General features: G+C 35.6%; 6 protein-coding genes and 3 non-coding genes across 14 annotated transcripts; 5 read left to right on the top strand and 4 right to left on the bottom strand.

Annotated features, from left to right (window-relative positions):
* Nucleotides 1-37,880: 37,880 nt before the first annotated feature.
* LOC6644874 (neprilysin-3) lies at nucleotides 37,881-50,910 on the bottom strand. Of its 3 annotated transcripts, none has more exons than XM_047011543.1 (9): nucleotides 50,854-50,910; nucleotides 42,787-42,903; nucleotides 41,613-41,772; nucleotides 41,433-41,553; nucleotides 41,049-41,363; nucleotides 40,484-40,978; nucleotides 39,593-40,422; nucleotides 38,698-38,840; nucleotides 37,881-38,636 (listed from the first exon to the last, which is right to left on the bottom strand). In XM_047011543.1, the coding sequence occupies exons 1-9, from the start codon at nucleotides 50,863-50,865 to the stop codon at nucleotides 38,460-38,462; spliced, it is 2,370 nt and encodes a 789-aa protein (XP_046867499.1). In that variant the 5' UTR covers nucleotides 50,866-50,910; the 3' UTR covers nucleotides 37,881-38,459. The 3 variants fall into 3 exon arrangements, with proteins under 3 accessions (XP_046867499.1, XP_023032656.1, XP_002067283.3); XM_023176888.2 differs by lacking the exon at nucleotides 50,854-50,910 and adding an exon at nucleotides 44,324-44,610; XM_002067247.4 differs by lacking the exon at nucleotides 50,854-50,910 and adding an exon at nucleotides 44,328-44,610.
* Nucleotides 50,911-54,952: 4,042 nt separating this feature from the next.
* On the top strand, nucleotides 54,953-55,757 carry LOC6644875 (ATP-dependent RNA helicase DED1). Its single transcript, XM_002067248.4, has 2 exons — nucleotides 54,953-55,047; nucleotides 55,140-55,757. Exons 1-2 carry the CDS (start codon nucleotides 54,972-54,974, stop codon nucleotides 55,538-55,540), a joined length of 477 nt encoding a protein of 158 aa, XP_002067284.1. The 5' UTR covers nucleotides 54,953-54,971; the 3' UTR covers nucleotides 55,541-55,757.
* Nucleotides 55,758-62,708: 6,951 nt separating this feature from the next.
* Nucleotides 62,709-110,291, bottom strand: LOC6644804 (bromodomain-containing protein DDB_G0280777). Of its 4 annotated transcripts, XM_023177091.2 has the most exons (8): nucleotides 110,087-110,291; nucleotides 105,283-108,700; nucleotides 104,088-104,702; nucleotides 67,537-68,433; nucleotides 64,108-66,461; nucleotides 63,470-63,629; nucleotides 63,233-63,401; nucleotides 62,709-63,150 (listed from the first exon to the last, which is right to left on the bottom strand). In XM_023177091.2, exons 2-8 carry the CDS (start codon nucleotides 108,689-108,691, stop codon nucleotides 62,943-62,945), a joined length of 7,812 nt encoding a protein of 2,603 aa, XP_023032859.1. In that variant the 5' UTR covers nucleotides 108,692-108,700; nucleotides 110,087-110,291; the 3' UTR covers nucleotides 62,709-62,942. The 4 variants fall into 4 exon arrangements, with proteins under 4 accessions (XP_023032859.1, XP_023032860.2, XP_023032862.1 ...); XM_023177092.2 differs by lacking the exons at nucleotides 104,088-104,702; nucleotides 105,283-108,700; nucleotides 110,087-110,291 and adding an exon at nucleotides 79,046-79,091; XM_023177094.2 differs by lacking the exons at nucleotides 104,088-104,702; nucleotides 105,283-108,700; nucleotides 110,087-110,291 and adding an exon at nucleotides 76,343-76,362.
* Nucleotides 66,870-66,941, top strand: Trnae-cuc. The gene has a single exon. It is a non-coding gene; the product is annotated as a tRNA-Glu (tRNA).
* Trnae-cuc lies at nucleotides 67,138-67,209 on the top strand. Its single transcript has one exon. It is a non-coding gene; the product is annotated as a tRNA-Glu (tRNA).
* A 1,438-nt stretch (nucleotides 110,292-111,729) lies between the features above and the next one.
* LOC124460578 lies at nucleotides 111,730-112,322 on the bottom strand. The gene is made up of 2 exons (XM_047011676.1): nucleotides 112,089-112,322; nucleotides 111,730-112,018 (listed from the first exon to the last, which is right to left on the bottom strand). Exons 1-2 carry the CDS (start codon nucleotides 112,242-112,244, stop codon nucleotides 111,809-111,811), a joined length of 366 nt encoding a protein of 121 aa, XP_046867632.1. The 5' UTR covers nucleotides 112,245-112,322; the 3' UTR covers nucleotides 111,730-111,808.
* Nucleotides 112,323-112,455: 133 nt separating this feature from the next.
* On the bottom strand, nucleotides 112,456-122,674 carry LOC6644808 (nuclear pore complex protein Nup205). Its single transcript, XM_023176945.2, has 11 exons — nucleotides 122,573-122,674; nucleotides 122,343-122,488; nucleotides 121,815-122,243; nucleotides 121,183-121,745; nucleotides 120,528-121,103; nucleotides 116,492-118,052; nucleotides 115,068-116,416; nucleotides 113,908-114,999; nucleotides 113,680-113,837; nucleotides 112,885-113,064; nucleotides 112,456-112,808 (listed from the first exon to the last, which is right to left on the bottom strand). Exons 1-11 carry the CDS (start codon nucleotides 122,577-122,579, stop codon nucleotides 112,582-112,584), a joined length of 6,288 nt encoding a protein of 2,095 aa, XP_023032713.1. The 5' UTR covers nucleotides 122,580-122,674; the 3' UTR covers nucleotides 112,456-112,581.
* Trnak-uuu lies at nucleotides 119,267-119,339 on the top strand. Its single transcript has one exon. It is a non-coding gene; the product is annotated as a tRNA-Lys (tRNA).
* A 512-nt stretch (nucleotides 122,675-123,186) lies between the features above and the next one.
* On the top strand, nucleotides 123,187-143,851 carry LOC6644810 (ras-associated and pleckstrin homology domains-containing protein 1). Its single transcript, XM_002067252.4, has 4 exons — nucleotides 123,187-124,305; nucleotides 139,709-140,831; nucleotides 140,895-143,367; nucleotides 143,431-143,851. The coding sequence occupies exons 1-3, from the start codon at nucleotides 124,150-124,152 to the stop codon at nucleotides 143,291-143,293; spliced, it is 3,678 nt and encodes a 1,225-aa protein (XP_002067288.3). The 5' UTR covers nucleotides 123,187-124,149; the 3' UTR covers nucleotides 143,294-143,367; nucleotides 143,431-143,851.
* The last annotated feature ends 328 nt before the right edge of the window (nucleotides 143,852-144,179 follow it).

The raw sequence follows: 144,179 nt of genomic DNA, 5'->3' as shown, positions 1-144,179 counted from the left end.
GCCACACTTGGCTCACCTGTCTATCCGCATTTGTGTACAGTTTTATTGCAAACAATTTCATTTTGATAGTTTCTAGGAGTAAGGGGTGGCCAACCAGCATCAGTTCAAACAAAATGGCGTTGAAAAACAAATGGCGTCGTTTACAGGAAGCGTAAAAGTATAACTAAAGTGCGGTATGTAGTGAGATGACGCGCTGTGTGGATATCTCTGAGGATGTCTGTGGCCTGTGGAGCATGAAAACTGCAACAGCGCGTGTTTGCTCATAATTTGGTTATAAGTTATATACATACACTGAACTCTATTCTCCTATCATTCTCTCTCCCTCTCTTTCTCTCTCTCTCTTTCACCGTCTCTGGTGTCTGTGGCAACATATTGAATTTCGAGCATAACGAATGCAATTTATTTGATTGACTGTTTCATTGAATGCAATTGCACAAGCATTTGAACCTTCGGCATTCGGAACCAAATCCCCATTCGAACCAGCATCTAGTCAAGCATCTTCATTTCCTCCTCCCCCCCTGCAAACAAAGCATTATACCAATCCCTATATTAATTATACCATTTTTAGTATGAGAAATAAAAATACGTAAACACTTTCTTGCTTTAGGTAGCAACAGAAAATGCTTATCCTTTCTTTACGATGCTTTCAATTCTCTGTCTTGAGTTAACTGCTCCTGTTTTTAATTTACACTTTCAACCAGTGCCGGATTAGCCATATGGCAGGATTAGCAGATGCTACGGACCTCGCGATTTTAGAGGCCCCTTCGTTTTCCAAAAAGAAAAATATTTTTGATTATTGAAATGCTTATTCAATGTTCTTTCACTAAAATACAGCTATACAGCAAAGTACTCCTGTAAATTGACAAAAATTATTCAATTGTTGTTAATTATAAAATTTTCAGTAAATTCCTTAATACTCTTAACTTTGGAAATGTAGAACTCTGTGAATTGCAACCGATTTCGAATCACAAATATTTTTTTTAATCTCAAATATTCTCACAATTTTCAACCGATTTGCAAAATTTGTATTTGAGTTTTTTTATTAGAAAGTAAAAAGCAAAAACTAAAATTGTGCAAATTATCATAAAACATCATGATTTATTTTTAAAAATGGAGTCGAAATTAATTTGTTCAAATGTCCAATTATTTAAAACGTGTTAAATTGCTATTAAATTGAAAAATAACATTTTAAAAACGGTTAAAAATTGCCACAGGCCCCGCCCAATTTGCTGAATTGGGTTCTTTGGAAAGTATCTACTAGAGCTGGTCATGAGGAAATTTACTAAGGGTATTCTAAGGATTCACTATTCTAATGTATTTTAACTGCAATTAATATTAATATTTGCCAATTTTCGGAACTACACACCAAATTCACTGTAGGCAAGTCGAGATTGTTTGATTTGAGTTTTTTGAAGCACAAAAAAAGAGTGATTTTTTTCCACTTTGAAATAAAACTAATATTTGTTGAGTGTGAAAATGACTGGTGATCTTATGGATTTAAAATTTGTTTCTCTTGGTACAAAGTCGATGCGATAAGCTCACTATAGTTTTATATATATTTAGTTTTATAGCAGCTACATTATTGGCATGGCTTAATTTAAATCGATTAATAAAAAGCTAGTTCAGGTGAGCAAGAAATCAATGTCTACATTTTGCCTCGAGGCTATGGCAAGTTTTTTGTAATCGCTCATTTGATTACAGAAAGTAGTACGTTTAAAGTTCGTAATTGAGGTATTTTTCATTTGAGTTATTTATCTTCATTATCGCTTAATACTCCACCAAAACTTGTTCATACGTTCAGTGTCTGAAATGCACTGTAAGAAAATCTCTAGGATCGCACACTAAACGGAATTCTAATGAATTCCAGGGACTTCGGCCAGTGTGGTTACCAGCAAAGTTCCTATAAGTGCTGCCATGTTCAGTGTGATTTTCTTTCTTTTACCATGTTTCCGTTCGCCTTCTTTCACTTGCTCGTTTTGTTTTTTGTTTTCAACAAGTTTTTCGTAAAAAAAAAAAAAAAAATACACACTTTTTCTACACACAAATCAAGCCCAGCAAAGTCAACAGCATCCAGCAGCAGTCATCAACGTCACAAGCGGCAATCAAACACAGTGGGAAAAAAGAAAAGGGACAAAAAGAAAAGGCAAAAGAAAAAACAAAAAAACAACGAGAGACCAAGAGAACGATGGGTGAAAATGGAAAGAAGGAAAACGAGGGAATGAGAGAATTTTGGCAGACTTTGACCTACCCCACTCGCCCACCCCCCTACCACACTAGAGGGGCAGAGACAAAAAATAAGAGGACGGGGGAGCCTTCCTTATGCAGCCTAGTAAGTAGTAATCAAGGCATGTCGTCGTCTCTAGCCAAGTAGACAAAAGAAAGTCAAACGAGTAAAGCGGCAAAAAAGTTGAAAAGTTATTAAAGTTAAACCAAACACGATTGGAATACCAACCAAGTTTTCCTTTTGGCATAGTTAGACAAAGTAAGAGGGAGACTTGGCTACCCATTGGCCCATGGTACATGATGCACTGGGCCAAAAGCTTAAGCCAAAAACCAAAAGCATCGAAGACCATTAATGAATTTTTTCGAGTTTAAACAGAAGTCGTCGGGTGATTGATGTCGATACTTTTACATTCCATACTATTACATATAGTTTCATATTAAATTTCACAATTCCGTCCAATAATGAAAATTCATTTTGGACTCACATTTGCCAAAAAAAAATATATATAGGTATGCATATTGAAAATAATGCAATCATATTGTATTCCGATTTCAAGTTTAATTTGTTTTAAGAATGAAAATAGACTTCCTTATACCAGTTATAATGATTCATTAATGATTTCCTAATAATTCTTTAATGATTGCTCAATGATTCATCAACGTTTTCTTAATGATTCCAAAGTGATGAATTTTATATTTCATTATTGATTCCATAATGATACTTAATGATTGCTTAAATATTGATCAACTTGATGATTCCCCTATGATTCCTTAATGATTCATCAACAATTCCTTAATGATTCGAAACTTTATGATTCATAATTGATTCCCTTTTGATTCATCAATGATTACTTCATGATCTATTATTCATTAATGATTCCTTAATGATTATCTAATTTAATTATCAATGAACACGTTATGATTCTTTACTAATTATCAATCAAGACATTAAAATCGGAAGGCAAGGGCTTATCCCGCAGGCTTGGGAAGGATAATCATTCTAATGAAATAACGAAGTCCGAGCGACAATATTCACTTAACTTCGTTTTATTCCTGAATCACATTAAACGCAACTTGAGCAATTGGAAACCTATTTCAATTAGGAACTATCCGGCCTTTATTACTATTCAATTAATTATATTTTAGCTAATAATATTCAAGTTGTACTCTCTTCTCTGCTTTCATCTATCTGTTCAACTTTAAAATATATTAGTGAGAACTTTAATGAAATGTACACACACACACACACACACACACACAAACACACACACTCTCACATAAGAAGTGAGTGTATGAAGACTGTTGAAAATCTTTAATCCCTAAATAATTGGCTTGGCATTTTATGGGCACGTGCCAAAACATTCGGGTCACTTCCAGAATCAGTTCTATTTCAGCTCAATTACATTTTATTACATTACATGTGTGTACACACATACATGTAGACACATATATGTATTAATCCTAGTGTAATAAAATCAACAACAAAATTCATGCTCAAAAAAAAAAAAGAAACTTTTTACTTTTTAAAAGGAAAAATTTGATAAGGGAAAATGTAAAGAATAAACTTTGTCCATTTCTTTCATTTCCCTACTCTTAGCCTTGTGCGGCTTTGTCTCTGAGAACTTTTCATTTTATGCAAATCTTATGGCTATTTTCCTCTGTATACGAACCACATTCCCACATACATACATAAGTATGTATGTATGTTGTACAAAAAGTGTTGGCAAAATTTAATTACAGATGACCACATTTTTTTTTTTTTGTTGCTGCATATGTAAATACATATGTTGAACACTTTTGACCTTACCCGGGTCGGAAGGAGACAGAAAAGAATTAGAATTAACAAACTTTTTGATACTTAATGAAATACAAAAGTTTTGTGGGCCACCAAGACACTTGTTGTATATGAAAAATGTTAATTAATGTATGTCTATATTTATATGTATAACCTCTTAATACACATTATTATTATGTTTTTTTTTTTATTTTTTGTTGGCTTGTTAGAAAAAAGAAAACAGCAAAAATAAATGTCGATCGTATAAAGTTGGTATAAAGTAAATTTATATCAAAACTACTTAAAAAGCTAAGCTAAGTTCGATTCGCAAGACTCGAAATAGGGCAAAATAAGAATTACAGTTCCTGCTTTAAAAAAACCTTTTGCCCAGTTAAGTATGCTACGGATATTTCTGAGAGCATAAACTCTGTGGGTGGGCAATGGACCTGTTGTTTCGCTGGCTATTCGCCCGACTCATTTCAAAATCGAGGTTTATAGTTTAAAAGGTTTTATACTTTACGCGATTACTATTATAATGCTAAACATTGTCTTAAAACTAGCTTTATCCAAGTGTTGCCTCTTTTGGACTAGCATCACATCAATTTAGAGCATCAGTAATCAAAGCAAATAGAAATAACCCCCAACATTTTTTCGGCTTTAAGTTCTGAGTTTCTTTTCTTAACTTTTACCATAATTCTAGAATGTCGAGTATTCTTATCAATCACTTGAATGGCCTTAAAAATTTTCAAATTTTACCAGCCCTTTATCATAGGCTAAGAGTTCAATCTCGTTATTTTTTTTCTTAAAAACAGACCGACAGCAAATTCTTTTCAGTGCAAGTGACCCATAATACAATTCTTTGCAATAACTGATATTTATATTAAATAAAGAACAAAATATTTTAAGCCTCGAAAATATAAGCGTACCTTTTGGTTGCCTTGTCCTGTTAGTACTTGTACTTTATATTAAATAAGAGTAGGATACGGTAAATACTTTGGAAAATATGTGAAACTAACTTTAACAGTTTATATATGTACGTACATATGTATATTTCGAATTGAAGGTAATCCAGACTAGGTTATACGATGCTTTTTTGTCCGTTACAAACATTTTAGCAACCTCTTTAATATTATAATATTTAACGTTCAGAGAAATAAACTAGATAAAATAATAAATTTTGATAAAAATAAAAAAAAAAAATATATAGCAAAACTTAAACCGAAATTTTATTTCAAAGCAACTCTTTGTCAGACCAAACGAGGGCGACAGTGAAAGTGGGTTGTAAGTAAGTAACATCAATTTAGAAGTTGCAGTTCGTGTGTGTGTGTGTGTGTGTGAGTGTATGTGTGTTTGCTTCCAGTTAGTAAATTCCATTATGTCTTCGACTAAACATCAATTTCTAACTTTTGTTTCGTTACTTCTTCGTTTAGGTTGAAATTTTTATATCACTGCAACTGACACAAAACTTACTTAAGAAGGCTCAGACCAAGAGACCACATCGTTTCATAGCCCCGACAAAAATTGTGGCAAACAATATTTCTGTTTCTGTCAAACTTTCTTGCAATGTTCGTAGCCAAGAAAGTTGCTGCCTTTGGAGGTCAACAAATGTAATATTGTCTAGGATCTTACATGACATGTTCACTCCACGTTGTTGTTGCTTTTCTTGTATCATTGTTCACAATTTTTGTTGATTCTGCGCTAAATGGTAAAAAAAAAAAAAAAAAAACAAGCAGCACAAAAAATATACGTTACTTTTCGACTTTGATGCCTCGACAAAGTTAAAAGTTTCCACCGCATCTTGCCACAGTAAGCCCATTGCATTTTCCTTACCATTTTCCATTTTCCCTTTTTTTTCCTTTTTTGATTCTTTCATAAGAAACACACGAACACAGTGTAAGGGATAGAGATAAGGATAGGATATGGTAGAGTGTAGATAGGCTGTGGTGGTGGGGGCAAGGAGGAGGTGGATGGAGTAAACGAGACAGCCTCTGGCATTAAATTGACGCTCATGATTATTTACGCAAAGTGGATTAGAAAATTTTTATGGTTTCGATAAGCCGCAAATTAATTTTGCGCACAGACAGCTGCCAGAAGCACACGGAGGTGAATGGTGAAAATTGTGGATGGCGGGGTGTTTGCTAAGGGCGTGGCAACATTTACAGTTATTCTAACATACATATAACATTGGGGTGATTCAAAATGGAAGCTTAAAGGCACATTCACTCATGGGATATATGTACATAAGGCTTTTACTCTATGGTTTACTATCGTAAATAAAACCACGGCATCTTTTTTTTAGTAGAGAAACATACATACATATACATATATACATAACAAATTTGAAATCAAGTTAAAATTGTCTTTGAATCAAGATGCATTCGTGTACATTTATTGCTCTTATTAAAAACTCTTTCCAATTGGCAAATAATCTTTATTAGTTTCTTGAACTAGTGAAATAGGATTTTTTGTTTTAAATTTTCCTTTACGATATGCTGGTAGGCCATTTTCTTTGGAAATGGAAATATTCCATTCGATGTCAAGCCAATATGACAAATGCAGCATTTGAAAGTATTTGAAAATCTTCCGAAATGAGTGGCAAAAGGGAACCGCCCTTATGCACATGTACCACAAACTAACATATTGTACTTTCAGTTGCACACCAGCCACATTTACAGTTCAAGCAAATTTAGGATGCAAAAGTGAAGCCACCAAAGGGAATTTCAATGCCACCAAGTCAAATGTATTTGTGTGAGAGACTTTCTCTGTGAAGGTAACAGAAAAACGTTGAAATTTAAGAACATGAAAAAACAGAAAGTGATGAATCAAAATTTAAAATGTTTCAAATGGGGAAAAATATAAAAAAAAAAAACAAATTTGACTGCACCGATCTTGGTATACCCTTTATTACATTAATTTGTATTATCCTTCAAATTGGGTTTCTTTCGCAAGTGCGGAGATTACCCACTGGAGTCTAGTTACTCTATTTTCATATGAACTATATGAATCGAGATGATTCTCTACAAATATAATAGATTAAGTTTTATTTCAACATGCAGACCAATGAACGGATTTTGATGATCTGCAAGAGAGTTTAGGACTTATTCTATTTTGCCGAAATATCTTATTTTTGTATTTACATTTTTCACGGTGTGTAATTCTGAAAGCTATAAGTAGAGAAACTTTTCCAATTCAAATAAAACAAATAAATGCCAAGTAGAAGTACTTTTTTTTTTAAAGAAACAGTTATATATTCTGACAACAAATAACAAACAACAACTGAAATGAAATAAAATAACTTTTTTATTTATATAATCCCATAAAATATTGTTTAATATATTGAAAATATTGAATGAGATAATTAACAAACAAAAACGCAATTGAAATTTATTTTTATATATTCTTCTCGACAGAAAAGTTTCATCCAATTAGAAACTTTATGGAAGTATTATTATAAACTTGTATTTCAGTCAATAAGAATAAGATTTTTATTTAAGAATAATTTTTTTTATTACCCTAATTCGAAAGGTCAACTCAATTAAGATTAGTTTTGGTGCGAACTATTTATGAGGCAATAAGGATACGTAAGTTTTATCAAATTTGAACTTCTAAATGCAACAACATTCAAGATTCTGCCAGTATTTAAAGTACTCTAAGTTTTTGAAATGATTTATTCATTCATTCATTTGGTTTCGTTTGTTTGAAGTTTCTAAAAAAAACTCTTTTAAGTGAGTAACTTAATCTTTTGTTTTGTAATATGAGCTTTCAGAATAACAAAAGTTGTAAGTGTATTCATACTTATTTATATGTACATATATATGTAGATAAGGTTTAATTTCATTATAAGTACATAGAGCAGATGTGTTTCTTGTGGTTCCATTTGCCACTAACCTCAAACACATGACACAGTCTTAAATGGGCAAAAGTTCTGGTCAAAACTTGAAGCGTATCCACTTGTCGCACATTTCGGTAAACAAACAAACATTTTCACAACCTTCACTCCGCACCACTTCACCCCATAGTATTGCATTTGACTCGATTCTAACAGGACCACAACCACTAGCAGCAGCACCAACAACAACATCAACAACAACAACAGCAACGTGTCGTTACCTTACAACACCTAAACGTTCCATTAAATTTATGTTTTACAGTTTTAAAAACACAAATTACCTGCTACATAAAACCAAAGAGTTACAAGTCGTCGCCGAGTTGGATTTTTCGATGGAAGGGGTTGTAAGGGTGCTGTGTGGGGCGGGGGGAGATGGAGGAAACCGCTTCAGCTTCGTGTGGGTGTGTGCCACAAAACAACTTTATTGCAGTAAACTTGCCAAAGTTTCTATTTGAAAATGATTTGTGCGGCAACGGGGAGTGCCGTCTGTATGCCAAGAGAATGAGTCGTAGGTACTCTACTCTACTCATATGTGTGTGTGTGTGTGTGTGGGTGTGTGTACCATGTGGTATAGCAAAAGCTATGGTGGAAGGAGGAGAGGTTGAGAGCATTATAAGAGTCAGAGTGGTTGAAAAGAAGGATGTAGTATTGCTGACTGTTGAGACACGCCACAAAACTTTGTTGCCAAATGGCGGCAATGGCGGGACAACAAATTAAACAAATCGAAACTATTTCCTACCAAAAAAAAACATCAAAACGAAACGACTCGATCTGTATCAGCAATAACAAAAACAAAAGTATTAAACGGTTTATTGAGATAAAACTGGATATATACATTTACTAAAATAGAATTAATTTCTGAGTTTTCTTCAACAAAAATTTAGCTCTCCATTAGTTAGCTCCCACTAATTGTTATTATAATAAAATAAAAGTTTGTACAAAGTATTGAGAAACAAGTTTTTTGTATCTTTTTTTTATCTTTATCAGATTTTCCATTTATTTTCCAATTTTTCACTCGTATTGCGTAAGTCAAACTTTAATAATATTCAATTTAAATCTGAATCTAGTTAGTTACCATTCCATATAAATGAACAATATCTAATGAGGGAATTAATTTACCTTCCTTAGATTAGATTCAGTTCGTTTACATTTGAACAAAATTTGACTATATCTGGGAATAAATGGAACATTTTTAGATTACAGTTATCTTAGTTTTAGTGGAGATGTAACTTTTTCTAAGGATTGAAAAGTCTGCTAACAATTTTGGAAATTTGTGCTTACAATTAGTCCCAAATTGACTAATAGGAAAAGGCTACTAACTAAGAATACAATAATTATATGACATCATCTTAATACAATGATGAACTGTTTTCATCAAATACCTGCAATGCAAATACCTTTTCCATAGTAATTACATGAGACAATAGACGGAATGGGAATCAAATTTGAGAACTACTTAATACTATATTGGTTATACATCAATATGGTATTTGCTCTAAGCATTTCATAGAGTTTAAAATACACAACAACTAAAAGTATAAATTAAACATGCTAAACCAATGCTGAAAGTAAACCTAAAGTAGTCCCAAAACTGACCTAAGCGAGGCAAAAAAGAAAAGGAAAAATATTAATGGCTACAATGAAGTGTAAAAAAACAAAGCCAAAAGGGAAAAACTAGTCCAAATAAATAAAAGGCAAGGTGCAGGCTCTAGGCACCACATCTACACCCACTCACCCACCCACATACACACACGCACACTCATACACATACTAACACGAATAGAAAAAAGTAAGAAAAATCCTATTGCATTTGTGACCCGCATTAATCACATAAGTCGACCCAGGTCCAAACCAACACCCAAACCAGACAAAATAAACTACTATACCATGCCATGTGAATCCAACTCTGACTCTGTATACGAATCCCTATCTGTAGCCCAGTTCATGGCCGAGACCAAGACCCAGAACCCAGGATCCCACCGAGCTCAGATGTCGCACCATTACATCCAATAACAAATCGCAACAGAATCGCAAAGAATCGAATTTAAAAGCGAATTACAATCAAATGTATTTAAGCATTAAGCCGGCCCGAAAAAAAGAGAACCCACCAAATTGTAATCCCATTTGGAGAGGCAACTTTGTGATACCCCTTGCCCGATATAAAAGGACCTGCCGAGCTCATTTAGCCTAATGCTAGCCTATAATAACCCTGAATCCATAGAAAATTATACGAAATGTATAGAGAGAAAGTCTTTGCTACTCTTAATGGTAATTTCAAAGTTTTAGGTCATTACCGAAGTCACTTACTATACCATTGTAAATTTTTGTTTAAAATAACTTCAAAGTATACATAATTTAGAGAACTAAATAGTAAAGAAACTTAAAAATTGTCAATATTGAAATCTTTAGACAGTTTAAAACTCTGCAGTTTTATTCTATATGTTATATATCGTCTAAATATTTGGACCGTTCCTAATATACTCTCTAGTTACAGGGTGCATAAAAATACAAAATAAGAGCAACTTTAACCTTCCCATGGCTGACACACACACGCAAAAGAAGCAGAGCCCCCAATTGACTTTGACAACAGTCAGATATACACGTATATAGATACAATACACATATGTATGCACACATACATGACTGTGTGTGTGTGTGTGTGTGTGTGTGTGTGTGTGTGTGTGTGCGTGTATCTGTGCCAATTGTTGACTGACTCGATTGAACTTTATGGGGATTTTTCAAAGTGTATAGAAGGTGGAAAGGTGAATTGGTGGCTATGTGGGTGCCGCTTTTATATCGTCCGCTGTCGTCGTCGTTTTTGCCGCCGCCGGAAGCCGTAAAATCGCACAAGGGATACCCCAAACGGCCCGTTACACGAAAATTGCCACAAAAAAAGCCAAAAAAGCAAAAAAAAACAAAAAAAAAAAAACAGACGTAAGAAAAACGGAAACGAAAGGAAAGGCCGCCAACAAAAACGTGAAAACGCAGCCGCAAAGCCGACATTGCATTACCCAAAATGGCAAACGATGTTCTCAACCTTCACTCTAATCGGCAGCCCACCCACCACTCACCTCGCCACCCCTCCTCCAGTTCTGATACTGATGGACTTGAAGATCTTTTTCAGGTAATTCAAGAGTTCACCTGCATTTATTATATTGGCCTTTAAGAGATAGGCAAGAATAAATTTCACATAAAACCGAGTAGAGAATTGAAAATATATGTAAGTTTAATTAAAGATTTCAAATTTACTAAAGTCGTAAAGAACTAAGAAAAAATTTAACTCAATTTAGGCAATTTTTAGTTTGAAAAATGTGTTTAATTCTTGGATTTTGTTTTTTTTTTTTTCTGAGTGCAGAATTTATTGTACTAGTCTGTTGGATTTGGCAACCATAACTTTTTATATGTCCAAGCTAACCGGAAACTTGGACAGCCACACCCACACACACACACACACACAGCCATACAGACACCTACATGGGCATGGATATGGACATGGACATGGACATGGACATAGTGGCATGTCCTCGGCAGGCCCCACATGAAAACCAATAAATATTGTTCATCCACTTGACTGCTTTTTAACTGAAAACCGTTGAACCCTTGCACACAGCCAAAAAGTGTTGCCACAAACGAGAGATGTGGGCTTAGACCAGTGGCGCAGACTACCAAATACATACATAACACTACGCGGGGCTTGAAAAAAATATATGTACATATATGTATGGATGTATTTCGTTCGACTGCCAAATGCATGAATGAGCATTTCAATTTGTTGCATTTCTGCGAAAAAGCCTATAGGGCCTCAAATGGTTTAGTGTGTAATAATTGGTGATACGGACTAAAAACGCTGAATGCCCAAATGAGTTGCAACTAACGAGTAGAAACGAGTAGTTCAGATTTACATACATATAAAAAGTCAAATGAAAGCGTAAAAGCCGACAATTCTATCACTTTTGTGTCCACACTGAAAGTGATTCAATCGCTGCTCATTTTGTGTGATTTCTCTGAGCATAGAACTGTGTATTTAATTTTTGGTCTGACACAGCAGAGTTAATATGTACATACATTATGCCTATGGACTTGATATTTTGTCAACTTTTTGTTCGAATTTTAAATAAACTTTTGTGTTGATTGTGTTGTAGGTGTTATGCCTTTTTTTGACTTGTTGTCAAATCATATAAGCAGATTGTCTGTATAGGTCTGGAGGTGGGGAACTGCAAACTTTTTCAACTTACAATTAGCCGACTTACTAAACACTTTGAATTTGTAATGTTATACCCTAACTTTTTATCATATACCCTTATATGAATAGTGGGCGGCAAATATTTAGTTGACAGGCCGTACTTAGTTTTTCTTCATCACGTTAAGATTTTAAAATGAATGCTTTCGAATTATTAAAAATAACCTCTTTTGCAATATTTTGTAGTATAATATAAACAATTTATTCTACTAAAAACATTATTATTTTAACATATTAATATATAAGGTATAATTTAAAAGCAATTTACAAAATAACAAAGAGGCGTTTCGTTGTTATAATAAATAATATCTTACACTGCGGATATGGTTCCAAAACGAGTAAAATTTTAACCAAAAAGTATGCTATGGGATTCAAAGAACTTGCATCTATTTAATTTTAAAAAATTATTGGAATCTTATGCATCTAACAAATTGTTTATTAGTAATGTTTGCAAACCAGAGCTATTTGGCTTGAACAGGAAATTTGAAAATCTGTTACAAATTAAAAAAAACTTTCTATAGTATACTTTTGGGTGCCTATTTTCCAATCATAGATCCCCTGGTTTCACAAAACCTGGATGTGATAGACAAAAACTGAGTATGCAGTCAAAATCAGCGTATCCGAATTAATTAAGAACACTTCTCAAGTTAACGTCACTAAAAATCATTTCGGCCTGTCTAATTGGTGCCAAGTGTAACGATTTTAAAATGTAATTCCAAAATGCCACAAAAAAACAGCCACAAATTAAAAAGGGTGTTCGTAAATAATTAAAGACCAGCATGGATCCTTTTTTGTGGGTCACATATTGCCATTAGAGTTGACTGGGATTCTATTAGTTTTGCACGTGAGGGTGAGATAACTACCAGGTAGAGACAAGTATTTCATGGCCATGATAAGAACTACTATGAGCCACAAAAGCAAATTTTTTTTAGAAGGTGCAACATCAGTATATATGTATGTATAGTATATCTCTATCTGGGCAACAAGAGATGAATGATTTGACAGCGCTGAGTACATTTATTATTTGAAATAAACTTGAAATCTCAACAATTGAGTGGTCAGGGGAATTTTTAAGCTTAATGGCTCTGTTGCTGCTGTTCCTCAGCTCCATGGTCCATGGTCCATGGTCCTTCGGTGTTCGGTGTTATAGCGTACACGTTTTTCACATTAGTTGTGTCCACCCAACATCCCAAAATAATTAATCACGTGACGAGCACGCCAAAAAATTTCAACTAGCACAAAAATGTGACAAAATAAGTGCGAGAGAATGAGAGAGAGAGATGAATGGAAAAAAATCACAATATACCCTATCAAACAAACTGGGAATATTTTTTGGACGAATAAGAGACGAATGCTCTTATAAAATAGAGGGTATCACTTGGTCGTTGCATTGGACTTAATAAACGGGAATATTTGGCGAAAATGCCCTTGATGACAATTTAGCTGATGCTTTAAAATAAATTATTGCTGACGGTATGATTTCTAACTACTACAGAGATGAAGAAAAGTTGCCAGAAACAGCCAAAGTGTGAAAGAGACAAATAGAGAGTGAGAGTTAGAGACAGAGAGAGAGAGAGTGAGGGGTATGAACGAATGTCCAAAACTGTGATTTCACTTGTATGTACTTCATTTCGCATTTCATTCAAGAGTGCAGCAGCGGCAATTGCATAATAAATGAGCCATTTCAAAGGGTTTTCCCCCGGCAAATAGTTGTTAAATTTATAACCTTATTGTAAATTCCAAACCCCGCCAAGTTGTAGTGTGAGTAGGGGAAGGAGGAGGAGGAGGAGGAGATAGCAGGATGCAGTAGGATGTAGCTTTGTTTGGTAGGTGACGCAGCAAACGTTGTTGCGGCAGCAACGGCAATAATAAATTTTATAAATGTCATTAATCTTATTGCATTTGAGTGTTCCAACCAGCCAGCAGCCAGCTGGCAGCTCGGCTGCTCGGTTGCTCGGTTGCTTGGTTGCTCTTTTGTTTGTTGCTTGATTTCTAAGTTGGCAATAAAACAACGTAATAAGATGTCCTGGCTACAGCATCCGTCTGGCCAATCTTTGCCATTGCATCTTGCTATATATATAAAAGTATGTATGTAGAGTGTATATCTTTGTATGCATTTTTTTTGCCATTTTTTTTTGTTCTCTAACCCTTGGCACTTTTTAATATGGCTTGTTAGTTCAGGATATTCTGACATTACAGAGAGAGAGAGAGGGGGACAGATAGAGAGCTAATCCCAGCTCAACATAAGGGTTTGCTGCGTATCCCAAGGGGGAAAAGCGCTAGTGCAAGGGCAAGGGGTGTACGAGCCGTCAACATGTTTTGACTTCCATAAAGTGCAGACGATTCATCAACGTTAAAGTTCAAGGAAAACTTGATTCTCGTTGCTTTCACAGAGTTTTGCAGGCGTTAGAAGTAAACACCTAGAATCTAAAGTTCTGCTATTCACATGGAGATTGAATCAGAACACTTGCTACATCAGAGCCATCGATCAATATCTCGTATATTTTTCTTCTATTTACCTTCGATTGCCCCATGAATCATTAACGATTTCAAATTGGGTACACACACACACACACACACACACACACACACAGACGCATAGAGACATCCTGTTTATGCATACCAACCATCAACAATGCTGCATAATGTATTATTTTCATGTATTTAAATAATTTATGTTAACTTTAAATATAATTATATTGGCAACCTGTTGTCCTCATTTTCAAATGAGCTCTTTCATTCATTATTTATACTGGATTATAATTTTCGCATGCCCCTTTACACAATTGTATTGGTATGCAACGATTTCAACAATTGGCCACGAAATGTCATCAATTCTCTATTGTCGTTTTGTTCATATTTAATTGCAATTTCTAACCAAAAAAACCGCAACCGACATGTAATGCAATCTCGTACTCGTGATGAACCATATACAAATTAGAATATATCAATCATCAAACACAATTAACATCGTCTAATCTACCCCGCCTGGGTTTATCATTGCAAAAAGTACTGCAATTTAAAGCTATTGAATAGGGATTCCGGGAGAAGGAAAATAACCCAATCTTCATTCGTTGAATTCAAAATATGAACTGATTTTATTTACTAAAGTACGGAGTTTATATAGGAAATCTTAGGCTCTAGTAGGTAACAATTGTTCTTAAGTAGATCTTATTCTAGTACGACTCACCCCACGCATTCGGGGGTTGAAAAATTATTATTATTTTGGGCACGGCGTCGGCCACTTGACATCCTGCCGTTGTGATCGTTTGGGTTAGTTTACAATTACAAGTGTTTGTTCCCACAACATGTGTGGCTGATTGTATTTCTAGTCATATGCTAGGTTAGTTGTTTTGTGACAAAGTACAGTTGTATTATATTTTCTTTAGTGCATCTGATTTGGTGAAGCCGCTTCAGATGAACCCGATGTTTATTCTTAAACATTCTGCGAGGGGCCGCCAAATGGGGCGATTGGGATTCGTTTATTTTTATTAAGTTGTCTTAAACAAACTATTATTAATATTATAATTAGTAAGATGACTAACATTAAGGAAGCATGACCAGTTACATGATGGAAATTTAAGCCTAGTAATTCAATATGATGTTCCTTTAACGATTTTAATTGACTTCCTATTCTTTCTAATTCTGCTGAATGATTTACTATGTTTGCTTCTACTGGATTCCATGCTATATTTGCTATGTTACTAATATCGCCTACGTGCGAAGTTTTAATAGCTATGTACGACTCTGACTGAACGCTATGATGAGCTACTAGAATTTTATCTTCTGCCCTAGCTGTGCAGCCTGATCTGAGACTCAAAATTCCTTGTTCTGGTATGTCTAGCACCTCCTGCTGTTCGTTACCGCATTGGACTCTGGCCTTAGTTTTAGGTGGTACCTTGAATAACCAACTACTGCTGCTATCTAATTCTACCCAGTAAGATCTTGTCTCAATAATCGTTGTGTATAAGCAGTTAGATTTTGTATTCTGTTTAAAAGGTGTCAGCTCACAAGCATTATCATTGGCACCACTCCATGGCCAACTTCCTTCACATGTTCTCCTGTTCGACTGCCAGTTCCGACATTTTTGCATAGCTGATTCAGACATTAAATGATACGCGTCTATTTCAAAATTATATATTAAATACTGACTATCTATATGAACCATTACCATTTGATTATTATTCAATCGTACAGGCACTGGAATAACTTTATAAAGAAAAGACGGGTGTCTACCAAACAGTGGTATTTTTGCATTTATAATTATTTTTCTATCTATGAAAATACCCTTGGCCGTCAACAGCGTATATATATCTCTTAACTCAGTACCTGTCCTTTTACCTGGTAGCACTAATGCTTCGGACAACTTGTCCTTTATTTTTGTTATTTCCAATTTCATTTGGCTTGGTTTTAAAATATTAGGGTTCAACCTACCATGGTTGATGTCTATTAAAAGATTTATAATTCCTGTCTGAATTTTTTCACATTCATCAACCACGGAACTTAATTGCCTTACAATCATGAAGAACTGGATGGATTCTCTATATACGTAATAGCTTTCTTTCAGTAATTCTGTCATATTTTCGATTCGGTTGTTCATGTTATGAAAATTATCATTTATTTCATCTATAGTTGTCTTAAGAATGTTTGCCGTAGAGTCTACTATCGATGTCTGCTTTTCTTCTAGATGTTTCAAGTTTTGCTGATTTGTCAGTAAACTTCTCATGTTTTCTTCCATCTGCACCCTGTCATCCGCATCCATGATGCCAAATAATATATGGTACAGTGAACCCATGAATTCAAACGGTGCTCGTTTGCTTCTTGGCTTATTTTGACTCATGAACAATCTATTATTTGCTTCGATTTCCGTAATTCGTTTTACCGTGCTGTTTAATACAAAATGGCACTGGTCTTCGAAATTATACAATTTTTGACATAAATCCCTCAATTTGGGAATCATTCTGTCACCTTGACTGAGCATTTCAAAGTAGGCCGACATGTCATAGTATATAACCAGATCCCATGAGGACGCTACTACTTCCACTTCACCCATTGGATCTAAGTATAATGCGGCTGTTGCGTTTAGTTCTTTTACCGTAATTTTGGTCGATTATCTTTAATGCTTGCTGCATTCGAAAGTTGACAAAGCAGCACCAACATTGCTAACATCATTACGTTTCCTACTTTGGACAGATTACAGAATCTGGTACTTTTCCGATATGGCTTCTCCTCAACGTCTTCGGATGATTTTACCCCAACAAGTGGACAGATTTTACTAATAGGCCTTGTAATTGACCCTTCCTGCAATTTGACTTTTACCACTCTTACTTTATCATCCCTGCCTTTGTGAATTTCCTCAATCTTGCCCAGAGGCCACCTGGCTGGGTGACAATTCTCATCTTTGATCAGGACGACCTGTCCATTCTCTAAGTTTTCTGTGGTTCGTCGCCACTTATTCCTTTGCTGGAGAGTATATAGATATTCGTCTTTCCATTTTAACCAGAAATCTTTTTTCATTTTCTGAATTAATTTCCATCTGTCTAAATTTCCAATTTTTTCTTCTGATATGGACTCGGCTGCTTCTAATGTAGGTCTTCCAATTAAGAAATGACCGGGAGTTAACACCTCGTTGTTGTCCATATCTTCACCCGTCGTATACAACGGACGTGAGTTTAACACGGCTTCTATTTGGCACAACAATGTTGCCAGTTCCTCATATGTGAGGTTACTGTCTCCTATAACTCTTTTCAGGTGATACTTAACCGACTTTACCCCAGCTTCCCATATACCTCCGAAGTGGGGTCCTGCCGGGGGGCTAAAATGCCAGCTAATCTGTTCTCGCTCTAGCACAGGGGCCACCTGAACGTTGTCTTGAACTGCTTTTTTGAATTCTTCATCAAGCCTCCTAGCCGCACCTACAAAATTTGTACCATTATCAGAATAAATGTTAGCGCATTTACCCCGTCTTGCAACAAATCTTCGAAATGCTGCTAGGAAGGCATCAGTTGTCAAGTCACTAACAACTTCTAAATGCATTGCCTTAGTTGACAAGCAAACGAATACAGCTATGTATCCTTTGAATGTTTTTTGTCCCCGGTTTTTTGAGCACCTTATATGATATGGACCGGCAAAATCAATCCCCGTGTTATGAAATGGGGATGACACCGTTACCCTATTTTTGGGCAGGTTACCCATAATTTGCTCCGCAGTTACTTGGCGGTATCTGGCACATGTGACGCATTCCCTTAGGTATTTTTTAAGGACGTTTCTCAATCCGAAAATCCAAAATTTCCTTTGAATTTGGCTTCTCATAAGGTTAATTCCTCCGTGTAAGGTTTCCTTATGAGCATCTTTAATCAACAGCATTGTAAGATGTGATTTATCCAAAATCACAGGATGTTTAGTATCAAAACATATGTTGGCATTTTGCAATCTTCCCCCAACGCGTAATATTCCATCGTTATCCAAAAATGGATTTAAGCTTAAAATTTTGCTTTTCATGTCAATTTGCTTGTTTTGCGTAAGACATGATATCTCTCTGCTAAATTGATATGCCTGTTGCTGTTTAATTATAAAATTTTTAGCATTCTTAAGCTCATTGACGGTTAAGTATGATGGGTACACTTTATCTCTTTTTTTAATGCCAATAAATCTTAACACATATGCTGTAATTCTGGCCAGCTTATTCATACAGGAATACTTTTCAATAAGCTCCTGCATAATACTACTCTCCGTATTTAATAGTACGGAATTTATCATAATCTTGTCATCGTCTGTTTTTTGTTTAGGCCATTTATCTTTTGCCTCACCGAGCCACCTTGGCCCATTCCACCACAATTCACAATCTTTTAACTTATTTGGACAAATACCCCTTGAAGCTACATCTGCAGGGTTATCTTCAGATTTTACATGGTTCCACGTTATTTCTCTGATTTTTAGAATATCCTCTATGCGACGCCTTACGAATTTTTCTTTACTAGCACCGTTCTTTATCCAGCACAGCGTAATAGTAGAGTCACTCCAAGCGTATATTTCAGATGGAGCAGCAATAGATTGCTGGACTCTTTGTAGTAATTGCGACAGCAAGTGTGCTGCACATAATTCTAATTTAGGAATAGTCTTCCTATTTTTGATTGGATTAACTTTGTTCTTGCTGGCTATTAAAGTAACTGCCTCACCTACTTTAGCATATACCACCGCAGCATATGCCTTTTCTGAAGCGTCAGCAAAACCATGAATCTGTAACAACATATTAGGCTGTGTCTTGATCCATCGGGGTAATCTGACTTCTTCCAGATAGACCAAATTATCCCTGAAGGATTTCCATTCTGTTGTTTCGTTATCGGACAACTCTTGATCCCAATTTTGCTCTGCTAGCCACAACTTCTGCATAAATAACTTGCCTACTACCGTTACAGGTGCTAGCCAACCTAGTGGATCATAAATCTTGGCTAGTGTGGATAGCACACCTCTTTTATTCACCTTTCTGCTCTCGTCACAGTGTACCTTAAACTTAAATTCGTCTTTAATTGGTTCCCACTGCAACCCCAAGGTTTTAATTGCCTCGTTCTCATCAATTTTTAATACTTTATTATCGCCTGTATCAATAACTTCTTCAATAATTTCGGACTTATTCGAAATCCATTTTCTCAAATTCATTCCTGCTTTTTCCAGCTCTCTGGAAACCTGTTGAACTTTGCGTTTTGATTCTTGTACGGTATTACCTCCAGTCATTAAATCATCCATGTAGAATTCATATCGGATAATTTCACTAATTACTTTATCTTGACATCTGTTTGCTATCTCTGCAAGTACCCTTGTGGCTAAATAAGGTGCTGATGCCGTACCGTACGTTACTGTTGTCAATTTATATATTCTTAATTTTCTCTGCGGTGAATTTCTCCATAAAATATGCAAATATTTTTGATCGTTTAGATCAATGTTTATCTGCCGATACATTTTTTCAATATCTGCAGATGCTACGTACTGCCATTTTCGCCACTTTACTATTATGTCGAATATGTCTTTTTGAAGTCGCGGCCCGATCCACATCACATCATTAAGACTTCTGTTATTCGTGGTTTTCGCGGAAGCGTCAAATACAACTCTTAATTTAGTTGTCAGACTTGCTTCTTTTACTACTGCTTGATGTGGCAGGTAATAAGCACCTTCATCCTTAGTTTCGACCATATGGCCCAACTCCAAATATTCGTTAATGAATTTTTCGTACTCCTCCTTAAGTTTTGGATTTTTCTGAAACTTTTTCTCCAAGTTAAGAAATCGCGCAGTTGCCTGCGCCTTCGAGTCACCTAATTCCTTTTCTTGCTTAAACGGAATCGTTACTACATATCTTCCTGAGGCATCAATCATAGTCGTCTTGTTGAAATTTTCTTCACATTCGCTAGCTTCTGTATCATCTTTTTCATCTGCCTCCATTTCCCAAAACCGCTCCATATCTGTAATATCTATTGTTGTAGCTACTATAGACTCATCTCCTTTTGACTTCGTACATCCCGATACGATCCAGCCAAATTGAGTATTTTGTCCTAGCAGGCCATTAATCTTGGCAACTCCACTTTTTAAGATGTGGGTGTATACGTCTATCCCTATTATCATATCGACCCTACCAGGTTTATTAAAGGTGGGATCAGCTAGCACGTAAGTTTGCCATTTTGACATATCCACGTTTGCTATTTTTAACGGAAGAGCTTTCATTAATTGAGGCAATACAATTGCTTCAACCTTAATAAGTTCTATTTCAGAATCACGCGTCTTCATTTCAATATTTACCCTATACTTCGAGGTTCTAGGTTTTGTCGAAGATACGCCACTTATTTCCGTTTGTTTCTTGATCTTGGGTAACTTTAACATTTGAGCGGCTTCTTCAGATAAAATAGTGCTTTGAGATCCATTATCAATCAAGGCTCTTAATGTTTCATATTCTCCATTTATTTTTTTAACTTGTATTAGGGCTGTGGCCAACAATTTTTGCTCTGCCGTTACACAAGTATTCACCTTCGCCTGTTTTTCCCCAAAGTGAAGAAGGGTATGGTGTCCCTTGCTGCACAATGAGCAGACCATTTCATTAGTGCATCTCTTGTTGCTTGAATGCTTCAAGCAACGTGTACACAGTTGCAATTTTTTGGCTATTTCCACCCTTTCTTTAGGTGTTAGCGCTTTAAACTTATAGCACAGAAATGCGCTATGCCAGGGACCTTTGCAGATCGGACAACCATCTTTGGAACCCGCAACCCACGTTTTTTGTAACGGTTTTTTCTCTTCCTTTCTCATGGCACTTAGCGAGCAATATCTTTGCTCCAAGTATTCCATGACATCAGATAGCTGTTGAATTTCCCTTGTTTTTCTAACTTGGCTCTCATACAACTGTAGAGCCTCTCTGTCAAATTTCCTTAGCAGCAGTTGAGCGAATACTACGTCAACTTCATCGGACAAATTTGCTTTAATTTTAATTAAGTGTATTGACTCATTAACTATGTCAATCACTCCTTTTACACTTTTTGCGGATTCATTGTTGATCATCGGTAAATCAACGATCCGACTTAATTGTTCGGAAAATACCCTCCGATTATTTTCATACCGCTTGGTTAATAGTTCCCAAGCGGCACTATAATTGTCAGCTGAACCTGATAGTAAATGAGCCACCATGCTCCTCGCTTCTCCCTTTAATGCGGATTTTAAATAATTGAATTTAAGAGTAAGACTTAAATCCTCTCTTTTTTCAATTAATTCCGCAAATAGTTCCACAAACAGGTCCCATTCTCTAGGTTCTCCAGAAAATGTGGGTACCTGTATTTTTGGCAACACCGGTAGTTCGCCTCCCACGGTAACATTCTCAACTTTCAAATTTTTCTGATCCTTTATTTTCTCTTCTAATGCTACCAAGGTATTCTGAAGGTCGAACTCCAATTCTTCTATGACCTCTTTAAATGTTTCATTATCTCTGTATAATTCATGTGTATAAGCTTGGCACACTTGTACCTTCCTGAACAAGAATTTTATTTTCTTAATATACATTTCGCCTGTTCTATTGTCTATCGTACGTAAATCTTTGCTCACCATCTCCAAATATTGCTGGAGATGACGAACCTTTTCTTCAAACTTTTCCTGGTTCTCAATACTGGAGGTCGCGTTTCCCCGCGACTCTCCGTTGCTGCCCTCAACATTTTCTGACATTGTTGCATCTGCTTCAATGGTTTCAGAAACAACAGTGCTCTGCCTGCTAGACTCTCCTTTGGCTAGTAATTTGGCTGCCATATCTAAACCTTCCTCATACTTCCCATCTGTGAAATAGTAGTGTTGAGTTACACCACTCTCTAGCATTTGACTATGGTAACTAATCCATAGCTTCTGTATCTCATTTACTTCGTTAATAATCTTGCTAGTAAACTTACTAGCATCTAACTCTTCTAGCTTTTTTAATCTTTTATGCAACTCGTGTTGCTTCGCTAATAGTTTTTCAGTTTTTGTGGGGAACATTTTTGTCTTATTCAAATATTAGGATATTGGTATAAGAGTATAAGTATATATAATAATATAATATTAATAATATAATATAATATAAACTATTTTAATTTATATCTTATCTGATGATCCTGTTGTAGACACCGTTCGCCACTGTTGTCCGCCAAGTAGAGTTATCTGCCGCTGCTTGTCTGCCACTGCGTAGCGAAAGTTTGCTCGCCTTTTTGTTTTCTATCTCGATCAGCTGCTGTTGTCCAGGGCCTATGGGCTCAGGCGGTACCGGTGCCGGTCATCGCACCAGACTTTCTTCTATTGGCAATGTATATTCTCCAGCGGCCTCTCCTTTGCAACTATCTTGTTGCTCTGCTGCTTTTGGTAGTTGGCAATTTGCAACTACATATAGTTCACTTTTTTCGATATTAGGGCTTCGAATACGCCACACACCAACTTTATATTTTTTTTCTTTCACTTTATATATATATGTGGGCTTCGACTTAGCCACACACCAACTTTATATTTTTTTTTTTCACTTTATATATATATGTGGGCTTCGACTTAGCCACACACCAACTTTATATTTTTTTCTTCACCGCCGCCGAAATTATTGCAGTTGCTCGACTAGCCAAACTGCCTTTATATATTCGGTCGCACGCACTTTTTTATTTATTAAGCAATATTTTGCTTTTATATTATACTCTGTCTCTTACCACTGGTGGGGGAAAACAAGAGTTTTTTATTTTGCTACCTTTATCTGATCTTATCGTAAGAATTCAGACCTTAAGGAGCTGATTCATTCTCTGAGTCTCTTACCACTGGTGGGGGAAAACTACAGAGTTCCTTTTTCTCGAAGGACCAAAATGAATAGGGATTCCGGGAGAAGGAAAATAACCCAATCTTCATTCGTTGAATTCAAAATATGAACTGATTTTATTTACTAAAGTACGGAGTTTATATAGGAAATCTTAGGCTCTAGTAGGTAACAATTGTTCTTAAGTAGATCTTATTCTAGTACGACTCACCCCACGCATTCGGGGGTTGAAAAATTATTATTATTTTGGGCACGGCGTCGGCCACTTGACATCCTGCCGTTGTGATCGTTTGGGTTAGTTTACAATTACAAGTGTTTGTTCCCACAACATGTGTGGCTGATTGTATTTCTAGTCATATGCTAGGTTAGTTGTTTTGTGACAAAGTACAGTTGTATTATATTTTCTTTAGTGCATCTGATTTGGTGAAGCCGCTTCAGATGAACCCGATGTTTATTCTTAAACAGCTATAAACTGGTTTAATAAAGATTTAAATTCCAAAATTCTTACAGGATTTTTGTCTTCAAGGACTTTTATTTTGCAAATATCTAGTTTTAATTGCTCTATGTTGTATACATCGATAAATAACCAAATGTTAAGAATTCTTTTAAAGTAAGTTTGCTACGCAGAGAAGAAGATGTTTTCGACTCCCTTAGCTATATACCTTTATTCTCGAAAAGTGTGAGAAGACGAGATTAGAAAGCTACTGGAAAGAAAGGTATATTATTTAAGCTTGCGCAATTAATATTAAGTTTTATAATCTGTTGTATAGAACCAATATAACATATACATAGCTGCCATAAAAACCAGCGGTCGAAAATTATACATTATTAAGATATATCTCACATTCAGTTGAATTAGTGAACATTTTTCCACAATATACGAACTACTTAACTAGGAATAAACTTTTTTTAAAATGCCATGCACTAAAAGGGTATATGAACTTCCAGGCAGCCAATGTTAGCTTCTTTCTCGTTTTTATATTGAAATTAACATGTCGATCTTTATGTTAATACAGAACTGAAACATCAAGAGGCCCTGTCGAATTGTCACCGTCATGTTATTTTCTCTTCTCGCTCGTATCGATTTCAGAACTATAAGAATGAAGACTAATGGCTTAGTTATTTTGCATATCGTTACTCAACTTTTCAAGATCCCTTTTACTTGTTACTTGTCTTCAATGCAGGCAATGTTGGGATATTTGTGGGTTTTGTCATTTGAAACAAATGAGAGTTTTATACTAATTTCTTTGCAAGATTTCAATATTAGTGGTACAACAGAGTTGTAAATCATAGCCCAGATTGATTTCAATGCCGATTTAAAAGGTCATATATTATTTGGTAGACTTACAGGGGAACCATTTAAGGTGTTAGAAGCCGATCAAGATAAGTGAAATACCAATCGAAAGGGCTTGCTTTATGCTTTTTGGTCACGCTTCAATTTTCGCCTCGCCTCGCCTTTTTAATCACTTCTGCTACTGTTTTTTTCCAGTAAGTTCCTTGGGCGAAGTCAATCGGAAGGATATATATATAATTAGTTAGTTATGTCGGATTAAATCGAATTTTACTCAATTGTGCAAATTTCACATATCATGCAAAATCAGTGGAAAGTATAAATTAAAAATTTTATGCACAAATTTTCTTCAATTTTCAAAGAGTGTAAAAAAAATATATAAATCTACATAAATCAAATGGAAGAGAGATGCCCTTTTTGTTGCAGAGCCGTAAATCTGTGGCAATCTGTTAAAGGCCAATTCATTGAAACGTCAAAACGAGCTAGCTATAGTTCACATCTGTTGCCTTAGCATTTCATATTGTTCGCTAAGGTCAAAAACAGCAATAGAACTGGGGCCAAAGTGAAACGGGAATACAGGCTAAAACCCCGAGACCCACAACCATTTATTGTCTATGCCATTTTGTATCTGGCACAAGTAAAATAAATTTTGTATATTAAATTACTTTTCCTTTCACAATACTTATCAAAATGATTGAAATTCATAAAGGAAATTAGCCTATTTACAATCAATTAGAACGTGTGATTGTGTAAGGAATTATATATTGTTAATTTCCATAGTGATAATGCTTCGTTAATGACTTTACGTCAAGTGCAGCATGAGACAATAGATATACCATTCAAAGAACAGCCCGTTTCTAATTCATAAATGGATATCCAACTGAGACGTACAGAAGGATAAACCATTTCTAATCGAAAATGCAATGCATTCAATTGCGACATAAGCCTCATTCGTCGGGCAAATTAAACTTTCTTGTCCAGCAATTGAAATGCATTGTATGAACTGCCTGGTGAAGAGACTAATACAGGTCAAAGCAACAGGCAACAGGCAACAGGCAACAGGCAACAGGCAACTGGCATAGCCAGAAGCCCAACCAAGTCACCAAAAAGAACATGCTACAGCAGCTTAAGACTCGGCTCATTTCTTAGCTGGGGCTGAGCATATCCGCTGACCTGACATTATGTTGCTTGTCCTTGTTCGTCGGATGCTTTTCCATTTCTTTTTTCTGGCCAACTAAGCCACTCATAATGCAACCGTTACTGAATTGACTTCCCAATGACCTCTTCCGCCATCAGGTAATGTTCCCTTTTGCACTTTTCAAATTCAAAAGGAAACGCAACCAGATTGAGTTAGACAATGCGAACTCAACTTCCTTATGGCTCGCGGCAAGAAAATCTGCTTAAGAAGCTCTGCTTTAACATTTAGCTATTCAGTTTCCCACTTAACCACACCGCCATTCTCCATCATTACAATTGTGGGAATCAAGCAACGAGATGTGAAGCTCGGAAAGTAAATTAATATTAAATTTTTTGTTTCAATTTTCTTAGCAAAAAAATAATAAACTTAAAAGTCAAAGTGCCAATGGGCAATGTAATTGTAAAAAGTATTTTTTAACTCCGTTATATAGCCCTTACTATGTTGATTTTGTCAAAATTTTCTAGGCTAAGATAAAAACTTTTATACTAATTCTTAATTCTCACCTCCTTCTTATCTTCTTACTTCTCGAAATTTTGCTTAGATAAGTCGGGGAATATAGAAATATTAAGCAAGACACCATTATGTTTATATAAGGAAAATCGTAACCGAATATAATAATACAAGTTAAATATATTAACTGAATCTACCCAAGAAATCAAGTCTCTAATTGTAAGCTAAAGACACATTAAACCCTAAATTCTAAATACTTATGAACTTTTTAAGCGTACCTCGTAATTCCATTTGGCGAAACGAGTCCCTACTCATGGCAAATGATCCTATATCCTTCAGTTCTTTTTTTTTTGCGTCTTATTCTCAAAGCGGTTTATAACTTCATCAAACTGAGTCTATCGCTGGGCTAGTGGCCCAACATCAGCATCTAATTTTTACTATATATATACTCAGACTTGATATAATAAAGTACCAATATCTATATATTATATGGCTTTTTACTCATCAGCTGTCGTCTCAGACTTTATGCTTTATTGCATTTAAATATGTTTCTGTATATTATATATTTATTATATGTATGTACATACGTATGTATATATAGAGAGCCTTCGATGTTTGCATAATGAAGAAATTTGCCGGCACCGTCACATTTTTATGCGTTTTGTATATATATATATATATTTTGCTTTATATTTTGTGTTTTTTGCTTTTTTTTTTTTGTTTATTTTTTATGACTGGCGAATGGTTTGTTTATAATAATTTTACGTTTGTGTCGCTGTCGGCAGCTTGGCAATTACTTAGTTATGTAAAGTAACTCATTTTTCGCCCAGTAAGGGAACGCACACACACACACACACACACACACATACATACACGGACACACACTTTATGGGCTTTGGCTTTTGCTGTTGCGCTCTTCTGTGGGCTGTTAAATTATTCAATGGGCGCGTGAAAGTATTTTACATACGATCCCACTTTACCAAAAGCTCTCTGTCGCTCATTTTCTCCTTCTCTGTCTCTTTTTGTCTTTATCTATCTTATACATTCTCCCTGTAAAGTATACACACACACACACACACATTCACACAGACTTAATGTCACACCGAATATCATTCAATATTTATATATAACGCATACGCAACGTATTACGTACATATACTTGCATAGTTTTACTATTATATTGTTACTCCTTTTTTCTTGTGAGTGCAAAAATATGTTATACACACACACACACACACACACATACACACATATACAAACACTGAACCAGAATGAAACTTAATTGAAATTGCCATTGTCCTTGCGGTACACTTAACACTTTTCAAGCACCCAGCCATTCAACGGCTGCTCCAGTTTCTCCACTTGGTTTCATAAAGTCGGCAAAGAAAATTTTGTGTACATTTGTTGAATGCAATAAATATTTTAATTTATGACTCAATTATATGGACAAGGCAAGTGCTGCCAACTAGTCGAAAAGCAATTTTATAGGCAATTTACTTCAATTAAACAAATTCATTTATTTCATTAATTTGTTTCCAAAAAAAAAAAAAAAACAAAACCGAAACCAAAAACATTTCCCAAAATGTTGAAAATGCGCCAAAGCTCCTGAGACAAATCAAAAACACAAAAAAAAAAAAACGAGAGATCTGAAAATTCAGAAGGTAGAAGTGTGAGTGTCCTGGAGCATAAGACAAAGGACATGCAAATGGTGGAGGCAAATAAAATTGTTGTGATTGCCCCTTTTGCTTTGCTGTAAAATAAAGTGTATTCATTTGTTGTTCTGGTTGTTGTTGTTGTTGGTAGTGGTTCGTTGATGGTGGTTTTCCACTGCCACGTCCACCCAATTTCCATCCTCCGTCACACTAACAGCCCATGCCATGGCGGCTTGCGTTGATTGTTATTTTATTACCCGCACAGAGAGAAAGACCGGTCGACAGGGAGACAGAGAGCGAGCGTACAGAATTGAAAGCCAAAATTGTTTGCTGCTGTTTTGCGGTTAAAATCTCATTTTGTCGTAACAGGCCAACCACTACCCATTACCCCCATCGCAATTTACCCATTCACAAAACCCGACCATCCGACCACCCACCGGCACACCCATCTCATTTGCCATATTCATCTCGTTTCGCCAAAGCCCATGCCAAAACTGGCCAGCAAAATTTTTGCAATTAAAATGTTAAACACAAAAGTTTCGGATTGCCCGCACATCGTGTTAAACAATAATTACAATCTTAGAAATTATCCAATTCGACATATGTATGTATGTATGTATGTATGTACATTCCACACACACTCACACACACTCTCTAAAAGTTGCTAAGCCCGATCGACGTATCTTTCTGATGGCGTTATGCATTTGTCGCTCTTTAGAAAACTTTTTATTCCACTCCAATATTATGCACCCGAAAGTAACTTTTTGAAATGCTAAATGAGAATTTGCAAGGAGCGAAGACAAACTAAAATGATCTTTAAAAGTGTTGACAAATCCAGAAGCGCCATGTCTTATGAACACTTCCTTTCATAAAGCTAAGCTTTTGAACTGCAACAAGTTATTGTCAAAATAAGAATAAGTAGGATTATCTTAAGACTTATATACTTTCACTTAAAACATATACATATCAAGTTTAGGAACATTATCCCAAATTGTTCCTAAAGAAGGGACTATTTGAACTCAAGTATCTGTCTTTTATATTGCTAGAGATTATATTATATACTTTCACTTAAAACATATACATATCAAGTTTAGGAACATTATCCCAAATTGTTCCTAAAGAAGGGACTATTTGAACTCAAGTATCTGTCTTTTATATTGCTAGAGATGTCCTTAGGATTCTCTAAACAAAAAACGCCCTCGTTTTTCGTCGAGTTTCGATCAACCAAAGTATTTGCGGATCTCTTAAAAAGATTTTTAAACGAAAGGTATAATATAGTCTTTTATATATTTCTTTTCTATTTTTCGTTCGATATTTCAGTGTTTGATGGAACAATAAAGTAATATCAAATTCAATCAATTAAATTAAAAGTGTACCAAAAGAATATATGTTTATTCGAATTATAACACAAAATAACAATCGAGTCCAATTTAATCTGCTCACACAAGTCTACATACCAAAATTTGATGGCTTTTGTTCTATAGTCTCTGAGATCTAGATGTTCATGCGGATAGACAGACAGACATGACTATAAACAATTTGATGTTGGGTCGAAAAAGCTTGCCCTTGTTTGTTTCCTGCGGGAATATTTCGGTGAAAAGTTCTTCAAACTATTCTATGAAGGAATATTTCGGTGAAAAGTTTTTCCAACTATTCTAGCTAATTATTTTTTTTCGTAGCGCACTTTTAGGGGCATATTTTGTAGTTTGAAAACTTTATTCACATTTAGTTTTGTTATTTTCAAGGCTAATTAGCCTTGTCAATAGACGATTGAAAGACATAAAATGATTTCCTATGCTCTCTCCCACCCCTCCTCTCCCCCATACACGACCCTTCACTTTTCATAATTGCAATTATTATACACACTTTGTGCTCTTCTTCTTTTTATTTTTATGGCGTTCATTCATTAATTGTTGGCAATTAAAATTATGTAGATAAGTTTAGAGGTTAACCCAAAGTTGTGGGCGTGTTTTGTGATGTCTACTAAAATATGCATATGTCCAGTGTGTACACACACACACACACACACACACCCATACACCTACCATTCTACTCACCTCCTTTTCATGAGGCTTTCAACTTAGTTGTTTTGCGTTGTGCGTTTATTTATGTTAATTTAAATCAACATGCAAAAATTAGCACATGACACGAAGATGAGCAGGCGAGGAATACATTTAATTTATTTAATTACTTGCCCCTTGATTTACATATTTAAATGAAATGCCACAAAAGCAAATACATACACTCGCACACACACACACAAGCACATTCAACACAAACAGCAGTGCAAGTGCTTAGCGTCAAGGGGTATATGGTTGGTGGTTGGTGGAAGGGGACTCGGGGTCGGGGTAAGTGGAATAAAGCTAATAACTCGATGACACACCAGCACAAGGGGCGTGTCAACATAATGGTTAGAGAGAGTAATGGAGGCTCAGATTTAATCGTGTCAGCAGTTTTCTAGTTTGTCAATGTGAAATAGTTCATCAAACCATCAAAATTTCAATAAATTGCCAATTTGTTTTGTGTCTATTTGATCAAAATGAGTTTGGAGTTTAATAATTCATAATTGTAAAAGGCATGACCCTTTTTTACTTTCAATAAAATGCTGACGGCTTTAGAATTGAAATAAAAATGTAGTTACTGATTGCTGTTTCTTTTTGTTCTTAAAAATATGATTTATACAATTCACCCATTATGCGAAAAATAGAAGGCCTTTCCGACTTCAATAAGTATACACTCATATATATTTTTTAGCAGCAATCAAGTTGATGTATATAGCTATATGAAGTTGTCTGTTCATTAAGGATCTAATTCTTGTGCGTGTAAGAGTGAGCGAGGTAGCCGAAGTTTGTTAAATTGCACTTGAAAGGATATTAACCAGGTATCATAATCTTGAAAAAATTGTTTTCGACTGATGCATAGTTTAGCAAAGTCGGCTTGACACACTACTTCACTTTTAAAAGGCTCAACTTTCGTATACGAAAAGTTCGCTCAAGTGTTTACCTGATATTTTATGAAGGATACTTTTGGAATCCTAAAACATGGCGAGAAAAAAACTAATGGAATGCAGTCTACTCAAACCATAGTAACCAGAAAAGTTTCCTCTATTTTCGTTACTAACTCTTTTTAGTTCGACAACAGAGAACTGCAGCGAGATTGTCACAGTGTACCTGTTAAGGTACTCAGATTTTTTCCTACTCAATCACTTGATTCCTCCAAGCGGTTTGAAAGCAACGATTACACGAACATGATTGCTTGTGATTTCATGTCTCAATCGATGTAACTCGAAATTACCCAACCCAAATGGTGATCGCAATGTGTGCTTGATATCGATCTACTTATGTCCATCTGAATCATTGCATCACCTTGTTTAGTTTAAGTGATATTGACCCAAATAAGATAATAAATACAGTACCTTACAGACTGTGCATTACAGATATTCGTTTTGGTTGGACACTTTGCTTCAATTAAACTAAAAGTTAGGTGATCGTCGTCACGAATCTTCTAAGCAGCACCAATCGAAACCATAGAAGCTGCAAAACGTGGTAGTTGTCATCTGAACTTGTTGCAAGAAGCTGTCGAAACAAATCCCGTTTAAGGAGTTCCCGAAATGTGATTGGTTGCGTATGATTCCATGTTTTGTGACCAATTGAATATAACAGTCTAATCTAATCGGTAAGAGTGATTAATAACATTATCCTTCATTTAGTAACCATCTCTTTTAGAGTAATTATATTTAACGATTGATTATCTACTTTGGCTAGGTAAATACAATATATATTTTTGTTTTAGGTCAGGGTAAAAGCACTCAAATTCAAATAGATATACGTACACTTGAGTATATCGTAAAAGAAATGTGTGTCAACGCGAGTCAATGAATGTGCATTAATTAGCTAGTTGGCATTACATCATCGCCTATCTGAATGTAACAAAGATGTCCAAAAGGGCGTTACGCCTAATTGCCATTTGAGTTGGATGCCAAAACTCACACCACACACACACACACACACACCCTCTTCCCCCCATTCAGTACTAGACATGTCTTCTATTTTCAATATTAACCTCATGCTCTTTTCAGTTTTTCGTTTTGAGTTTTTCTTTTTTTTTTTCTTTGCTTTTCTTTGTGTGATGAGAAACTGCTTGGCAATGGGACAAGGTGAATTTATGCTACTGGTGCTTCAGCTGCCGTCGCCTCAGCTAAGCAGATTAAATGCTTTGTGCACAGGCAGGCAGGCAGGCAGGTTGCCAGGCGACAACCAGGATCAGCCGCAATGATAAAAATAGAAAATCCGCAAAAAGGACTTCACTGAAACTGAATGTCTGTACATTTTCTTTTTAGCCAGGTAACTTAAATATGACGCATGGAACCCAACAAACTGAGCCCACAGCCCATCGAATGTGGAATGTCGATATTTTGCCAAACAACAAAACCAAAAAAGAGCAAAAGAAAAAAAAAAGAAACATCCTTAGAGCCTAAACTGGTGAAACTTGCGCATGACATGCGAACAAACAAGTGCCATAAATAAATTTAAATTGCGCCAAAAATCGCACGCTATTATTATTATTTATTATGTAAGCAATTTGCTGGCATTCCACTTGCTATGTGGTAAGTTTGTTCGTCTGTGTGTGTGTGAGTAGTACACACACACCTACACACACATATATATATATAGCAACAAAGTTTATTAGAACTTTGTCATAAAGTCAAAGTTCGGTGACTTAAAGAGCTCCAATAGAGCACTTAAAGTGTTATTGCTACAAAACCTGTAGGCAAAGTTAACTAAGCCAATCAAATGTGAGCTATGCTTATATATTATATATAACCTGAACTACACCTAGTATACCTACATATATATATATATACATACATAGTAATCGTAATGTACTACGGACTTATGAGTTTTGCCCTTGGTGTGGAAGAAGAAAATCTATTTTTGAAGAACACATTACTTAAACTTTTAATATCTTTCTCCTGTAACTAAAAGCCAATCAAAATGCTTTCGGTAATTATTATAACCATTATGAACATAAACTAAGAGGCACTTATCATTGAAATTTAAATAGTTTGCTGAGTGTTTTCTAATATGAACAGCAATTTTTATTTCCTTGGGAAAGGTATACCAAAGGATTGTCCAGTAATAATAATTGTTAAAAAAGAGGTCTAATTGTAAGTAGTTATTGTCAAAAATTTATTTGGAACTATGTTCTTTTAAGATTTTACTAATTATAATAAGTGATTTAATCGAATGAGAGCCTCGTTTGAAATATGTATTTTCATGTATCTCGTCCTTAACATTTCTTAAATCTCTTTTAACCCTTTTTCTCGTCGCTTTGTGTATCGGCTCCCGTACCAGATGGACTTTTTGTGTGTTGCCTGCCACATCGTCTCTGTACATACCTCATCGTCATTTCACAGCTGTCTGGCACTTCGACATTACCAATGCAACATCAGATCTACACTGTATATTTAATAAACCTAATTTTTTTAAATTTTAAATTATTTCTCACCATATTTCACACCGCCCTCATCATTTTGAAGATTAGTTATTCATTATACCCTTGCAAAAAGGGTATATTAATTTTGGTCAAAAGTGTGCAACGCATAGAAGGAAGCATCTCCGACCATATAAAGTAAAGTATAAAGTATATATATTCTTGATCAGCACGACGAGACGAGTTCAAATAGCCATGTCCGTCCGTCTGGATCAACGCAAACTCCTCCTAGACCGTTAGAGCTACAGAGCTGAAATTTTGCATGTAGGCTTGTATATACTGCAGGCGTTGTATATCTCGGATTCAGCCGGATCGGATCACTATATCATATAGCTCCCATACAAATGGCAAAGTCACGAACAGTGACTTTTCTTAATAACTTCGTTATTTTCTGAGCTATTGTCGTGAAATTGAATATTGGTGAGTTAGTTTCACATATAAACAACTACGCCAAATTTGATCAAGATCGGGTGACTATATCATATAGCTCCCATAGGAACGATCTTTCGAAAACAGTGACTTTTGTCAATAACTTCGTTACTTTTGCCGCGATTGCTTTCAAATTAAACATTTGTTAGTTTAATATATCTGTTAATGACTGTGCCAAATTTGATAATGATCGGGTATCATATAGCTCCCATAGGAACAATCGGTGGAAAACAGTGACTTTGATCAATATCTTCGTTATTTCCTATGTAGGCCGTTCTTTCGGAAACATTAGCCTTTTTAGCTTAAACGTTTTTCCACTTTGATGGCTATAGGTAAGGAAAGAGCTACCAAAAAAAATTGCAAGGGTATACAAACTTTGACGCGGTCAAAGTTAGCCCCGGCCCTGTGGTTTTTTTCCATATTTGTAAAATTCAAATGCTTACATGATATTAAGCCTACCACTCCTGAAATAGAAACTTTTTTGGACAAATGTGTGCAGTGACTTGGGTGAATATATACAAATTACGAATCTTAAGTACGAGTCTGGTCCATGAATGCGAGTCTGGTTCCTGCTAGGAAGCTAGTTACGAATCTATCATACGTGTCTCCATGTCGAGGTGTGGCATTAACATGATTCTTCGGATCATCACACAGTGCCACAAATCTTCCACGCTCTCCATTGGATAAGAGTGCGAAACTTGGCGTTTTTTCATTAAAAAAAACCGTTACGAATAGCAACAAATATAAAAAAACCTGAAAATATTTTTTTTTGTTATTTTTACCAAAAATAACCTTCAAAGTACCAAATTTCATGTGGTTATCTAACCACAAATGACAGCAAAGCAATCTGTCCCATTTACTTATTTCGTTCGCAAAACTCAACATTGGCTTCTAAAAATTAATGTATTTGGATAATCCTGTGAAACTTTTTCACAAATTTTTGGTCATCGCTGAAGAACAATACAACTAAAATATAGAAGGAAAAGAAAACACGAAAAACTGCATATTTTGGACAAAATAATGTGATAAGTCTTTGTCTCACTTACTTATTGCGCGCACCTTATTACTTCTTGATAGCTTGCCACATCAATTTTATATGGACAGATATCAAATCCTTAGGTTCACACCTACTATTACATATTTACGCCGAGTTTGTCATCAAATGCCAGAACTGTCATAAGACACAATTCTATGGCAGCATTACAATATATCCTATAAATTTATTAGTTTTTCAAAGTATAGTTTCAATAGTTATCTAAAATTTCATTAAGAATTTCACAAGAATATCAGTGCTAAAATAATTTAAATACGAGCCTACACATAAACACACATTAGACCCGATGCCCGATTTTTTGGCATAAAGTCAGAAGAGGGCAAATAGTTTAATAGGCAAGGCCACATCTATCCTTTACAACCATAATGTGCTCCTACATTGCGTATACGTAATAATAAAGTTGCCTTTGAGCAATTACGGACTTTTTCAACTTAAAATTAAATTAAATTATTTCAATTATTTTATTCAATTTAGTAGACCCATAAATATTAATAAGAAACATTAGTTAGCCAAATTTTAGAATGCCACTTCAAATATCGCGGGATAAAAACCCAAAAAACATCGTGATAAATTAGTAAAAAAAAAAAAAATATTAAGCTGGAAACATTTATTACGAGTCTACGTATAACATTTGGTGACTATATCGACTCTGCCACTGATACTGATCCATAATTTATGGGGAAACGATTCGTTCTGTGCATTACATGTTTATGTTTTGGTGACTGTAATATACCATTTCAAACAATGGGTGCAAGGCATGGCAAGTTAGAAGTTGTGTTCACTCATATTCATATGGTTTGCTCTATTTATCCAAACATATTCGAATGTATTCAGTTCGTCCCCTTATAGAATACAATACTGCAGACCCCAATTAGATAATATATGAATCCTTATAGACAAAGTATATATGTATATATATATGTATATATATGTATCATATATATGATTTTATTTATAGACAATAAAAATAATTAGCTTTAAACATTTAGTTAGATGTATATTTATCTGTATGTGTGTGTATATCTGTATTGTATGCAATATTATCTGTATGTATGTATGTGTGTATAGTATATTATTTATCGCATAATATATATATATAGTACATGTATAGAATATATATATATGTATATCAAATTTATTTGCAGATAACTACTTTAGTTTTAACTTAGTAGATATGTTGATAAAAGAAAAGAACAATATTTCAAATATAAAGCAAATTAATGAAAATACAAAATAATAATTAAATAAATGCATTTGTTTATATTCTTTTCAATATGTCTGTATACATATGTATATGTATATATATAGCGCTATATCTTTGTGACCAACAGGCTTGTTGTTGTTGTTTGTGCAATACATTTCTATTTTGTCGAGTTATTACATTCTCTATTATTTGTATTATTTTATGTTTTGTTTTTGATAATCATCAATCAAGGAACCATTTTGGCATAGTTTCAATAATGCATATGTATACAGATACATGCATTTACATATATAAAGAGTTTGGAATTCACATTCATGTATTTCAACAACGTCTATCTACACACACATATGTGAAAAGATTGCATTTTGGTGTTTTGGTTATTTTGGTTCGTTTGTTTTTTGCTGAGGAAATATTGTTTGACTTAAATCTTATATCGACTATCGGATTTAATACTAAATAAATTCCATACAATTGGTGTTTTTAGTTTTATAATATTGGTAATTGGTATTTGTATTTGCATTTTTTCTTTGTTAGTTTTGTTGTTTTCTTGTTTTTGGTATATATGTATGTTTCATAATGTTTTTCGTATCATTTACCAGAGACATATCCATTGTATCCCATATAAGTATGTATGTATGCATGTATGTAATCGCAATTTGATATGTTTCTTGAAATCGAAATAATCTCAATCTCAAGATCTGGCCAATATACCAATCATATACATATATACATAAATGGATGTGCTCAAAAATAAATTCACTTCACTTCAAAGAACTGAAACCAGTTTTATATTTTAAAACAAAAATAACTACATTACATATATTTTGGGTTTCATTTGCTTGGCATGTACAATAAAATTAAAAAAACAAAAAATTAATTAACTTTTTATCAATTTTTTGTTTTGTCTTATTTATTCATAACTAATATTTGTATAGAAAAATACAATTTTCATTTATGCTTTTTTTTTTTTTGGTTTTGGTTTGGCAACTTAAAAGCAGAACAATCGGTTAAACAATCAACCACCTACCCATCCAAACACACAGACACACACACACACACACACACACATACACACAAACACACATCCATTTTACATATCCTTTTTCATCTCTCTTTCCCTATCGCATTCTCTCTAGCTAGCTATATCTTTTTCACAATTGAAAAAAACTAAAATCATATTGATATAATTTGTATTCCAAATTTTTTGTTTCTGCAAATTATTTTCATCCTATAATCTCGACTTTTATTTCAATTTTCAATTGTGCTTATTAATTGTTTCCCTTTAGTTTTTATTTTTTGTTTTGTTTTGTTTCTCCTATTTTTTATCATACAATATTTGTGTATATATATAGGTATATGTTTATAAATAGTTCTACAAATACATAGCTAAGTTACATTTATCTACACATATATGCATATATGTATATCAGACAGACTCTGACCTCTGCTAAAGAATTACATAGACACATACATAAAAAGTTGTACTGGCTGAAAAGTATCCCATCCTCATTTGAATCCGATAGAGAAATCCAAAATAGTTCGAATTATCCTTGTGGTTCGAAATTTACTATGGATTCAGATTGATTGCATAAATAATGCCTAAAAATTGAAGTGAATTTCAATCATTAACTATCAGCGCTTAAAAACTGATAAAAAAAAAAAAAGATAGAAACATTAAAAAGAATATTCAACTTTTAAAATAAAATATCTTTCAGCCAGTAATACTTTCTATGTAAACTATTTGTATAGTATTCAATAATTTCACAAAAATTATGCAAATATTTTTGGAAAGTTTTCATTTTTCTTCATTTTTTGTTTTTGTTTTTGTTTTCGAGGAATTTTGGCAATTACTGGACTGACTGTAGCTCAATCAATTGAAGTCCAGCCTCACATACATAAAAGCATGTAGTATATATATTTTAAGTAGTAATTAAATACATTTTTCTCGACAATTTTTATCAAATTCATAGGCACCAATTAATGAAGTGTACAATATAGGAGTGGGAAAGGGGCGGGGGATTTGTATGAAACAAATTAGTATTAAAATTAGGCTAAGTATATTTGTTTTGTTCCTTTTGTTTTTGGTAATTTTTTTAAAGTAATTTCTTCATAGACAAACACATATAATATAATGCATTATTTAGTTCATTATGCTTATTTTGTTCAAGGCTTTCATTGTGGGTTGCCTCATTTTCTTGTTAGTTTATATTGATGGTGGAGATCTTAAATTTTTTATTTCTGTGTGCGTGTGTTTTTGCTGTTGTTGTGGTATTTACCAAACTTCACACTTTTTGGTCGGATTCATGCGTTTGCCAGGTTTGCATTTAAATACCTCGGAAAATTCATTCATATTTGATAGGGTACCAATCACACGAAATTGTGATGGTGAATGTGGATCCTTTTCCATTTGTAGCAAATTCGTTTCATCAGTATTGCTCGAGCACCAAACCTGTGAAAATTATATTTATTATTAATTATTATATATTCTAAATTTAATACTGTTTATTTACCTGTGCAAACGATACAAAGAACAGTTGCGAATGTGTTAAATTGAGGCCTGGTAATTTTAGTATATCAGCTTCCTTCTCATTTTTGGTCCGCAGGTAGGCATGATATGCTGCTTTAAGGCCACCGTTATCGGCTATATTCTCACCTAAATGAAACAGAAAACAAAAATTTATTTAGCAACACACTTTAATACGAAGGGAAACATATTTTAGGAGGTCCCTTGAAAAGTACATCTTAGGACGAGTAACCTAATTCAAATATATAGAATAATGTTTGCTGCTCTTAGACTATCAATGTTTTAGTTTAATTTAAAATCATTAAATGTTTTTCAATTAAATGTCAATAAGTTTTTGGAAAGAAGTTCTCTCCTTTGCTAGCAACGTCCAAATCGATCGACATTATCGAAGTTATTATCGATAGTTGTTCATCTCTAGCATTCTACATGAGGTGCTAAAACGGGTTTTTAATTGAGTATGAATCCATTTGAATTTTTAATAATTGACATGAAGTTTTAGGAAAATAAATCATTTATGTCGATAATTGTACGTGTAATTCTGAACTAGAATTTAAATCGATCGACAGTATCGAAGTTATTATCGATAGTTGTACATCTCTAGCATTCTAAATTGGGTCACAAAACGGCTATTTAATTGAGTATGATGAATTTTTGATAATTGACATGAAGTTTTAGGAAAATACATTACTTTTATGTCTAGAACCACGAACCCGATCGATTTAATCGAAATAATCGATAATTCGATAATTTTACATCCCTAGCATTTAAATAGGTTAAGTTAATATTATAAAAGAAATCCAATGACAAACTTCAATTGGAAACCTAAATAAACGCAAGCTTTGATCGAAATCTAAAACCTTGTTTGAAATCAATGGACTTACCCAGTGTCTGCTTTCCATTAAGATTGCGACCATTCATTTTATATGCAGTATATTCTCGGGCTATGCACTCGGATTTCTCATTGAATCGCTCAATACTCTTTTGATCCCACCATCGATTGATGTTGCCAAACTTATCATACTCACGTCCTTGATCATCAAAGGCATGTGTCAATTCGTGACCCATGACTACACCCATGGCGCCGAAATTTAAGCTCTTGGGATTGTTAATATCAAAGAACGGAGTTTGTAGAATGCCAGCGGGGAAGACAATTTGATTTTTAGTTGGTGTATAATAGGCATTAACCGTCTGCGGTGTCATGCCCCAATTGGTCTTGTTCACCGGCTGATCGAGTCGCTTCAAATTGCTTTTCAAATTATATATTGCCACCTGAATGTTATTCTCAAAATAGGCATCCGGTGTGATATTCAAATCGGCATACTTTCGATCCAATTCGACGGGATTTAGTATATAATCGGGAAAACCAATCATATCGGAAATTTCATTGGCTTTCTCCATGGCACGCTCACGTGTCTGCTTGTCAACCCACGTGAGATTCTGAAGATTCAATTTAAATGCTTCGCGTATCTCACTAATCATTTGCTCTGCCGCCGGCTTGGATTCACCGTGAAATGCCTGCCGCACGAATATGGCCCCAACGGCAAAACCAACCACATTATTGGTATCGGAGACACAATAGCGCCAAACCTCTTCACCGCCATCCGATCCCATTAGAGCCTTTCGCACACCCTTATAGGCATCACGGAAGGGTTTGGATAGACAACTGGTTAATGTACGAACCGCTTGCCAGATCAAATAGTTGTTCAAAGTGCTAGAAAGCAAATAGAATTCATTCAAATTTAGTTCATTACTCTCAATTATAATTTTCTTACATTCGGCCTTCTTCAGTCTTTTCCATTTGTAGAATAATGTCCGAGAGATTCTTTAGAAATTCTGGAGCATAGACAACAACCACCTCATGATCGGTGACACGTCGATTAACCATTTGCAGGGCATTATCAAAATGATCCGTCCAATTGATGAACGGAGCCAGTTTATACAATTGTATCAATGTCATCGGATGATACATTGCCTCCTCATTGCGTCGATCCTCTAATGGTATTGTTATATTTGCAAGTTTCTTTTCAAAATTAATTACCCCAATCATTTGGGCACGAGCATCCGTTTCATTGCCACCCAATAGGACACAGACTTTGGTCATGTATTCGATATATTCATTGAGTACTTTACGATGAATATCCGTCTTGTTGTTATAGTAATCCGCTGTGGGCAATGTCAGGCCACCCTGATCAATTTGTATAACGTGACGTGATGAATTTTTATCATCCTCGCCAATGGCCCAGCCAAAAAGACAATTAAAGTTATATCTATATAGAAAGAACAGAAAATACTTCAAAATGAAATTCATCCATGTATAGAAGTGTGTATATAACTCACTTGTTGTGCAAGATTTTCAAAGTTTTGCCCAAATTCCAATCGGTTAAATTATAACCACTTTTTGTTACATTCCAACCGCCAAGTTGAACTAACAAATCATTCATCGGCTTGGCACCTAATTTTTCCATATGCTCATCGACATCTACACAGGATTCATAATAAATTTTGGCCTTGCGTTCGGCCTCCGATGTAAAAGTTTTCGCTGGCTTCTCCAGGACATTGCGTATGATCAGCTGATTCGATTGCTCGAGTTTGCCAAATGTTCCCCAAGTTGATTTACCCTCCGGTATAGGATTTTTCTTAATCCATTGATTACTGTTATCCAAAAAAATTCAATTCAAGTAAATATATAGTTAATTCATTCGTATCTATATAGTAACATACCAGGCATAGCCATAAAAATCATCACAGGGATCGATAGTGACATCAATCGATTTAAGAATTTCACTCGCTGCAAATATGCAATGCTCATTGAGACAAGGAAGATCATTGCCTGAAGGACATTCTAAAATCAAATAAACATAAATTAGATAAATATACATACAATTAGTTGAGTTAACTTACCTTTCTGATGCGGCTGGACATGGAGGACGTGTTTTGTCTTTTCGTGCGATCCATTCGAAAATAATAAAATCAGTAAAGTGAAAATTGTCAAGGTCATCACAAAGGTCGTAATGAGGAGCCATTTTTCTGTTTTATTCCTTGAACGCCAATTCCATGTGGCCTATTAGAACACACACAGAATAAAAAACGTGTTATTAAGATGAATCTCATGTTAAAGTTTAACTGGTCCACCCTGCGTATACGTTATGGAACGCCCTACAAATTTAAGTTAGTAATCATATTATAAAGCCCTACGATTGTGAACACATTTAGTACAACTTTAGTTTATCTCAAAACTTGATTTTCTTTTTTATGGGAAAGTTTTTAATTTAGAGGATTTAACTTTAGTCAGTTTATAGACTTTTAGTTGCAACTGTTCCATATTTTCTCTTTTAAAAATTAATTATAAATGCGAAAATGTTTCTCATAATCAAAAAGGTATAGTAAAATCCAAAGTGCTATATCTCTTTATAATACACCCCTTATATGCAGAAAGATCCCTAAGCTAATAGGAATGTCCATAACGATATCAGTGTAAAATCTATCGATAGGTTAGTAATCGAGAGGGGATTGAGGTTTGAGCTGCTGAACGAAGAGGTTGGGTTATTCTTCTATATAAATTGTTTAAGTGCCAAAAAAGTCGCTTCATTTCTTCACAATAAATAAGTTAATATAATATTATTAAATATAAAGTAGTGTAAAAATTATTTCTGTCCAGTTGACTTACCAGTCGATAATATAAAATACAAGTCTGGTTTAGTTTCAAGCTATTATTCAAGTTTAATCAACATGTGAAATGACTTATTGCAGTTTTGGAAAATAAATTCTCCCACATACTTATTTTTGATCAATTTTCTAAATTAACTTTCACATAACATCAAAATCGTAATGAAAAAAAATGGATAGTCGATATATTTAAAAACCATTTCGATTAATTTAAACTATCGTTATCTAAAATATCGCGACAAAACAATCGGCTATGGATTTCATATGAAATCTCTAATCGATGGTGATTCAAATAGATGCTCTCACTTTTCTATGCCCTCTTTTTTCTTCACATTCTGTTAAGGGAGCTTTCTTTACTTATATGTACATAACATATGTATTTTTGTATTTGTGTTTTTTGTTTACTCACCCGCGCCGTATGATATCGTATCTGCATGCCTGTGTGCCCCGTTGCCTCGTTTAGTTGTATGCCACCAATTGAACTTGAATCATCTTCCGTAAATTCGGTCTGTTTGTAGCGTGTCATCTGTAAATATGCGCTCAATGTCAGAAATTGATGCTGAATGATGATACTATAATACCAAGCCATGTGGGTGGATGCAACAAGTCATTCCGTACCCGGCTCAGACAGGCAGACCTATTTAAATTGAAGATTTCTTTAGTCTGTCTGTCTATCTTTCCCATCTGTGACATGTCATGCCCCCACCACCTTTCTCTCTTTCTCTCTCTCTGATGTTTGTATAAAGAATCTGATTACGCTTGAATTTAGATACAATGTCTGTGTATTCATACATAAGTGTAACAAAGCTCCTCGGGTTCCTCTCTCTCTCTCTCTCTCTCTCTCTCTCTGCGCCTCTGGCAAATATCTTTTTGGGCTTTCGACTTTTTGTTTATCGCTTATCTTTGTGCTTTTCAATTTTCACACATGTCTCACGATCGGTCTGTAAGATTTTGTGTATTATTTGTTGACAAAACATTTGTTGTTATTTTGTATTTTTTTTTTTTTTTTTCACTTTACCCACTGTTGATCTTTCATCCCTTGCTTTACATATAATTTCCATATCAAAAGCAAAATGATCTTTGGCCTTCCTTATTTGTTATTTAATCACTTTACCTTAGTTATCTAGTGTCTAGAGGATTTATTTCATTAATCGATGGATAAACTTAAATGTGATGTTCAGTTCTTTTGTTGATTACTTTATACACGTTTGAAATACTCCTTTATATTCCTCTTGATCAAATAATTGATAAGCTGCATTCTGGTCTTGTAGGAAGCATTTGTTTAACTGCAAATTATTTCACTATGTTCTATAAAGAATGCGTCATAGATATGTATGTTTCCTTACATAAAATAATTCACAAGAAGTTCTGTATTTCTCGTGAATCACTTTCTATTTTATATGCAATAACTAAGCACCATAATGTGGAAACGCAAAAGACACTAAATATATAAGAAGATTCCCTAAAGTCTGTAATAATTCTTGGTAGTTCAATATAGATATTGGATTAGTAATAGTTTTACTAGTTTTCGATTTCATCGTAAATTATTGGAAATCAAACAAATTTGTTTACACTTTTAATTTTCAATTCTAATCTAAAATTGATTCAGGAAGTAGAATTATTAGACTCCTATTTTAGCTACAAAACTGTTAAGATTTATTTATTCACATTTATGTATTTTGCTATAAGGACAGCTTTTACTCTTCAGGATATTAAATGGATTAAATTAAGTTCTAAATCTTTTTCAAAGGTCTTTTTTGATTATTTTGACTTGTGATTAAAACACTTTTAAACAGTTTGCAGTTTATTTAAATTTTACATTCAATTTATATCACTTTCAATGGCTGACAAGATCTATATACTAAGCTCTATGGCAATGTACACGATTCCACAAAGGGAAACATATGTTTATCGACATTTAGGCGATAACTCAATTTAACCCGCACCTACCGTACGGCAATCGGTAAGCCACATTTTAATCAATTTGTTTGAAACACGCAACGAAAGAAACTAAATATAATGATAGGAATCAACGCACAATGCCGGTACAGTGGGTGTGGATGAAGGCAACCAAAATGATAACAAACGCGTCTACGATATATAATTCGTGTTCAGCCCATGGCCGTTGAAAGTGCACTGAGCTTTTCCATTCACCCTCATTCACGCTCATTCTCATGCTAAGGCATCCAAGAACTTAAGCATCTCGCTTATTGGATAGTGCCATTGTCGTCATCATTTCGTTGACGCCGCCGTCGACGCCGACGCCAGAGCCAAAGCTCCTGGGCTGCTCATTGTTATTGTTATTCTACGTTTCACCCCACTCCTCGTCACACTTTCGAATAGTTTTGCAGTATAAACAAATTAATTGATTCAATTGTATATGCCGAATCGGTAGCTGTGTATAAGTATGTGTCTATGTGTTCTCACCACAATCACAACGATATCACCAATACACAAAATATCCAACCAAAACCAGCAATGCCGACTATTTATACGAAAACGTTTGTATACCCTTACTATTGTTTTGAATAAACATTTCTAATAAATATGCCAAATTCCTCAAGTTAAAATTGAAATTTATTTGTATATTTAAAATATTCATTACTCATTTTCAATTTGTATGTTTGAATGTTTCCACTTAATAATCTTTTTTTTATCTATAGCCATTTTTAATTGTATTTTGATTTGCGTAGAGTGAAACAAAGCAATTTTTGGGTTACAAATTTAGCTTGTTTTCGCCATAAAATTGTAAATTAAATTTAGGGGAAGTACGGAATGACAAAAAAAAATTGCTTTATTACTTAGCAATGGCAATAAGTTTCTTTGTCTCTTCATGTTTAAGTACATTAATAAATTTTACTAATTTTTTTATTATTATTATCAGTATTTTTATCGTTGCAGTCCATCAACCTAAATATTTTTTTTTTGCAACTACCTACTAGCAAACTATGGCCATCGGCTAAGATTAAAACTATTTCCATGCACTACTCTGGGATTGGAATCCGGAGCGTATTTATGTACTGTAGTTGCGTACGTGACTAAAAGTACTACAATAGCAAATTTTAATATAATGAAGGGTTTTCACTTGATTCCTTATCATAAGAAAGTTTGACAGTAATATAAGATCGGTTCTTTTTATAAATCTAATTTGGTTAAGTTGTTAAATTAAAAACAATTTAATCAGAGTGGAAAGAAGTATATATAGTTATATTGAGCTATATTTAGTCTTAAACCAGAGGGCCGGGGCTAACTTCGACCGCGTCAAAGTTTGTATACCCTTGCAACTTTTATGGTAACTCTTTCCTTACCTTTATAGCCATCAAAGTGGAAAAACGTTTCCGAAAGAACGGCCTACAATCTTAGCATAGGAAAAAACTAAGATATTGATCAAAGTCACTGTTTTCCACCGATCGTTCCTATGGGAGCTATATGATATAGTTACCCGATCCTTATCAAATTTGGCACAGTCATTAACAGATATATTAAACTAACAAATGTTTAATTTAAAAGCAATCACGTCAAAAGTAACGAAGTTATTGACCAAAGTCACTATTTTCGAAAGATCGTTCCTATGGGAGCTATATGATATAGTCACCCGATCTTAATCAAATTTGGCACAGTCGTTTATATGTGTAATTAATATACCAATATTAAATGTCAAAATTCATGACAATAGGTCAGAAAATAACGAAGTTATTAAGAAAAGTCACTGTTCGTGACTTTGCCATTTGTATGGGAGCTGTATGATATAGTGATCCGATCTGGCTGAATCCGAGATACACAACGCCTGCAGTATGTACAAGCCTACATGCAAAATTTCAGCTCTGTAGCTCTTTCGGTCTAGGAGGAGTTTGCGTTGATCCAGACGGACGGACGGACGGACATGGCTATTTGAACTCGTCTCGTCGTGCTGATCAAGAATATATATATACTTTATATGGTCGGAAATGCTTCCTTCTATGCGTTGCACACTTCTGACCAAAATTAATATACCCTTTTTGCAAGGGTATAAAAATGCTTTCAGAAAACCGGTCCAAAACCCTCGAATGGTCTTGTTTTAGCTGCTTAAATTTCTTCAACACGCATTTAAATTTTTAGGATGTCACTTTAAAGGTAATGGAAATATCTGAAGTTTGACTAAATGCACCAAGTCGTAACCGAAATAGAGCTCTATATATAAACATGGTTCGATTTTGTTTAAGTTTGGTGTTTGGGTCTTCTTTATGATTGTGATTATGATTTTGAAGATAGTTGTTTAAGGACATATTGTGCAAGTGAAGACGAAACAAGAACTGAAGATGCAAAAGACTAAAAATAATTTATTTGACTAACCAAATAAAAAATTCTATAACTTGATTTATTATAACGTATATTTAAGTCTTGGTAGGGATTATTGTAAACTTTTTTTCTTATTAATTGTTGATTTTTGCGACCTTTTGATAGTTAGTGGAATGATTTGCCGGCTCGATGTCGATTTGACCTCCATTTTTTCTATACAAAAAAATAAAGCGCGAAATAGTTCCAACCAATATAAATATGCCCAGTTGCTTTTTTTGAGAAGGGTATATAAAGTGTATTCAATTAGCAAAAGCAAACTTTCAATAAGTTGCTTTCGTTTTTCATTAATTTTATTAATACATATGAGTTTATTGCCCATTTCGCGTTTTCCTTTCTTCTTGTTCTTTAAAAGTTGTTTTTTTTTTCAAATTAAGCAACCAATTAAAAAATAAACAAATTTATGCATGTTTTAATTCATTGCTTTTCGTTTCATTCAATGAGAATTTTGAACTGACAGAAAATAACACTAATATTATTTGTTTCACTTAAGAGAAACACCACAAATAGCAATGATTTGTATATTTAAAAATTTGTTGTTTTTAGTTTTCTAAATAACTTTTCTGCATTAGCAATTGAGACCTTTGATTTTATGAATTCCATAATGATTATCAAATGTCAAATTACTAAGAATTACAAACAATTGCAAAGTAACAAAAGAAAAATATTTATATTTGGAATTTCTGCTAATTTTCTCATTTCACATTAATACAGTAAGCATATAGTTTCTAAACAATTGAACTTGACTTGTTGAAGTTGACAGTCTATACACATTTTTTGTATACAAATAAACCAAGTCGAATTCAATAGAAAAATGCAAACATACTTTGATTTGTTTATATGTATATAAAATATATCAATAAATTTTCTATTGTTGAAATAATCAAAGTCGTAAAAGGCTGACTGAAATTCGGTATCTATTCGCTTTCAATATATTTTCTACTTTAGAAACAAAATCATCTTCATCAGCATTTGATCGAATTAGGCTAGAAGCAATAACACAAAATTTAAAAAAAAAATATATATATATATTCACCGATTCATCCTTCTTAATCTACCTATGCTTTATTAGAGAAAGGCAACTTCTTTCTTTATCTATTATTTTATTAAAGCTTAAATTTTGTAATCCCTTTTTTCTAGACTTTTTTTGGTATTGTGACTTTGGATCAGCAACTTTTTTTTATATACCCTAATTGATGTCTCTCATGTTACACGAATCCTGTTTGAGTTGCCTTAACAACTTTTCCCAACTCATCTCTCGTTACTATTCCTGTCCCTATACTTTCCCGTCAACAAAGTCCAACAAAGTCACCAAAACTACATGGGTTTTCCCCACACCTCTTTGGGCAAGTAAAACATAGCCACTGGGTCGGAGATGTTAGTTTGCAACTTCTGTTTAAGCCCTACTTTTTTTTCTTGTTTACATTAACTTTACTTTTAGTTTAAGCAGATTTTATTGCTAAATGCTTTATTGGTTGAAAGAAATAAAGAGTAATAGGAAATGTTTACACATTATAGATAGATATTGTTCTACCTAAGGTGTATACATATACTCTTGTTTTGCTGCACATATATACATATAGATAAGTACATATGTATATGTAGTATATTTACTTTGTGTTAGCTTACAATATATTGGCTTGGCATATATTTAATCATTATCATCATCAGTTGCCACCCACAAACACCCAAATACTGAATGAACAATAGCAAAAACTGTTGCGCAGTTGGATTCCTTTTTTTCTTTTTTCGTCATTCCAACATTGTGTTTTTCGCCACCCACAAAATATGGCAATATCTTTGCCAGAAGCTATTCCACATCATTCCACAGAATTGCTCACAGAATGTAAACACACACCCAACACAACACACACACACACACACAGTCACAACACTCAATTGCCAAATGTAAACAGACATTAAATGGCATTTGCTTTACGAGGATTTTGTGCTTTCAATTCAATTCAAAAAAAAAAGAAAGAAAATGGCAAAAATGACACTCAAGACTGGAAAAAGAGCAAATGAATAGATGCAATAAACTGAAAATTGTAAATAAATTTTTACATATGTATATGCTCTTGACTACATACATATCTTATCTTAATCTACTTACTGCTACAGATTTTAAATTGGTATTGGCAGATGCCTCTTCTGCCATGGTTAACCGTTCACTTGTTAGAAAATTAAATATTAAATTGTGCTCCTCTCGTCTAGGCGACTTTGAAAACTGTTTTAATTGCTTATAGAAACTAGGGAGCCAACTGCATGCAATTGGAAGACATCACCAAACTAGGTCACTGGACGTGCTCAATTGGCATCCCCACTGGAAATGTACCAACAGGGATTTTCAATGGTGCTATCGATAGCAACAAGTTTCCCCTTCAGATTAACTTTGGCAAGTCTCAAGCGAGAATCCAACAATAAATAGATTTCAAATTGTGTATAATCAAATAATCTATCAGTTTAATATTCTTATTACAATCTATTTTATCCAAAGTGGAAAAGACCAAAGAAAAAGAATTGATATACTCATTCTAACTTTATGATCTGCCTCAATTGATGTTTCAAAATCAGACAACTAAAAGGAGCTTTGTGTTTTTTGTAACATACGAAAAATTAAAAGCTGACTTTAATAACACAGAGTTGAGTGAAACATTTAAATTTATCAGTAAAAAATTACATGTAAAATTGAGAACAAAATTAAGAAAGATTGGGAAGAAACAAAAAGTAAATAAATAATCACCAAAGTCGGCCTAACGTTGGCTTTGCCGAAGATTACATACCCTTACAACATTTGGTGTTACTCTTTTTTTTTACCCAGAAGTGTCAAGACGGAAAACGGGTTGAGCTAAAGCCTACAAACTTAAGCTGGAGAAATATATCCACACATTTAATACAGTTAATCAAATTTGATCAAATTTAAACAGACCTCTAGTTTGAAATGTTTTTTTTTTGGATATCGTATGAAAAAAAAACGTTAAATTTATTTTAAAGCCCAATTGATCCTATCGAAACTATACAAAATATTAGCCTGATGTTGATGAAATTGGACACACGCATTAACAACTACGTTAAACTAAAAAATAAAAATTTTTAAAAGAATAGATTGAAAAATAATAAAGTTATTGATCAAAAACTGTATGTTAATCAATGATTTATGGGAGCTATATAATGTATTATATTAGTCCAGCAGATATTAAATGCCTACAGTCAAATTTTAGCACTAACATAAGAGAAATTTTGCGTTGATTCTAAAATAAATATACTTATTATGGTCAGAAATACTTTCGGCTATATGTAGCATACTTCTGTCCAAAGTCAATTTACTTTTTTCTGCAAGGGTAAATAAACAAAAACAATACAAATTGTTTCTATTTTGCTAGTCTTAAATATTACTTAAATAGCCTATACAAAATATTGATTCCAGAGTTAATAATTATATGGCTATTGACTCAGCGTTTATTGAGTACTTTTTAAGACACATGTATTATTCAAAATCATAAGATATATATCCACATATAAATGCTATACTCTTATGGTGTAAAGCAAAAGGAAGTGCAAGAGATTTCCAAATTTTTGATTGAGTATTACAAATCTATGATTTGGCATAGTAATTTTTACACGCATGTATAAAGCCGAATAAAACTTAATCTCTCTTTTACTCTCACTCACTATCTCTTTCTCTTTGTCCCCGACTCTGTCTCTGTCTCACTCATTCTTCATTTTTGTTGCTGTGTCGCGTTTTGTATCTGATTGTAACATATGTTAGTAATTTAATCTACAATTACAAATTCAGTTTACAGTGCAATTTCTCTATACCAACTAGAGAAATGCTTTTATATTGATAATCGCAACTAAAGTGACGGCGGGGTTTGTGTAGAGGGGGTTGGCATAAAATGCATAGTCACAGGAGAATGTAGTCGAAGGGGGTTCGGGGTTCGGGGCTCGAGGTGTAAATGCTGCGGTGGGAGTTTCTGAGGCAACAACTCATTTACTTAATTGGTAAAGGCAATTACAATAAAATAAAACATAGAAATAAGAGCTGCTGCATTGTTGATATCAAGCAAATACATAAGTACACACACACGCACACACACACACACACGCACGCAAACATAGAGAGAGAAAAGCCTTGGCCTACCTTTGCGCTCATTTTCTGTATGCGCCTAAATGAATGCAATGATTTTTTTTCTTCCTTTGTTTCCTTTTGTTTGTGCTTCTTCTTGCTTTTTAATTTCCGTTTGTGATTATTTAAAATCTTTAAATTCAAAACTTTATTAAATTTTCTTTTTTTTATTTTAATTTTCTTTGCTTAAATTTACACACAAAACTTATGCATTTTGCATAAACTGCACACAATAAACAAATTGTTTATCTATATTTTTGTTTGACGCGGCGTGGGGCCAAACATGGGCCAACCAAAAAAACATGCGTTCCCAAAAAAAAACACAACAAGAAATCGAATGCCAAAACTACATATGTGTAGTATGCGAAATGTGCGATGGCAAAAATATCTAAAGCCAGACACTTGAATCTAAACGCGAACAACAACGCATTGACGACGGCCAGGTCAGGCGATTAATGGTTGGTGCTGGTATTGCCACTGCTACTGATACCGATACTGATACTGGAAAAGCGGCAAAAGGAAAACAAAAACACCAACGTAGTAAAATCCCAAAAAAAAACACACTTGCAAACATCTACGCACACACATACACACACACATGCTAAGAGACAGCGGAGACAGAGAGAGAGAGAGAGCGAGACACATGAGCTTTGTTTTTGGGGTGTGTGCAGAGTTGCCTAGTTTCATCAATCTATGAAAAATAATCTACATTACACTGCGCAGAAGCACTTACAGGCAAAATTGCTGGAATTTCAGATATGTTATCGTAAATCGATTTGGATTATTATTGTCTTATCCACTACTATTGTAACGACTTTTCGATAACTTGTTCTTACTTTGGAAAAGTTTGAAATTCGAAACGATTGACATAAAACTCGCCATAAAACCTACAAAACATATTTCTCTAGCTCTATATACAATTAGTTTTAAAGATTGACTCAGTTCCAAAAAAATTTAAAAGCCAAAAAAAACACAATTTGCAAAAATTATTTAGGGATACTTTATATCAGAGAGTTGCATGAATGAGAGAAAAGTCAAAGTCAAATGTATGAGTGATAACTACACAACGAAATGAATGAGTGTCAGTTAGTACTTGTCAAATCCATGAAAATACGTAACTCTGTTTAATGAAAGGCAATGAATTGAGTGTCAAAGCATCGAAATGGACTAAGCCACTCGAATCATTCGAATTATTCGAATTATCTCATTTTTATTGGGACGTTTTAAAGCAACAACAACTATTTTTCCTTTTTGAAATTTCTTTATCTGCAACTCGATTTATCAATGCACAAACAAAACATTAAAATTATTACTCATTTCAAGTTCCCAATACAAACTTATATGAAAGGGCCTCCGGTTAGTACGTCTGCGGGATATAACGACGAAAATCGTCGGTCCCTTGACCGTCGTTATAACCTGATTCGACTGTAATTTCATAAAAGTTAGTTTACTTGAAATATTGTTAAAAATCTGGTCAAATTAACTGATTTTTAATGTATCCAATAGATGTTAAAGAGGATATATGTTAATTTCAAATTAAATCTTTTTTTAATCACATGCAAATGAAGGAACTTATCACTACTTAGGCCACTTAATTTTAATCACCTTGCATAGATAAATTAAACATAAATAGTTACACGTTTGGCCGTTCGGCCTAAATATTTCAACGATTGCTTCACATACATAGAGCCCGCAGCTGAACGTCATAAAGTAAGCAAACTGAAGCTAGAAAGTAAATAATTTGCACTATACGACAATAGTTTTTTTTTTCTCGTGGCGTTTTCTTTTTCAGTATATTCGTTTTCGGTACAACAATGGAAACGCATTGTGTGAAAAATATTGATCTTCACGTGGAAAACATACATACATATGTATGTACATATGTGTGAAAAAAAAACTCTGACCGCATTTCAAATGCAATTTGAAGTTCATTAACCAGAACCCGAAAAAAAAGAAACCAAAAGTGAAAAAAGAAAGTAAAAGTTATGTTATGCCATATCTATTTATGACTATGGCGATCTGTGATGTTGGGCAATCAATCAAAGTTGAAACGTTGTTCTTAATGCACTTCATCTACTTATGATCGCAACTATTAATAATTCTGTCATAATTCTCACTTGCATACGAAAATCAAGTTTTAATTTGCCCATTTGATTAGCGCAAGCCCCTGGCATTGACACGGGCAACCCCACTCCCAACCCCACCCCGTAATAGTCTGTCTGTCTGGCCATAACCCTGGCCCAACGCCCTGGCACGTCATGCATGCTATTAGTGAGTTAACAAATTAACGTGTTCTATACCGGAAAAATACCTGCATCTCTCATGTACTTCAACAACCGCAATATCATTACCTCAAGTCATGTCTGTTATATAGTGAGAAAATGTACATTAAAAACAATTGAGAACAGAAAACATTTCAAAATTTAAAAGTATCTTTAATTTAGCAGTTAAATCAAATTTTCTTTTTGAATGTTATCATACAATAATTTAAAATTCGCAACTCACAATTTGAATGTCAATATATATTGAAAATATTTTGAAAAAATTAACAATAACTTTGATCACATCGAAGTTTGTATACTCTTGCAGGTTTTTACATACCTTTGGCTGAAACAGAAAAAGAGGGCAGATAGTTCGACTGTCTTGCTAAAACAAAATACATATTTTTAAGAGACGTTGAAACATATATAATCCTAATTCGATTTTTAACAACAATGCTTTATTTGATAAGGAATTTAATTCAGTTTCAGAAAAAATAATGCTTTAGTCATGATTTGTGATGTAAAATGAAGCCGAATCAAAGGATCCGAAAAAAATTTATTTAAAATCCAAATTTTTCGATGGTCTAATAATTGGATTCTGGTGTTATACACTTTGTCTTTGTTTTCGCAGAGATACAACTATTTTAAATGTAGACATAGATAAATCAGTGCTCTATTCCTAAAGGGACCAGCCGTTTCTTTTGTTTTTTAACTTTAATTCTGTTTGTCTGTTTAATATTAAACATCGGATTCATCTGAATTGGTGAAGCCAAAACAAAATTGTGCCATAGAGAAACGAATTTCAGGTTTGCTTTAAAGTAAAACAAACATTTAAGAATATAGCAAAGGCACGATTTTAAGTAGCCAACGCTGAGCATGAAATACCTTAGATTAAGTATTAAGAATTCAACTCTTTGATAAATAAAATAAGTTTATAATTTGAGTTCAACAAATGAAGATTATGTTATTTTCCTTCCTTCCTTTCCAATGGCCACAGATTATTATAGACCGATTGTGGTCCGAAGTGTAAGTGCAAGTAACCTAATGAACAAATTAATTAATTAATACGAGAATATTTGATTTGATGATGAATTCGCAATTCTGTGGGTCTTTTAAAACTAACTAATTTGTAAAATTGTATCATTCGACAGGTGAATTCGAATCACTTGCGAAATTAGTCTCGTAAAACAGCGTCAGGCTATAAGAAACCCAAAAATTTTCTTTAAAAATCCAAATTTCAATGAATGAATTTCAAAACGAATGCAAAACGAACGAATTTAAAATTTGTCTTATGCTGTTTTTTTTATAGTTTTGTTTGATCTACACATTTTTAAAACAAAAAGTATAAAGATGTATCTATGAACTTAGAATTTAAAATTTTAAATACAACTTGCTAAAACTGAAATTATCACATTTTGCTTAATTTAAAAACGAAAAACCTACTAAATAATATTTTACACTAACTATTTAATGCTTAAAAAACTTACTTTTCTTTAAGATAAATGCCATGCAATAAATTAATAAGGCCTAAATATTTATTCCTTGTCCCATGTGAGCTTTTTAAAGTCAGATTTTTCAACATACCCCAAGGCTCGAATTATTTACTAGGGCAAAAGTAAGCAAGTAAACAATTAAAATTGACAAAAACAACAAATGATGACTCGTCGTCACCGACAACAACAACAACAACAACAACAGCAAATCAAGTAAGTTTGTATGTGTGTGTGTTTTTTTTTTTTTAAATTTTATTGTTGAGGTTTGTTATTTACTTTTTGTTTTTCGCTTTTTGAGCCGCCGCCTGGGAACCAGTTTAAAACCATTGACACCAAGCCGCTGGCGAATTAGTTGCTGCAAGTCGACCAGGCCGTTAACATGTTGTTGTCTACTGGAATTGTTGGTAATCGCTGGATTTCATTTGCTCTATGGATAGTCGCCTGTTTAAGTGCGGGTGAGTTTATGGCGCGTGGTTAAAAGAAAAGCCAAAAGCGGAAAAAGACTTACCAATTTGTTTCATTTTTGCGTGTGTGTGTGTGTGTTTAGTGAGTGGACAGGCTGGAACAGTTACCTGGGGTGCTGGAAATGGAGCAGGTGCTAATGGAGCTGGTGTTGGAGCCTGGTCAAATTCTCAAACCGGTGGCATGCATCCACCCGGTAGCTTGGGCAGCAATGATCCTCAATTTAGCTACGGTTACGCTGGCGTAGATTCACGTGGACCCTATGGCGGATCCGGGGGCAATGGTGGCTACTATGTTAGCGGTACGGATGAGCATGGGCGACCCTTCTCCTATAATGGTGGTGGCCAAATTCCACCGCCTGGCTATCCCGGGCGTAATGATTATTATGGTTATCGTGGCGCCGCTTCAATGACAACATCAGTCACATTATTGGGCGTGGCCCTCTCTATTATGCTCTCTACAACAATGCTGTGTAGAAGATCCTAACTTCTAGACAGCTAAATTAATTGTTTACTAGTTTTAATCATTAATGTTAAGTTTTCTCTAACATTTTTTTTTTTTATTTTTGTTTTTTCTAATTGTAATTATTTGTCTAAGTGTAATTTATGCGATTGCGAAACCAAAAGTGTGAATGAGAACCTGTGAGAAGTTGTCAAACAATAAATAACAAATCATTGTTAGACAAAATCAAATTAAAATGCAATTTGCGTTGTGTTTTTTTAATCACAGTTCAATTGTGGAAGTACTAACAGGTTTGGGAACTATTTGGAAAATATTTATATAAACAATTGTAGTAAATGAAATAGAACTCTTTTTTTATGCACTGACTCTCTTTCAAATGCAGAACTCAACTTTTGGGCACGAGTGATAAGAATTTACCATACAAATTAGCTTAAGATAGAAACTATAAGGCTAACCAACAACAAAAAAAGAAACAACGAATAAAAAAATTTTGAAAATTAATATAAAATAAAACTTTTACGCAACCTTAAAGAACATTTTATAAACAAACTCACTTTTTTGGTTCTGTTTTATGGCGGCGTATTTTAAATATCCTAGTTCAGCCCATAGCCCATAACAAGCTGAACATATCCTGAGATATTCAGGTCGTCTTTCAAGTCGTTTTCCGAGAAAACATGTTGACCAGTTGAAAAGAAAAGGTTTCGAGAAAAAAGCTTCGAAAGTAGTTTGATTTAGTTCTATATGTTTCTAACAATAAGGACGGTTGAAAATTTCTTTCCACCATATTTTCTACATCATGATTTCTTACGAAAATTTGCCAAATTTTAGTTAGATTGAGATTTTAATACAAACTTAAGGATTACTTTCTAATAAAAAAAACTGATACATCAATTTTAAGAATCAGTTGAAAATTGACAGAATTACAGATTTACAAAGTGAAGCTTATTTGAAAATATTTCTGATTAAAAGTGTGCGAGATTTAAGTTTTGGTTAAAGGTCATTATTCTAACTTTAAATTTCAAAATTAACTAAATTTTAGGTTTATTTGAGGTATTTTTTTTAATATTCTGGTGTTCTTTGATAACTTTTTCTATCAATATTGGATAATTAGCTTAACACTCAAAATCACAATTGAATTTGTCAAAGTCACAAATTCGTAAAGTTAGGAGTTTTTAAAAATTTACCGAATTTTTCAATTGCAATTTTTCCCAGACTGTAATTAACTTTTTAAAACGCTTTTTTGCTCTCATTTGATAATCCTGGCCGTTTTTCCTACAAAAATCTGACAAAAATTAGATATGATTCAACGCCCTATCATTTTTAAAAACTATGTAAGCAAAATTTCCCACACATCCTCCATCTCTTTCTTTGCACGCATGTATGGGAAATTTTGCTTACCTGGTTCTTTTTTAAAGTATGGGCAATGAAATCGGTCTAATTTTTGTCCGATTTTTATGAAACATGTATCATTTGACGGGAAATTCAATTTACTTTCATACTTAGATTAAGAAAAAAGTACTTTAGTTTAAATTGGTATCGTAAAACGGCGTCAAACCAAGATACCTCAAGAATTAGATACAAAAACCCAAAATTTCGATGGGCTCCAAAATAAATACTGGGGCTAAAATGAACATTTTTGGTATGCAGTTTATCTTACAATTAGATTACCTAGATCTACAACCTCTTCAAAGAATACACATGTCTAAATATAGTAATAAAGATTTTGGAGAAACTGTGCTAAACTATTGATCGATTATTGGGTGGGGCACCTGTAAAAAAAACGTCGAAAGCTGACATGACAATAATTACGGGTCACCATCTAAATACAATAACCAACAAATTATTAAACAAATTTCTTCATTACATTTCTTAGGAGCCGAGAAAATTAAATTCAAAGTTAAAAAAAAAAGGGGCTAACCTACTGACCACCACTGTATATACAAATCTTTTTCATTTGTGTAAAGTAAACAAATACATTTCCTTTTCCATCAAATGAGATATTTTTTTAGAAATCGTATAAGAATTATCTAACAATAAGCTATACAATATTTCATTTTGAGGGACAATAAAATTTTTATTTTTTCTATCTCTCAACTCAAAAAAAAAACAATTCAAAATTGTATAAAAAAATTCTTGTGCCTGGCGTCAAGACAATTTTATAATAAAAATGTGCTCTAAATTAGACGCTTGTTTTATTTTCCTTTTTTCATCTTTTTCAAATAGATTTCTAGATATAGAATAGAAATTTTATTCTTGAGCTTAAGCCAAATGATTGAATTGATGAATTTTAAAGAGCTATTCTATAAAGACATCGTTCATCGTATGTATGTAGAAAAATTATAGGTTTGTCTTGCCCCGATTCTAAACTATTTTCTATCAGAAGAGTAACTCTACTCTTATTTCACATGTTGTTGTTTCTGTTCGTGCCTCTAAAGATGAGAAATAAATGCACATAATGGGACTAGACTATTGGGTCATCAAATCAAGTTCAGCTGTCTCTAGATACTCATCACAAAATGCGCAGCTGAATTTTGTTTTCAACAAAGTGACGTGTTCCGCCCACCCACACACATACACACAAAGTGAAGGCGGTTCCCGCCCATGTGATTAGGCCAAAAAAACATGACACGATGTAAATAAAAACAAAAAACAAATATGAGACAAAATGTAAACATCGCACATAAAAATTACATAGTATTCCATATAGTATGTAGTCAGGCAGGCACCTGTTGATAGGAACTCCAAATGAAACTAAACTGAACTGAACTGAACTGATTCTGAGTCACAGACCCATGAGCTCATATCATCATCATCATTATCATTATAATCGTGATGAACGCCCAAAAACACAAAAGCCTTAGCATAGTCATTTTAGCATATACTCATACGCAAGTACATATATAAATATCGAATTGTATACAAACATATATATGTACATACATATATGTATAATTGGCCAACCAATTGTGAGAATATGAGAATGAATTGTCGACTTTCTTCTAGATTGTTAGTGTGAGCAATTTGTTAAAAAACATGCAAACATTTTACCAGCGATTAACTTAATTGCCTTAAGCAACAATTTATAAGTTTTCGGTTTTCGGTTTAAGTTTTAAGTTTCTCAATGTCAATGGAAAACACTTTTGATTTCAATGCTATTTACGTATATACTTACGTGTACTAGATTGATAGATAAGAAGGCAAAAGATTCAACGAATTTGCGGTTTGTATGTGAAATTAATTTGGCTAAAAACTAACTTCAATTTCATTGCATTAGTTTGAAATAAAAAAAATTAATGTTAATATTTGTTCCCATTAGAGTAAAACTGGTTTGCAAAAAAATACATTTATTTGTCTAGTAATAAACATAATAATAGTTATATTGATTTTTATTGATGTTGTTGTTGTTGTTGGTTTTCAGTATTACGATTTTTTGTTTCTTTTTTTTTTTGCTTTTAATTGCTAAATTTTTTAGTTTTCTCAATAGTGTCTCAAACAAATAACTTTTTGCTTAAGTAAAGATAAAAACAGAAAATAATTAAGATTTCTATGTAAATATATAATTTTTGCATTTGATTTGAATTTAGATAAAATGAAAATTTGTTTGTTTTAGGTTAAACTGATTTTAATCGGTTTTTAGTTAAGATTTAGCAAAACAATTAAGGGGCAGAACGAAAAAAATTGTTGTAATTTATAACAATAATAATTTTTTATCTAACGATTTTGATTTGAATACAAATCAATACAATTGCTTGTTTTCTTTTGAAATTTTTTGTAACTGGTTTTTTATTATTATTTTTTTGAATTTCAAGTTCTATTTTTTGTTGGATCTTTTGGTTAGGAAACTGAAATCATTTTGGGTGATGGAATTATAGTAGATTGTTAGTTAACATTATTAACTATGTGATGTATATCTCTTTAAAAATATTGATTTTTTTTTTTTTTTTTGATTTTTCTCCACTTTTGTGTGTTATGTTTATTTGAAAAACAATTGACCAAGAAAGCAAATAATGGACAAAAGGACAAAAGAAATTGAAAGCATAGAACAAAAAAAAAAACAACGATAATATTTGATTTTGCTTCACACATTTTGACTAGTTGCTAAATTTAATTAATCGATAACATTTTGTTTTATAATCCATATAAGATTTTTCTTCTTTATTTTTCTTTAGTTTTAATTTTCATTGATTTCTGTTTTACTTTCAGAGGCCTTTTGCTTATGAGTCTGTGTGTTTTTTTTTAGGTCGACTGTATTTTTTTTTTTTTTGTTTTTATTGGAAATTTTTGTCAAAACGAAAACTCAAAAATAATAACAATTCGACAAAAAAAGTAAAAACCATTCACTTTTATACAAATCTCAGTTCTAGCCATAAACTAGTTTTGGTTGTTATTTGTTTGTTGTTTCTGTTTGTCCTCTCTTTGTCCTATAGAAATATATATATGTATATATACTTTATAATGTATATATGTGTCTGTGTGTGTGAGTGTGTGTGTGTGTGTGTGTATTCTATTGGTTTATGGTAATTTTGTTGTTGTTTAGTATTTAGGCCAGCATTATTCCCAGCAGGAACAAATGGAGGCCGCCTCCATTTTTGAATGCGAATAGTATTAGATTTATATACTATATATATCTTGATACTCACATTTCTCACTTCTTAAATATGGCATACAAATATAATTTTGTAATTTATGCTAAATTTTCTTGTTCGTTTGTTAGGTTTTTTTGTCTTTTCACTATTTTTACTTGTAATTGAATTGTTTGTTTCTCCTGTGTTTCAATGTTACTTTCTTAACTAGGTATACATACGTATTACATGGATCCGTGTTTTGTCATTTGTTTGATTCCTTCATTTTGTTACTGTTAATATATATATATATCCTATATATGTATGTATATATATATCTGTATATGTTGCTCGAGCCTGTGTGTGTGTGTGTGTGTGTAATTTGTTCTTGTATACTCGTATCATATGTCTGCTATGCTCCCTCTATGTAGATTTAGTTTATGTATGTATACGTGATTTTTGGTTTTTCCCCTACAATCCTAAAGCCAGCCGAAAAGCGTCATTCTCTCCTAAACTTGTGCTGATGCTACATACATATGTATATATATATTTTTGTATTAGCCCTCTACATATCTACATGTATGCCCGTGTATGTATATATGTATATATTTATGTATATTATGTCTCGCTACATTGGCACAAAAAATCAAGTTGAAGACAAAAAGGGAGGTCCAAACTTATAAGATTTAAGACAAAAAAACAAACCCATATAGATAAAGTATTCGAACCACATGAATAAAATGATCAACCATCGGAATGACGAACAAAAATCAAACATCTAACTCTTCATTTCAAGATTAATCGATCAATCGGCTTATTTAGATCAAGCCAATTTATGTTAAAAAACAACATATAGAACTCCAAAGAATTTGATGAATGTCTTTAAGTGCATTTGTACATGAATAACGGTAATGTTTTTCGTTTTTATAGTGTTTTCTGTCAGCTTAAAAAAAAAATGCATACAAAAAAAACAATTCGATTATAATTGATTTTATTATGTATAGCAAAGAAAAAAAAAAAAGAAGAAAAATAAACGAAAATACGCAGAGTGGGTTAAAAAAATAATAATACGTATAATATATACCTATATATAATAGATTATACACACACATAAACAAACAGTTTTCGCTATCTCTGAATGTGTGTGTGTGTGGTGGGGGGGGATGTGTTTTGTGTGTGTTTGGGGAATTTTTTAAAATTAAGTGCATAAATTATGTACTTTTTGTATTTGGTATAAAACAAATCATTTTCAATTGCTTAAAAACTAAAATTAAATTAAATATTTAAAAAATATTTATGTACGTTTGTGTGTATGTGTGTGTGTGTGTGTGTGTTTATATACAAGCATATATTTTATGTGTATAGTAGTACTATAATAATGTGACTTGTGATTGTTTCTCTGTTGTTCTATTAAGGATTTTCATTAAACAAAATTATAAAAATTAAGAAACTTTACCTAAGGCTGAACATAATAATATTTTTACCTAAAATATATATATATATATATAAAATATATATTTTTGTTTGCAGAAATCATATTTCCCAATGTATTTTTAATCAACATAAACAAAAGAAAGCAAAAAAAAAACCTAAAAACAAAATATATGTATTTATATGTAATTGCATTTCTTCTTTTTCTAAATTTTTTTTTATTTCTTTCTTTGATTTTTGTTTTATTGTTTGCTTACGAAAACTAACAACAAAAAACTAACAGCGCGTAGAATTGTGTTAAGTTTTTTTTAAGATAATTCATTTGTTTTTTAAGATTCGGTTTTTGTTTTTTCTTTTGTATATGTATGTATGTAATTTCAAAGTAAAGGTGTGTGCGCAAAAATATTTTGCCTGAGCATCAATATACATTTGTAATGGAGCATTAAAAAAAAAGGTAACAAGCTAATGTGTTTTTTTTTTTTTTCTTTTGAGTACAAAGAAAGTTTGGAAAATTATACAAAACAAAATCAAATTGTTGACTAAATCCATAATAATAATAAATACATTTAACTTAATAACATTTTATGTATATGTTGGTTTGTGTGCGTGTATATGTGTGTGTGTGTGAGTGTGTGTGTGGTTTTGGAATTGGGGATTTTGGGGTATTGAATGGTTGATTGGATTTGGGATTGTTTGGAAATATAATAAATAAATAGATTTAATACAATATTCTAGAAAAATATTATGTATCCACATAATATTTTTCTAGTTCGCCTTTTCACCTCACTTTTTCCACTTTTCGCACAATCCATTAGCCTTTCGTATTGCCCGATCAGTTTACGTTTATCTGTTTTTTTAATTGTGTTTTTCATAATTGTAGAAGCCCTGACAGTAATTAATTAAACTAAATGGAATAGAATTTATTGATTCAAGATCATTATCAGAAATTGGAAAGTAATGGAATTGAACTCCTGTATTTGGCTGTTAGAAGATATCATTTTTGAATTTGTTTATCTAAAATATATGTATGTATTTTGTGTACTGTCAGGGCATAAAATCTTGTTGTCTAATTGTTGTTGTTGTTCCTTTTCATTATTTGCCTTGCCTTTAGTATTCATTTGTTAAATTTTGTTTCTTTTATGTTTGTTCAATTTATGCTAATGTGTGTTTGTTTTTTTTTTTTATACTCAACAGTTTGTTTTGCTTTATTTTGTTTTGTTAGCGTTAAATAATATATGTATGTATGTAATATATGTAACCTGATCTCAGGCAGGCATTTTCTGTACTTTGCTTCTCTTACAAGCTACTGAAGCTTAAATATCCTAAACAATTGTGTTTAATGGGATCTCCAATGATGATGATGATGTTGTTGTTGTTGTTGTTGTTGTTGTTGTTGTTGTTGTTATTGTTGTTTTTTGAATGTTTTTGCGCTGCTAACTGCACAAAAGTCCATTCTTTTGCGGCAATTTGAGCAGACGTCTTGTGCGAAACTCATAGGCACGGCGACAAAACATTACCAATTCAGCATTGGTATGCTCTGGCACAGTCCTTACAGCATAACAATTGGCAATATTTGTGCGTCTCGGCACAATGCTTACATCTTCCACATCCTCTTCGGCAGCACGCAGACGTCGACGATATCTAAATCATATATAGAATAATACAGTTGGTTAATTAATTATTAAAATATATTAATCGATTTTTCATTCATTTTTTACTCCACCTGCAGTACTCGCTGAATGTTAGGACATAACATTTATCCTCAATGCAAGCCACCGAATTGTGGTCCCTGTGTCGTGAGGCATAAACCTCATCAGGACAATCATTTCGCTGGCGACCCTGATCAGTATGCTCGGGCCGATAGTACCATAATAATGACATCATCATTTCCCCTACAAAACAAAGTAAATAATTATCCAAATTGTTATTACTTTTTGTTTTTTTTCTGTTGTATAATTACCGTCTTCTGGATTTTGCCATAGATGTGCCACTTTGGCCACATATGGCAGCTCATTATCCTCATTGGCCTTGAGCAGGACACAATCTCTTGTGCGTATAATATCACCTTCCACATGCCTCATAGCCGGATAGCAAGTACGTAAAACCAATGGATCGTCGCTCTAAAATGGAACGAAAGGACATTTGCACATTATATTTAGATATTCATTGATTTTATCTTTTCATTGCCCAAAACTTGTTGTTGTAGCTAAGATTTACTCGCATTCTATTACTTTTATACTATAATTCCATGGTATTTTTGTGTGTTTAACTGTTTTGTAATAAAATGTGAATAATGTTTTAGTTGAGGAACAAAATTATTTGATTTGGAAACAAAACTAGGAATGTCTAGATTTGGAAATTTTGAAAATTAATCGCTTTAGCCGTCTAAAGGTCCATAAATCTTATAAACTTATAAGACTTTACTTTTTTCAAAGACATTTAGCGTTAAAAATATGGATTCTCTCTGGATTCTTAACTGATTATTGAACTTTGTGGTTCTTGAAATAGGCACACAGACAACCTGTTCACCTTTAGTGCTGCCTATAATTTAAATTTATAAGACCTCAAGACGGCTAAAACCCAGTAGGGTAGACTTACATTAAGAAACACTGGTCCTTGAAACGCCTTGCCTGCCCACATCCAGCCATTATTCCATTTGGGCACTACATTGGCTCTCGTTGCCGGCGGTTGAGTGTCATCTATTTCATAGCTAACGCCGCCAGGTCGCTGTTTCTGACGCTTGCGATTACCAAATTTGCAACGTGATCGAGCCCGTTTCATGTGAGTTGGGGCTTGACTCTGCTGACGAGATGTTGACGTGGACGTGGACGTTGACGAGTGAGTTGGCGTCGTAGGCGTTGGCATAGGCGCAGGTGTGGACATTGACGTTATGGTTGCGGCAGGTTGATTAGGCGCCAGGAACTTGTGGGGATCATCGGAATGTTGTTGAGGCATTATTGTACCGATTTGTGACGCATCTGCGGCCATGCCATTGACATTGGCATTCTTTTGAGCTTGCAAATCAGCCGTTTGATACTCATTATTATTTGTTTCGGTAGCAGCGTTTATCAATGTAACTGTTGTGGTTGATGCTGCTGCTGTTACTGTTGCCGTTGCAGATGTTGCTGTCGTTGCATCCGCAATTGTTGCTTTCTTGCCCTTGACTTTGGTCTTAGCTGTCTGCTGTTTTCGACTTCTCTTAATAGGTGGCTCCTGACCCAAAGATATTTTCGACAAGGGTTTCTTAGTCTCCGATTTGGAGCGCTTCTCAGCCATTGGCTGTGATGTTAATAATTGTGTGGGCGTGTTTGATGTGGCACCGCCATAAAGCCCACCCATTGTAGAGTTTTGTTGCCGACTGCTACTATTTGGTTCCGGATCACTAAAATAACCACGAGAAATAGTTGTATCCAAACTATCGAGCAAATGCAATGCAGCAATTTCCTGTTTCCGTGGACGTGCTCGTTTGGGTGATGCACTAACGGTATTCGTAATGCCAGTTAACTGCAATTCAACTGCTGCTGCTGTCTTTGATGTTGCTGACGCTGTTGCATCTTTTAGGCGCTGTTGCTCTTCTCGCCGTTGGGCTCGCAAACGTTGCTGCTGTCGCTGTGTTAATAACAATTGTCGCCTTTTGGCATATTTGACTGGAGCCCGTCCATGTCGCCGCACAAATTTGCGACCCGGACACAAATATTTCTTGGGCTCAGCCTGTTTGATAAGACTTTTATAGCTATGATGTGCCTTGGATTTCTTTCCCAAAGTTGAAGATGAAGCTAATAGATTGAAGCGATGCTTGGCCACCGCTGTTGTATCTGTCTGCACCTCTGCTGATGCAGTAACTACCTCCAGTTGGGGTTCAGATTCCTTCGGTTCTGTCTTAATGTTAGGCTTCAAATCAAGCAAACTGCTGATATGTTCTTGTAATTTGACCTTTGGCTCCTGCTCTGACATATGCTCGATTTCAATTTTGATTTTGGTTTCTGCTTTGATTTCCGCTTTAAGTACAAAAGGCAACTCTGGCTTCTCTGTCTTCTCTAGCTTCCCGTGCTTCTCAAGCTTCTCTTCATCACCCAACTGCAGCTGTTGCTTCTCTAGCTTCTCAACATCCAACTGCAGTTCCAATTGTTGTTGCTGCTGCTGCTGATGTTGTTGTTGTTGCTGTTGTTGTGCTGCATAAACCATTTCTCTGGCCATGCTTTTGCCAATTCTCGCCTTTCGTGGAACAATTATTGATGCTGCTACTGTTGCTGCTGCTGCTGGCGGTGGTGTGCTCGCTGTTAAGTCATAGATATCAATTCGCTGATGTTGTTGTTGCTGGTGCTGGTGATGCTCTGTATCCACATCCGCTTCCTCCAGCAATTTATCATCACTGGCACCATAATAGCTCTCCGGCGGCGTTGGAGGTGGCATCACATGTGCCTCATATTGCATTTTGGTCACCACCTGACTGGTGTCATCTGATTTTAATTCTGTCTTGACCAGCATCTGGCATTGGGTTCCCATATTGTTTGTCGTTGCTGCTGTTGTTGATGTTGCTGTCGTTTTGGTTGTTGCTGCTGGTGTTGTTGTTGTTGCTTTAGTTGTTGTTGTTGTTGTCATCTCATTAGTCTTGTTGCTGCTGATGTTGTTGTTATCGTTGTTGCCATTTTTAACTGGGCCTCTACTGGTAGTCAGCGTTGTTGATGTTACTGTAGTGCTATCGCTGTTGCTGCTGCTGTTGCTGGCATTGCTCTGATGTTGCATGTTATTGCTGTTGCTATTGCTGCTGCTGTTGTTGTTGCAATTGCTAGTAGCACTCATCAACATATTGCTGCTGCTGTTATTGCTCGTCTTGTGCATAGAACTGTTGTTGTTGTTGCTGCTGCTGCTGTTGCTACCAATATGAGGCCCAGTATGGACGTTTTTTGGACACGATTGTTGCATGGGGCATGGACACTGTGGCGGATATTCTGTGAAAAAATATATAAATAAATACAAAAAATCAGTAAACAATATAATATAGTATATTCATGATTGTTATATTATCGAAACATGAAAGAAATGTATACTTGACATCTAAGATTTCCAAAATTAGCTAAGCTTTATTCAAATTAGTCACTACGATTATTTCAAGTCTTCTATTAAGATGGCCTTGAAATATGTTGGAGAATTCTAATCCAATTTTTGAAATATTTAAAATCTTCCTCAAATATCTATGTCACAATCGAGTACAGAATATTAAGAAGATTAGCATTAAAAAGCTTTGAATGACAACTAATAATAAGAAGTGGGGTTATTTATAGCTCAATTTCTCAGATGCTTAATGTTCGTCTATTATTGGGTCTATGGATGCGATAATAGACTTCTAATCGTAGCTATCCCATATTGTCTAGTGGTTAGGATACCCGGCTCTCACCCGGGAGGCCCGGGTTCAATTCCCGGTATGGGAAGAAGAAAATGTTTTTTTTTTATATTATTATTTATGAGTTATTTGTTTATTTTTTTTACAACTTTAATACATTAGAAATTTCTTCTAATGTCTGTTGTTAAAGACAATAAGTAAGGGACAAAATAAATGTTGCTGGTCTTTGCCTTAATTTTTCCGTTTTGTTATAAATACAGCTCATGTACTTGTGATCACAGCTATCCCATATTGTCTAGTGGTTAGGATACCCGGCTCTCACCCGGGAGGCCCGGGTTCAATTCCCGGTATGGGAAAGAAGATGGTTATTTTTTTTTATTATCTAAGACTATTTATTTTCAATTTTTTTGCTATGAATGCAAGTTATCTAATCATTTAAATTATTATTTGTCATATCTATCTAATTTTTAATGTCTATCTATCTATCTATCTAGTTTTTAATGATTTCATTCGTTTTCCATAAATTTTACTCTTTCTGACTAACAATAGTCCTGGGTTTAATTTTTGGTATGAAACGAAATAATCATTTTGCTGATTTCTAAACTGTTCTGTTTTTTTTTTTTTTTTTTTTTGAGTTCCCAAAAAGTTATGTGAATTGATCTAAGAACCATACTTTTCCTTACCCATATACGGTCCCTGCAGGGTCCGTGTATAACATTGGCCGGCTGCACTAGCGCCTCCTGGACTATAACCGGCGTAGTAGCTGGGCGGGCCTGGATAATGTTCTAGATGTTGTTGCTGGTGTTGTTGATGCGCCGGTACCAATTGAGTGCCTGCTGGTATTTGTGCCGTTATTGGCGTGGTTATCGCCCCTGCAGCTGCTGCGCTGGTGACCACCGAGGTGGGATGCTGATGTTGATGCTGTTGCTGCTGCTGAAGAGGGACCGACACTGGGACGGGAACTGGAATCGCTGGTTGAGCCGCCCCCGTTGCCTGTGGCGGCGGCACTTGTGGCTGCTGCTCGTATAATTCAGGTGGCGGTGGATGCGGCGGTCCAGCGTGCTGATAGTACGGATAGCGTCGATAGGCTCCCGGTGGTGGTGGTGGTGGCGGATGGGCAGCTGGATGTGTTGGTGGCGGCGCACTTTGATATACCTTGCTGGAAAAGTAGGGCTGATAGGCGGGCGGCGAGTAGCACATGACCTCACCGGGATACGGCGAATAATAGTTGGGTGGATAGGCTGTCGTATAGTGCATTTGGGCCGCATGCATGGAGCGTGGATAGGGCACGCCTGGATGAGCGGCAGCGGCAGCTGCAGCGGCCGCCAAAGCGCTACCCGGATATGGCTGGGGCTGTTGCGCTGGCACAGCAACTGGAGTCGATTGTTCCGATTCTGATGAGGGTGTCGTTCTCGTTGGATGCTGCTGTGACGTTGGTGTCGATGGCTGCAATGAGGACGAATCCTCGTCTTGTTGTTGCTTTTTCACGGGCTGCGGTTGAGCCGGGATCTGGGGTTGAGCTTGAGGTGGCCCTGCTATGACATGGGGTGAGATCAGCGGACCAGCCGGCTGATAGTAGCCTGCAAATAGGGAAAAGCAAGAGAAAAACAGAAAATTAATAAACGAGGATCAGTGATTGCTGTTGGTACCAAGTGAAATGCGGCAACAAGGCATAAAGTGAAAGTTGGCCTCGTCTGCTGGCCAAACCAGTTGTGCTGCTCTTAGCCAGCTGCTAGCTGGTCATACAACTATTGCAACATACCCGCCCCCGTCACCCTGCAACTCCCTTCTGCCCAAAATGTAGCTATCGCTTATAGCCCCCTCCCCCTTTCTCCCTTTCCCTATGCCCACAACCATGCCTCCCGCCCCTGTTTACCTCTTCCCAACATATGGGCCGCATACAAAATGTCGCGAAAATGATGCGCCGCATGTTGCTCCAGAAATGTGAACGATTCGGCTATATCGGCAGCAAAGGCAGCCGCAGCAGCCTCATCCCTAGCAGGCATGGGTGCCATTGCCATTGGAGGCATGCTCATTGGTGGCATCGTCATGGGCGGCAAGGGCATGACCATGCCTGGCATGGCTGCTGCAACTGCCACTGGTGGCGAAAGGGCCGCTGCCGATGAGCGTTCCGTTTCGCAGGTGCCGCTGCTACTGGTGCTGCCCACACTGGAACAGCGCTGATGTTGCGGCGGCGAGATGCGTAAAGTTTTTAACAGATCACCGGATAAAGGTAGCGACGATAATGAAGACGAAGAGGATGAGGTGGAGATGCTATTAGCCGACGGTGACGACGACGAGGAGGACGACGGCAATGACGAGGAAGCGTTAAATTTTTTCGTGGTCTCTTTTAGGCGCATTTTTTATAAAATTTATGAAACTGTTTGCTTTATTTTTAATTTTTTTTTTTTTTTTTTTTGGTATTTTGTTTGGTTTTAGTGTTGGTATTAAAAATATATGTATGTTGTTATTATGCTTTTGTATAAATGTTTGTATATATATTCTTGTATATATATGTATATGTATATATATTTTTCGTTTTGTATATATTGTATTTGTATATATATGTATATGTATATGTATGCATGTATGTCAACAAGGAAGTTTCATTGTTAAGGCAACTATTTTTACAGTTCTTCGATATATTTTGTTTGCTTATAGATTATAATTATTCTTTATTGTTCTTTGTTAATTGTTATAATATGTCTTTTAATTCACATTATTATTATGATTCATTTCATTTCGTATTTCTTGCATTCATTTTATAAATTTTTGTATGTGCTTTGTTTTGAAAATTTTTTATTCCAAAAGTTTGTTATTTCATTTTGATTTCTGCTGCAAAATTAGAAAACAAATCAATTTTTAGTTAGCTTCATACACAGTAACACACACACAAACAGAGAGACCAAACACTGCGCGTTTTTTTTTGGTTTGTTAATCGTTTTTTAAGTGGTTTTACACGGCACATTGAGCGAACATTTCCGACGTATTTTTTTGTTTGTATTTTTTAATGGGCAAAACGCACGCTGGCACGCGTTTTTAAATCTTGTGTTTTACACGGATTGTTTGCGGTTTAAGTTTTTCATTTTTACGCGTTTGTAATTAAATTATATATATCCTCTTGAAATGTTTTGAAAGTAGCTCAGCAAAAGAATTTTTCTCATCTTTTCAAGTTATAATAATAAAAATTAATGCAAAAACCAAATATAACCCGCTGCACCAACACCAATAGTTACTATAAGGATACTAAGCTAAGACCAAGAATTTCATAAATTTAAAAAAAAAAATGTATTTGAACTATTTGACAAACTTTAAAGTAATCTTTTAAAAAGAATTTAAATCCTAATCGATTAAGCTTAAACATTTTTCGTCGAGTCACTTGAGGAGAATTAGAAAACTTATCAAAATATTGTAATTATCCTGCAAAAGGATAACAAAAACGAAAGACAGAGAAGTCCTGTTATGTCGTTTCAATATAAACAAATTAAAATTGAAAACAACAAGTTGCAATTGTTGCCAATGACTAACGGCAACATACGAGACAGACAAAGAGATAGTGAGAGACGTAAGTTAGCCCCTCTTATCAACAACTCTCACCCACACACAAACACACTCTCATTTTGGTATTCTCTCTCTCTTTTGCTTACTCTCTTTTTGTAAGCGCGGAAGCATCGAGAAGTCAAAAGCCAGAGCAACATTGTTCTCTTGCCGGCAAGAAGACAACACCACATTCACCTCCCTCTACAAACCCCCTCCCTCACTTTTTCCCTCTCGAAGCTTCCACAAACACTGCAATAATATAAACAACAATGCGACGCGTAAAAACGAACGCCTACTGCAAAAGCGACAGAGACCGAGGCAGAGACAGAGATAGCGGCATGCCCAACAGCACGTAGCACGTAACAAAAAGCAACAAGAAATGTTAACTGAATAGCGCGAATTACACTCTCTGACGTCACAGGGAAACCAAGATGATGATAATGAAGATGTTGCTAGAGCAACTGTTAACCGTTGCCGAGAGAGAGAGAGAGAGCTCGTGAGTGTGGGTGAGAGAAGTAAGTTTCGTGTTGGCTGTCAGGTGTTATTATTTAATGTCACAATCGCCTGTCAAATGCAAGAATATTGTAAAAATACATGACAACAACAACAACAATTTGTCAACGTTTGCACTTGACCTACAACTCGCTAAATGCGTAATGTGCATACATACCAATATATACATAAGGTGTCTATATATATATATATATATATATATGTATGTAGAGCAAACGCAACCTGTAGGGCGGTTCGGTGCGAAGGGTCACGACGATTTAAGGCCCACGCAATATTTCTCATTCTATATACATATGTATAAATGTTCACAAAGAACAACAATAACAACAACAACAAGCAAATAACCTTTTACCCTTTTTACACAGAGCTCAAGCCATAGAGAGAGAGAGACAGAGAGCCCAGTATTGAGACTTTATGCAGCAAATGTACAGGCAGAAGACGCATCGCTATATACCATAATCTTATTTACCTCGATTCTCGAAAGTTCGAGCCAACAAATTTAATCAAATTGAGTGTTAAGGTAGTGGGGAAAGGAGAACGCTGAGGTAAATAAATAAGAGATACATAAACTGATGATGAATATTGACCACTCACACACACACATACATACATGTACAATTTCATCGCATTTGGCTAAAAATGATTTAAATGCCAACATTCTACAATATTAATTCTTCATTCCGCTACATCCTCTGCTTTAAATGAAATTTCAATCATCAAACAAATTACAAAAATTTAAAACATATTTTCAGTTTATCTCGACTTGTGTAAATATGCAGTGAGAATCTTTTAGTCCGTATTACCTACTTATATGTTCTCTTCCAAACAGATCTGTTTTTGATTATATTATAAATTAGACGTTTCAAATATTGATTAGTTGCGCTTTTAGTCCTTGAAACTTGAAAAATTTGGCAAACATGACCATTGCCTTTTAGAATAGGTGACAAAAAGGTTAAAGCCACTTTCAACATTTGCAATTTTTTACCAGTAGACCAAAAGTATAAAGTCTGTATCGTACAACTAATTACATATATCATATGAGATTTATATTTTATAAGTATAAAATATAATATTAATATAAGTATATTAATAACTGTATTGTTTTTAGTTTAATATACTTGTTAAAAGTTGTCTGGATCGTACAACTATATCATATAGTTTAATAGACAAGAGTGTTCAAAAATGGAGATTAAGATTACTAACTTTGTTTAATATTTGTACTTTTTAAAATTTGGTAAAAAAAAAAAATTGATAAAGAAATCAGTTTTGAATCAAAATCTTCAATATTTTCCAAGCATTTATCAAAGAATTTAATATTTATTTTATAAAAATCGTTAATTTAATAAAATCGATCTATTAATGTTCAATTCCATCAATATCGGGCGATTATATGATATAGGATGATGCAACTATCACCAAACTAGCTAAAACTAAGCCAGGTAAAACTAAAACTTGGCTAAAATTTCTGCCAAATCATCATTCGACCCTTTTTTTGCTGGGAAATACAAATTCTTATATAAAATAAAGAATCTTTTTGCAAGAGAACCACCTTAATTTTTTTAATGTCGATAGAATTTTAACTCTCTTAATGTCGAAATCAAGAAACCGTCGAAATAATTTGTTTTCTTCAGGAATTCTATAGTGCGATTCATGGACTTATCCAGGATTGAAGACTGGGAGACTTGCTTTATGCCAAACTAGTAAACCTTGAAAGTGGTCAGGAAATTTTGATAAATTCTTGAAATTAGGAAAATGCTCCCCTTAAAAATTATTTAATTTCTTAAGCCGAAAATCATAATTTTTCGATAGAAAATATTTTCTAAATCTGTCAATGGTGCAGGTATTTATAAAATATCGTTTCTTTTGTGTTTGAATATATATGAATTTCTCATAAATACAAGATTCTATTGTCACTATAAAGGACCTGCTACTCCCACTTATTACCTTTGTAGAACTTTAATGAAATTTTATTTAGTTTATATTTAACATCCTTTAATACCAGACGATCAAGATTGTAATTTGTGATTTTCGTCTGGCATTATTTATAACATGACAACCCTCGGACCTTTCAATTTCAATTCGTAAACTTATCGCAATTATTATGGCCAAGTTAAAACTTGGCACAATCGATGAAAAATTTACCGAATGAAAATCCTTTTAATACTGTCATTAATAATTCATATCAGACTTAGTTAATCGAATTTACATTACACATTACATAAACGACTACAACCTAAGCAATTTATCTATTGCTAATGGCTCGATTATGAATCACGTGAGAAAAATTAAGGAAAAGAAACAACAACAACAACTTGTAATACAGTCAAACACTTTAGGCGGTTGAAAACACATGTAAAAAGGGGGGCACATGTGTATGTATTACAACACTTTCATGCAACCTTTCCCTACAAAATACCAGCTTACAACAAGATACAAGATGCCCCTCACCAACCCCTTTATTATTCATCGGTGAATTGGTAGAGGAGGAGAAGGAGGAGGAGCAATTAGCGAACCCCGCTTCAATTAAGTACCTGTGCATGATGATGAGGGGCTACAGCAACATCATTTTTATTATCATTGTTGGCTCTGGTTGCCTTAACAGCCTAAGTGAATTAAATGCATACAAGAATTAATGACACCATGCCCACCCAACGCCTATCCTATAATTGATCCTGCTTCTTGCACCTGCTGTCTGTGTCTGTGTGTGTGTGTGTGTGTGTGTGCGGTTGTCTCTCTGCATCTCTCGATGACAATGTGAAAGCAAAACAAACTAACCAAACATCCAGCCAAACATTCCTGCTACCATAAAACACAACTTTCTCCTTTCCCCAAAAACCAAAAAAAAAAAAAAACTGAGTGACCGACCAATAAACATTATTTTTTTTTGTAAGGTCGATATTCATAAATTTGTGTTGTGTGGTGAAAGGCTAACCAGGGACAGCAAATTCATATATGAAAGAACCACCCACCGAAAAGGGAAGACCCTCTATAGCTAAATTAGAGTCATTTCGAATAGATTGGAAATTGAATTCAAAAAGGTGTATCCAAAAGAATGAGTATAAATGCATTAATTTTTCGAAGAAACAAGGAAGAATAAATTTGGATAATTTTCAATCGATTTTCTTGATCAATCAATTGTAAATTTATGAAAATCTTTGAGAATTAATTTTCTAATTGTAAAAACTTTCCTTTAAATCCTTAGACCAACACCTAGTTGTATGGCTATGAGAATAATCGATTGCTTCAAATACATAGATATACATACGTATATGTAGAGATGTAGAGATATGGATTAGACGGTAAGTACATTTTTTTTTTTTTTGGCAAATGTACCTACGTTTTGCTGGGAGGGGGGGAGAGAGGTGCCAACAGCAACAATTCATAAAGAAGATAAATGAACGTATATAAATGGAGGGGAAACTGAAGTCAAAGAAGAAAACAGTAACAAGAAGAATGAAGGCCCAAAACGGCAGAAGGCAAAAGAAGAATCATCATTATCATCATTTCGACCCGTCCCGAGCGGACGCGACGCAGCGTGCAGTCAACAGTAAAAGTCAAATATTGTAATTATGCAAAATACATAATTTACTTTGAATTAACAGCTGAAAACCCAAAGCCGAAATAAAGCAACCAACAAAAAAAAAAAAAAGAGAGCAAAAAAAAAAGAAGAAAAAAAGGCAGCGGCCAGTGGAGAGGAAGTGGAAATGGAAGCGGGCAAAAAGACAACCGCCACAAATGTAAAAGGAAACCCTGGCCAAGCCGAAAATTGTATACCCTTGCAAGTTTTAGTCCAGTCTGTAAAAGGTTGTAAAATTTCAATTTATATCGTTATCCTTTAAAAAAAAAGCTTTTTTTTAACTTTGACTCAAAAACTAATGAGTCCTTGATGAGAATGAGAATATTGAAAAATGTTATTGTTATCCTGATAGAAGAATATAATTCTCATTTAAACTGTGGCTCAAGAACCCATGTACTCTCTTAAAGCTAGGGTATACAAATTGAAAATATTGAAATTGCCAGCGACATAGTGAACAAGAGATAAGAAGAAGAAACAGCAGGCTGACTACGGCGGCTGGGGCGTTGCCCTAATGCGGCGGCTGCTGTTGCTGCCACCGCTCAAGAAAACTGAAACGAAAATTCAATTAAATTGCTGTTGCTTCTTCTGCTGCAACGCTCTGCCGGTCATCATCAGGTAAGAAACAAAACGTATGTCTCCCTCTCTATCTCTTTCTCTCTCTCACTCTTTTTCTTCCTTCCTTTTTTTTTGCGGTTTTTCGTTGTTTTTGTTTGGCACCTGCCACAAGACCAAAAGAGTCAGCTGTGCCAGCCAGCATTACCAACAACTACCACAATGCATCAGGATCGGCCCCAAAGGGCATTATAATCAGGCGTCTGTGGCGATTGACATACCGCTAAGAAGAATAATAAGAAGAAGATGAAGAAGCAAATGGAAAGAAAGAAAAGAAGTTGAAGTAGGTGAATAAGTAGGCGTGTCTACCTTCATTATTCACTCTGGCCACAAATTTGTGAAACACATCGACGACGTTCATGCAACAAAAAAAGTGCTTAAACATTCAAATAATTTTCTACAGTAAACACTCCACATGGAGTAAACACTCTTTTAACCTTTCTTAAGAAGGTTCTAAAGAAGTTCCCGTCCAAATCCACAAAAAGCATTCCCACAATTTGAAATAATCCCATCACTTCTTCTATATACAACTGATCAGCTGATTAGAGAAGAACCTCAACCTGTAAACACCTTTCCATTATTAACCACAATTTCCAGAAATTTTTTATAAATTAAATAATATAATGGCAATCTAGAATAAATGTTAATCATATATTGATGGAAAATTTCAATGAATATCTTAATAAATATTTAGACAAAGAAAAGAAGGGAAAAATATGAATCAAATCGAATCAAATGAGTCATATGAGATCATCAAATAATAATGCTTTCAATACAATACTTGAACGAATGAATATGAAACAAATGTGTTTACACTGGACATTTTATGGAAGGGGGGAAAAAAACGAGAAAAAACCAAAAAGAGTTTTTCTTGCCATGAAGCCAACTCTGTTGGCGCTGGATGATTCAGATAGATGAATGATTGACAGGTGCAGAAACAAATGAAGCGAATCGTAACTAGAATATATAAGCAATGACTGAGTGTTAGAATGAATGAATCGAATCAAATCGGGACATATGTACCTATATATATACATAGTGAATTGATGAGGTTAGAGTGGAAGTGGAAGAGCGCAGAGAGAACGAATGAGTGAGTTGGCAAAGGAGTTGATAATGTGTAAGAGTTACAACAACAACAACAATAATAATAACGACAACAACTAAAATACACACACACACACAGAGAGAGAAACAGAGAGAGAGAGGGAGAGAAAGAGTGAGACAAATAAAGACAAGAAAATACTCACACAGCAACTCTTTCTCACTCCCACACCATAGACATATGTAATTTGTCTATGCGTATATACTTATATATGTAAATAATAAAATTTAAAAAACATAAATATAGTAATAAAAAATAATACAAAAATCTCTCTTTCACTTCTCTTATATTTTTTGGTTTTTGTTTTTTTAGTTTTAGCTTTGGGTTTTTGTTTTTAACTTTAGCAACTTTTGCTTACGCCATTGACACGTTTTTTGTTTTTTATGTAGCACCGAAAAAATTTGTATTTTTATTTTTATTTGGTTTTCTATTTGCTCTTTTTTTCATCTTTGTCGTTTTTGGTTTTTCGTCTTTTTTTTAGTTTGTTGTTTAATTTTGCAGTTTTTAGTTTTGTTTTTGTTTTTGCTTTTTATGTTTCTGTTGCATATGACTCTTCAGTTTTGATTGAATATGTAAATAAATGTTTGTTTTATGTATATGTAGTTGTATGTTGTGTGTGCCAAGCAAAATGCCGCTCAACTTTTTTTGATACCCTGCAACCATATAGGGGAGTAGTCGAATATACATGAATTACAATCAAAGTTCACCTGTTCACCAAATTTTGGTATATGTATATCGAAGTGGGAATAGTCAAAGAGAAGATAAACAAAATAGCTGCAAGTGCAGCGTATAGCCAAGTCGGTGACGTTGATTAAGTTTACTTGATTTTTCAATATTTCAGTTTGCTTAATTTGGATTGTGTGTGTTTTTGTTTTTGGTTTTTTTAGTGTCTCTGATTTTATGGCTTATATTTATTCATTAGCCTCCTTTTTACTATTACTACTACGGCTACTAACACTATTATTGTTATTTGTTGTTGTTGCTGTCTTAACTCTAAACGAAAAAGCACACAATAAACCAGTCGGATAGTACGTTAAAATAGTTTTTTATTTTGTCTTTTGAAGACCAACAATGATTCCGACATTGTAAATACCCTGTACTCTAGTAGAAAATTCTGTATGCAGATGACTATGATATTGAGATTGGCATCTCTCTTTCAAGAGAATATTAATTACACTTCTTTAACCAAAATTTTTTTTAGCTTCCATCAAGAGGAAAAATTTTTAGAAAATTCTTATTTCTATTAAGGACATTTTCTTTAATCCCTTCATGATGCGGTAAGAGGACACTTCCATTATTTTCTTAAAAACTTCTCATTTTTATTACCTATTTCTATGAAGGACACTTTCCTTTAGCGAGTTTTCAATTGTTATTAACTTAGGCTGTTCCTTTCAGCCTTATTGATAAATTGTCAAGGTCATTTTGATAGGGTATAAAAAGATTTACCAAACCTCAGAGCAAAATTGTATCTGCCAATTAAATTAACACATTTCAATTAGCATTTAAGCAATTTGCATAAAACAAACACATACCCTTACAAACACACTCTATCAGACACACACAAACACACACACACACACACACACACACACATAAGGAGAAACTGAATCGGTTATAGACAACTTAGGAGATCTTAAACTGTGTGTTTAATTATTAGTTACTTAATTCTCTAGTTCCAATCGGAGGTCCATCAGTCTAACCTAAACTAACCTAACCAAATTCTCTAGTTAATATGAACTAAACCAACTATCAATATTATTTTGTATTCTAGTCTTTCTGGGCAATCAATTACAAAAAATCCACATTGATTAGTATAGAAAGGTTTTAAAATAAATTAAATGAGCGAGATGGGGTGAAAAAGCATATTAAATAACAAAAACAAATTAAATTACAGAATTTAGCATAAATTTGGATTTTTTTACTTTTTTGTTTGTTGCAAAACCAGCAAAATCAGTTGTCCTGAATATTACTTTAAATATGTTTCTTGGTTTAAGTTCTTAATTAAAGGTTCTTGCAATATATATATGACAAGAAATTCAAAGCTGTTTACTTTAAGCACATTATATTACCAATTTTCCGCTAGTCGGAATGATTAACTTTCTTAAAAGAGCTCTGCGTGGCCCGTTGGAACCAAATATTTACGGACAATGTAATATATATAAAGGAAGATTTAAGCCTTATTTTATGATTTCAATTTTTTATACGTGCAATACATAAATGACCTTTGTATATTGTATACTACGGTACGTATACGTAATATCATTTCAAGTTAATGAAATAAAGAACCAACACCATTTACATGATAATATCTTTATGTCCAGCAAAGAGCAAAAGATCTTAAAAAAAATTTCAGTTAAAATAATTGTTGAGCAACCAAATTTTAGAATCAGAAGCAAACTTGGCCTCATAGGGATAAAAACGTGCTCTAAATAAATAATATCACACAGTAAATCTTAAGAAACATCTTTGAGATATTTTCAAATCAATTTTACAGTAGGATTTTTAATGGCTTATTCTAATATACTGATTTCTCTTATCGTAGTAAATCAAAACTGATATTCCACCTATAATATAGTCTACAATTATATAGAACGTACTTAATACAATTTTTTGTTTGCATTTGATACTTTGTTTTTGGATAGTTATTTTTGTCTATCATTAAATGCTTTTATCAAATTTGGGAATCAAGTATAAAGAGAACCGGAAATCGGGAATAAGCCAGGATACAATAGATCAATGTAATAAGTAAAATTTAATTCAACTTTCGTTTTAGCTTTCACCCAATAGCTAACTAAATAAAAAATAACTTAACAAAAAAACAAAAAAATATATAAGGGAATATACAAACATTTAAAAAATGGTAATCCAAAATTAATCCACATAGTAAAATGTTCATGCATTTTGATTGACTTTGTATTGATTTTGATTTCACATTTTAATTGATCGATTTATCGGTTCATCCCCGCAAAATTGTTATTTTTCTTTTATACATAAAGAATGTGTTGTTGTTTTTTTTTTCAACTTTTGTGATTTCTATTTCATACGAAATGATTTCTTTCATTTTGAGAATATTTTTCTAGCTGTTTGGTGTTATTTTTGTTTTTGTTTCTTTATTGTGTGTCTGTGTGTGTGTGTGTGTGAGTGTGAGACATTTCGAGACCAAGAATTGAAACCCACGGGACATTAAAACATTAAAATCAAAATGTCCAAAATAAAAGCTACAAAACTATGAAAAGGAAATGAAAATGGCGCAAAAATTTACCGAGGGTTAATTATAGAGTATTGAGAAAACATTTTAAACTACTACTAAAAAGCTTTTTAAAGGTATCCTAAATCCGATTTTGATACGGACTTATCATATTTTTCTTTTCGCTCACTTTTCTTTAATACTTAAAAAAATTCAAGTAGATTTTGAGTTACAAAGAAACATTTTAATGACAACCCTCGTGAGTGTTGTTTTTAATGTTTGAAGTCTCCGAAAGTGTGGCGACAATTTGGCCATAAATCAAATTAGATTGTCAATATAGTACATAGTTGGCCTTTGAGCAGTGGGAGGGCGGGGAAGGTGCTCCGTGTATTGGGAGCAAATTTTCCAAGAATTTGAAATTATTTAAAACTAAAATGACAATAATTTTGAATACGATTCACATGAAAACAAACATATATAAAACCTTTTTTAAAGCCAGTTACTTTCTATGTAGCAAAGAAACAAAACAACAACAAAAATACAAGAAAAAAAAATAAGGAAAAGAAATTCCACACACACAAGACAAGCTTAGAAAATAACGACTTTGAGATACCCTATACTTAAATATTTTAATTCATAAAGCAAAATTAAGTCACTCTCAAAGTTACTTTTGTGGGTTGACTCCTTTTTCTTTGATTTTTGTTTTTTTTTTTTTTTTGTGATAGAGGGTATTAAACAAAAAAGAAGAAGAAACATGTTTCATCTAAGCGACGGTACGACCAACAAGACCAACAAAAACAACAACAACAACGACTGCGAGGGCTTCCGGTTTCGCTTGGCAAGTGAGTTCATTATTTGTGCTCTGAGGCTTGGCCATATTCATAGTTGAAGTAACATTTGATGACTGACGAGGAGACGACGACCACGGCGATGGCGATGGCGACGAGTGGGACCCAGTAGGGGCGGGGTTTAAGGGGAATCAAATTAACATATACAAAACTATGCGATAAAGCGTGGACTTGGATAGCAGCAGCAGCGGCAAAAATAAGCAGCGAATGAATGCTCGGTAATACTTATAATAAGCGAAGCTGTCGACGACACGCCGCTATGCGAAGGTCACAACAAGAGAAACAGCCCAACCGACTGACTACAAGCAAGAATTCATTCACTCATATTCCCCCCACAAACACCCTCTCTCTCTCTCTCAGTTAGTGTGCCCTCCGCGACTGCGACGGCGACGGCGATAAAAGAAAGAAATATTGTATGAATAAAAAATGTAGGCGCGCTGACGAAAAATCAAGTGATTGACTATTTTTTCGAAATGCATTGACCACCAGCCACAAGAAACACAAGGGAAAACTATGACAAAATGGATCGTAAATAAAGTTACACTATTATTTTTATAACTTCTTCTCTCCAGAGAAACTGACGAGGCAAATAAGTGTCCTTTCAGGACTTTTGCTAGTCCTAGTCCCCTCTGCTTTACTCTTTCTGCCCACAAAATCCTTTAAGCTCGATGATCTTGCACTTGTGTGAAAATCGATTTTAACCGTAAAGGATTTTAGGATACGCTTATCGATATCTACATATATTGTTTTAGGCATTATTAGTGATCGTTGATAGGGGTAAAGAAAAGCGGCAATATGATCACTCACTCTACTTATTCTCTTATCGCCCATGTCAATACATATTTTCTATATTCGATATATTTCTATATATAATATGTAGAAATCACACACTTTAAAATTTTTGATAAATTTTCCATGTATGACTTGGCAACTTGTTAAAAAAAAAAACCAAAACTTGTTCAAGTTCTGCTGCTCTACTTAGGCTCTGTCCCTGCTACACCAAAAAAAAAAAAAGAACAAAACAATTTACCCTCTCCTCTCATAGTCATCGACAACGTGCCCGAACTCTCATGCTCTGTCTCTCCCTCTCTTCCAGTCTGACATTCAATTGCGCAGCAAATGCAACAGTTAATTGCATTATTTTCCTCTCGCTCATTGGTCTCTGTATCTCTTTCTCACTCTCTTCCTTTCTTTTAATTCAATACATTGTATATATGTGCATAGAGACTTTGGGCCGGGAGGGGGGAGGTAGGAGGTAGGCTCAGGGTGACGTGTATTAGCAATTCTTTCATATTCAATTCTTATGTTTACCTAATATGATTTGAAATAGGTTTTGCTTGTGTATGTGGAAAAGAAGAGAAGAAGAAGAAGCAAATTATTAAATAAAGTTCCCACCGATGAGAAACGTCAGGCTGAAGGACAATAAAAATACCAACAACAACAACAACATCCTTCTCAAGGACATTTAAAAGTGCGTCGCAGAACGCGAAACGAGTTTAAAAGAAAGAAAAACGAAAAGGCAAGGAATACATAACCCTTAACCAGCTGACATGTGTGTCTCTCTATGTGTGTGTGTGTGTTTGTGTGTGTGACGAACAACTGCGTCATGCACAACCCTTAAAAATTTTAAACAGAATTTCGGCTGCCCATCAAGAAGACCTCACAAGACATCAAATACACAACTCACTGTGGTACCCTTTCTTATTGTAATTACTATTACAAGAAATTTTTCATTTGTTGTTTTTTCTTTCAATTAATCAAAATTCAAAATTTCACATTTTTAGCTATTTTTTTAGTGCTGAAATTCATTGTGAACTAAAGTCAACATTTACTTCCTGACATTTCCCCATTTTTTGATTATTACTCAATGGCTTCTCTTTGCAAGTTCCTTGAAAATGTTTTAAGGAATTAAAGTGCTCAATTGAAGTTTCCGTTGATCCAAAATCAACTTCTTCGCATTTGGCGGCATTTATTTGTATATATTTGATGACGAGAGTAACTAAAAACGTTGATATATGATCTAACTAGTTTATTTTTAGTAAACGTCGATGTTTTAGTTCCACCTATATGAAGCCAATTTCATAATAAACCATTTTTAAATTCTAACCTCATTGATTACGCATACGTCACATGTGACAGAAAGAAGAGAAATAAAAATAACAACATTATGAAAGAGATGTGAAAAGAAAAGCAGGTAGTCGACAGGAGAGAAACAATAAAGTAAACGGTAAACGGCTGGCACAAATAATATTAGCGGCCGGCTTAAGTGCAATCATTCATGAGCCAACTAAGCGTAAAGAGAGAGAGAGAGAGAGAGAGCGCGTAGAGCCAGAGAGAGGAAGAGCGAAAGAGAGTAAATGAAAAGGGATAAGCAGTGAAGGATGAGGAACTGTTGCTTCCTTAATACATACATATGTATGTGTGTGTGTGTGTACATGTTTCAGCACGTCCTGAGCGCGTGCACAGACAGGCTGACTGAATGACTCGCTTAATGACTGACTGACTGAGTGGTAACAGCCGCCGCCGTAGCCTCTGCCTCAGCCGCCGCCGTGGCCACAGCCGCTGCTGCTTCTTATTGACATTGAAGCGGCGGCCGCCCGTTGCCGTCTGTTGAGTAACACCCGGCGCAGATGCTAAATAAGAAGCAGGAATTAAAGTGTAAAGGCGTGTATGTGTATGCGTGTGTGTGAGTCCTTATGCTGCGTGTCCTTATGCGTTGTATGACACCAAGAAAACTAAGAACAAATAACAACAAAGTGAAAACAGAGAGAAGAATAGCTGCCAGCACAATGCATGAATGAATAAAACAAAAAAGTGAATGACTACTTTTGAATGGGATGGATAGATTAAATATTATTGAACTATAAGTACCGAAATATCATCCAAAATTGCTATATATACCATTTCAATGATCAAGTAAAAAAGAGTAAACTGAAAGATATCTAAATTTTCTTAAGAAACTAGCCCACGCAGATGAAGATTTCAAAAAGAATTTTCTTTAGCATTTGTACACACTTATACATAATATTTTAGACTAAGTGAAATACTCCTAAGATCAATTAACATGCCACAATAGCATACATACATCATCTCATCTTTTTAAGAGAACCCGTCATTCTTCTGTATGTATATAAACATGTACATACGTCCTGTTAAATGCTTCCGAAAAACTTTTTTCAAAAATTGTTTTACATAGTTTAATGAATTTTTAGTAAGTTCTTTTTTTTCCATGGTGACTTAATACTAAAAGCTAGTTCTTTCGGGGATACTGGAAAAGAAGATGGATCAACAAAGACTTAATGTTCGAGTCTAACAAATTCTCTTCATTCCTTTAGTCTCTAAAGTTGTCGTTGCTTCCTTTTGAAAGGATATACAAAATTCTAATTAGGTATTTATGCAAAGAAATGCCTGATCTTTAGCTTTTGTTATTACTCAGCACTTGCTTAGAACATTCTTTATTTTAAAAACAAAAAGTTTCATTCGGGGTTCAAAGTTTTCTGTTGAAATAGGAACATTCAATTATATATCCAGCAACATTTGTGGATAATGGTGTAAGAGAGGACAACAGAAAGGTCTTGACTATCATTGAAATCGAAGATAGTCCTTGACCATCTTTGAAATTAACAACAAAGTGTTTGAACAAATCATGGCTTTAGTAAAATCGTCTAAAAACGAGTATTTAGTAAAATTTGAAAAGCTATGGCTGCATTATTTTACTGGATATAAATAAAACATCAACTGAAACATAAATACGTATCTGATATGGTCGGTTTCAGAGGGAAAATTGGGGGGTCTCCCCCCGAAATATCTACATTTCTAATAATTTTTTGCTTTTTGCGTTTGTCTTTACGCCAAAATAATAATAGTTTTTATAAATCTTCAAATTGACAAAAATTACTAAATTTTTTAAACCGAAAATGTACATTTTCTGAACGGCTAACCCTAATGTATATCCGTTCATTGTATATGGTATTTCATTTTTTATTAACAAATTAACAAATTTCAAAAGAAATATTTTTGTTCTATGGTTTCCCATGAATCAGATTGCGATTATTGAAGGGAATTTGGGGCGATAAGGGGAGAATACCATATAAGGCATTATCAAGTAAAGCTTAATTTTTCATTCATTTCATAGGAAAACAAATCTACACTTAGAAAAATGTAAATAAATTTCTTTTTACAGAAAAGAAGTGTGTTTTGAAAAATAAGAAGGAAACAAGAGTATGAAATTTTTTAACCAATAATAATTGTTTATGCCTTTTTTTATCGGTGCAAATTAAATTTTCAATGAAATGATTTTAAAAATCAAAATGCAAAATTATTCTCATATTTCATCAGACAACTAAACAACTAATTCGTCATTAAAAGTGACGAAATGTGAGCAGCAAAGTTTACCGACTTTTGTGAACTTTTTTGAAGGGAATACTAACATTGTTTTCTTTTTGATTTCAACACAATTTATAAATCTTTGTTTTGTATATAGCAATTTTTAGTATGTAATTGTAAATAATTAATCCAAATTGGATATTAAATATTACACTTTAAAAACGTTTTAAAATTGCTTCTCATCTTTCACCCAAAGTATTTTGTTTCAACTAAAATTTAATCACTTACTAAATCAACTAATAGCAATTAAAAATCAATCAGTATTTTGTATACACATCGAAATACACTTAGCAAGTTTTTCTTGACTTTGTTTTAAACTAGGAGAAATTAATTTTGAAATTTCAAACCAATTTTAGGTAAATCTGATCTGATCAGAAAGAAAGGTATAGAAGGTACTTCCAATATCCATTTGGCTAGGTTTGATGTACTCTAGAAATTGTTAGAAGTTTTCAAGATGTCGTTTTTGTTTATCAGTAAAGATACAACAAAAACAACAACAAATTCTTGCTTCTCATTGTGAAATAAATTTTAAATTGCAATTGCAGCTAAAAACACAGCAACAACAACAACAACAACAAAATAACCAAATAGGCAATGGAAATTTTGTGGAACACAAACTTGTTGCTCTCTGTGCCTATGTATGTGTGTGTGTCTGTGTGTGTGTGTTTGTTCGCTTTTCATGTATGGTAGAGATTTTACATACTTTAAATTGTGGTTCATTTATTTTTATTAAAATTTAATTTAAAAAAAAAAAACTAAAATTCTTTTGGTGTAAAATTTTTCTCTTTTACTTTTCACTGGCAGCACACAAAAACAACAACAAAAAATATCACAAAACTTAAGTTGGTTATTTTTTTGTATTTTTTTTTTTTGCACGTCATCAGCAGAAAACCAACAACAACAACAAAACCGCGCGCGTAGTTGTTAGCATGTGTCTGTTGTGTGTGTGTGTGTGTGTGCCTGACTGTCTCTGTGTGTGTGTATTTTAGTCTCTTTCTTTTCAACGTGTGCGTAATGTGTCTGTCTGTCTCTCTGTGTGTAAGTCTATGTCTGTGTCTATATGGCGACGACAACAACGGGGCGTATGAGCAATGGGCTAAAGGCGAAAACTTTGCCACTTTTGTTTTTTGTTGCAATACGCCGCAATAACAACAAAAACTGCATAAAACAACAACAACGCCAGACTAAACGCACTGCGCGTACAACAAAAATAACAACAGCAACAAAAACAAAACAAAACAAAAAGGAAGAAAAACTACTACAACAACAACAAACACACACAGCAGCAACACAATATAAAAACGCGCAAAAACTTTACATTTATTTTGTAGCTGTCGTTGCTGCTGCTGCTGCTGCTGCTGTGGGCGAACACTGCGACGCGACGACGCGTACGTTTTGCCCGTGTACGATTCACAATATTTTCTATTTTCTACTACTCTTCTTCTTGTTTTTTACCGCTGCGTTTAACGCGACGCCGTTGTAAACGAGTCGACAGGTAAAGTGTTTTTGCATTTTTGTAAACGTTAATACGAATTTGGCACTTCTTTCGGTTCAATTTTTACTTTGCGTTGCGCGCTCATTTCGACCGATGTCTTTTCCACAAGAGAGCAAAAACAATAATAACACAAAACAGAAAAACAAAAAACAACAACCTTCGAACCGCCTAATGTTGTAGTCAAACCACACGAAGTCATTCCCAACCGCACGAAGCCAAACGCAACCACACGAAGCACACAGAACTCCTTGCAACTACAATCGAACTTGAGCCGTCGAGCCATTTGCACACTGGGCAAAGGTCGAGACATTTTAGCCAGAAATTGTACATTGTTTTTACGAGTTTTACGTAACCAATATTTTATGTCAAATCGTCATATCTGTGTAAATATTTTGAACATACAACTAAATCAAAATCATATTGCAATGCAATAGTTGCTTTGTCTAACAATGTTTGCGATTTGCAAAGGTTTTGCTTTGAATTTTTTTTATTTTGTGTGCAAAACGTAGTTATTCGTACCAGTGTGCATTGATGGCAACATCGAGCCATTTCTGCCAACATTAAGCGAAAAGCAAACGATGTGCAGCAGACAAAAGAGAGGCAAAGTGAGAGAGTATGACCAGAGAGTTTTGGAGAGGCAGATATGGCCAGTTCCACAGCACGAGAGAATCAGAGAGAAAGAGAGGGAGAGAGAAAAGACCTATTCTCGACTCTTCTATTTGTTGCTGGATGTTGTTTTTGCTGGCTTTTGGCTTTGCCTTTATGCTTTTGCTGTTTTCGTTGTTATTGTGTTTTTGCCCAACACTTGTCGCATTATGCAACGAAACGCACGAAGTCAAAACGCTGCTCTCTGATTGGTTGAAAGGATGTTGAGCCGAATACCATACGAACGAAGTCAATTCTCTCGCTTGCCCTGTGTGACGTAGTGGTCAAGCAATTGAGCGTGACAATAACAACAACAACAACAGCATAAGGAAGCAAAATGTAAAACATATTAGATGGCAGCCAAAAAGGAAAATATAACGATAATATGACTGGCTTTTCAGAAATTGTCTTGGGTCTGAAAAGCCAAAATGTCCTCGTGGGAGTCATGGTCATCATCTTCTACATATCGTCCTCTCATCGTGTTAACATCATACAATCATTAAAGAGCCTTGGCTCAGTGTAATGCGAGGTTGATTGCTCAAGTAAAATGAACATCCCGTCTAAAGGATAACTCTCTGAGCAAAAGAATCCGTTTTACTTAACTAAACGACTCTAAAAAAGATATCTGGAGCACATTTTGACAATATAAATGTCAATTTCAAACATACATATATTAAAGAGGAGTGAAATGCACAAAGTTTTGACTTTTTATCATATTTACGAAGCTTTTTAAACCAAATGGTTGGAAAAGTGACCAAAATATGTTAAAATAGTATTACTTAAATTTCTTTTTTTACATATTGGGAAAGTAAATAATATTGCTTAATTATTCTATACTTTATAACTGAAGAAAAAAGGCAAATAAGTGGATTTCATATTTGCAAACACTTTTTCAATTGTTCTTATAGTTTTATTTCCGATCAATTGACGCCTCACCCCATATGAATAATCCAAATTGTTATAAATACTTGTATATTTTGAGAAGTAAAACATTAAAATGAATTTAGAAATAATTTTACTTACTTCTCAACGAGTTAAACTTTAACTGTTTAAGGTAACATAAGCAACCTGGTTTTTTTTTTAGCCAAATCTTTGCAAAAAAATGTATTTCTATGTATTTAAAAAAGGTTTTAAATGAATATTTCCGTATTATTTAAATGAAAAATTAAAAAGTTAAACGTAAACGAAATAATTTGTCGCAACTTCAACTTAAACTTCAATTTTTACTATCCTTATTGAAGAAGTTCAACCGATTTTGATGATTATTATTATTTAGTTTAGTATAATACTTGGAAACCATCAACCTAACTATTTTTTTTTTTAGCCCCAGCAACTATAGCCATCGGCTTATGACTTTGATTAATTTGTGGTATTATTTAGAAAGATAAATCTACATATTTTAATTTTTAGTTAAAAGAAATTTAAGAATATATGCACTTATCCTAAATTTAATTTATGTATTATGGAATCTTTATAACTATGTCCAGTTTCGAATATTTTTTAACTGACTCAAATCAGTGTTGTCGTAATGTAAATCAATTCTATGAGTCACAATTTGGAAACTTAAATATACATATGTATAAAAAAATAATGTTGTTGGCATTTAGTCGTGTGGTCTGTGGTCTAAATGTATAAAAAAAAGACATGTTTACACTAATTTAAAAACCAAACAACAACAAAATATATATATTAAGAAAATTAACCAAAAACCAAAAGAACAATAAATCTTCCAGAATCTTCACACATTCAAGTAGGCTGGATAGATCCAACATGAGACTTTCCAGACTTTCTTTATCAACACCAACACTAACACACTATCATCTACAACAACAACAACAACAATAATAATAATAATAATAGCAACAGCAACGAAAATACATTTAGCGATAAGTAATTTGAATTTAAGTTGTAGCTTTTATTTTAGGTTTGCTCATAATAGTATCCGCCAGATACTCTACGAAATGTAAATGGGGGCAAATATCTGTGGCAAATATTTAAAAGGATATTTGGTTACCTTTCTCAGGATCTTTAGTTTTAAACACAAGACATTTGCAAGTTGTATATCATTCTCTTTATTTTTGTTGTGATTTTCTTAATTTAAGAATTTCATTTAATTTCATTTTATTTGATTGTTGTTATATTTGTTGATAAATGAAATCTGTTGCTGCTCTGTGGCTGCCTCTATTTTCATTTCTGTTGAAAGAGAATTTTGGAATTTTGTTTTTTGCACTCTTCTTTCTTGATAAGATAAGGAAAAGTAAAGTATGTATTTGTGTTGGCCATGTGTGTATATGAAATATACTGACGTACATACATTCCTACAATATATATTATACATATATGTATGTACGTGGATGATATTTACATATATGTATATAAGACAAAAGCCATACAAGTTGGAATACTGGACAAGTGGTTGGAAGTGCGCGTGCCGCATGTCCCGTTGATAACTTTTTTTTCCCCCACTTTATTTTTTCTTGTTGTGTTGTGTGTGTTCTTTTTGGCCATGTGTCATGAGTCATGCTCAAATGGTAGCCAAAAAGGAGAGTGATTCATTCCATTTTACACCATTGCATTCTACCTTGACCCAAACGCAACGGGACTAAATTGACTTTGCTGCAGTTGCAGATACATTTGTATCTTTTAAGCCATTAAGGGCATGCGGCAGAGGCAGCTCAGCATATAATAAAAGAAAAAATGGGAAAATGCGAGAGAGAGAGAGAGAGAGAGAGAGAGAGACGGAGAGGGAGAGAAAAAACACCATCATCAATTGGTGAAAGTTGTTGATCAGGCCTGTGAAAATGCCAGCAACGACTTTTCCATTTCGTAAATTGGAGATTGGAGAATGGAGAACTGAGAAGAGAGTGTATATATGCTGAGAGATACGAGTTTGAGAAAAGGAGAGAAGCAACAAAAAGATTATGTTTAATTTCGTTACCATTTTCTTTTATGTAAATTGTTGTTTGCTAAATTATTTATACTTCTTATTGTTGCAACTCCTTTCCCCCCTCAAGAGCTCATGTCCAGGCTAGACAAGACCACAAAGACACAACTAGATAAGAGATACATACATTCGACTTGCAGAGCGTGAGATTTTTGGCACACACACACACACACACACACACACAGACATATGTATGTCTCCTCTTGTCCGGCTGACAAATGGACGGAAATGGACACACACGACGAGACGCCAACAGCTGAGCGAAACTAAACTTTGTGTGGATGAACGGGATGGGGACAGACGAGGGGAAAATAATGAAGTCAAAATGGTCACGCTTACCCGCACATGGACGGGAATGGTACATTATAATGGCCAAAAGTAGAGGTAGGACGTGAGAACAAATGAAGAAGAGAAGAAAAGAAATGAAAAACTTGGTTGTCGGTTTCTCCAACCATGCAAATGCTACAACAACTTGATCCAACCAAGATCAAAGTTGAAGAAAACAGAAGAAAAGACAACCAACACACACACACACACACACACAAGGGGCACAAAGATAAAGTCAGACTAAAACTTCACGTGTGGGTTGAACCGGCAATGTCAGTGGCATCAGTCCGCCGATTGAATGATGCGATAATAAAAACTGAAGACAGCTGAAATTAGGTGACAAGTTCTTAAAGAAAATTCCATTTTCGCTTCAGTTGATTGCGAGAAAAATTTCATTTCGCAAGAATATAAAAAATTGGCGCCCAACGTGGGGCAACTTTTATATAAGGCTTTTACCCATTTGTGTTAATGACAAAAAGCAAAAAAATTGTTTCAAACTAAAAGTTTATCGTTTGTTTCCTTCACTTCCTTTTCAATAATTCTTAACTAACTCTTTTTCCTTTATGACCTGATCAAAGGACTTTTTAAATTAAATCGAATGCAAATTATATGTTTTCATAAGTTAGTTGATTCAATCATGATAAATTAAGACCCTTGAAGGCATTTGTTCTTTTTTTTCTTCTCATTGCTGGCTAACGATTTCCTAGAACAAACTATGAATATCTTAACTAAATGTTCTAGTAAATGCATGTATATATAATTTGCATGTTAATGTTTCGAATTGCACTTGAGCCCATCATCATCATCATCATCATCATCATAATCAACAACAACAATGAGTGGCGAGTCCAGTTGAGGCTGTCCACAGCTGCCAACTAACCGACCAACCATCCGACAGACAGACCAACTAACCAGTCGACAACCTTGACACAAATGCATGCAGAAATCCACACACACACACACAGAGAGAGAAACACCAGGCACAGGCACACTATCCCACAATCAAGGGCGAGGGCACAATCAGCCAGGGAAAAGTGGGCGTATTTATCGCACGGACCCCGTCATGTCTGTCTGACTGGCTGTCTGCCTGCCAGCCTGCCTGATTGTCTTTCTCTTTCCCTCTCTCACTCTTTGTGTGTGCCTTGACTCGTCTCATCAGGTAGCAACCTGGTACTCATTTGCCTAATAGAACAATTATCGACGCCTACGGGCAATGCTTGATGAGCGACCGCGAACGAGTGTTGTTGGGCGTTACATAAATATAACACATAATGATGACACTCATCATTATGATGATGATGATGATGATGGTTGGTCATAACAAACAACAGGTTAGACATTTTAATGTAAGCTCTATATAAACACAAATAGAATGGAATGCCTTAACATTATTCCTTTCAACTAAAAAAGGGATAAAATTAGAAAACTTTTTTGTTAAAGTTGTCCGTGAAGTTTTGTCGATTCAAAATATTTCTCAATTACAATGTTAACTATAATTATTCGTAAATAAATAAAAAGCTTTGTCGATTCAAAATATTTCTCAATTACAATGTTAACTATAATTATTCGTAAATAAATGCACACTAAAATTCAATAATGGAATAGGAAAATAGAGAAAAGAAGCATAAGAAGGCTCTTCTTAAGATCCTTAGTTATAGAAAAGTACAAAGAAAAAAAAAAGGCTTCAAAGTTAAGGGAGAACATTTGCATTTTCTCTTGCATCAAGTAATTTTACTCGAGTAATGAAATATTATTCTGGGTGAAGAAAATTTCCCACATTCCACTTTGTTCTGACCATTTAATAAAAGATTTTGAAGTTTATTGTTCTCGAAAAGGTATTTTGTTAAATATCTTTCACACCGTTGACATACGAACCATATGGTAGATTTATGTTATTTTTAATTTTAGCAACTTGACACACACACACACAATCTCCCACACACTCTCAGGCGCACACATGGATTTCATGCTACTTCATTTCATCTTCCTGTTTTGCACTTTTATCTTGAGGAAAATACAATACAATGGCTGCCGTCATAATGAATGAGTCAAGCCAAGAACTAGAAGAGGGCGCCAAGTTAAAAGACAAAGCCAACAGCTAACAAAAACACAAAAATGACGAGCAGGAGAGAGTGAGAGAGAGCACAAAAATAAAGGCAGCAGGCGAAGACAAAGTGCAAGCACATTTTACGGCTGTTGCATTGCAAAAGGCAACGCAAATAAGCGGCAAGGACGCCAACGCGAGGCCATTCACGATGCGCTTAAAAATGTCAAGGCCCTCCCTTCGTCCCAGCCCCAGCTCACAGCTCACAGCCTGTTGTCACCCAAAGGTTGCCCTGGCAACGTTCATACAAATCCATAAGCCACCAGCCAAACCAGCCATATCAAGGACAATTCAATTAACAAACAATAGGCGACAACAATGCACATGTATATACATACATACATACATACATACATATAGATGCATAAAGAATGAATGCCTGCCAAGGACATGGACACCAACACGGAAATTTAACTTTAATGCAAAGAACAACAAATTTAATCCTGGCAATTGGACAGGTGGCATTTGTTATTAATGATAAGTGCATCAATGTATATATATGAAATTCGGCTACCGATTAAGTGTCAACATCATATTAACATTTAAAGACATTCCTTCGTTTCGTACACCTTCTCATTCCGTTGCCATTGGCTGTCAATGCGTTAAATAAGCACAAATGTAAGTGTAAACATAATCCTTTTCCAGCAAAACGCTTTATATGCCATTCATTGTTAGGGCTAGCATGCGCCACCTCTCTTTCTCTCTCTCTCTCTCTCTCTTTTCCCTTCCCTTTTGGTGTAATTCTTTTCTTTTTGTATACCCTGTAGTTGTCGCAAAAGATGTCATATCGACGTCACCAAAATGAACGAATGTGGTGAAAGAGTCGAGATTTTATTTCGCAAAATTCTCCGTACTTGGGACTCACCATCTTTTTACCTAGGGCACCTGTAATTCCCAACTGGTTTAAGCATGAAGCGAGTATAGCATGCGGGGAATCGTCAATTGACAACGAGTTGAAACTAATACATATAATACCTATTACTAAAAGTTCTCAGATTTTATATTCGACAAATAGAAATCGAAAAGGTTTCCCTATTTATAACAATCACATAATGTTTAAGGTAAGAGACTCTTTCATTTGAGTCTCGGAATACAAGGTATTTGCCAGTCGAGTCGATTTGCTTGTTTCATTGGCATTTTGTTGCTGTTTTTAATGTGGCTTTGCGTGTCAAATCAGATTTTGTAATTTCTGTTATTTGCAGCGAGCGATTTGTTCATGTTTATTTTCTTTCTTTTTTTCTTTTTACTTTTGTTTTCTTTTCGCCGTCGTCGTCGTTGGTATTCTTGTTGTTATCCTAGTCGAACAATTTCACTTCAACAATGTCCAATCCCCAGCAAGCAGAGAGCTTTATGCCACATTAATAAAGAGAAATAATGTTGCCGCAAATCGTCTGCTAATTGCCCTTTAACGGCAAGCAAATAATGGCAATGAGATGTAATTAAGATTTATATGCATTTTAGACTCTATATTTATGTCACGCACCTTCACATACCCTGCAGCTGATATGCCACACGATTATGAATAACTACAACAGAAAGATTAGTCGTTACTATCAAATGATAAGTTGACCAGTTCTAGGTTCATTTTCTCATTTCATCAATTTAAGGAACAAAAATCAAGTTCAAATTTCATTATTTCCCCATTTTTTAATACTCAATCTCCTCAGTCCTGAGTCCACGTTGACCATTTCAAATTGCATTTTCACATTATGTCAAAATACAAAATTTTGTGTAAGTCCTGAACGAAGAAATTCGGTTCTTTACTTCCAAAATATACGTTCAAACGATAAGCCGTTTAGAGAACTCTTTAAGACAAGGATGTTTAATCTTAATCTCGTTCGATAATTCAAGGCCTTCAGGGCCCAAAATTTTAATTTTAATTGCTTTGCCCATCATCAGAATGGCTTAAAACCAAAAACACATTCACATATACACATACATAGAATCAAACAGGTGGGTGAAACAGGAAACATGCTGAGTGAAAGGTGGCTAGGGGGTGGGGTAGCGGTTGGGTGGGCGTGTGTCACTTGGGGGCTGAAACCCGAAAATGAAAATATGCGTGCACTTAAATTGCGTTTTTCGGTCAACCGCAGAATCGTCCATTTACCATTCCAACCCAACCCTCTCTGACCCAATTGCCAGGATGTCTGCTGGCTTGCTGATGATGCGGGAAAAATGGTTTGCGGGACTGAATGAAAGGTCAGCTATACGATTGAATGAGTTGCAGTCAAGCGAGGGCAACATCATCATGATCATCATCATCATCGTCATTGCGATTGGTGGACAATCGCTCTCTGTGTGTGTGTGTGTGTGTGTTTGTTTCCAAGGAACTGACACTATGATGACAGGATGCTTAATAAACGGCCATGCCGCTGGGTTTTTCTCCCCTTCCCCCCATTAAAGATGTGCATGCAAAATTGGATTTCATCGCATGGCCTTGTCCAGGATATTGAATGGCAATTGCTGTTGTTCCATTTTTACCCCCATCCCATTTGTGTTTACCAGTTAGTTTGCTCAATTTTTGTAGTGCAAATTGCAATTCAATTGGATTCACTTTAAAAGTTTTGCATGCAACAAATATGCTATGAAATAAAAGTAGATACATTTTATATACAAACATATATGCTTGGTTGTTTTCTAAACAAATCCTTTTAATCCTTTCATTAGATTAATGAGAATTATAAGCTTTTAAGTTTTCATCTATCGTCTCTTTTAGTCAAAGAAAAAAACGACGATGCAAAAATCTTTACAAAAAAGATTAAGGATATAATAAATGTATATTAAAGTGTTCCTTCTAGGAAAAAAAGTTGGTCATCTCAATTTTGTAGCGCATTAAAGGAGACATTTTCCTATATATATAGCCATTATCTGTCTATCCATTTGGTTTGGTGCATCGTTCTCTCTCAAATTTAAGAGCTTTCGAAATAAATCCAACTAGTTCGCGGTTTCCTAGAAGCTAATATGCCCACCAGTACAGAAATAACTAGGTTGGGCGAAAATAATGTGCAGACGACACTGCAGTGCTGACCAGAAGCCCAAGCATCACCTGTGCCACTAAAGCTTTACAACAATATGTGTCCAGTTTTGAAGACTGGGCTTCAATGTGGAACATAGGCGTAAACAGCAGCAAGTGTGCAACGGTTACTTTTGCAACAAGACCCTTGTCCTGCGGCGGCATCACAATGATGGGTTCTACAGGAAATTAAAGTTCAAATCCCACATTACCATGGTCAAGCAGTATGTAATGGCGAAAACAAGGAAAATGGCTTGGTTGGCTCGCACCTACAAACAAACTGTCATTACACAACAAAGTGACAATCTACAAAGCCATACTAAGCCCCATATGGAAATACGGAGTATAAATATACGGAATTGCAGCTACATCAAATGTAAAGAAGATAAGTGTGACACAATCAAAGATTCTAAGGCGTATATCCAACGTACCTTGGTATGTACGAAACAAGGATATTGAAAGCTCGGTTGATATCTGCAACGCCTCTGTGGTCACCCAAATAGTCTAGCCAGATGTCTCACTGCCAGACCAAGGAAGAGAAGACTGAAGCTGAATATCCCCACCCAACGGATCTCCCTAATAGGTCCCACGACTAATCAAATAATACGTCTTGTAAATTTTGTAAAAATGTAATATAGTAAATTTTGAATGCAACGTTTATCATCGTATGTAAATATCACCTGTGATCTATTGTTGTTTCCCTTTAATGTAAAGCTAGGTTAAGTTGCCACTGAAGGTATCAGAAAACTAGTTAAAACCAAATATACAAATTTTTAATAATAAAAATAAATATTGATAGGTTGAGTTTGTGTTGTTTCGGGATCGGATCACTATAATACAAAGCTGCCATAGAAAGGATCGACGAAAACCCAAGTCCTGGTAAGAAAAAATGTTTTTGTCTCGTAAGTTTTTGAAGCTAAACTGGCCAATAATTGTGTTTGGCTTATACTCACAAAGATTTATTAAGATTAAACTATCATTAAGGTTCCCTAGTACAGATTTTTATTTATTGGAGTATCTTTATATGGGCTTTTCATACATACATCGGATAAATAGATCTTCTGTGATAGTCATTACAAATCGTTAGTTAATCAAAGGTCATAAAAGGGAAAAGAGGCATAAACTATAGGAAAGGGAATTGCGTGTCTATCATTGAGAGAGTCATTAATGAAAGGTATATTAAGAACATTATTTCTCAACTTGAGACTAATCCTTTGAGCTACTTATAAAAAACTGATTTATGGTCTAAAATAATGAAAATTAAAAAAACAATGAAAGTGTACTTGCTTAGATTTCTTTAGATTGTTTTTTTATAACGATTCTTTTGAAATGAAATGGATTTTGCATTCTTAAAGATCCAGAATCAAGTGTTTAATATCTCTCATTGTTATCCATGTTGTTCTCTTTCTATTCCCTTCTTTTTGGTTATCTGGTCACATAGGTCACATGGAGAAGTTGAATACTGAAGGGAACTGAGCATCAGCAGCAGCAGCAGCAGTGGTCACAATTCTCGATATACATATCCATGACATGAATGCCAGCGACTCTGACTCCCAGCTGTCTCTCAATATGCTTCCTCCCATAATACTCTTACTACCAACTACCAAACATACCTAGCCCCCCAGCCCCCCTCTCCCCGCCACGGCGCACAGTTTAACTTGCCCAACCAGTAAGTTGGTTGCCTTCTGCTCTGACCAATCCGCATTCACTTTTTTATGTGTCACGTTGAGTTATTTTCAACGCGAATTTTCGAATTTATTCGTCGAACATTGGCCGCGCGTTCGTCTGGTTGACGATGAGATGAAGACCAGCAGTAGCAACAGCAGGAGGAGAAGGAGGAGGAGGTCGAAGAAGAAGAGAAGTGTAGTACTAAGCAAAGGATTGGCAAAGGGAAGAGGAATGAGCGGGATGTATGATTCCCTCCCCCCTTTCCGATATGCATTCTCATTCGCATTCTTTTGCTGCTGCTTTTCTCTTGCATATATGCATACATATGCACATATGTATGTTTGTATGTATGCGTTTTCTTTTTGTATATATAGTGTATATAGGTGGGGTATATTGAACAAATGAACTCCAATTATACACTTGTTCTTCATATAATTAAGTTAACTATTTATTCAAATGAAACAGTTTTGTTTAGAGGTCTTTAAGACGCTTTAGAAATTTGATTTAACAAATCTCCTGTTCATCCATATGAAAGTAGACTGAACATTTCCAAATTGAGATAAATTTCTTTAGTATTATTTCAAGGCAATCCTTCATCATGGATCATGGATTATCCTGTAGCAAGGTCACTTAGAAGATGACTAAAATGGTTTTCTATATTCTAAATGGGAATTTTCTTGCAATTTCCCTTGCGTTTTTATGGGTCCTTGCGAAAGTTTTGCTTAGGCAAGACTTGACATAATTTTGGATATTTTTTGAGACCCAAATAAGCTATAAATTGTTGGGAGGTAGGGTATTTGCAAGTCGACAAGTCCGAGACATTCACAACTAGACGTTTTCATGTGAGTTTTTTTTTTTTGTTGTGTTCTCTTGGTTTTTATTTTGCTTTTTTGGACATTGCCAGCGATGGCATTTTTGTGGCCCAAATTCATAGCAGGCGAAATGATGATAAAAGAAGAGAGAGGTGGCGTGGGATGTTGGGAAGAGGGGCGGAGGGAGGTGGTGCATTTGCAATGTGTCAGCGCCAGTTGCCTCAATGAATCTGTTTACATTTTCCACTTTGATGTCACTCTCTATCTCTCTCTCTCTCTCTCTCTTATTTCTTGCTCTCTATCCCTTTTCGTCGACATGTAGCATTTTCTCTCTGCGATTAGCACTCTTTTTCTTGATTTTAATGCTGCACATGCCGCACATTGAAACGTTGCACGTTCTGCCAAATGTTCATCTTTGTCTGATAGCTGATAAGAGAAGCTTGTAAGCAAACAAAGTGACTGAAATGTGGAACGAAGGAAGACTTTCAACCCCGCTCACTGGACACACAGACACACACACACATGGACAAAAGCACCGTTAAATGGTGATAGACACAGCCCCAACAAAAAGCTGTTTCTAAACTTGCAGCAGCAGCAACAAAAACCAACAACAACAACGACAAAGAAAACTTGCCACCAAGCTACTTCTAATAAAAACCGGGACACCACCAGGAAAATTGTTCAAGAAAATTCTTGTAAGAAATTAGAAGAAAAAAAAAGAACAAGAAATGAAAGAACAAAAACACAACCAAAGAACCCGCTGATGATCATCATGATGACGATGACAACGACGCGGCGCCGACGACGCTGACGCTGACGTCGGCTGCGGCTTCGGCTACGGCTACGGCAGTAGCTGTGATGCCAATTTCGCCGTTAGCTTGTAAGTTACTTCACCGCCCCCACCGTCCCTCTCCTACTACGTTCTTTGCCAAAGAGCTTGCGAGAGAAAGAGCAAACCAGAGCAAACAAAAAATAAGAGAGCGCAGCGCAACAGAGACCAAATTTTCTGACAAGACGCGACTTGCAGCAGCAGCCGCAAACCAAAGACAATTGCAACAGAAGCCAAAATGGTTCAGGCGGCAAATGTGGCAAGATGAAAGTTTCTTAAACCTAATTTATTACAAAATATTGTTAGACAAATAATTTAGTAACTATTTTTAAAAATATTTATGTAAACATTAGTCAATAGAAAGGGATCTTAGTTCGCGCATTTAACATATTAATGAGAGTTAAGAGAAAGGTGCCATAATTTTGACTCTTCCAAAAAAATCTTCTACAAACCATCGGTTCTCTGATATACATACATACACTATCCGCCTCGTGTCTATTCCCGACTTTGATACCATTTTTACATGTCCTTTTTTTGCATAACAGTTCTGAACAGCACTTTGCTCTTAGTATCAAAAATATCGTGCAAATATCGTGTCTTTCCATTACAATATCAACAAATAGTTCAACAAAATGTTTCAATTAATAAATAACAGACCAACAACAATGATAACGCCGGTAATTTTAGTCCCTAAAAAGATTAAGGACCTTCTCTGGAATATGCATTATTGCTTCAAATTGGTCTAGTTTAACAAAGAAACCTCCATAACTGGGTTTTACCCGGGCTTCAGGTCAATAAATCTTAATAATTTATAAGATTTAATATCATAGGCAGCACAAAAGGTGAGCAGGTTGTCTGTATAGTTATTCCAAGTACCACCAGGTTCTATCATCAGCAGACATCGCTTAAGAATCCACAGTTGTAATGGCCACACCATATCTTCAACGCTAAAAGTAGTTGGGAATTGAAACTACATGAAGCGAGAAAAGAACGGCAAAGCTTGCAACTGCAGATTCCATTATTATTATTATTTGCAAATATGCACATAAAAAAAGATATTTGCAAATAATAATTAGAAGAACTCAGTAGTTTCGTAAATTTTTCTAATTTGGCCATCTTACGTACAGTGGCTCACAGCTTATCATATTTTAAACTTTGGATCGACATAACTTTTTTCCAAAGGTTATATTCACAAAAATGAAATGCAGTTATGTTTTTTAATGTTTAAACGTAAGGTCACAATCTTTATTGATTATATTTCATAATTATATGCTTCTGAAGTTGATAGCAGATCATTTTTTTATGAGCGTTTCCTTTTTTGCGCGGAATTAAGAACGAAATGAACTATAACGACAGAAAGCATTAAGTAAACCAACTGAAAATGCTATCTCATTCACTCTTACAAGAACTTTTGCGCCTCCATTGAACAACTTTGCCTTATTTGGATTATAGTGAAAAGGTTTACACTTTTCAGATGACGTTTTTTAATCAAATTATTATGAAATTTTAAGGACTAATGGTGGACAATATCCAGTGCAATTTAAATTTCATAAAAATCTATATAAACGTTGTCAATTTCTTAATAACAGAGTAATACTTTTTATCAATATCCATTGGTCCTTTAAATCTCATACAAATCTGTTCAAGAATGGCCAATAAAATAGGAATAGAAATTATATTATCCTATTTGATGATCATATTCCGAAATAAATTCATCATACTCCTCATAATTCGATGGCTTTTTTATTATTATTTATCTGTTTTAATATTTATTTATCGATCTATTGGGTACATTTTACTTTTATTCAAGGACATTGAAAACGATCTAACAATAAGATTAAATGGCCCAATATTTAGCTACAAATTAGAACAAAGTCTGGCTATCAATCCAATTATTAGGCCCTTCATCTGAAAACAATTCATTTCTGATTACCCTCACTTGGTCTTTCCTTCAAAAGGATCGGAAAATCTAATTTTAAAGTATCTATCGATTGTTTTAAGTTAATTAATCGATTGAGTGACCGTTCCTTTTATTTTTATACAACTTTTGTCGCCTGCATAGCTCTGTCTATGTACACACACACACACATAGGAATTTATGTATACAATGTGCCTGTGTCTGTGTGTGTGTGTTTTTTTTTGTGGCCATCAGCATCCGGCTTTTGCTCTAACAAAAACAGAATAATACAAACTGCCAAAGAGAGGCAAAAGATGGAAAAGATGAAAACTGCAGAGAAGCAGTTAACTGCAAACAAAACAAACGCAAAAGAAAAGAAAAACCAATTGGTAATAACAACAGCAAAAGCAAGAAAAAATTATAAATGAAAAGACATTTTTGTGTGTGTGTGTGTGTGTGTGTGTGTGTGTGTGTTTATTCATAAATCAGTTGCAATTAAAATTAACTGGGGGGAAAATGCCAGGCTAATTGGATTTGTAGTCACAGGCACAGAGAGACACAGAGACTGCATCTGGTTCGGTATCGGTATTCTCGGTCCGTTGTATTTCTCTGCCACTTGGACACTTGGAACGATGAAAAGTATGCCGGCAAAAAAAAAAACGGCACCGGCATAAAACACGTGTGTGTGCAGAATAAATATTTCATACATATATAGGTATATATGTACATATATGTATGTGGGATATATATTTTCTTTTTTACTCATGGGGCGGGGCGTTTCACAGTTTTTTTTTGGCCACTTTAGACATTCATTTTATTGCACTTTACACTCGTTTCACGTGAACAAAACAAAAAGAATATTGATAATTAAGTAAATGATTATTGTACATTGTAGTATTTGTTTAGCTAATGAACACAAAATTGAGCAAATAACACACACACACACTAACACGCACACACAATAATTGGTAGTAGTTATTGCTGCTAATGTTAAAAAAAAAAAATGTAAAAAAAAAAGGAAATCAACAATAACAAAACAACTATTCAAAACGCCGACTACAGCAACAACAATAACAATAACAATACCAAAAACAACAACAATAAACGGCACACTATTATCATCAACACGCGCATCCCACGACGCGTCGTTCGTATTCACGTTCCACGTTACGTATACGTAATATGCCCGTCGTTTTAGTTATTTTCAATTTTTCTCTCGTTTTTTTTTTTGTTGTTCGCTCCTTCGTCATCATTTGTTGTTTAATGATCATTATTTTTAATAATATACCCCTCAAACACGAACGTCGTCTGAGAACCAGCAGCAGCGGGCATCGCTTGCAATCGTCGACGTCTAAATGCGCACTAAAAATCCCAACTTTGCCATCGTTCCGCCTCCGTTTTCTCAGTGACGTTGAAACGGCGGAATAACGCGGCCAAAAAGGCAATGCCAAATCCTTTAATATCTCCCTCTCCTTCTCTCTCTCCCTCTCTGATTTTCTCTCTATCTCTTCTATGTTTTGCTTGTTTACTCTCTCTCTGAATATATACCTATATATATTTATCTCTATTTCTTGCCCACTGTGTCTGTGTCCCACTCTCTATGTCTCTTGGCATTTTTTCATATACCGCAAACAATGTTGTTAGAAAACTTGGGTAACAGAAGCACAGAAGACAGTGAGTGAAAATAGACTACATGGATAGAGAGACAGAGGCCAGGCTTAGAAACGTTTCTCTACTCTCTCTCTCCCTCTCACTTTTTTTCTTATTTGTTTATCTCTGGGTGTGTGTGTGTGTGTGCAAGTGTTTGGTATGTGTTATAGTATGCGAATGTTAACATGGATGAACAAACGTCAAATAGAACATGTGCTAATGAATTATCAACTGTCAGCAAAGCGCAAAGTGCACACACACACACACACACACTCACACAGAGGAGCGTGGAGTGGTGTATTTTGGGGTGGGGTCGAAGATAAGGATGAGCAAGCAAAAGTGTTTTTTACAAGGACCAAATGTATAAAAAAAAACGTCGCAAATTAATAGCATACTTATTAGATGCATAAGGTTCCCTATATAGGATTTCTATGGGGTAAAAGTGAATTTAGTAAGATATCATAGGAGAATAGAAGGATACAATTCACTTTTTGAAAACTATATAAAGTTTTGAAAAAGTCTACGTCTTAATAATTGTCACCTATCTAGATCTTTATCTCTTTGTTTATATCTTACATTTAAGACGTTTGAGTTAGCGGCATTAAAAGATACCCGCTTATCTATTAAAAAATTGTCTTAAATGAATGCTTGCAGCTAGCAATATTTTCAAATTTTCTGTATACTTTTCTTAAGAGAGCAAATATATCCATCAGATACTGCATGAGAATAGTGTACTTTATTAATCCCATATTAACGGATAATATATTCATTCTATAGGCAATTCCAACAAGAAGCTAATATATTCATTCATTTTAATTAATTGGAATTCAGAAAACAAAGCAAATATTGCAACTGAGACATTAAATTTTAAGTTTTCATTGATATCCATCAGAAAATTTGTTTTAAATATTTCAAAATAATAAGTAATTTGAATTCTTTCAATTAAAGTCAGTTCAGGAAAGTTTTATAAACTGCAAGAGTTTGTATAAACATAACAAATATTGCAACTAAAACATTCAATTTTCATTAATATAAAGTAAATGTTTTCATCATTACATATTTCGAAATTTTAAGTAATTCTGATTTTAAGCATGTGAAATCAATAGAAAACAAATTTAAACACATTCTACAAAAATATTCTGAAGCTATTTCAATTATGCATTAGCTTTTGCCAAAGAACTTTATTTTGGAAATTGAACAAATTCCAAACGAAAACTAAGTTAAATTAACTGCATAAAAAATGTATTACATATTCTTCTTATTTTTGTTACTTTTTTTTTTTACTTCATTTAGAGCTGGCTTTTTGAAAAAAGAATTAATTAATCCTACCCGTCTTTTTTTTTTATAAATCTGAACAATAAGTGAATTTCGAATGAAAAGAGCAAATCAATAACTGACTTTTCAGTTAGTTCCCCCCCCTTTCCCAAGAACCCTTTCGATGCAAAGAGAGCAATAGCACAAACCATTCGTAAAATGGAAGCAAAATAGGAAGAGGAATGTATGCATGTTGCCTGCTTTTAGGCGTTAAACGCAACTTTTGTAATATGCATTTTTTTTGTTTGTATGCACTGCGCCTCTGTCTGTGTGTGTGTGTGTGTCTGTGTCGAAAGGTAAATGACATCAATGGAGGTTGGCTGGCTTGTGGACGGAGGCGCCTCTGCTGCTGCTTCTGCTGGCTTTCGGTATGCGTTGACTAGGCGCTCGAGTCGTGTTTACTTTTTTGCTTGCATTTTGGCCTTCGTTTCCGTTTGCTGCTTGCCTGCTTACAGCTTCCGGCTTTGGCCAACACACACAAACACACTTAGACACAGACACACACACACACACACACTTACACACACACATAAGGCGAAGAGCGCAACTTATTGTGCGCGCGCCTAAGTATATGCAATGACTTTTTCACAGCATCACACAGATAGAGCTAAAAAGCAGATGGAGAACTCAATCTTTCATCCTTCTTACAATGAGTTATAGCTAAAATATATATGAATCGCCCCAAACAGCTAGCAATATGACTATATATAGTCGATTTTCCCTATATTTATATGTATATACAATAATTGAAGCAAATAATTATCGACTTACCGCTAGGATCGTGATGCGGCGGGACTCCTGGTGGCCCTGCGGCCTGCTGCTGATGCTGATGATGATGATGCGGATTCGGGGCACAAAATGCACTAGCACCACCACCCAATGTGGGCGGCGGCGGTGGCGGTGGTGGCGGATAAGCACTGGCCCGATACGATGGCGGCGGTGAACCGACATCACAACGTTCGGGCGGCACCGATGGCGGTCCAGCCAATGGCGGACCATAGTGAGCCTGCGGCGGTGGTGGTGGGCCGCCATAATGATGCGGTGGTGGTGGTGGACCTCCATGATATTCAGCCGCTTGCTGATAATGGGCATGGGCATGGGCATGGGCGGCATGCGCCGCATGGGCGGCATATTGATGCTGATGATGCATGTGGAGGACGCTGCCGGCTCCAGGTGCCAATTGATGGGCATGATAGGCAGCTGCTGCTGCGGCCGCTGCTGCAGCGGCGGCATACGATGGCGGCGGTGGACCATGATGATCGGGTACAGCGTGCTCTGTGTGAAGACCCAAATCGGGAGCATGATACATGCCAGCGGTAAGAGGTTCGCCAGGCAGCAAAACATGACCAGGAGGTGGTTGCGGTGGCAACGGTGGCGAACTGTGAGCTGTTCAAAGAAATGGGGGAACAAACAAATTCAAAATGCATATTATTCACTAATCTCAACCAGAACGTTACAGTTATCCTTGAAGATTACTACAAATCGTTTTGGAATTCATAACATTTCGGCCTGTTCTCATTGGAATCGTTGGAATTTTGAGACCTTTTCTTCCGAGCCAAAATAAACGGTTTTAAATTTGTTTTACTTTTTATTCAAAGGAATAAGATAAATGTAAAACAAAGGCGGTTCTAGAGATGTCCTAATTGGTGAAACTTTGCCCTTTAAAGTATGCAATAGATTGGAAAAGTATTCAGTATTTCAACTAATTTATAACTTTTTGTATGATTTGTAAGCAAAAAAAATATTGTCTATAAACAATGTTTGCAGAATTATTTTTTGTCTTGTGGACATTCCAAAATTTCCTAATTAATTAAATTTCCTATCAAAAGGGCATTTCTTAAACTGTTTATTGCATACTTTAGGGGTCAAAGTTCCCCCATTTTACGGACTAGATCCGTCAATGTGTAAAAAATATCAAATAAATATATTAATTTCTTCTTTTTTTTTTGTTTTGTAGTGTACTCACCCTCACTTAAGCCAGAACCAGCGCCAGGTGGCAACATACTGGACAATGCACTTAATGGTGTATACGATTTTGGTGGCTCCACTGAGCCGGGACGTAGGACACGCTCTTCGGTAACGCTCGACTGGACACGATATTGCATTTTGCAATATGCCTCTTGGGCGGCACCATTGCTGGCATTGACATAGACACCGGTAATGGTGACATCGGTATCCTGGACAATTACCACACTGGATGAGGTGGGTCGACTGCAATCCTTGGCATCTTTTGTGCTGCTTGAATCCCGATAACCGGTGGTTGTTATTGTCGTATCGGTGTTGGTCTCTTTTGTCTCCTTGGAGTATTTGGAATCGTTGCTCTCATCGATAACATTAGCATTGATCTGCAATTTGCTGCTAGCCAATGAAATATCACGACTTGACTCCTTCACATCCTTGTGATCCTTGGGTTCCTTTTTGATTTGTATCTCATAGGATGAGGTGGAGGACTTGGTGGATGTGGTTGTGGTGCTGGTTGCAGTCGCTGTTGCTGCTTGTTTCCTTTCAGTTTTTGTATATGCCACCATCGATTCGGATTCATCGTAACTTTCAAAGCTACTGCAATCGCTGGCCAGATTCTTATCCAAATGACGTTCCACTTCATAGGTTGCGGCCACAATGGCGCTGGCATTCAAGCTGGCCATGCGCTTGCGTGCCAAAATGCCTTTATAGTCACCGATTAGTTCTTCGGTGAAGGCGCTTTTACGTTTCTTTGGCACTTGTTTGCTGGTCGCCTTGGATCCAGATGCTCCACCTGCTGATGATGATGATGCTGCTGCTCCAGATGCTGATGATCCCGCTCCCCCTCCTGCTGCTGCTGCTGCTGATGATGATGATGTTGTTGCTGCTGTTGGTTTTTGATCCATTTCATCGCTATCATCAGCTGCTGCTGTTGCTTGTTGTTGCGATTGTTGTGTTTGTTTCTTAGTTTTTCCACCACGTTTCCCCGTTTCGGTTGTTTCATTTTGCTGTTGCTTCTTACCAACGTTTTTCTTTTGCAATTTCTTCTTTTGCGGCTGCTTATGAGGTATAAGTAAATGTAAATCCTCTGCCTCACTATCACTATCGAATTCCCAATGCTTGCCAACACCTCTTCCTCCAGGCACATAGCGTAACTCTCGACGTGGTTCGATTTCCTTAACTGGTGATGGGGCTGCCGTTGCCGCCGTAGAAGATTCCACTGTAGCAATGGATAATTGATTCATTGATGACGTCTGTGGCGGCGGCGGCGGTGGTTGTGTTGACATTGACGTTGCTGCCGTAGTAGTTAATCCGGCAACTTCAACCGTTGTCTTATCACCACCCTGTGGCATTGACTCTTTATTGTTATCATCATCGCTACCGTCTAGTGTGCGTATGCGTGGCGGTTGTTGTGTGGCCTTCGAGAGTCCCAATTCATGGGCTGTACGTGATTCATTCTCATATAGGCATTGCACCTTGGCCAAGGCATTCAATGAGGCCATGCGATGTCTTTTGGGTCCACTATAAGTGCTTAGCTTCTTCTCATCCTCCGAATCGCTACTCTCACCGGAACTATCGCTCACTTGAAGATTAACCATAGAGACTTTGGATTTGGTTTGTGCCTTTCTTTTGCCACCTCCGCTTGTGCCACTAGCACTTGTCGTCGTGGTATTTGCATTTGATTTGGATTCTACTTTACGTTTCGTTTGTTTTTTGGTTGAATTTGTTGCCTTTGTTGGGGGGTTATTGTTGGTTGTATTCTGTATAGGTTCGGACTGTTCAATTGGCGTTTCCTTCTCTTTATCTTTATCCTTTTTTTCCACCATCAACTCTTTAGTTTCAGTTGTGTTTTCGGTTGCTGTTGCAGTTAATGATTTCTCCTTTTCTTCTGTCGTCTCATTGGCTGTTTCATCTTTAATTTTTTTCTCATCGTTTTTGTCATTTAACTTAGTTTCCAATTGCTTTAATGGCTTATTATCCTCATCGGAGAATTCGCGCAATTCTTTCAATGATGGCAAAACCATTTTAATTGGTTCCTCATCTTCGGAACCAGATTTGAAATCATATATATCCTTGGTCCCACTCCATGCCAATGAAGCGGCGAGTCTATTGCTGCTTGTCCCGGCCATTTGCTGCTGCTGTAGACGACCCTTTGGCCCCGTTGACTTGGTATATTTGATCTTTGGTCGTTGTTTAACTGGAGCAGATGGTTGTACAGTTTGTACTGCTGCTCCTGCTTGTGGTGTGGGTGGTGCTACACCTGGAGGATTCGTCGTCGTCGTCGTTGTTGTTGTTGTTGTTGTTGGTGTCGTTGTTGGCGCTGGTGATGATGCCACACTACTCACAATCTCCTCCAATTCCATTTGCACTAACTCCGTATTGGAGTCTATTGAACGATTCATTTTACCATTATCCTGATTGGTTTTTTTCATTTTACCACTCTTGCCGGAACCTTTACCATAATCCTTTTTCTGTTGATCTGTGGATGGCTTTTTAGTTATCGTTGATTTGGTCTGTTTACTTGGACTGGTTGGGGCATCTTGGCGAGATTTTTTACTTTGCTGTTGTTGTTGCTGTTGTTGCTTTTTCGTAAGAGATTCTTTGCGTTCCGTTTGAGTATCTTTCGTTGGCTGATCGTGATCGGTTTCTGTTTTTAACTCTGATTTGGTATCGCTTGATTTGGATTTACTCTTATCCTTATCCTTATCTTTTTCTTTATCCCTATCCCTGTCCTTGTCTTTATCCTTGTCCTTATCCTTATCTTTGAGCGGCTCCGGTGAGGGACGTTGACGTTTTACGGCCATCATTTTGCCTGGATTTAGATTGGCAATTACCTTGACAGCCGCTGCTCGGGATTTGGTTTTCACATTCTCCGATATGGATGACTTTAGGCCCTCATTTAAACGCTCTTCACCACTTGGCAGGAGATTATCGAAACCATGGATTTTAATATCGAGATTCTTGAGCATTTTATTAATGGCTCTTGCCTTGCCATCTTCATGTTTATCCTCAGCCTTAACCGCAGAAGAAGCTGAAGAAGACCATGGCTTCGTGGTGGATGATGATGATGATCCTTCTATGGCGGCGCTGGTGGCGGTGGCGGCGGCAGTTGTCCCCGTAATCGATGACGTTGATTGGTTATTGCTGGATGTTGTTGTTGGATCTTTTGTCTGTCGTTTAACAGAAGATTCCGACGTCGTCGTCTTGCTTGATGTTGTTGTTGTTGATGCCTTTTTATCCATCTCCGTCGTCGTCGTCGTCGTCTCGTCTGTTGTTTTTGATTGCTTTCCGGCTCTCTTTTTACCCGTAGACGACGATCCAGATGTTGATGATGACGTTGTTGGACGCATGGAAGCAGCTACAGTTGAGCGTTGCACACGCTCCGCCACCGTGTTACGTTTCTTCGAGACCATATCGATGGCCTAACCGTTGATGAAACAGCAAAAGAGGAATAGAGATAGTGAGAGAGAGAATGAAAGAGACAGAAAAGAAGAGAGTGAAACAGGGAGAGAGTAAAAGAGAAAAAGTCTTCTATTCTTCCTTTTTAGTGCTTTTTTTCAGGCCACTTCACTTTGCAATTTTTTCTTTTCTCTCTCTTTCTTTGATTTAGTTCAAGTGTCGGCGCGTGACAAACAATACGATTCTTAATTGTCCCCGTGTGAGAAGGCACAGAAAAATGTAAACATGAATAAGGTAGGAAGGAAGTGGGTGGGTGGGTGGCAGGTCCTGACAGTTTTATATAATTCCTATGTGTAAAGTGGCAATTCTATCTTAGCGGGGAATGTATTCCCTTTATACATCTTTTTGTTTTTTTCCAGTAAGCGCAAATAATTATTAATTTGTAAATTTTAGTCTCCAAAAAAAATATAAGAACTTATTTAAATTTATTTATAGAATGAAAATAAAATGATTCTTTGTTTAATACAGAATGTAAAATTATCATAATTATTATTACAATAGAATAGAGAATTGTGCAATTTTTTATTTAAATTGAGAGACTATTCTAATTTTTAAACTTAAAAAAAAAAAAACATTATTTGCGTTTACTAAGTAGGAATAAATCAATTTTTGTATGGTTCAAAATTAATGCTTTGGGTATCCTTGGGCCAGGATAATTTGAGGATTGCCAAAATTTTGTATGTACATACTTTTAAATTTGAGTATTTTTTTTTAAACCAAATCTTAGCAAAAAAAACGTCTGGGAATGATTGTCTCAACCAAGTTAATTCTGTCATTAGAACAGGATTAGAGGATTGCAGTGGCCCATTCTACTTTATCACGGCCTTAACTAGTTGTGAATTACAACTGAATAACTTGTCAAAAAGGGAGGTACTGACTTGGATAAACTATTCCTGTCTTTCTAGTGAAAATATATGTATATAAACAATTTATGACCAATATTTCTATACATGTCTGTTTGGCATGTTTTTACCATGTTAAAGTAATTAGGTATTCACCAGTTTATAGTTCAGAAGGCAATTAGAACGGGTTTCTTAACAAATATTTCAGAATTAAGCGATTGAAGATTGAAGAATATTTCTTAGAAATTTTGAATTATTGAGTTTTTGTGGTTTTAGTGGTGGTAATTTTTCGATAAATGTACATACAAAATCAAAAAGTGTAAGCTCTTTTCAAAAGTTTTCAGGATTTGGGATTTGAACAAAACTGAGATTATAAGGCCCATCTTATTGATCAAGAATGATCTGGATTTTCAATATGTATATGGGGCCTTGTGTGTATGTGTGTGTGTGTGTGTGTAGATGTGCATGTTTTCATGTGTCTGTGTAGAAGTGAGTTTAAATATTTACCTCTTTCTCTCTCTCTCTGTTCCTCCTCCTTTTGGAACACTCTCACTCGTCCCACCGTATCTGGTCTTTGGCACTAAGCTCCTTGGCCACAATTTAAGCCAACGGCATTCCTAGGCATGAGAGTTGGTGGTGGCAACACTGGCGGCTTCATCATGAATGATGATGGCAACACCAAGACCATCAAAACTCCAACTCCAAATCCAGGAGGTTTTTTTTTACGAAATTTTGTAAAATTGAATTTAAAAAGTTTTTTTTTTAAAGATGTTTGTACTTTATTTTTGTTTGTTTTTATTTATTTGATTTTAAATTTGATTTCATATTGAATTTTTGATTTTATTTGAAGTTAGTAACTTTTTAGTGTCATTGTTGCTACTGCTCTCTCACTATCTCTCTCTATATATATGGATTTCTCGCTCGCACTCTCTCACTTATACACTTATTGGCTCTCGCTCTCTCTTCGCTTTAAGTGGATTTTCAAATTTTATGCTGTGTTTGGCCTATGGGAAACGAAAATGAAAGATAAAACAATTTATAGAAATGAATTAAAAAAAAAAAACTACAACAACAGCAGCCACATAAATTATGCACTCTGCAGTTGCAACAGCAGACAACAACAACAACACACACACACACACGCATACACTCTAATGAAACACTTATACATACACGCACGCACGCACATACACACACATACACACACACACACACTAATATCCAACAAGCATATCAACAAAAGAAAAACTTGTACACAAAACTGAGCGCGTTTTTCACAAAAAGTTTTCACCAGGTTTTTTGCTCTTGTTTTTTTTATTTATTTGTTTGTTGTCGTGTTTGGGAGCCGGGGTAGTTGATCAATAATTTCGTTTATTTATTTCAAAAAATTTTGGTTTTTTTCGTTGAGAAATATTGCACATTTCTTATCGGTTTTACAGCTAGCCTTTTCCATCCCCATTCCACCTACTACTACCACCACCATCATCATCATCTCATTCACTGGTTTTACTTCATGACACTCCTCCAAGAGTAACGGCAACCCCCTCCCATTTGCCAACATCCTCCACCAACATCAAATTCCTCCCACCCTAACACCCCCTCTCAGCCGTCTTTCAACACAACATAAACGTGAACGTGAGCAGCGTTTTTCTTATTGGAAATCATTTGGCATTTTCATTTCGTTTTGGGTTTTCATTTTAATTTGCTTGACTTTTGATTCTCATGAAAATCTTTAATATGGCACAATTCACAAATCAACGAAATGCAATAAACAAATCGCATTCAAAAAAAAAACACACACACAAAAAAATAAATAAATATATAAATAAACAACAACACACAACCAACGCACGCACGCACATTTCCAACTGTGTGTGTGTAGTGTGGCTGCATGGTCGTATATCGTTTTTGTCTGGTTATCGATAACAGCGCTGGCAAGAAAACGAAGAAAAAAATTTAAGTTGAAAAATGTTCTAAACAAATATATATCCAATTGCAGTCAAAGTCTTTGAAAGACTTTTTATGTATAAATGGATAATATATGGTTTTATCCAGTACCGCTTTCTAAGCCAAAGCAACACAATTTTAAAAGTCTGCAACCCTGAGTACCCCCTTAGGCGTTATCGTACTAAGCCGCCAAACTATCGCAATTTTAAATGTTCGTCAACTCTTTTGCTTTTTAATAATAAGCGTATGCAGTTACAAGGAAAATGCAAAGGAAATGATGTATTATTCCACTTCCTTCTCAACTGGTTCAGCGTTCATAGCGGTCACATTGGTCACATCGGTCAAGGCCCCAATATTCACATCTGTCAACATAGTGGGATATTTAAGGAGTACGAAATCCTTAGCTTTTTGTTTGGTCAAATCATCCAATATCAGCTCATGACCAAATACGTTGCATCTTTCCACCTCTTCGTCCAAAAAGTCAAAGGTTAACTGTTGAAATAGTCCCAATTAGAGAGAACTTACACAGGTACATATGTACATATATCTCTCGATTTCTTACCGTATCCACCAAATGCTCAACAACATCATCGGTGGCTTCCTCCTCTGGCATATTAAGCTTTAGACACTGGGTTACCCATAAATGCAGCTCATAGGTAAATACCAAACGATTTAAACGCGTTATTGCCGAAGATTTGCTATTTTTTGTTTTATTCATGTTTATTTCGTATCGACAGTCTTGTATCAACTAATGACAAGAAAATTCCAAGCAACAACTATGACAGGAGAATGCCAAGCAACAACTATGACAGGAGAATGTCAAGCTACTATGATTTTAAAAATGAAGTAAACGTCATAATGACATATATGTCATGGATTACTTTTTTTGACCTACGACAAAAATTAAAATTGATTTAAAAATGTATATATTTATATATTTTAATTTTGTAGTGTTTATTATTATTATTTAACATTCGTAACAATAAACATAGGAAAAAACATAGCGTGAAATGAAATTTAAATAATAATAATTAATTTGGAAAGTATCTCAAGTCTCATTTTCTATATAATATTGTGGCCTGCTCCTGCACTGGAGCAAATTGCACCAGCGCCTTAATACGACGCAAAAGTGAGGCATTGAACCCCTTACACTTGACCGTATATTCTTCGCTGGCATTGATCAGCTGAGTGCAGAATGTTTCGTTGAATGTGGAGATGAGCAATTGTTTCAATTGAAGAACTTCATCCTGCGAGGCATATAGTACAGATAGATTTGTTGGATCTACCAAAAAGAAGAAAATAAATGGTTTTTAAGTCAAAGATCGTTAGATATTCGAAATGTTATCCCCTTAACTTACCCAAATTGCTCTCGTTAATGGCATTACGATTCTCTTGGATATACAATACGGCATTGCGTAAATAAAAGTCTAAATGTATCCAAAGTAAATACAAATTTTGTTCGGCTATAAAAACGGCTTGCATCAGTTCACTGCGTTTCTCATTGTGTCGCTGGCTAAGTTCCAAATAACTTTGTTTGCCTGCAAAGGAAGAGAAAGAGAGAAAAACAGAGAGTCAAAATAAAGTATAATGAATTTATTCTCAAAGTTCTCACGAGTTCTTCTTAGCCTTAAACTTAATTTAAATTTTTCATTATAATTAAAATTAGAATAAAATAAAATTCGAATAAACCAATTTCTTGAAATCAACAAAATATTCTATCTATCCCAACATATATATATGAATATGTATCAAATCAACAATTGGTCTGGAAAAATATATAGTTCCATATTTAATATGGCCAGAAATATATCCAAGAATAATGAGAATAACAAATCTCGATGAAAGGATTAAATAAAATGATTGATAGTTCAACTCACACAAAGACTAATCATAAGCAGATTAGTTAGCTAATCGCAAGTCTGTTTTTTTTTTTTTTTACCATTAAATTAGAGTAGATTGTTGTCTACCCATTTTAATTGATATTCTTAATGTAGACACAAGGTCTGTCTTCGAGATACTCAAAGAATGTTTTATATATTTTAAAAGTGGAAAAGTGACTTAAACATCATTAATTCACTTTAGATAATAATAAATCTTGTTACAATTACAAGGATCAAGGATCAAGTGGTTCGAAATACATTGTTTAGACTCACCATTTGGTCCAAATGTAATGTTGGGTAACGATGCTCTCTGTTGCAATAGATTATCGGCAATGGATTTCTGTGATAGATAATAGCCAATGGATCCTTTCAGTTGATTCAATATGGTATGCATAATGGCAGTTAGTTTCTTGCCATCTGATTTGCCAGTTCTAAAATTAAAATTAAAAATCAAAATCAATTGCAACTACAGAGAGAAAGGGAGATAGAGGGAGCACTTACAATGGTGTTATATCGTTGATCATTGTGGTTAAAAGATATTTGGATGTCATGCCATCCTTTTCATGACTTGTTACAGCATTGCGACAATATAAGGATAGATTGGCAGCAATATCCAAAAAGTATTTGATATGTAAACTCTGTTGACTTTCATCATACTCATATTCATGCAGATGATGATGATGCTGATGATGGTGTTGTTGCTGTTGATTTATCATTTGTCGTATACTTTGTTCACTAACCGTGAATCTACCAAAAACCACAATCATCAATTGTTGCAGACAACTCAAACGACACCTCAGTTCCATATCGTTTTGTACATCCAGACCATCCTCCAATGTGGTCACATCGTGCGTTGTGGTACGTGCAAATAGATTCGTTATCGCCGCCAATTGCTGCAGGTGGCATAAATCCATGAATGGTGTTGCAGAGCGCAGCATTGCCTCAACCATATCAATGTGGGCGAATAGAAAATTCAATATCTGCAACGATGCCGACATATTTGTCGATCCCAATGAATTCATAATGGCATCACATAATGCCAATGCTGGCAATAATATAGCACGGAAACGTTCATCAATATTGGGTAAGAATTCTTTGGGGAAATTTCTTTTCAATTCGCTGGCCTTGAGATCGGGTTGCATATCATATACCCTCATATTCGATAGCACACCCAATACCCGTTCGCCCAGCAGCAAATGTGCACCGACACTTGTCTGGGCGATGCGCGTAAGGAACGACATACGCGACTCATAGACATACAGGGCACGCAGATTATCGGGCACCGGTTGGAGTATTCCACACAAATCCTCTGTCGATTTAGCCAGGCTATCGAGTATATTCTTCAGATAGCCACGCACCGTAATGAATTCACTCAACGTGCTAACCGCATTCAATTCAGATATCATATCGAGGCATGCCAATGCCAACATACGGCATATATCATGTCCTGTAACAGCATCATGGCAAATTGTATCAATTAGTTTTTCACCAAATGCTCCAATCACTTCGGCAGCCATTTCCTTTTGTTGCATCAACTCATCGCCAAGTTGTAAATGATTATAACCCCTTGAGCTATCCAAACGGGAAACCAAACTGTTGTGGAAGAAAACGGACGATTAATTATTGGTTTAATGAAGGGTTTTTCGTTTGAGTTAACTTACTTTTCATGATAACCCAAATGATCATCGCTACGCAAACGTTTCACAATGCGCAGACAATTGAGTAGAGCACTATAGAGATTGATGCGCAATTTCTGTGATTTCACTTCGCTAACCATTATCCATTCGACAAGTTTTTTCAAAATGAAACGTATATTATTATTGCTGCCATTATTATTACCAAAAATCGGTGATTTTTTGGCCATCTTGGCCATGAACACACCATCGACACTACCACCACCACCACCACCACCACCATGATCAGGAGCAATTGAAGCACCACCATTTGAATCAGTTGTCTGATCTCTGTTCTGATCATCCAGCATGCCCTGATCCTCCATTAGATGACAGCAATAACGCAGATTGGCCAATAAGAGTAAAACCGTTTCGGTTATCTGTATCGAAATCTCGATTAACGGTTGCATCGGTTGCACCTTCATTAGAATCTTCTCAATGATATCGATGATATACTGACGTCGCACAGCAATCTGTAGCACAGCTTCGGGCATGCTGCTAAATAGAATCTGAACCACCTGACACCAGGCGTTCATAAAGTTTAATGTAGCCCAACGATGTGTCCGTATGCGATTGATCTCTATGCCATGCTGCAATAGAGTGGCTATCTCTACAGTGATTGCCTTGCGCTGGCCACTGGCTATGGTGCTCTGTACCATGCGCAATTCATCGTGCAGTATGTCATGTAATTTACGTATGTTGATTAAACTGGTCGATCCCTGACTACCGCCACCAGAACAGGCAGCAGAAACAGCTGCGGCACTTGCATTTGGTGCCTCGCAATCCTTGAGAACCTGTGATATCAGCCGACTATCAAAGAATTCCAAACGCGGCTGGCTTAATGCATGGGAATCGAATGTTAGACAATCCAGCATACGATTCGCATGCAAACCCAGGGCATGCTCTTGCATTAGGGTCAAATTAATGGCACCATCGCCCACGCAAGTGCCATCGACGCCATAGAAATTCGATGTCGGTTGGGTTAATTCCAAGGGCAATGAGTGGATATTTCGTTGCTGTGGATCCGGATTGCTGGCCAGTAGAATGTCACAGAGTAGATTATAGCGTGTCGTCTGGCCATGGACGGCAGCCAATTTGATTTCAATTGCAACACAATTGAGTAGATGGCTCATGGCATGCAGAATATGTTCTTCTCTGGGATGACGGAAGGGCATTGAGTTCAAATGACGTAAAAGGAAGTCATTACATGACAAGCGGAAATAGCGTAAAATTGTCTCCGATGTACGACGATTGGCACATAGGCCATAAAGTAGATTATATATACGTTCCACCAAATGGGCTGTATGTTCACAATATTCATCAACATTTCGTTGTTTCTAAACGGGAGAGATAGAGAGAGAGACAGAATGAGCTAGTTTACCATTTAGAGCGAGCAAAAGCATCGAACTTACCTCTAAATACTTTTCCTGTGCCAATACCAATGAATTTAAACACGCACAATTCATCTCAATGCCCAATTGTTGCTTCTCATTGGCCATAAAATCACGCAGCACATCGATACCCAAAAGGAAGCATACAAAATTCGGCAACGGTTGATTGAGATTCAATAGAAATAGTTCAACAATTGCCTCTTTAATTTGCAATTCAATGCGCAATGGTTTCTTCGTCTCCAGACTGCTGCTATTTTCACTTTCCGTTGGAGGAGCTGCCCCCTCATATGGATTAATCAGATTCAATTGCTCCAATAGCTCATCATGTGATGGTGGCAAATTGCAATCCATTTCCAGGCATTCAACAAAACCTTGTCGTATCTCAAGCTTCTCGTTTGAGCCCTGGGCATACATGGTTAGGATTTGGCCGGCAACATTGGGCAGGACAGTGACAGCGCCAAGTATTTTAATTGCCGCCAATGTATGACGCGGCAGCCAACTGTTGTAGGTTACATATTTGGTGATATTTAGCACATAATCTGGTTTACGACTACGTGGATTCAGGTCAAGAAGCATGCGATTTAGGCCCGATAACAAAATCGGGCAATTCGCTGTCGAATGGGCCTCGAAGAAGGCATTCTGTTTGGACACCGCCATCTCGAGCATGAGTAGAGCATACAGGGAACATTCCTCGAGAAACTCTTTGCCACGAAAATCATTATAATCATCCAGACGTTCGCGTGACTCTTCGATAAGGCGTAGCAAAAGACGCAACATATCCGATTTAATATGTAGACGCAACATTATGTGATAGCCAGGATAGGGATGCTCGTCGCGTTGCTCAAGGAAATCAGAAGCACGGGGCTGATATGTGGCCAAGAGGAAGTATAAAAGTTTCAAACATTTTGCACCCACTTCCCATTTCTCGGCGGGATCTTTGTATGCCCGATTGTAGAATTTCAAGAGTATGGTGTCCAAAATGAAATTGAAATACGCATCATAGCCTGGTTTACGTGAACCAACGCCCAAACTCTTTGGCATATGTGTGGTCATTAGAGTGTGAAGCAGATGGAGAATTCCCCGACTCATCTCATATGTCTCCAGGCGGCTCTCATTCTGTTCGATCTCTTCGGCCAAACTGGATTGTGTGTATGTACTCGCCACCGGTAGGGTTGGTATAATCTGTGATTCCTCCAAATGGAACCAGATGGCTCGTGCCGTATCCTTTGATTTCGCCAGCGCAGCCAGAGTGAAGAGCAATTTCGCCTTGAGGACCAAAGGCGTGGAGCAGGTGATTAAACCCAAAAGAACTTGCGGTGTCTGCCAGTTTGAATGCTCACAGATCATAAGTCTAGAGATCTCATCGTATTCGGTCACCGATTGTATAATACCCATGACAGCCAACAGATGTTCCGCCTCCCGTTGGGTCATACTTCTGGGCATGGCGCGACTACGATAAATGGTATCACCAGTTCCACTAAACCCACCGCCAATGCCACCTGCAACGCCAGCACCACCACCACCACCAACTCCTCCGCCAACAGCACCCATGCTACTAAAGTTGACATCATTGCGCATGTTGCTGAAAAGGGAAGAACAAGAATTGAGGATTATCGTTGGATTTAATGAGATCATGTTAAATTATCCTTACTTCTCTCTCTCTGCTACATCCATGTATACATTTGATCTAGGTAGTTTTGTCTCCCCCTCTCTCTCTCTCTTAGTTTACAATATTCTTATTATATATTTGTTTGATTTAATTGTGACCCTTTTATATAAATTTTAATATGCTTCAACTAACAAACTAAATTCTCTTACAATTTACTTTGAAATGAATCCATACGAATATGATTGAAATTAATAATTTCCAACTAATGAATGATTAGGAATATACGTAGATACTTTGGAATTCGATCAAATGCAAATGAATTCATTCTGAAATAGAATGAATGCTTTAAACTTAATTTATTTGAATAATTAAACTATACACAATTCGTTAGTTCATTTCATTTGAGACATTTTAATGGTTATTTAGATTGTCAAAACGAATGAATATTTTTGAAAAATAAGCATATTCGAATATTTTAAATAACCATTTTGTTTCTTCATAATATTTGAGACATCATGAATTAAAGAACCCCATATAATTTAGTTCTCAAACCGAATGAATACTTTGAAAAATACTATGACACTCGAATTATTTGAATAAATTCGAATATACACATTTTCTTAGCTTTAGCTTGAAGCAAAGAAGCATAAAATTTCATTGCAAATAAATAGAAAAAACGACTAAGTGGAATAAAATGGGATATTTGAATTTCTTTGTTAAACACATCAACAAATTTAAGATTATACCTTATTAAAATATAAATAAAATATACAATTTTCCATTGCTAGAAATCTATGTAAAGAACAAAGAGTTTTCTAATTGCCACACATCACGAAAACATAAATAAAATAAAGATTTTAAAGTCCATAAATTAGAATATGAATGGATTCGAAACATAACAACTCATATTGAAACCCATTCAATTTGTATTAATTGCATTGTCCTAAATTAAGATTCGAATATATTCGACACATAACAACATACATTGCAACCTATTCTCATTCAATTCTTTTCGAACATTGCTTATTCTAATTGATTTTTTTGTCATTTATGACAAATGGAACCAACATTTATGCTATGCTCTAACATTTATGCTAAAGTCGAGTGATCTAACTTAATCAAATAAAAACGTATTAGAAAAGTAATACTCTGTCTGTTATGGGTAGTAATTCAATATCGATATACATGCCCGGGTAGCTCAGTCGGTAGAGCATTGGACTTTTAATCCAAGGGTCCAGGGTTCAAGTCCCTGCTCGGGCGATTCATTTTTTTTTTTAATCTATAGTTTGACTTCAATTTTGAAACTGTATGTCTTTTATAAAAGTAAACAATTTATCCAAATCTAAAAAAATGTATAAATATAACAGCAGATAATCAGATGCAAAAGCTTACTCAAGCCAAAGAGAAAAACTAAAAGGGGAAATGAGGATTTCCATAAATCGGCAGAAACCTTTTCACCCTCCCACAAGAGATTTACATTATATTTACTTCTATAAATCGAGAAACTATTATAAGTGAGACCTTAAAAAGATGTACACTCATATTTATATTTCAAAACAAACAGAAAACTAAATATTTATCAGGTTAATTACCAAAAGAAAAATACAAAAATCATAAGAAATAGAATTGACGAAACAGGGGCAAATAGACTAATCTCTCCCTTTAAAAGCAAAGAAAATTATCTATATTAAACAAGGTAAGTACAATTAAACAAAGTAAGTGCTTGGATCAAATAATAAACAATTAAACGATTTTCCTACCATTTTTTCCCAATGCATAATGGTTCGATCTGTTTGTTTCTGACTTATGTTAAATCAATTTAAGTTTCATCTAAATGTTTCTAATGTTTGAGATCGGATAAATGAGGAATATTATTTCTACATTTATACTAGAAACCTAATAGAACCTTTAAAATATTACAAATTTGAAGTGTATTAGATAAGTCGAATAATTCAACATTAAAGATAACATTATAAATTATTCTCATATTTCGTTTGATATAAATTCTTATACGAAGGTTAGATATATGTATCCTTCTTTGATAATGGATAATAAAGGATGCAATTTTGTAAAGTAAAAAACAAAAATATTTGTGAAACAAAACACTTCAATAACAATAATATATCTAAATAGATCCATTATCTATGTATTTCTTTTTGAAATTTTTAGCCCACTAAGTAATAAGGATTGAAACTGAATGAAGCAACCAAATGTATTCGAATATATAACTCTCTATTCAAGTCATCCGAGTACCCAGAACTCTATTGTACTATTGTATTTGTAGAGTAGGTTGTGCGATAGATGAAATGATTTGCTTAATTCTTAATTTAATTGTTTCTGAGCAAGTCGCTTAAACCCTTTAAAAAACTACAAATTATCAAAATTTTGAGTTATTGGTATCTTTAGACTAATTTGTCGGCTAGAAATTGTGAAAGAAATTACACTTACTTGTAATAGTTGGTGAGGGCTGTGAAAAAGTGATCCCAACTGACGGCATAGGTGGATGTGCCAGACTGTGAATTCTTTAACAAGTTAAAAGCACATCTGGCCGAGAATTTGGTCCGTGTTAGGCCGGTTAACATCTTTAGATACGACTTAAATAGAGTTTGTGGCAACAATTCACTGGCCAAACTAATAAACTTGAACAGCGAAACGGAACGTGATGTATTCTTCAAATAGTTGCCATTATTACTACTTGTTGTTGTTGTGGTTGTTGTTGTAGTGGATCCACCAGAATTTATGGCAACAGCATTACTACCACCGCCACCAGACTCTGCTGGTCCCCAATATTCATTGCAGAGATTAATGCAGGAACGTTTATCACCATACAATTTGGCAACACACAGCATGAGTAGCTCAAAATTTGTATCCAAATTGGCAGGAGGTTCAAGTCCTTCATTGGTGAAGCTAATAACCGTGCGTGCAGATTCATCTGCACGACCACGTAACTCGGAAACTTTGGCATGCATGAAATCTATGAAATCTGTGATGAGCATATGGACACGACGATAAAAGAATTCAGTGCTGCAACAAGAGAAAGAGAGAGAGAGAGAGAGAGAGTAAAATAGTGAGCCAAATTCCATTTGAAAGTCATTCAACTCACGTGTAAACAATCTCCTTTTCGAGTAACTGACGATAGAAGAAACCAAATATATTGGCAGCCAATGCCTCATCAATTAATTGTTCATCTCGATTGATAATGTCACCGGCAGCTGCTTGAAGATTGCTTGGTGCATGCCTTAAACTGGCCAAAGTTAGACCAAAACTATACTTGATAATGCAATCCAATCGAGGCGATTGCCAATTGTTCTGTCCGTAAATGGCATCATGAAAGCCCTTTGCAAAGTCCTGATCAGTAAAAATGGGCAGTCGTGATGTGTAGGAGCTTTGATTTTCGTTATGAAGCAACACGGATGTGTCATACGAGTATAGCAATGCCATTAACATTGTTAATGTGATATCATCGATGCAGCCAGAGGCATCGACTGCCTTGCTATTGGCCAAATACTGAAGCAGACGTATGGCAATTGGCTTGGGCAAACCACGTTGAGCTGACCAATTGAATAGGGACATGGCAAGAGATTTACGTATATCCTCGTACATGCCCAAGACACGATTCTGATGCTTCTTTGAGCCAAATGCCCGATTCTTTGTCAACATCAGGCTCTGGATATAAGAGGAACATATTCATCTCAAATTGCAGCAAACAAAAAATAGATAGTCATGTCTATTTACCTCCTTATCAATGTCCATATCGGTAAGTAACTCCAACAGACGACCCAAGATATTTGTATCATCAACGAGACTTTGAGAAAAGTTTGTTATCAGGTAGGTTATCTCACGTGGCAATTCTGTGCTCCAGGCAACGCCGGCGACAACTTGAAATATATCCCGGAGGGCACAACTCATTGCCTTACGGCCATCATAGTACAATAAAACAGCGACAAGACCACGCGGCAGACCGGGATGATGCATCTGTTGCCGTTGCGCTGTGCACAATAGTTCCACAGCAAAAATCTCATCCAGATCAAACATATCCGACAATATGAGAGCCTCATCGACAATTTCCTGTGAGATTTGTACCTTGCGACTTTGCCCATTCAATTGAATGCCATCCTGCATCACAGCATTCCTTAGCTGGCTGCGACTCTTTTCGCTTTTGGGCTAGAGGGTGATGGAGTAAAGAGTGGGTGAAGAGAAAGGATTATTAGGTTAAGGTTAGATCCTTTTTTTTTTGCATCTTATTTTTTTCTATTGGCTTACCGGGTTCCTTAGGAAATTCGTAAAGTTTTGTTTATATCTCTTGAGACATAGCTCTAGATCGGAGGTAACTGCCTTGGGATTATTTAAAGCCGATTGTATTACACCATATAAATGCTTGTACGGCGCCCACATGTCCTCGGTTATACCTGTTACAAAACGATGAAATTAGCAAAATTAACTGGTTCCTTTGGGCGCCCTAACCCCTCCCTCAATGTTACTTGTCGACATACCGTCCATTGTGATTCCTTAAGTGGGTAAAAACGAATTTGTATACACAATAAACAAGAATTAAGTTAATAAACGCGGCAATTTTGCGCCGGCTTCGTGGTCAGTGTGACCATATGGTTTAATGGCAAAATAATTTCGCATATTGTAGATAAAGCGTGTAGATAAAAGGACGCAAACTATTAAAGGTCCTATTAAATCACTACACAAGCACCCTGTATATTTACTGTTGTAACTCAGTAGTTACAATATCAGTACATTAAATAATGTACTTCATTTTGATATCACTATATTTGCACATATATTCGTAAATTTTTGCACAGTACGGAGGAAACAGAATCTCGCATAGTATTCGAAAACTCAAATATTCTCGAATGATTATCATCTGTGTTTTCCATAAAAAAAAACATTTACAAATTGAAATTCAGTTTTTAAGTATGAACAAATGTGTTATTATTTAAATTCCAAATTGAGCTTTTATTTATAAGCTGAATGTGACCATTATTTATTTATCACTTAAACTGTTACCGATACAATACCAGCTGAACTGTTCACCAGTCACGGTAAAGTGTTTCCTTATTTTTGGTATTTTTAAATTTTCCAACAACGGTCACACAATTGTAGTGCGGCGCGGGCGGGGCGTTTTTCACGAAAATTTTACGCACGAATTTCTCGTAGTTCTCCCCCTTCAATGGAAATACAAACGAGTTTTCTTATTTAGTTTTCCTATATTAGTCCTGTTCAGTTAATTTTTTTTTTTGTTTACTAATGCAACGATTGTCGCCGCCATATAACAACAAATTGGACAATAATCATATTTTTTTTGGTGGTGTTCAAAAGTTAATACATATAAATAAGTTGAATCAAAGTTGTGATGAGAAAGAGTGTGAAAGAAGGGTGGAGAGTGATGTTTAATAATGCTGGTCAATATGCAGTTGCAGCAGCAGCAACAACAACAACCACACCAATTAATAAACATTAACTAATGCTTAAAAAAACAAAGAAAAGTTTTAAAATTGTCAATGAGAAGAATCGAAGGAGGAAGACATATGAAATGAAGAAATAAATGCAAGTTGCAGTTCGGTGTTGAAGAAAGAAGAGTGTGGAAGTGGGGAAGATAGAGCGACAGAAAGAGAGTGAAAGAGAGCAAGAGAGAATTGCATATGTCGTCGTTCCAATTCGTTCGTTCCATTACTTCGCCTACGCAGCAGCTTCAGGCCAAAAGGAAAGGCCAATAACAAAATTGCAACAAAGTCAAAATGCAAACTTAACAAAAAGAAGTATATGTACATACATATATACATATATATATTCTGAAATTTAAAACGAATTAACGAAAAACAAAGAAAATTACTGGAATTTTATTGCTAAACTACAGCTACAACAATAACAACAACAAGAGCAACTACAAAGCGATCAAAACTTGTAGCGAACGAGCCATCAAGAGAGTGTGTAAGAGAGAGAGAGTAAGCTGCAGTTCGTCCTCTCGTTTCGTTGTCGGTTTCCCATAATTCCTCCGCCTACGTAGACTTGCCTCTCTCATTGCCCCTTTACCCCCACGCCGCAAGACTCTTGTTGTAATATGGATTGTGGTGGTCTGGCTGCCCAACAGCAACTCCTACAACAGCAACAACAACAACTACATCTTCAACAGCAGCGCTTACTCCAGCAACAGCAACAACAACAACAAACTACTTTAAATTGCCTTGGGGAAACAACTACAACGACAGCAACAAATGTAAGTACCCAATCGGAAATTGTCATATTCCATCATCATAGCCAACATATGTATGTATGTGTATATCGTATATATTTATGTTGGAATGAGATATTTATCATTTTGCAACGCAGTTTCAACTCACTGATCTCATGTAATTAAAACGTATTGCCAATGATTCTTTGAAAAAAAATTAAACAAAATAAATGTATAATTATTTTCTAGGTACATACATATGTATGTATGCGAACAGGGAACTGATAAAGTTTTACACATATTAATGGGGTCTTCAGTTCGTGCAGTTCCATATTCCTACTGGGTCTCTCATTTCTTTTTAACTTCATAATTCGCTCCCACACACAAAATTTCCAATGTATTGCAGTTTATTGGTTTTTCTTTCTTATTAGATTCCTCCTTCAGAGAGTTTGTGATGGTTGTTTGGGGTGATGAGGGGGCGTGGTAACAGCATATTGTATACATATGTATGTATGTATGTACATATAGTGTGTATGCATTATTAATTCAATTGACTTTTCCATTAAACAAAAATGAAAACTGCGTATTCAGAAGGCCAATTGGAAAAATGAATCACAGATCTCTGTCTGTGTGTGTGTGTTTGTTGTATGATGATGATGATTAATTTCATCTCATTTTATCTCAGCCTCATCTCATTCCATTTCATCTCGCCGTAGTCCGAACTCCGGACCAAAACCAAAACAGAACAACAGAAGCAGCAGGCGGCAACAAAGTGCCGACACATTAAGTGCTGTTTGTACTAACTTTGCCAGTTCTTCCTCAACCTCCCCCTGCCCGCAATTCCCTTTTGGATCTTTTCCATTTCTCTCTTTTTGCCCATTACTTTCACCGTGCATAAATTCTACACAACAACAACAACAACAAAAGAGAAAGATATATGTATAGATAGAAGAGACACAGAAGAGCCCGTGAAAAAAGTTCAAGAAATTATTGTAAATTGTTTATACAAGCAAGTAAAGAAAGAGAACATTAAAAATGAAGCAATTCTAAAAGACAAAGGTCGCAGCGGCTCCGACTTAAAACATACCCTAAAATCTCTTTATTTGCGTTTTATATTTTTCATGTAATGTGCCATCTAAAAATCAAAACATTATTTAAATTTATTATGTACGGGGTCCTATTACGAGTGTTTTCTTTTGTTTGTCATTAATATACCCTTTTATGCTCAAATTCGTGTTGGGTAGAAGAGGGTATAAAGACATGGTTGGCGTGTTGATGGACAAATACAAAAACAACAGCGCAACAGTTGTTGTTGTTGCTGCTTCTCTTTGTCGTTGCCTCCTGGTAAATGCACTGCAATTCCTCGAGTACTTATCTTTAGTCATGTCTCCTTTAATAATGTGGTTAAGGGCCACAATATAAAGCCGTCTATAATTTGGATTGGAAAGTTTCATTAATTGAATCCAAAGATATTTGTTAACTATTGCCAAATATTTTGTGACTATATGAAAGGGAATCGAATATTCGTTGTCTTTTTGCTATAGTGGTTGCTGTTTCTTGTAATTCCGTTTTAGTTTCTTTTGCTACGTGCTTGCAATAAAATAAAATTTAACTGCAATTACGTGACGCATAATTCTCCATGCATACACACACACACAAACACTTGGGTTTCTTGTAATGTGTACATGTGAGTGTTGTTGTTTGCCATTCTTCTGTCCCACCTCAAGGATAAAACAGCAGGACATGCGAGTTTTTGTTTGTAACCCGCCGCGCGAGTGCGTGTCAAATTTATTCAAACCAAAAACGCATCCAAACGCAGCTCACCTTCACCGTCCTCCTTTCTTCCTTTCTTTCTTCCTGCATACATTTGTCTAACGCTGTGTGCTTCGCTTAGAGCTGCCAACTGTTGTTGGCCCGAAAACTAGTTGGCAGCCCTCGGCAAATGAACACACAAACGTGCGCTCAAAAATGAGCAAACCGCCCGCATTTACATTTCGCGGCGCGTAGCGGACGAACGTTTCGTTTTTCAAAACGGAAAACAACACGACACGACACGAAATTACGTACATAAAAACCCGAAACGTTTGTTCAAAATAAAACCGAAATAATAATAAAACGCATTGTGCAAAAAAAAACGTGTCGAAACTAACTAACTTGTGTTTATTTAATATAATTTATACATGTAATTGTAGTAATTCGCGATTCGTCGCAACGAAGTACATATATACCGTTACTTAGTTGTTGTTTTTATTATTTTTTTGAGTGTGAGTTCCTTATACCAAAAACAAAAAGGAGTGAATAACAAAAGGCTGTCCTGCCTGTAACTTCTGTTTCTACTACATATAGCAACAAAACACAAGAAAAGTATACAAATAAAGCAATAATTAAAAGTGCCTTTTTTAATTAAGAGAAACAGAGAGAGAGATAGAGAGCGAGAGCCATATGTATATAACATTGAAGCGTAGGAGAAACAAGAGGAGGGAGTAAACCTAACAGCGGGAAGCAATCGAAATAAAATTGACGTAAACGACGACGTCTGGTAAGAGAAAAACAATAATATGAAATACCATCTTCTTCCCTCTTGATCGAAATCCATCTGTGTTCGCGCAACCACCCCCCAACGCCCCAAAACTCAACCTTCACTGTGAAGAAGAAAAGGGAATAAAACACTGGAAAGTTGCTGTCGTTTTTGTTGTTGTTTGTTTTTCTTTTGGCAGTTAATTTTAATGCGTTTTTGCTTTTGTCTTTCATTTTGGTCTGTTTGTTGCATTGCCAGCAGTTTATTTGGCTTTTAGCGTTGAGAAGATGGAGGAGGAGTAAACAGTTGTAGGCGGGAGGCAATATAGTGTTTTTATTATTTGTTTACATCATCCAAAGTTGTTGTATTCCCCTCCTCTATGCCAATTATTTAGAGCTCTCTGCGTAGTTTGCCTTACTTCATTCAATACTTTTACTTATTTTTCGCACTCTTTCTCTCTCATAAGTGGATGGCCTTCATTCACGATAACTGTAGACATAGCCGGCTTTTTCCACCATCATCCTAGCCAGTTTTAGTCATCGTCATAGGTGCGTCATTCATTCATTCATTGGTGCTTCTTCTTCTTCTATTTTATGGCATCCACCCTCAGTGCTCAGTGCTGACTTGGCTAAATCCTTCTCCAACTCTTTTGATTTTTCTTCTTCTTCTCTTACTTTCTCTTTGCCTCTGCACGTTCGTCAAATATTTGCTCAACTCTTTTTAATTACATTTGCCCATAGAATACGCACTAAAACCATACGGTAAATGGTATATGTATATGTACCCTTTTACATGCGAGCTCTACTCTTTCCTTAATAAACAAAGAGAGTAGGAGAGCATAGGAGAGAGTGAGAGCGAGTGCATTTGGCAAAAAATGAGAATGCATAGTGTGACTAAGTTTCCTAGAAACGTTCTATCAAGATGATTGATGATTATTGTCTTACACAAAAAGTACACATATGTACATATGTATGTATGTATATTCTTAAAAAATGTACACTGATTAGAAAATAAAATCTGTAGAATTTTCCTTTTTGTGCATACTTATGTAATGATTATTAAAATATTAATATTGTTTATAATTTATAATATGTGTGCTTAAATCGAGCGAGAGACACACATTGCCAATATTTTTGTCCATGACTGTAGCTTAGTTTTACCTAGTTTTCTTATCAAAATGTGTGTGTATATCTTTTATGATTTTAGGTCATCTTGATAATAAAATGCATCAACCCATGATATATGTACAGACTTTTTAAACTATTTAGTTTTGTATGTTCATATAATAAATAATAAATAACATGAAAACTAATGTCAAGACCCGATTATAAATATAATCCAAAAAATTTGCACTTTAGTTGCATTATATATACATACATATGTAAGTATGTATATTTAAACATTATTCAACTCGATTATTGATGTATGTATGTTTATACTTAGAAACATATGTACATATGTACATACATATGTATGTGTATGTATATGAATATGATTGTATGTTGCAATTTATCCTCCGCCCACTTGACTTTATATTACTTTTGGATTTCGTAAATCTTTTGACTTGCCTTGGCCCACTGTGCTTTTCCCTGCTGCTGGCTCTTCTTCTTCTTGTACTTCTTGTGTGTTGCGGCATATAAAAAAAAAGTAAATCAGCCGCTGTCGCCGTTGCCGCCTATCGCGGACATTTGCCGGCAGCTTCCCCCCACACACACACATACACACATACATAGATGTGTGTAACTTTTGCACATGGTCGGTCTGCTTTACGCGCAATCGTTGGAGCCGCACAGTTATCCCCCTTTCCCTCTCCTGTAGCATATTATTGTTGTTGCTGCTATTCTTTGCGGTCGCTTTGTTGTTCTTGTTTCAATGCTTTGAGCTTTGGCTACAACGTTTTTTATACACTACACAACAAGTGAAAGCATACCCGGCTATAGTTCTTTGTCCTCTTCTTAGTAGAGGTAGAGAGAGTGCGAGAGAGACGTAAGATATTTTTGGACCGTCTTGCTTAAATATCTTCCCTCTTATATCTTATTTTATTGTTAGTCGATTTTAATCAAATATACATACATTTTAGAATATGGAATTTCAATTAATTCTTCGTTCATTTAGAATCATTAGTTGATGTATATAAAATTAAAAAATAAGCTCAATATAAGAGAATGAACAAACCATAAGCCTGAAGGCCTTTGTTGCTCTGGTTTTCTCACACTTATTTGTAATCTAGAATTAATTTTTTTTTACAATTATATAAATAAAAAAAATAAATACAATTAGTTGATGTAAAAATTTAAACAATTTGAGATAGGTCTTTTTTTTTTTATTCTGCCGAAACCAAATTCCTTATATTAACAATAAGACCAACTTCGATTGCAATATTTGTACAGTCGCTAAAAAAAAATTTAGAAAGAAGTAAAAATCGTATGTCTTAAGTTAATTGCCGCCACTGTAGCTAACTAGATATGCATTTCTTAAATGGGTCACCCTGTTTTTATTTAACTATTCAGAAGTCAAGGGTATTGAAAAATTTGAAAATCGGGCAAAACTTTTGTCATTTGCTGTCGTGTTCCTCTGTCTCCACATAAAGTTTGGGATGCTGGATTTTCAGTGCTTTACTTTTTTATGATTCTCTTATTACATGGTTCGTTGCTTTTGCTCTCTTTCTTTTACTTCATTTCCCTCATATTTCATTTCATTTTCGAAAAACTGCATGCGACAAAATCCATATATGTATGTATATTTTGTGCTGCTGCTGCGCTGCTACTGTTAGCAGCGACGTTGACTGTATATATTTATGCTGCTTATTTGAATTTTTTTGTTTTTGCTTAGCTTTTGTTGTTGTTGTTACTGTAAAATATTTTATTATCGCTTGTTTCCGTTTAGGAACCAAAATTGAGTGGAGGAGTAGAAGTAGGAGTAGGGGGAAAAATGTAATGAACGGCATACGCACACATGGGTTTACATTTACAACACACACATACACGCACACACACACACACACACACATGCATACATATTTGAAATTCTTTTGTCGCCATATTCATTTCGAAATGATGTACTTGGGGCTTGTTGCTTCACACGAAAACGCTTTGTCGCGCATCGTCGTTCCCCTCCCCTCCCCCTTCCACCAATACACTTCACTCTGCTCGTTTCGTTTTCCCCTCCAATTCTTTGGTTCCGTCCTCCCCCCCTCAAGCCCTTGTCAATTTATGTACACATACAAACATACAAGCACACATACTCATGTATGTATATATGTATATGTGTGTATATGTTGCTATCTGCTGCTGTCTATCCTATCGGTTGGTTCTGCTTCGCTTCAGTTCTACATACTCTCATGCTCTTTTCTCCATTCCATTATTTCTCCCCTCCCCCGCTTCTCACTGTCACTCACCCTACCGCATTATAGGGTGACCCTGCAGTACATTTATGTTATAACACACTGAGAATATTGAGAAGTGAAGGGAACCCAACCAACCAATTGCCAAAGGAAACAAAAAAAGATGATCAAAACATTTCGAATCGACTTAATTAATACCCTTACTCAGTGCGGGACTGAAATAAGTGGAGGACGTGCAGTCCTTCAGGACACTTATAAGTGTATATGAGAAATATTTGAGAATCTTTTCCATCTCATTGGACCATCCTTTCGCTAAATCCAATAAATTTTTTGCCTATATCTATCAGTCAAAATTAGTTTATTAATGCACCAATACGTGATTTTACTTAGGGAAAGTCTAAAGGAAATAGGGTTAGTTGAAAAGACTTATTCATGTGTCTTCTTTTGGCTTAATATGATCTTTTATTGAGTATTTTGCTTTCGTTTATTTTCGAAAATTAGCGCAGAATTTTTATAGTTTCCCTTTTTGTATTTTTAGTTTTGTGGTTTTTCAATTTTTTTCCCTCCTCTCCTCTTTTAAATGCTGCTGCCCTCTTTTCTATTGCCTTCTTCATCGTCATCTTCATCTCGTACCATCTCCTTCTCAGGTTTTCCGTTTCTTGTGCTTGTCACTACTGTGGGCGTCTGTTACAATTTGTAAATTATATTTAAACATAGAAAAATAAAAACTGACTGACTCGCATGTGGTCTGTCTGTCGGTCGGTCGGTGGGTCGGTGCGTTCGTCATTTGTTGGATGTGTCGGTGGCTTGTGGCTATGCGGATTTGGATCGGCTCGAATCGGATCAGATCGGAGCGAAGCGGGTCTGAGTTGTGTTACCAAGTGGGCGTGCAGTGACCCAATTTTGCTAATAGATTGCATTTTGCCACAAACACACACACACGCACACACACGCACACACACTCACACACACACACACACACACACACACACACACACACACACACACATATTTGCCTCCGAGTCTCATTTAGCGCATTGAACTCTGTGAGAACTAATTGAAGGAATAGAGAAATTAGATAAAATTTCAAATTCCTAACTTCTAACTCTCTGAATATAAATTTCTCGCAGCCATTCGATGTTTCTTTTTATACCATGCACCCAAAGTGTGAAATGGCATATTAAAATCGACAAAATGTATGAAACAGGCAGAACGAAGCTTTTCCTTGAATTCCATAAAGTATATTTATTCTTGATCAGGATCAACAGCCAAGTCGATCTAGTCATGCCCGTCCGTCCGGCCGTCCGCCTGTAAGAACAACTAGAACTCGGAGAATATAAGAGTAATAGTCACCAATTTTGATACGTAGACTCTTGAAGTATCTAAGGTGTTTAAATGTATTTAAATTTTAAAACTATTGCCACGCCCATGTAATTTAAAGAAAACTAATTATATCCCGCAATTTTATACCTAATGCGATTAAAATCGGACTATAATTTCCAGCTATGTAACAAATATCAATAAAATTCGAGTGAGAATAGCCAAGTTATGCGTCTAAACGTTTTTCACTATGTAATCTATGCGGATTTGCCCGATGGCGGCGCTGCAGTGCTGTAAGAGTGAGAGAGATAGCGAGATATGCTTACTAAGCAGCATGTAAACAGAACTTTAGGTACTTTTGTTTTTAAAGAATTGAAAATATTTGTTTTACTTGGTGCATGGTATACGGAAGTCGGTGAGACGACTTACTTAATTCATTATACCCTTGCAGAGGGTATTATAAAATTGGTCAGATGTTTGTAACGCACAGAAGGAGACGTTTCCGACCCCATAAAGTATATATATTCTTGATCAGCATGAGAAGCTAAGTCGATATAGCCATGTCCGTCTGTCCGTCTGACCGTCTGTCCGTCTGTCCGTCGGTGCGTACGCGTTTTACTCAGCCATCTTAAGAGCTATCGGGATGAAATTTTTTTTGGGAGCTTTTTTTTACCCGGGACCACTATATCATATAGCTCTAGAAGAAACATTTTTGCAAAAATTGGAGTATCCCCATGAAACCAATATGATAGTAATAGATATAAAATCTCAGATCCCAAAATTTGAATCTGATCCGATAAATAGAACACAAGTTACAGTCAATATAAATCGGTTCAAACGCTGCCGGCAGCGCTGCTTGCTGCCTACTACTGCCATCATCAAATCAACAGAGCACACGCATACACACACAGACGCAACGCTACATGAACTGTATGTGTATGCGTGCCGTGCTTTGCTTAGAAAATGATGGAAGAAGAAAAACTTGTGGTAAAAAGAGAAATAATATTTTGTTTGTGTATTGATGAATTGAGTTGCAGGGAAAGAAATTTCAAAAAGGAAAAATATTATTGCCAAGTATACTGCAAGGGTATATAAACTTCGGCATAGCCGAAGTTAGCTTCTTTGATATTTTTTTTTTAATTTGTCTTTCACACAAATAAAAAAAAAAACTGCATTATATCACAAAATGTTTCTTCCTAATTAAGTGCAGTCATTTAGCTTGGCGACTAAAGTGTCCCGCAACATAAATCAAACAATTTAAACAATGCTTCTATATAATATATCTATATAATCGTTTTATGGCAATTTTCTTTTGTTTTTTATGATCTTTGTCGGTTCCGCATTCCTTGTCTATCTAATTGGTACACACAAAATAAAAAAAATAAAAACAGCAAACAAAATTGTCTGCGGGGGCATAAAAAAAACTACTGTAACAAACTAGTAATTTGTTAAAAATTGTTTTACCAATTATAATGCAAATTGATTAGATCAAAGGCAATTGGAAAATAAATTTCCCAAAATTTATGATGGATTTCTTTAAATGATTCTTCAAAGGAATTTTTTTTTCTGATTTTTATTTTAGTGTTTCCTTTGAAATATCATTTAGATATTTGACATGATTTTCATTGGGAATGCTTTATCTCTAGTAAAAACCTTTGTATTTAAGACAGTGCAGGATCTATAAGGCCAGAGGAGGGGAAAATATCAGGTAGAAAAACAAAGTTGACATCAATTGAAAAACTTTGACCCTTGGGTCTAATAAAAAGTCTTTAAAAATTTGGAAATTTGAAACATTCATTTTAGTGTCTCTCTCTCTCTCTCTCTCTCGGCCTTCCATTTCCCAATTGAATTGAGATGCAATATAAATTTGTCAAAAATCAAGTGTAAAGAGGAAGGAGAAAGGGAAAAGCGGAAAGTAAGTACGTACGTACATAAACTAATCATATGTTTCTGTATGATTTATAATGCTTGTAAGAAATGGTTGAACCTTTTGGGTTTGCTTTCCCCCTTCAGTTCTCGACTACTGTATCAACAAGTGATTGATGATGATGATGTAGAAGATCTTTTCAAGCAAGAAGCAACCCCTGAATTTTAAAGAGAGACCTGCAAGTTTCAAATATCTGAAAAACGAGAAGGCCCTCACTCACCTACAACAACCACCGATGACGACCTTTTTCTCTAGAGCTCTAACTCTCTAGACTGAGTCTATGAGTGTGATAGAAAGGGCGAGCGAGTAACTTGAAAGTACTCAAAACGCATCTGTTGGCTACGTTGGTTATCTTGATCTTATTATCAGAGTGGAGTGAGTCACCATCGACGTCATTTTGGACATGCTGTGTTCGTTTCGTCCGTGGCAGGTGCAAAATGTAGCCAGCCAGAGCCAGCTCCTTTTGTTTTCTTACTTTCTGAGTATGAGCATTTGTAACCCCAAAAACAAAAAAAAGCAAAACCTCGACCCTATACGATTTATATTGTTGTGTGTGTGTGTGTCTGTCTGCCTGTTAAGGACACGCGTCGTTTGCCGGCTGCACGAGCCAACGAACAGCAACAACAACGTCGGTCCTTAAGGAAATAAGGAAACGTCTTCCACTCCATTCCACTTTGTGTATGTTTGTTGTCTGTGGAATGGGTAATCTTTAAAATGGCGTTGCAGATTTCTTTCATTCCCCGTATGTATATGTATAGCAGATGTTTTTGGTTGATTTAATGAGTTTAATGATTCGAAGTTTGATCAAATGAAAAACACTTGTTAAATATATTTACATACTGTGAAGAAGTTCTTATAATTGTTTCCTGAGTCTTGATTGAGTTTCTAAAATAAGTTAACGAGAATTATTACCATAACAGAAGAGTATTTCCTGATCGATCAAGCCCATCTATTTGGCAAAGCATTTAATAAACGATGATTTTTCGTTCGGTTAAGTTTTAAGCCGATTCCGCCAAATGTATTGAAAAGGATGCCAATAAGTTTCGAAGGATGCCAATAAGTTTGGGTGATTTTTATGAACTTTTTAGTAATATTTGAATCGTTTATAGTTAATTCTATCAAAAGTTTTTAAATTACATAATAGTGTTATTCCGTTTGTGTCAGTGTTAGGTGGATTTGTATTAGCCAAAGAGACTACGAGTTTGTCTGTAGTTCCCTCTCCCTTGCACCCTCATGATCAAATGGAACGGGATACTTTTTTTTCGTACATCGATAACGTGAAGACATGTACATACTAATTTCCATTTCAAATCGCCAGCTTTTTAATGGAATTTATTTCGAAAGACAAAAAACTGGATGTTCTTTTTTTTATCATTGATATTCTGTTTTATAGTTGATGCTATATAAATCTATATTTATAAAAATAATTAAAGTATTATAATTAGACATTAAGTATGGTCTGAGACGGATTCTTATCAGTCACTTCCTTTCCATATATGTATGTAGTTTTTTTCATTCGCGACCTTCCATCTTACTTATATTGCATCGCATGGAGTAGCGTAGAGTAGTGTGCCTTGAAAAAGAATCGCAAGACCGACCAAGTCCAATTAGATTGTTTAACGAACCAGCAACAACAACAATAGTGAATCTTTTTTGATGGTCGGACGGGAGGGTTATCATTTTTTGTATATATATACATACATATATATCGTTCGTTTCGTATTCCATCTGCGCAAAAGTTTTATGAGCGACAAATTTGCCAAAAGGAACACCAAAGTATACGCTTTTTAAGGGCCCCATGGCGTGTTGTTTGTTGTTGTTGTTGTTGTTGTTGTTGTTGTTGTACTGTGTGCCATCAAAAAATTAATTTAATGTATTAGTTTAGGTTTCTTTCCCTCTCTCTCTCTTACTCTGCATGAAAGTTTTCGGCACTTGCGCGACACGTTGTTTAGTTTTATTAATCGACTGCGGAAGTTGCTTTAAATGTCCACAAACATGAAAATATTTATATACATATATATTTATTTATTTTTTTGATGCCTTAAATGAAATGAGTAAAAAGGTATAAATGGGCGGACATGTTGCGTTTAGTAGTAGTAGGACTCATTCCCAGAAGAAAACAGAAAACGAAACCACCAAACCCTGACGTCATTAGAAGAAGAAGTTAGAAGTTTTAGTGTTAGTCTAGTTTGTGTTAGTTTTTCCTTTCCTTTGGTCGCTTTTTGCTTAATTGTTGAAATTGTTATTACGATTATGACCATGAAGTAAATGTAATTAAGCTCGAAAGACTCCCCAACTACTTCAATTAGCTTAAAAGTTCCCTCAGTATCCCTCATTCGCGTAGAGGGAATATGTTTATACAACATGCAAGCAAAACTCGGTTATTCAGTTGAGTAGGTCATGTTAGGGTTTAGATAAGTGTAAGTAGTAGCTAGTAGTGCTTCCAGATAAGATAAAGGTTTAGTTCCTTCAGTGTTGGTTGGGTTAGGTCATATTTAGAGCAACATATACCTACTTATATTTTTCCGCCTTTTAGCCAAGTCGTTTTGTTTAATGCTATGTTACACAAATGTCTACTACAAGAGACATACTATAATTAAGTATTTTGAATGCTAAATGGCAATTTGCATATATATACATCAACAATTAACATTCATCAAGTTGAAATCTTTGAAGGTGAACCACGACGACAACTGACAACTAACAATAATTGAACTATATACAAACGTTAATATATTCAGAATTCAAGTGTGACTCTATCGAGTCAAATATAAGAGATTAGACTGCAACTAGAGAAGCTAAACACTCTGAATATGAAGATTAAGATCTATTTTATTGTGAACAAATTTTTAAGTTTCCACATTTTTGTACAAGATATAAAGAAAGAAATCTGAATATTGTGTTGTATTCTGTTTTCCTAAACCAAATAAAAAAAATAAACAAAAATCTTGTGAGAAAAACTTGAATTAAGTTAAGTTTAGTAGGCGCCATCGGGGCCAAAATCATCAAAGTCCTCAATCGATTATTTGATAAATAACAAAAAATAAAAACTTTTCAATTGGTTTGATCAAAAGGTTTATATATCTTACTTTTAAAGTTGCAAATTTTTATTTGTTCATTAAACCCAAATGGGGGAAATCTATGAGCAGATTTTTACCCCTCTTCCCAAAGGTGAGATTTACTTGGACCCCCTTTTTTTCCCACAATTGGAAGATCATTTAATTAACGAAAGTTCCCATACATGAAATGTGTTTAGCTTGAAATAAATTGATCAAAATTGACTTAAAAAGCGGAGGCAAATCAAGGAATACATTGATTATTTTTGTATGTTTTATAGAATTTAGATAAGAAGTTGCATTTTATGATCATTAAGGTTAAGGTAATTGCTGTTTCTATTATTTCTTTCAACATTGTAACTTTAATATCCAATACTTTTTTAGTTTCTTTCCCTTCGAATTTTGTAGTTATTTCACAAATAGTTATGCTTAGGAGTAACCTTTGAGTTTCTTTTAGGGAAATAATATGGATAGTAAATTATCTTACTTTATTAAGTTAAGTCGCTAAAGCTAGTAGGCAATTTATAACAATATATTTATGTTTAAACTTTAAAGCCAAAATACTAAGCTGAACTAAGTAATGAAGTTATATTAATTCATTTAGATCCTAATTAAATTGAGTCCACACAAAAGTATCTACACACTTGTTCTGAAAGGACCACTAAAAGTCGAGCAGTTCTATAATTATCCAATATGGTTCAAAGTTTATGTAGAGAGAAAGAGAGCTGTATAGAGAGTGAGATAGAATGAAACTGACGGTAGTTATTTCTCTACTGATGGACAACAACTTTTAAAATTCCAAAGATAGAGTGGTAAAAAAGAATTGTATGTACACAAAATATTATACATGGCACTTTGTTGCGAGACTGTGAATCAAGATGCTGTTGCAATCCCACAGAGAAAGCAAGAGAGAGAGAGAGAGACAGGGATGGAGGGAAACCATGACCAAAGACCAACAACGGGTAACCGACTGGTGGACCCTAGACCTGGACAAATAGCCAAAGACACAATATAAACAACTCGTAAACTAACTGCAAACAAATCTTTAAATGCTGTAGAACTTCTCTTTCTGTGTCTGTGCGGTTGGTGGTCGTTTTTCCAACGTGTGTATGGCGCCCTTTCCCCACCTCTGCGCTCACCTCCCTTTAATCATCGTCATCTTTCTCTTCCTCTTTTACCACCATTTAGTGGATTTTGGTCTACTGTTTGTCAATGCAACTCAATTAGAATTGTTGTTGTTGTTATAACTGTCATTGAACTTTGTGACAAAATGAACACACACACTCAACGAGAGAGAGAGAGAGATAGAGGGGGATAGAGAGATGAATTGAGGTAGAATTTCCACAAGAAATCACTTGTAATAATACAAAAATGTGTGTTGTTGTAGTCGTATCCATAAATCAACGCATATTTTTGAATATTCCAAACAACGGCAATGAGATGATATTTCCTCCCCACTATATATATAATTTAGTAGAATGGCCTCGTTTAACCTTCCTTTTGACTCTAATCAGTTGCCGCCGCTGATGTTGCCGCTGTTGCCGATGTTGCTGCTGCTGTTGTTGTTGGTGGCCGTCGTGGTGCATTGCACAAGGACTGATAGTGTGGGTAATAAGAGGGCGCAAAGGGCCATCATCCACCATTAATTATTGCTGCTGTCCTTCAAAATGTAAAAAAGACTTCCCAATACTCTGACTCATTCAGATGTTCTCTGATTTGAAAGTGGATATATATATATATGAATAGAATTCATATTAATTTAGAATTCTCATTTATAAACAAGTTAAAATTAAAACAAATTTTGGTTTTGAAGGGAGCTAAAACATAAAAAATTAGCATGGCATATGTGCTACTATTTTTGTGAACACAGCTGTACATAGTAATCTTGGGGGTCTGAAGACCTGGTCATCTCTTTATAACCCCCAACTTGTGAATTGATTCGATAATTTTGACAAATTCTTAATCTAATAAAATGAGCCCCCCGATAATACGAAATCGTTCTATGGTTTTAAGTTCACAACATGAAAAAGGTAATAGTTAAAAGATTGCCTTAAGTATAATGACGAAATTTGACAGAGCAAAGGGGAAATGATAAAAAGGGATAGGTAATACGAGGAATATTCATATTGTAGATACGATCAACATCAGCTGCTGCTGCAAACACTGAATGAATAGCAGCCAGCCAGCCTGCCTGCATCCGCTTTTATGCCCATTGTGTTGTCAGTTGCTGTCTGTCGGTTGTTGCCTTTTCTCTCAACTCAACTACAACAATTGCAGTCTCTGCGTTTGTCTCAGGAGATTCTCGGATGTCGTCGTTATGTCGTTAGTACGTGACTTATGTCTTGGAAAATTACTTAACACTTGCCAAAAGCTAAAGCTCCTACGACTGACTTTGACTGGATTGCTGCCCAGTCTTTAATCTTGGAAAGACGCCAAATGCCTCAACCGAAGTGTCTCTGTGTGTGTCTATGTGTGTGTGTGTATGTGTATTTGAGGGGAGAAGTGGCTAGTTTTATCGGCTAAGCCAGCACACATGATGGCATTAGTAATTATATCATAAAGAGAAATAAACGGAAAGAGAGAGAGAGAGAGAGACAAAAAAATGCGAGCGATAGAGAAAAATTAAGATTTTAAAAGTGTGGCGGGGAGAAAGGGGGTGACAAGCTGTAATCGCAAACGCAATTGCCCAGTCCGGATGGGTAGGGGGTAGGGAGGGGGCTAATCCGCCACACGTCCATCGGCACGTACCAAAAGTGAATGGGTCTCTGTTAATGTTGATTATATCGCTTTTTATTCTCTTTGTAATTATTACTAATTTTTCATTTTCTTAATCAATTGCGAAAAAAAGGGCGAACAAAAAAACGAAGCTCTATCGATTCTGCATACACCTGTTGCTTGCGCTTTGTTTTTGACGTAGATTAAAATGAAAAGATTGTGCGCTGCAAGTGCAATAGTTGTTCAGCTCATTGATGATATAGCTTGACCGATTTGAAGAAATAACTGAAAAAGTAAATGCAACTGCATGACTATAATGTTTATTTTGTTGGATCGAAAAATAGTAGAACAAAAATATCGACATTGATAAACTGCCTATACATTATTTCTCTCTATTGCTTATAATTAAGATTATTCAGAATAAAATTGAGTGAAGTTATGATTTTTGCAAACAATTATGAGCAAATGTCCCCCATGTTAAAGCAGAAGAAGAAGACATGTTAGGATCGTTTATTGATTTCCAAGCTATTAACTAATAATTTTTCTTTTTAAATTTATAATATTTTTAGATAAATCTTGCGGGAATTTTGGTTGCTGGCAGCGGAGGAGGTGCCAGCGTTGGAGAAGGAGGCGCAGCAGTTGGAGGAGGTGTGGGAGTAGGAGTTGGTGGTGCAGTTGGTATTGATTGCTCTAATTACGGTGCTGGCGCCGTCAAATTGCGCAAATACAGTGATCGTCCCCTAAAGACATCCCAGGCGGATACAAAATCCCATACTTATCGCATTTCTATGGCTAATCTAGAGGATACACAAGAATCCGAATTGGATCAGATATTGGGAGAGCTAACCCTGCTGGAGGCCCAAATAAAATATGGTGAAGCATCCTTTCTGCCAGGCGTGGTGACAGCAGCATCAGCAGGCGTCCCACCGAGTCCTGGCTGTAATCCTAATGTTGCCCAACCGCCGCCTGTCCACTCCTCTGGCTCTGGTTCGGCCTCGGGTTCGGCTGCCTCTTCGCGTTCCCATTCGAGAACGAATAGCAGCATTTCAGGTGATGTCAGCACTTGCTCATCCTCGGGAATTTCGGAAAATGGTGCTGTTGCCGGTTCCATAATTACCAGCAACAGCAGCAGCACAACCAACGCTACTACAATCGGATCCGGATCACTCATTATGCATCCCTCGGGTAATGTAGGAACAACCACTATGACTATGGGTATTACAATGGGCGTGGTGTCACCACGAGAGCCACGCACTGAATCACCGGACAATGATTCGGCATTCAGTGATACGGTTTCCCTGCTGTCAAGCGAGTCATCTGCCTCATCCAATACATCGTCACAGCAACAGCAATTGCAACAACAACAGCAGGCGGCCGCTGCGGCGGCAGCTCAAAAGCTACGACAAGTGCAACATCATCATTTACAAGGGCAATTGGTGGGCGGGGATGGGGGCTCATCCTCCAATTGCATATCGAAAGCGGCTAAAATTCAATTGGCATTGCAAAAGTTGGAAAGCGCCTCCATACGACGACTCTTTGTGAAAGCCTTTACCGCCGATGGAGCATCCAAGTCGCTGCTAGTGGATGAACGCATGGTATGCGGTCATGTGACCCGTCTATTGGCCGATAAAAATCATGTCCTAATGCAACCCAACTGGTCTCTAGTTGAGCAATTGGGTGATCTACAAATGGGTAAGATTTAATGGGGCGAAATCATGAGAACTGAACGATGAAACTAATTTGTTTTCCTTCTAGAGCGCCTTTTCGAGGATCATGAATTGCTGGTAGATAATCTAATGACATGGAATTCAGATGCTGGTAACCGTGTGCTCTTCCAGCAGCGTCAGGATAAGGTGGCATTGTTTGCCAAACCCGAAATGTATTTACCGGGTCCGCAGATGGCACCAGGCTGTCAGCATGATGAGCAGACACGTCATATGCTTCTCGAAGAGTTCTTTGAATCACCGCATGCCCAACTGCAATTGGATGGACCACTGTATATGAAGGCAGATCCGAAAAAGGGCTGGAAACGCTATCATTTTGTCTTACGGTCCTCGGGTCTATATTACTTCCCTAAGGAGAAGACCAAAAATACTCGCGACTTGGCCTGCCTAACCCTGTTCAATGGCCATAATGTCTATACGGGTCTTGGATGGCGCAAGAAATGGAAATCACCGACAGATTATACATTTGGTTTTAAATCAGCGGTGGATTCATCGCTGGGCAAATCGTGTCGTTCGCTGAAAATGTTATGTGCCGAAGATCTGGCCACTTTGGATCGTTGGTTGACGGCAATTCGGATATGCAAATACGGCAAACAATTGTGGCATAATTACAAACTTTTGCTGGAGGATCTCTGTCTGGGCGATGGTGTCTCACAGTCGAGTTTCGCCTCCTCGATGCGTAGCGAGTCGATTAGTAGCATTTCGTCAGCGGTGCCATCGCAGTGTGGAAGCGTTTCATCGGCCATAAGTAGCATGTCCAATTCGACTAGTGGCCGCACATCCCGTGCCTCCAGCTCCAGCTCCAGTGGCTGCCTGTCCGATGATAATAATGGATTCGATTCCGAATTCACTACGGGAACCATCAAACGGAAACCGTCGATGAAACCGAATCTCCCATTAACCACAATGACCCGCCAATTGAAGGAGGTGGGCGAGATAACGATTTGTGAGAGTTCTGGCGGCGATTTGGCCAGTTCACCGGAAAGAAGTGGCACACTGACTCGCCGACATAGTCGTCGCAAATCGCAGGAAAGCAATGGCAGTGGCACACTGAAGCGACGGCCGGCTGGATCAGCTGGCGCTGTTGCTGCAATCAATTCCGTGGTTGTTGTTGGTGCCGTCAAGCGTGCCGATGTAGTGGAGGGCAGTAACTCGTCAACATCATCGAGCAGCAATTCAACGCCCACTCCCACGCCCAGTATATGCGCCAAGCCGCCACCAGGATTGTCGGATGCTGAGCTAATGTGTTCATCTACATTGTCATTGGATTCGCTGCCACCGCCACCGCCTCCGCCGGCATTGGTCAACGATGAGCAAGATGTCTATGGATCGCAATTATCCTTGGCTTCATTGCCACCGCCACCACCACCAGAGGAGGTAGTGATGATGGCATATACCAGCACCGGTCAAATGCCAACGGCAGCTGCTGCCCTGCCACTTCCACCGGATGTACACACGATGTTACCATCCACACAACAACAACAACAACAGCCTATGATGATGAGCCTGCCGAATAGCAATGGATCGCTACCGCCCGCTGTACCAGCAAAGCCCATTAAACCGGCAGTGAAACAACAGGGTGTCATCCTGAAGGCAGCACCGCCATATAAAGCACCACCAGATTATGTGGGACCTGGTGGCCAGCTGGCACCGCCGCCTCCGCCACCGCCCGTGCAAAAGAAGGTCTCCTTTGCGGACTCTCCGGTGCTGTTGCGTCGAAAGATGTGCTCACCGGAGCCAGTGTTGCCACAGCGTAATCCCAGCACATCGCTCAGTTCGAACTCCTCCAGTTCTGGCCAATTTCAGCTATACGCTCCGGGGCCAATGCTGCCACCACGTACTGATCTCTCGCGTCTGTCGTCCAACACCAGGCAGAGCAATGGCAGCAGTTGCTGCAGCAGCATTGAGGTGACGTCACCCAAGCGTCTGCAGGAATCCGCATCGAATCCACCACGGGACTTCCTCAAGGATCTGCAGCGTGTGATGCGCAAGAAATGGCAAGTGGCCCAAAAATGTAAGCTGGAGCCGGCCACAACGCCGCATGAGGTGCTCGGTTTTAGGGATTTCAACAATGAGGATCTACTGGCTGCCCATAATCTCAATTCGGGTGCGAATTCGTCGCATTACTATCGCGAAACGGCGAATGTCAGTCACTGGGTGCAGGAGCACTACGAGTATGCCCACAATGCCCTCTACGAGAATGTGCATGCCCAGACGAATGGCAATGCTGTTGCCGGGGCTCCAACAGCAGCAGCAACACCTCCAACACCAACACCAATGGCTCCAGTTGCATCACCTCCACCCCATCTTGGTCCCATAATGCCGCAGCTGATTCCTACAAATGAGGCAGCTGCTGCTTTGCGTAAAAAACGACCACCACCGCCGCCGCCCAAACGTAGCGACAAAACTCATCTAACAAATCGGGTGTAAGGAGAGTGCACAACCTACATATATGATATATATATATATATATGGGATATAGACAAGGCGGCTGCCTTAAAAGTGTAAGTAAGATCAAAATCTCATCCGATTTGCAACTAATTTTCTTTGATTTCTCTTTTCTTTAGGATATTTCACCTCACCCCCGCAGCAGCAGCAGCACATCCTCCGTATCCACATCCTCAACTCACCACATTACACCACGCCACACCAATTTGTGTCTACACCAATATATATATACATATATATTTTTTTTGGGATTCGATCTCCGTAATCGTAAACGTCGGCGGAAAACTAAATGAATGCGAAACAAGATTAATGCAAATTCCTATTATAAGTGTAGGCGGCAAAACTTTTAATATTAATATCTATATAGTATATGTATATATACATATATATCTATATATACGCCCTAAGAATACGCCCTCATTTCTCTCAAGTATTATTTGATTTGTTAATAACCTAAAAACAAGAATTTATTTCTATATCGAGAGAAATTGTTTTATGTTCGTTACAAAAAAAAAAGTTGCAATTCAAAATTCATTTAATATAAATTTTTCATATGGCATTAGTAAAAATATTTAAGCTAAATTTTAGATGTAAAGAAAACAAAAAGAAAAATCATTTTTTTTGTCATACATATATATAAATATATATAATAATTATATTAGGATTTTTACTAGCGGCTAATTAATAAGTGAGAAAAGAAAAATTGAATATCATTTGTAATAATTTTTCTTTGTTTTAAGATTGGATTTTTAATTCTATTTGCATTTATTTAATTTTTTATATTATTTTTGTTTATGATTTTCATTGATTGATTGTATGTAGAAAAAGAAAACATTTAAAAAAAAGAGCATGAAATGCTCTCGCGCCG

This window comes from Drosophila willistoni (genome assembly GCF_018902025.1).
Source record: "Drosophila willistoni isolate 14030-0811.24 chromosome XL unlocalized genomic scaffold, UCI_dwil_1.1 Seg142, whole genome shotgun sequence".
NCBI classification, from domain to species: domain Eukaryota; kingdom Metazoa; phylum Arthropoda; class Insecta; order Diptera; family Drosophilidae; genus Drosophila; species Drosophila willistoni.
This window is presented reverse-complemented; position numbering and strand designations above follow the sequence as displayed.

Coding starts and splice junctions, on each gene's coding strand:
- LOC6644874 (XM_002067247.4), bottom strand. CDS start 44,351: ATGTGGCTTACCGATTGCCGTACG. Junction 41,364..41,432: donor GATTTTTATGGCTATGCCTG/GTATGTTACTAT, acceptor TTTGGATAACAG/TAATCAATGGATTAAGAAAA. Junction 40,423..40,483: donor AAGACTGAAGAAGGCCGAAT/GTAAGAAAATTA, acceptor TTTGCTTTCTAG/CACTTTGAACAACTATTTGA.
- LOC6644875 (XM_002067248.4), top strand. CDS start 54,972: ATGTTGTTGTCTACTGGAATTGTTGGTAATCGCTGGATTTCATTTGCT. Junction 55,048..55,139: donor AGTCGCCTGTTTAAGTGCGG/GTGAGTTTATGG, acceptor GTGTGTGTTTAG/TGAGTGGACAGGCTGGAACA.
- LOC6644804 (XM_023177091.2), bottom strand. CDS start 108,691: ATGGTCTCGAAGAAACGTAACACGGTGGCGGAGCGTGTGCAACGCTCA. Junction 63,630..64,107: donor AAGGACCAGTGTTTCTTAAT/GTAAGTCTACCC, acceptor GTTCCATTTTAG/AGCGACGATCCATTGGTTTT. Junction 63,151..63,232: donor ACATTCAGCGAGTACTGCAG/GTGGAGTAAAAA, acceptor TATATGATTTAG/ATATCGTCGACGTCTGCGTG.
- LOC124460578 (XM_047011676.1), bottom strand. CDS start 112,244: ATGAATAAAACAAAAAATAGCAAATCTTCGGCAATAACGCGTTTAAAT. Junction 112,019..112,088: donor TTGAGCATTTGGTGGATACG/GTAAGAAATCGA, acceptor CTATTTCAACAG/TTAACCTTTGACTTTTTGGA.
- LOC6644808 (XM_023176945.2), bottom strand. Junction 122,244..122,342: donor CGAATTTCCTAAGGAACCCG/GTAAGCCAATAG, acceptor ATCACCCTCTAG/CCCAAAAGCGAAAAGAGTCG. Junction 113,838..113,907: donor ATCAACGATATAACACCATT/GTAAGTGCTCCC, acceptor TTTTAATTTTAG/AACTGGCAAATCAGATGGCA.
- LOC6644810 (XM_002067252.4), top strand. CDS start 124,150: ATGGATTGTGGTGGTCTGGCTGCCCAACAGCAACTCCTACAACAGCAA. Junction 124,306..139,708: donor CTACAACGACAGCAACAAAT/GTAAGTACCCAA, acceptor TAATATTTTTAG/ATAAATCTTGCGGGAATTTT. Junction 140,832..140,894: donor ATTGGGTGATCTACAAATGG/GTAAGATTTAAT, acceptor TTTTCCTTCTAG/AGCGCCTTTTCGAGGATCAT.